General features: G+C 37.6%; 1 protein-coding gene across 2 annotated transcripts; it reads left to right on the top strand.

Annotated features, from left to right (window-relative positions):
• Positions 1-63,035: 63,035 nt before the first annotated feature.
• ANKRD28 (ankyrin repeat domain 28) lies at positions 63,036-142,450 on the top strand. 2 transcript variants are annotated; one of them, XM_074900488.1, is made up of 28 exons: positions 63,036-64,525; positions 65,570-65,653; positions 86,510-86,588; positions 96,659-96,729; positions 99,580-99,780; positions 100,537-100,624; positions 105,700-105,842; positions 106,924-107,136; positions 114,055-114,133; positions 114,576-114,690; positions 115,116-115,198; positions 117,543-117,606; positions 118,907-118,975; positions 120,537-120,677; positions 124,837-124,948; positions 125,576-125,602; positions 126,477-126,551; positions 127,832-128,033; positions 129,549-129,636; positions 130,104-130,221; positions 130,795-131,014; positions 131,398-131,485; positions 131,582-131,665; positions 132,189-132,334; positions 132,508-132,590; positions 132,723-132,805; positions 134,628-134,719; positions 140,251-142,450. In XM_074900488.1, the coding sequence occupies exons 1-28, from the start codon at positions 64,409-64,411 to the stop codon at positions 140,535-140,537; spliced, it is 3,252 nt and encodes a 1,083-aa protein (XP_074756589.1). In that variant the 5' UTR covers positions 63,036-64,408; the 3' UTR covers positions 140,538-142,450. The 2 variants fall into 2 exon arrangements, with proteins under 2 accessions (XP_074756589.1, XP_074756590.1); XM_074900489.1 differs by having other exon boundaries at positions 63,036-64,534.
• Positions 142,451-144,179: the final 1,729 nt, after the last annotated feature.

Here is a 144,179-nt window from a genome sequence, read left to right as displayed (position 1 = left end):
CCTTGTGCTGCTGCCAAGAACAAAGGTCATATGTAATGACAGCTTAAATCATTTGCAATATTTTTTAGACTTGCCCTAGAGGTAGCTGATGTAGGTACTTTTGTACTTGGTAGGAAAGTCTCATATGGATTACCCTCTTAAAGAAACATTGCCTTTATTTATCCTTCTAAACTGATTTGAATCCCTTCACATCCTCCAAAATACACACCTTTTTTTCTTTTCTATTCTCTTTCAAATGTTGTAGTAACATCTCCAGTAAGGCAACACTGACTGTTTCAAGATTATAGAGAACTCAAAACACCCACATCAGCTTTGAAGTAAATTAGTGGAGCCACAAGCACTTTGCCAAACACAGAAGTATATATATTATAGCATCATTGTAAATGACATAAAACCTTAACCAAGAGTCAGAGACAATAGCACAAAATTGAGGACCTAAGTCTCCTCCATCTTGTCCCTCAAGTAGATAATGTCATGACTCCATCAACTGGAAGTAGTGCTTCACCATCACTGTTCTAGAAAGTAAAATCAAATACAGTCTCAGTTTTTAAGGACAGGACACTCCTGGTGTTTGCATTTACTTCTCTTCTTGCTTCACTAAGGGCCAGGAGTTGGGCAGTAAACAACAGGAAGGTATGTTATAATGAAGGACTTCATGATGAGGTGGAAATAGAAAAAAGAATAGAAGAAAATGGAATGTTGATTGCATAATATTAGGGACAGCCTGAGACAGACTGATAGGTGTCTGCCATCAGGCCCAAAACTGGGGAATGTATGAAGAGTATGCCATGTCGAGGAGGGTTGTCAGTGGAATAATGAACTTCATTCCATCTGAGGGACCTAGGTCCTATAACAGAAATTACCTTGTACTTTCTGTATTTTTGAAAACATCTCAGTAGGACACAGGGTGATCACAGAGGTGATGCCTACACTGGCATTACAGTGACACAAAATCAAGTCAGCATTTCCTTCTGTTCTCTCCTCCCATCAATAAAGGTGTTCCTGCCCCACAGAATAAAATGGGAGTCCCATATTTTTCAATGTTTCTTTGAAAACTGACCCTTGAAAACACAGACTAACTGCTTCAATCTGTCCTGTTTATTAAAATACAGGCTTTAATGTTAGTGAGTGATCATTACTTTTCAGCACTGCTGAAGTCTGCTCTTGCTGTCATTTAGGCTCATAGCATCATAGCATCATGGGGTAACCCAAGTGGAAGGGGACCTCTGGAGGACTCCTGTCCAACCTGCTCACAAAGCCGGGACAGCTATGGGGGTAGACCACAGTGCTTAGGGCTTTATCAAGTCAGGTCTTGAAAAACTCCAAGCACACAGATTGCGCAGCCTCTCTGGGCAGTGTCTTCCCGTACTTGACTGCCCTCATGATGTTTCCTTATATCCAGTCAGAGCATCTCCTCCTTCAAGCTGCATCTGTTTTCTCATGTGCCCTTGCCATGCACTGCTGTGAAAAAGCTGGTTCTGTTTTCTCAAAGACTTCCTTATAGGCACTGGAATTAAAAATGTTGTGCAAAAGCAGGAGTAATTCCTAAATAGGCTGTATTTTAACCAAAGCAAGTCCAGACCTTTCTATCTGTGTCCTTGTCATTTCCTCTCCTCCTCATCAAGTCCTGACTGTTATCTCCCTATCATTTCCCAGCATGCTGATCCAGCAAGATATATAAACACAGATTTGGCTGCAAGGATGCGTGTGTAGAGGGCCACTGACTTTAGACAATCTTTCATCAGTGTCATATGCATAAGCAGTCCCTCAGAAACATGAGTGGCTAAAATGTCACATGATTTAATACACATCTTCAGCATCATTCTTGGTTCAGAGCTGGAATTATCCATCCATTATCTCTCAGCCACAAAAGCTGGAAACTATACTTGCTTTTGTGTTTTAAATGCAAGCTGATATTCTGAAATCACTCCTTGGCTGAGGAGCATGTGCTGGTAACACATTAACCAACATGAGAACTGGTAACACTGCATCTATATCTGGGCATGTGCTTTTGGACCTTGCAAGACAGAGGAAATAGAGAAGAGCTAAGCTGTGCACATGCTCCCTGTTTCCCTCAACATGACCATAAACCAGCAAATTGTTATATAAACCTTAACTCACATATCAAGATAATCCATTGAAATTATATTCTTAAACTTGTGATTAGCTATCATCAGATCTTCACTTAAATGTCATCCTTAAAGAGTTATTTAAAATTAAATTTAGCAGAGAATCTGGAGGAAGTTTAGCTTATAGGAATTTGCTACTAGGTCTGAGCCTCATTTGTTTTTAATACAGTGTGTAATGACATTGGTAAAACTTACCCATATTTGGTATCACAGAGACACAGCAAACATTAAAAACCTTTTAATTAGTCATTCGTACTGACAGTAAAAACATCCACAATTACTCTTAATAGGCCCAAACTGGAAGACTGGCTTTCATTCCTTAGGGAACAGGCACACTACCAGATCACAGGAATTAGGAAGAAACTGCTTTCCTGAGCACAGTCCTCATCTGCTCATTATTAATGCGTGTCATCCCAAAAAGCATGACAAAAGATCCAAGTGCAAGAGGAAGGCATGGGAGAGAGAGACTGTCAGTGCCTGTACTTGCACTAGCCTGGCACTTCCTAACACACACCCACAAACTCTACTGGTATTAAATAGCGTGAATCCTCAGTTCAGAATGTTATGGTTTTGCTTATATGGGGTTCTTCTGAAATTTGTTATACTGTTTCCAGCAATGCCCAGTCTTCCAAGGAATGGGCTGCCCATTTCACATCTTTTTGCGTGGGTACTGTCTAACTAATTTTCGGGTCCTTCTCGCCCACAGCAGTATACACGTTTCTGTTTCAAGGGGCATTATTATTTCAGAAAAAAAAATAAATGTGGTAACACGTGGTGGCAGCAGTGAGTAGCAATCAAGGAATGATGAAATCGCTCTTCAGGCTTCCAATAGCATAAGGTACGGGCAAATTCCATACAGTTGTTGAGTTTTCCACATACCTTTATTCCCTACTCCCATCTGCATATTTCTCCATTTTTTGGTATGTATCTTTGCAACTCCAGGTATAAGGTTTTTCTGAGGGCGTTTTATCCAGTGTGTTTATCTTAACATTTCTAATGAGCAGTTCAGATCATACATTAGAAACACTATGATCCTCAGAAACACATGAGCACCGTAACACTTCTTAGCCATTTGCTGTTACCGTACTCCTCAAGCCTAGGTTGCACAAGCAACCTCTCATACAATACCTAGTGACAGTTCAGGACTGAGGATGAGAAGCTGAAGTCTACAGTGAAATACAGAGGGAAGGGTCTGCCTCACTATGGTGGGATGTCATGTCTTTTCTCCTCTTCTTAAATGGAGACATTTCCTTCTAAGCACTCTCTTGGGTACTGACAGCTGTTTGCCCCTTTGCTCTGGAGTCAAAGGCAATGCTACCTGTGATGGAAAATCAAACTTTATAAGCAAATACTTTTTTAGAGTATTGAGCAGATGGCAAACATAATTAAGTTAAAATGGAGCTGTATGTAAGAGAGAAATAATAATAAAGAACCAGGTAAGCAAATAATGTTTAATATTGAAAAAAAATTGTGAAAAAGAAATATTAATTTTCTGAACATTATCAGCACTATGTGGTAATGTCAGTGTCTGGAAACTTAATTTTGGAAATTACTTTGTGTTTGGGGCATCTGAACAGCCTAATGATCAAATATCATAGCACATCTCTGGGCTCTGACTCAAGAAAAGTCATAGTAAATGTCAGGATACCTGACAAAATTAGTGTTTTTACCTCATTTTGAAACTTGTGAAGACACATTTTCAAATGACAGGCTGTAAATTACAGGGATTTAGGAACTGCTTCACGAACAGCTCTGCAGTATGTGGAGCAGAGGCAGAGCAGGTGACTTGGGGACCATGAGCTCAAGCATGGATTTGCAGGCATGACAGAGAATGAAGTCTATTCCCAGAAAAGCTGCCAGCCATTAACTACAATGGTAATTCCAAGCATCTGTCACCTATCATGAAATTTGTGTCGTTAGTGAGATACCCCTTCGAAGGCAGCTGAGAGGATAGGAAAACACAATAGCACATTATCATTTTATAAATGAAACAAAAGGTTAACATTTGAAGGTTTTCACTGAATTTACAAAAAGACTGTGGAGTGCAATTGTCATGGTCCACAAAGCAATGACAGAATTGAAGGCAGATGCATTTGCAGCAATGGTGATTTCAAAGCTGTTTCCATGAGACTGTAGTATTGGTAGTGCATGAAGAAGGGATGGAGAGCTACTGAAACACTGCAGTCCTGGAATTGTAGTGATGTGGGTAGGACTTAACGTGGAAAAAAACCTAGTAAGGAAGGAGTTTCCATTGATGCAAGATATAATGTGAAGCCAAATAATGTGAAGAGTGGTCAATCTTGCATTGCCATTTTCTTTTACCCTGACTAATCATGTGTGAAAGCTTTTATTCCTGATGAATCCATATTCCTGTCTGTGCCTTCTCATCTATATTAATTACTGCTACCACACCCTAGAAGTGTCCTCAGTAGGATTTTATAGTGGCCTTAATAGAATCATAGAATCAAAAAATCACAGAATGGTTTGGGTTGGAAGGGACCTTAAAGATCACCTGGTTCCAACCCCCCTGCCCTGGGCAGGGACACCTTCCACTAGCCCAGGTTGCTCAAAGCCCCGTCCAACCTGGCCTTGAACACTGCCAGGGAGGGGGCAGCCACAGCTTCTCTGGGCAACCTGCTCCAGTGTCTCACCACCCTCACAGGGAAAAATTTCTTCTTTACAACTAATCTAAATCCACCCTCTTTCAGTTTAAAGCCATTACCCCTTGCCCTATCACTACCCTCCCTGATAAAGAGTCTCTCTTCTCCATGCTCAACAACCCCAACTCTCTCAGCCTGTCATCACAGGGGAGGTGCTCCAGCCCCCTGATCATCTTCCTGGCCTCCTCTGGACCCACTTGAGCAGGCCCATGTCCTTCTTATGCTGGGTGGCCCAGATCTGGACACAGCACTACAGGTTGGGTCTCATGAGAGTAGAGGAGGAGAATCCCCTCCCTTGGCCTGCTGGCCACACTTTTCTTGATGCAGCCCAGGATACAGTCGGCTTTCTGGGCTGTGAGTGCACATTGCTGGCTCACAGTCAGTTTTCCATCCACTAGTACTCCCAAGTCCTTCTCCGCAGGGCTGCTCTCAATCCCTTCATCACCTAGCCTGTATTTGTGCTTGGGATTGCCCCCACCCATGTGCAGGACCTTGCACTTGGTTTAATAATGTTGTTCACATAAGCTGATTTGTACCTTGGCCCATGATGTATTACAGAGATGATTATAACATTATCAGGCTGTAAAGACGTTTCTGTAGCATTGATGGAGAAACTCTAAACTCTAAGCATGCACAGGTGTGCATGTCATTTATGCAAAAATATGTACTGTCCACATGGTATGCAAATTTGTATTGAAATTACAGCCTAAGGTGATGTGGTGAGGTCATATGCTACCACCCTCTGTTCAAATTTAAGTCTCTAGATTAACTTCCTTGGCCTCCTGATTGAGGCATTTATTTTGGAGCTACAGAAAGTACGTGCAGCTTCTAGTCAAAGGGCATGTTAAGGGCAGGGAGGAAATGTAAGTACTTTAATATGTAGATTTTGAGACCCCCACTTTTTGCCTGGGAAGAAGAGTTAATCCTTGCCACAGGACCTGCTGTGTGAGGACACAAGAGAGGAAAAGCCACACGACTGGTCCTGTCTGAGCCGAAAGCAATGCCTAGTCAAGGCATGATGCCATATTTCTGAAAGAGATCTTATCAGTCCAAAAGAGGAAATAGAGACAAGATGTTGAAGATGTGTCTTTGTTTTTCTCAGGGGCATCTTGAACTTTTGCCAGCCCACTATACTTTCCCAGTACCTTCTCCTCAGGATGGAGAGAAACAAGGAGCAAGAAAGGAGGATGGTATAAACATTGTTTACATTAGTTTTGCATCTTCTGGAGAAGTGAATATAGAAGAAGTAGAAAAATAAACACAGGGAAAAAAATTCCCAGATTTTCTAGTTACCTGTTGCTGCTTCGTCTTTTTAGACAACTTAGGTTTTGGAAACATTTGGCATCACCTCCATCATGCAGCAATTTTCAGTACTCTATGTGGTTGTATGCTACACAAGTTTAGTTGCTGAGTGTGACAATAGTTTTACAGCACTGTTAGAAGATGACAAGAAGCACAGTCCCATTGCAGTTTCATTAGCATAATTGGCATCTGCACTTATATGGATTCAGCATTACTGAAGTAGTTTCAAAGGGACTGATTATGTGCTGTATCCCTTGGAGCAGTATTTCAGGCAGAGATCCCACTGGGATGGAGCAGACATGAAAAGAAGCCCTGAATTTTATAGTGCTGTGTCAGTATTACTACAAGAAAAGTGTAGTATCTAAAATAAGGTTATCACACATAGACAATTACCAGCTTAATGGATTTACACTGCTCTTTTAGATTTATCTTGATCAGTTCTCTGTTATAGCTTCCCTTGATCATATAATAGGTTTGTTCTTTCCCTAGGAACTGAACTTCAGTTTTCTGTTACTTGCATGCAAAATGTAGGCACTTAGTATGTGATCTTGGAAATAAGGTGTAGTAGCACTCTAACTGCATTAAGCTACATGATTCTGTTAGCAGCAGCTCTCTCAGATTTTTTGTTTTCCCTTGTCAAGCAAATGCCCAAATGCTGTTGAGCAGTCAGCAGGGCCAGACCAGCAAGCAGGGTACAAAGTCATGCACTCCGTTGTCCCCGAGTCGGGGGATATAGACTAGAACAGCCAAATACTTTCTGACAATGCCAACAGCTTCTGGAGCCCCAACCTCTACTTGGAGATTTCTGGAGTTTCAAGTATGTCCCAACTACCCCCTCTTACTCCAGCCAGCCTTGCACTGCAACAGAAACCCCTCAGGACTCCACACTTTTTTTTCCCTGGATGCACCAAGAAGCAGGTGTACTGCTTTTGGATAATTTTGCACTGGAAGGTTAGTGCAAGGATGCTGAAGACAGTTGCAAAACCTTACATACTTTTTTTTTTCTTTTTGTAAGCCATTGCAGTTATTAAATACATGTAACAAATTTTCTTTATATATATAAATATGTATGTATGTTATATATATTTATATGTGCTGTGCAGATTTAACACCATCCAAATGTTTGTCTATTATGCAATAAGGAATAGTGAAATTATGAAAAATGGCATTTTAGCTAACGTTACGGTATGTGTACATGCAGCTGTGTACTGATGGCTGCCAAGTTCCCCTGTCCAGGTGGGACACTGACTACCTGCTGACAGTTTATGAGGATGAAAGCTAATCCAGCACTGTTTTACTTCCACAGGTAGAAACCCAGGTACACATTCTGGAGGGTAGCTGTGACTTCCTTCTGGAGAAAGGTCTCCAACACTAGGTCCCTGCCATTCAGTTACCCAAGAATTGTAGGGATCTATCCTCAAGTCACAGGGCTTAGTAGCTACAGATTTATACCCAGATTTGTCATGTGCTACAAATTAAGAGAGACATGATAGTAATGGAGAGGTGGTAGTTTTTCAGCTAGCCCTTTGTCCCTTGACATCCTGAAGTTAATTTATCCCTTCCAATACCTTGGAAGGGTATTAATGGAATTTGAATATATTGCATGTTTTCAAATTAAGGGTTTGGGGTTTTTTCTTAAACCAAAGGGGACTAGAACAGAGTGTAAATATAAAATATAATCTCAGAAAAGACCACAGGCTCCATTAAAGTGTCTTTGGGACACATATCAGAGGAGAAAACTAGTTTCACTGTTTTCTTTATTAGACTGCTGTGGGAGACAGTAAAGAAAGTGTCCCATGTTTCTTTTCATATATCATAGAGAGTAACCTATGGGATACTATAAAACACTGTTAAATGCAAATATATTTTTGGGAGAATGATTAGACTTAATCAGGGTATTTAAAAACAGTACTAAATAGGTCAGTGTGAATGCAAGTAGAATACTTTTATTATTCTTAAATTAAACTGATATAATAAAAGGGATTTACTTTTTTTTTTTTTTTTTTTTTTTTCCCCTGGAAGAAAGGAAAGAAAATCTAAGTTCACATTACAAAAGGGATAGCAAGGATTTCCTTGTTTGTTCTCCAGAGTTTTCTTAAGCCTGATGTTTTGAATTAATGAGGCAAAGACAAGCAGGATAGCTCTGGATCAAAAATGGGGAACCAGCTACATATGGAATCGGTGAGGTAATTAATATCACTTTCCTGTATGTTTCAAAGGAAATGTGTTGTGTCCTGCACAGAAGTGTTTGTTTTGACACGAACAATCACCAGCTATCTCACAGCTTCTTTACATTGTTTCAGTAGGAAGAACAATCACAAAGTTTCTGTCTACCATACTTATTAAAAAGCACATTTAACAAGGACCGAAGGGCTCCAGTTCAAGCAGAGAGCACCCTGAGACATCCCAGACGCTAACTGGATGTGCTTCCACACACGTGCCTTTTGGCAGCAGCCAGCAGAAGCAGTCCCATGGCTCCCACCCCTCTCTCCCAGCTCTGTGCTGTCCTTGACCATTGCTGGTAGGATTATTTCTGTGGCTGTGCAACGAGCTGGCTCAGTGGAGAGATCTGAGTTAAAGATCACTCAGGAAAAAAAAAAAAAAAAAAAAAGGCAGAGAGAAAAAAGGTATTTTTCAGCCTGGCTGACCAGGTAGCAGAAGCGAGTGCTTGGTGGTGCATCTGAGGATGCTCACATCCCCAGCAGTGAGGGGTGGCAGCAGTGGGGGCCGCTTACACCAGGTCCTGTGAAACTGCAGCCTCGCCGCCAGACTCCTCTGCTGAGGAATGGGAAAGAGTGAGGGGTGAGCTGGTAACTCACAAGTCACCCACCCTGGCGTTTCTCAACATGGAAGAGCACCGTGCTGGCTTGGGGGAGCTGGAAAAAGGGGCTGTGTGAGAATGGAAATGAGGGTAGTCATTTCCCCAAGCATTCAGAAATACTGAGTCAGGCCTGCAGAAATCATGAGGTCTTTAAAAAGAAGAAAGGTGGTATTCTTTTTATTTCCTGGATGCAGTCTTAGACTTTAGGATACGTGAGATACTGAACATACACGTTCTTAGACTTTTCAAACACAGGGACTGGACTCTTTCTTTGATACAACCATAAACCGAGATTTTCATGGTGTTCAGAAAATATACCCAGTCTTATCTTGGTGACTTCATCTACCTAGTGCATCTACGTAGCACATCTGACACTTGTGTATCAGAAAAGTGAAGCTGGAAGATAAGTGAATCGACACTATCCAGGCTGCTGTTGCGGGTGCCTGCTGCCTGGGGCTGGCCATGATTCCTCGCTGCCAGCCCTGGGCGAGCCTTGCTGTCCCCAGGCTGCAGGCACCTGCAGGCACCCGTGCCAGCGGGCAAGATCCTGGGCTGCCGATCCGCTGCTGTGCCACACTCACCGCTTTGGGTCATGTCCTGCTCTGGATCCTGCCAAGTCAGTCATCCTCGGGAAATACTGCTTACCCCCACTCTGCTGATTTAATTTCACAGAGAAGATCAAAACCTTCCATGAACTAGTAAAAGTTTCAGATTATGGCTATCTCCTCGTGGCTTTATGGCTGATCAGAGTATGCCCATATGAATTATTTATTATGCTGTTGAAGCATTTTGACAGAGTTGGAAAATTGGCTTTTGAGAGACGGTTTCAGCTCAGCATAGCTGACTGTCCAAGAGAAATCACAAGAATGATTGCATAGGGGAAAATCTGAAGCTCAGCACACACACACCTGCCAATATATACACACAGATCTATATCCTGGATTGAGATAGGCAGCTTTTTACCAATCTAACTAAAGTGCCAACTTTCTTTTTCCTTCCCTTCCTCTCCTGCGTGTCCTCACACAGCTCAGTCTCATGCAGGCCTGTCCAAAAGCCTACTGAAAGAAAACAAACACTGATTTCAGGTGGATGAACACAAGATTCCCAGCCAAAGTCACTTTGCCTTGCACAGTACTTCTGCCTTGCCTTGTGAGTAACTATATGTACCTGTTAACAATGGGCTAAGCAGCCATGGCCCTTTCTATGCAGGATCTGGCCACGTCAGTGCAGAGGGCATTGCTGGGTTTCCACACTAAGAGGGTGGTGGTAGAGCATCCTCAGACCTGAAAATGTAAATGTCTGTACCAGACGTCAAGTGAAGGGGTTTGCATTGAGTTTTTTCTGTGTGGGAGGAGCAAAGATCTTAGCCATAGGACTAAAAAGGACTTTTGAGTTACATTTTATTTTAATTTGCTCAGCACAAGGAGAGGCACAATTCTAGCTGGTCTCTGCAAGTGAAGTTTTGAACAATCTCTAACACCAGACGTGATCACGCGGTAGAGTTGGTCCATTGCTCTGACTAGCCGCAGTGCGAGGCTAACGGCCGGCTGCGCTGGGCGGCTGGGGAAGGTGCACCACGGGCAGAGGCACCATGCGGTTTTTCTGCCAAAAAGCTGCCAGGGAGTTGTGGGTTCAGGGCTCTTTATGCTCTGTGATGCTCTGATGGACATATTTATTTTCTAGGGTGTTAAAAGCATGGCCAGATTCATTCACTTCGACCTTACTGCCTTGTCCCCACCATAAACATTTCAGACCTTTGAAATCACCATGAGCGGGACAGCAGCTCTGACCTTCGTCTGGGCAGTGCCATAGCCATAACCTCCTCCATGCAAACCCCTTGCAGAAGGGACACCCACAAGCCTTGTCTGCCGCTGTTCAGGCACTCCTGCCCCTTTGCCACAGGCATCAGCAATTAGTGCAGCCCTGCCCATGGTGAGGAGCCCACCGAAAGCTAATCCAACCCTGACCCCGACCAGGCATCATGCCTGTGAGCACCCGACACTGGTCAGATTTCCCATTAGCTGACACCAGCCACCACTGCTGCCTCATCTCCGCATCCTGCACCACTGCCACTTGCCTTAGGCTTGCAGGGCAGGATCTCTGGGAGAGAAACTGCCTTTTTGTTCTGTGCTCATACAGTGGCTCCTACTGAAACTGACTCTCTTCAGCTGGAAATGTGTTGCTTTGATATTTATGGAAAGTTGCAAAAGAAACCAAATGGCAGGAAATCTGAACTATAACACAGATGCAAATAATAACAATAAAATTAAAACTTTGACATATAGCCAAATGCCTGCTCTAAATGACAGCAGTAAGGAAATATATATATGTTTATATGGGTATAACGTATACTTATGTGTGGGTGGGGGTGTCTGGACTATATTTCAAATGTGAGGAGGAAGCTAAGTAGCATTTTATCTATGGCAGGTCTAATGGCAATTCTCTTTCAAGATTCATATTTTAGAGGACGTTCAACTTAAAACCTAGTGTGATAACACAAGGTGTTTGAAATTCTACAGTGTGATTGCATGGCATAATTCTTGAAAACCTAATAAACACATTTTAGAATATTTGGTGTAATTGGAAAGCCTGTGGTTTAGAAACAAAAATCCACTGTGTGTGAAGCATTTTCAATGCACATTCTGCTTCACTTATTAATGGGCATGTGTGCAAATGCAAAGTCTTTCCCTAAATAAACACTATATTGCACAGACCAGTAGCCTGTACAGGAAGGAGCATTGCCAAATATATTACATGGAACTTTTCCAGTATTTCAATTTAATTATGCTATTTCTGTGTATACACATTTAAATTTATCAAATTCACCTCATGGCAATGTAGAACTCTACAGTCAGTACTTTAGGGAATATTTGGTGTTAATGTCTTCAGTAAAAGAGCTTTAATTACATTTGTCCCTGTGCTGGCTGATCTGGACGTTATTCTCTCCTCTTTTCCAAGGAAAATATAATACATTGCTGTTTAAAAAATCAAAGTACAGGTTATGTAGCATGCCCTACAAGTTAAGAAACTCAGGCTCTGATGGTTGAGGAGGGAGAGCATGTTCACCAGTACAGATCCTGAGCAGAAAACACTCTGCCTGCAGTTTGCTTGCATTCAGGGCTCAATCTTTGCACCCACTAAGAGAAAACCAACAATGATTTCAATGCTGTAGTGGCAGACCCAGCTATCAAAGAGCTGAAATGCCTTTCTGATTTCATTTGCCATGCCATATGTTCTAGGGGAGGGTGGGGGGAGCAAGTTATCAAACCATAATTAATAATAAAGTTGTAGGTGTTATAATGTATTCTCTCTGTGCATGTCAACTGTCAGGTCCAAAGCAGCTCTAGAGTCAGTACTAATGAAAAACCTCAGACTAAAATAACCATATATTAGGTTCTCTGTCTGCTGAGACTGACAAGAGTACTAACCCTTACCTGTATGTCTCCATTTCTTTTTAATATTTTATACAAATGGAAATCCTTTAGCATGAGAATGAAGACAACATCATGAAAACAAGAATAAGGTTGTCTATTAAGATGCAAAGATAAATGCAAACTATTTGCTTCATTTTCTCTTCTTTGAGTTACAAATTTCTTGCTGTCATGAAAAACCTTTTCATCTTCCCTGAAAATCCACCGCTGTGGCACTCAGTTGACAAATACATTCATCACAGAAGTGATACCCAGAGATTCCTGTCTTCTGCCTCAAGCACTTTATTCCTTTAGATGATAAAAGTATTTATCTGAGAAGAGTTTACATACATATCTGTGTGGCTGTAGACTCACGTACACGATCAAAGTATTAAAAAAAAATCATACTTCAAGAAAAAAACAGCTTTAAAGACAGATATTCTTTATGAAAGAATCTTTATTCCACAATGGTTATAGTGTGATCATCCTTCCACTGTGTTTGGACAATTAAATGCTCTCTGCTGTATCAATTAAGGAGCCTGTAAGTGTATTTTATGAACTTAAAAGTTTTATCGGAGGTTTTCAGATAATGCAGCTGCATTACTACCCCCATATGTGTTAACAGACATTTACATAAAATGGCAGCAGGCAATAAATTATTACTAGGTGAGAATAGGCATGTCTAGTTGCTGTATTTTGGTTTATATTGCAGTCTTGAGGGGAACGAGAGCTGAGAAAGTTGACCATTATTGCAGTAACTGTGTAATTGATAAAACAAGCTTTTCTTCATCTTCACCCTTCCTTGCAGGATACACTGGCCCCATTTTCATGGCACCTACACCTGCAGTATTCGGTGTGAAAGGGGAACTTTTGAAAGCAGAATCCCAAATAGTCCTCCTTTCTGAGCTCACATTGTATTACATGTAGCTAATTTTCAGAGGTCTCATTTCAATTGGAATCTGACTATTTTAAAAAATATCTTTTCCTTCATTACCCCACCCCCTACCCTGATGACTACTTAAGTGCTTTATAACCAAATATGTAAACTATACACTGGAATCACATTCCCACAATTGAAACCAAACTACTCTGAAAGCAAACACCAGAGGATAGAGTCAATAAGGCATTTCTAGCTTATCAGGAGAGGAAATTTATATATGCAGAAATCTTCTCTAAACGAGCAGCTGGCTGGGATATTAGAATTACATCATCCATCATCAGAAAGGAAGGGGTTTGGGTGCTCAGAAACTTCTCGTTCAGAAGTCAGAACCTTTATTTTGCCTCTCACGTGAAAATCAGCATTTCCACTTTATAACTTTCACTACTTCCACTTATTCCATTTAATACTTTGCTAGAGCACTGGTAAAATGCATCTGTAACAAAATATCCTTGTGTAGTAGGTCACATAAAACCTCCCAACAAGCCTCTTATGGTGTGTTAAGCATTCAGCTAGCTAAGATGACTGACCAAAACTCATTCCCTTTTATGCTTCACTTTGCTTTTTACTCTTTGAAGAACTGGACAAGCCTGAAAAAATAATTTGCAAGAGCACATCCCACTGGAGTTTCCAGTTACTGAATATTGTCCACTCTGAGGTACAATGAGCATGTCAAAAGGACATCTTGAGGAATTTTTTTATTTAGATAAACAAACAGAACATTTTGTTAAATGAATATAATATTAATAAAATATTCTATTTTGTTTATACAAAGAAATACATAACAAAACATTCTATTCTATAAACACTAATTCAAGGTAAATTTATGTGAGAATGTATAAGGATGCTGATATACACAGTATTTTAAAGAGTCATCTTGGGATGTGCTAATACTAGAAAATATGTTAATTATGTCTTCTCTTTCTCTCCTTGTCTCAGTTAAATTTAAAGGTACACTTTATTTATTTATTTTTAGATTCATTTTGGCTTTACAGCTACTCAGAATTTATAGTCTTTTATGATCACATTCCCAAGGTGTAAAACTCCTTTTCACTAATGTTTGGACAATTTTGAGACTTATTAAAAAATGAAATCAAAAGAAGATTGGGGATAAAATTGTCCTCTGTGTAAAAGTCAGCCTAGAGCCCTGGGTCCTTTACACATTTCTTATGCTGCTTTTAGACTCTAATTTATCCAGCTGAAGAAAATAAACTTAATTTTATAGGGAAAAAAAGTTGAATGCTATTTAAAGTAGAAGAAATGTGGTGAACAAGATTTCTAGTATGCAAGTTCAAGACAAAATTGCTACCTTTGTAAAAGCCACCTTTGTATCCCATTGTTTAGTATATCCTTTACTATTAATACTGGCAAATAGGCAGCATAAGGACAAACCAATCATCTTGCAAACACCCCAACAACATTTTTCCCATCAAGATGCAAGTGATACAATTTCTTACCATTGTTGCCTCACTCTATATATTCTTAATTTTCCATTTTCTCTTTCTTCTAGTTGAATTTTCCTTAGAATACATGACTGATAGGAACTTACAGCTGTTGGGCAGGCCCCTGTCACTTACTGATGGTACAAAGGACACTCATATTTGCCCCACCCTCCTCTGGATATTAAATTTGTTCTTTGAATATGGAGGGCACATGAGTTCTCTCTCCTCCTGTCTGCACCAAACAAGGACAAAATTGGTCAAATGAGCATCCATAAGCATAATGGTGCTTTAGAAATGCCAATCGATGATATTTGATTGATGATGCCATTATGATATTCAATATGTTTCCATTACAATCAGTAACTGTGAGCAGCCGATGATTCAAAATGTAATTTCTGGGACAGAATTACAAATCCTTGATTGTTTTATATCTTGATGGATAAAATATGTCACAGCATGTGTAAAAACCTTTATGATGATGCTCACAGCGTACCATTATAAAACGAGTGTTTCCACCAGAAGACTAGCTCCCGAGTAATGCTGATTCAGGGTCATAAAGATAAATGCGTCCCTCTGTAGGAAATGATAACATTATATTGATTTCAGACACCTTGTATTCTGTGCAACAATAGAATTAGGCCTGCTTTGATTAGGAGTATGGGACAGTGTCTGGAGAAGTGCAAGGGCAATCAAGTCTCCTGGATTCTATTCCTAGCCACAGCAGTGACTCACGCCACGACCTCGTGTAAGTCTGTTGACCTCTGTGCCTGTTTACCCATGTAGAAGAACGAAAAATGAATAAATACCTACTTTGCTGGAGTTGAAACCCTCAGTTAGAAAAAGCTAAGTATACAGGCATTCCTGGGAAACTAAATAAATCATGAGCATGTTTCAGATGAGTTCACAAAACATCTCCAGTATGAGGTTTCTATGGTCTCTTCAATTCGATCCCATTATGTATTTCAGTGTAGCACATATGGTCCTATCTTTAAAACACTGGGTAGTGTTACACACTGTGGGATAAGTTACAGCGGGAAGACTTAACATTAACATTAATGGGAGCCAAGCAGCTAAAGTCTATCGTGCTCTGCTGAAATCGTGCCCTTAGGAGAGCTGTGTTGATAATAACTTACGAACCGTCTTATCTAAAAAGTGTTGTGGAAATTTCTAACTTCCGCGGATGTATATTCTGAACATTATCAGAAATGTCGTGGCTTTTGGTATGTTTGTAAGTCAATACTCACAGATGTCTGTGAAACATTCTGTTAACGTTCCTAAGTGATGCCTGAGCAGTTACCTACCTTGTAAGGCAGCATTTAAAAATAAAATAGGTGAACTTCCACTGAAATATATGGTAATAAATGAACAAGATGTGCTCATTTCCTTACAGCACTGCTACATTTAACTTTTGAGGTTTCATTTCTATTATTTCTTTTGCTCTGCAGTCAAATACTGTATTTTGTGGGACACTAGTAGATCAGATAATTTTGTTTGTGATAGTCTCATATTTTTGTTCTAGTTGTAATAACCATTTGGACTGTTCAACACAGAATAAGAACAGGACGATAATTTATATTGTGACTTGAGAAAAAGCATCCACATGCAACTGATTGTATCAGGGAAACACTCAGAAAATTCCCCACTTCTACGTTATCCACCCTCTGTGTAAGCCCTCAACAACCACTCATGCTTAAACTGAAACAGACGGGTATCTCCAGGATCAATATTGTAACTTCCATATTTTACCACTTAAACTCTTTCATACTATATTATCTTATAACTCACAGAAAAAAAATAATGATCTGGGGTTGGAGTTCAGTTGATCGATGACATATTTAAGTATATATGGTAAAACCAACAGGCCTGGTCCCTAGCTACAGCCTGAGTATTGGACTAAGGAGCCAGGGAACAAATAAAATAAAGATGCACCTTTCACTACTGAAACAGTGCCTGGCTCCAAGATGCAAGGGGTACTAGTGATTGCAGGTGTGACATTTTTATGTATGATGACTTGCCTACATACAGAAATTACTCTAAACAGCAAGTGAACTGAAAGTAGATGTTTTTCTGAATAACTCCGTAAACTGATAAACTTCACAGGAGGAAGCAGAACTTTATCATCTCCCACACATTCTTTTCACTTTGAAAATGAGCAATCTAATTTGGTGACAGACAAAGACAATGTTTCCTGATGTCATTTTCTCCTTCACTGACTGCATTGATAAAATTATCTCTAATTCCCACAACCATAAGTCTCTTTACCATGTTGTTATCACAGTCCTCAACCATTTTGCATGGTGTCAGAATCTACCTGTTTCATATTTGCATATGATATGCTTCTATTCACAAACAAACCAAAAAACCTGTAGATACAATGCACAAGTACTAAAATAGGGGGCTATCTGAAATTAACTAAAACACCATAATCAGCATTTCTGGACATATCTAGATGTCAATAAAATTGATTCATAAAGTGTGGCAATGTTGAGGTTTTTTCCTTTGCCTGGTAAAACAGAATTGCAATCTTAACTGGTAAAAATAAAATAACATTAACAAGCACACCCCACTAGTACTAGGCCACTAGTATTGAAAGATAATGAAAGACCTGCCTCAGCTAGTACCTATATAAAATCCTTCTGTTCTCATGTTGCCAGTCATCAAAGGAACATGTTCACGTGACAGGCTTCTACTGGAATCAACAACGAGTGCATGAGTGGGGGCAAAAATACACAAATGAGTGCTCACAGAATACACTTAGTTGTTTTATTAAACCATCTTTCTTGTTAAAGTAACGCTAAAGTAGATTTAACCACATGTGGAGTGTTAAGATGAAGTCACAGTTTAAGCACCGGGAAAGTGAAGAAACTTGAAACATTTGTATTAGTGTTGTCTGTAGCAGTATGTAATTCCAAAAACCCCAACCTCTTCAGTCTGTTGGGGGGGGGGGGGGGGGGGGGGGAGAATCAAATTTCAGGAGAAAATATTCCTTCCAAATCCCCGTTATCATGCTGGGGTGGCTGGTTGCAGCGTTCAGCGTTACTTGATGGAAGAGCAACACTTCGTCTGATTTCACAGTTCTGTACGCTGCTTTTTGTTCCTTTTACAAGAGTTTTTTAAAGTCCTATCTATGAAGGTGTTCTTTCTGTTTGATGGACAGAGGCCTACCACCAAGCCTGTAAATTACATCTCAAAATACAATATGAAAATTATGCAGGTGACATCCCTGCTGGCCCTCTGCCAAAAAAAGGTGAACATTTAATACATAAATAATCTTTCTCATTTTAGAATTAACTACCTTCTGGTAGGGAGCGAGGTGACGCTTTCTCCCCTCGGCAGCGAAGGGGCTCACACGACCTGCACCCCCGGGGGCCCACAGGCGAGTGCCGCGCCCTTCCCCGGGGGGAGGGACCAGGGCCTGAGCGCTGCCTCCGGCCGAGAGGTATCGGAGGATTCCCGCCCCGGGCCAAGCCCCGAGCCCGGCTGTGCCGATAACCCCCGCCTCGGGGCTTTCCTCGTCAGGTCACCAAGACCAGGCCTGGGGAACCCACGGCGATTCCTGACGGAACCGCTGCTCCCCCCACCCCTCGCCTGGGCCCGGCCCGGCCGCCCTCCGCCCCCACGTGCCCGTCTCACGTTATCGCCCCCAGCCAGCCCGCCCCGCCAATCAGCACCGCCCTTACTCCGCCCCGCCTCCTGCGGGCCAATCAGCACCGCCCTTGGTGGTGCGGGCCGGGGCCGCGGCCGGCGGCGCGGGCGGGCGCCTTTGATGCCGTCGGGCGGTTAATTCAGGAAGCTCCTCGGGAGCGCGAGGAGAGAGCGGCGGGGCGGGCCGGGCCGGGCCGGCGGGGCGGGGCGGGGCGGGGCCGGGCCGGCGGGGTGGGGCGGGAGAAGGCCCCGCCCCTCCTGGCGGGCTCGGCGCGCGCCGCCGCCCGCGAGTTCGGCGCGAGGTCCCGGCGCGGGGTGGCGCCGCCGGCGGCCGCGGCGGCGGCGGGCGAGGAGGGGGGCGTGGCCGGCGCGCGGGCGGCGGGGGGGCGGGGCGCGGAGCGGACCGGAGCCGAGTCGAGCCGAGTCGTTGGCGGCCGGTCGGTCGGTGCGGCGGCCTCGCCATGGTGTTCCTCAAACTCCGCGAGCAGGTGGGTTCGCGGGGGCGGCTGCCGCCGCCGCCCGCCTCTCCTCTCCCTCTCCTCCCGCCCTTCCCGTGCCGCCGGGCGCGGCGGCTGCGCGCCCTTCCCCGCCCCCTCCGCGCCGTGGGGGGTGTGCGGTGAGTGTGTGTGTGACAGGCGCGGGTAGGGGGAGGCAGCATGGCCGCGGCTCCTGCTGCCGCGGCCCGGCGGGGACGGGGCTGGGTGGCGCCGGGAGGCGCCATGTGCTCCCGGTGCAGGCGCTGGTGCCCCCTCGGTAGCCCCGCTGGGCGGGCGGGGCCGCCGCCCCGCGCAGGTATCGGGCCTAACAGGTGGCCGCGGGAGCCCGCCCGCTTCTGCTCTGCCCTGCCCTGCTCTGTCCTGCCCTCCTCTCCCCGCCGCGGCGGCGGGCCGGCTCCGGGGCGGAGGGAGGGGAGGGACGGCGCCCTGCCCGCGCAGGACTGCCCCGGCCGCGGGTCCCTGCCGGGCCGCCCGCCTCGGGAGGGGAGGAGAGGTGACGGAGGGGGGGGGCGGTGGCCGCGGGCTAGCCCGGGCCGGCCCTGCCCCGCGCCTGCGTTTCGGGAAGGGAAGGGGGTCTGGGCGCCCCAGGGGAAGCGTCAGGGAGCCTGGGCCTGAGGGACTGCCCGGTGTGAGGGGATCGGTCCGGAGACACCCGGCTGCGGCGGCGGGAGAGCTGCGGCGGGAGGCGGCGTGCCTGGGAGCGGGAGCCTGCGCCTCTCCCGCAGCCGGGCCCGGGCCGGGGCAGCGCTGCCGCGGGCAGTTCCACGTGCCCGAGAGCTGCCTGCTCGCCCCTTCCTTAACGCACCACCTTTCCTTCTCAGGCCTTTAAAATCTTTTGTTTGGCTGCTATATCTTTCTTCTCCGTGGTCTTGACAAACCTTCCCCGAGCCCGTGCTGCCCTCCTGAAAAACAGAAGGGTTTTCGTGCCTTTAGTGGTTTGTTGCTTTCATCACATCATCACACCCTTCTTTGTTTGCTCGACTCTTCGGTTTCCATCCTAGGTTATGAAAAATACTTGTCTTCTCTGCTCTGTCCTTTTCTGGTGTCTCCCCTGTCCTACCTATTGTCTCCTGTGCAGTATCAAGATACAAAGGTGGGAGGGTCTGCGCTGCCAGTTTGCCGCGTGTAAAAAGATGCTTGCTAGAAAATATGTTTTCTCGTGTTTTCATGGGTGTTAGACCAAATTCTCTGTAAAAATTGGTCTCCTTGAATGTTCTTCCTTAAGGTAACTGACTGTAATGCTTGGACACCCCCCCACCCCTAAAAAATGCCCCACAGGGAAAAAAACACCTAGAAACTTGGCAGTGGTTAGGCAACTGGTATCCTGTGTCTGTTTATTATGCTGATCAGTATCAGCTCATCCTTACCTGCTAGTCCTTTCATCAGTCTGCATATACCTCCGTCTTTTCACACTTAGGTTGCGTGGTCCCTTGGAATTTTGTTATTAAAAAAAAAAAAAAATGTTTAGCGATACAGGGCTGGGATCCTTGTGTCCTGCTGTATTGTATGTAAACTTAGTGAAGTCTCATACTTCTTCAGAACTTCATCTGTGAATGAGCAACAATTGCGGACCCAAAATACACTTAGTGTCATTGAGTTAGGTTTGGTTTTAGACATCCAGGGAGGCTCTCCACAGAGATGAACACTTGTTCATTGTTCAATTAAATAAGCCCTTCTGTTAAAGCAAAAATACAACTCTTCTGCAAGTAATAATTGTGAAATAACTCACAAAAACCCCATCATTATTATGTTAACATGCAAGTACTGTATTGGGAAGGATCCTGCTGTTGGCTGCTGCTGGGGTGAAATATTGGTCTATGTGGGACCACTGGTCTGATAGAGTAATGCATGTGAGGCTTTTAGCTTCTAGATTACAACCTGCATTATGATAGAAGTATGAGGTGGATTTTTTTTAGAGGCTTCATGGATCTGTAAAGGTGCTTCGATATAATGGGAATTGAAGTCTTCCATTTAAAAGGTGGTTGGTGAGTACAGAGAGGAAAAGGAGGCAGAGGAGGGAGGGAGAGGAGTGCTGGTTTTGAAGAGGCTGTTGCAGAGGGAGGGATTTTTAGCAGCAGCTGTATTTCTGCAGAATAAGTGTCTGCTACTTGATAAATCAGTTACTACAAACTAAATTCTCTTAGAATTGCTTTCTTTAAGAATGCCAAAAATCCTGATGAATCATGTTAACGTGAAATCGCTCTTTGGCTAATTACAGAGAATTCCTCCAGGTCAGTTTTTTTCTGCAGTATGCTGCAAGACGTCTTGACTTCAGGACTAGATGCTGCTCTAAGATTATAACATCACCTGCTTGTTATAAAAAACCATATAGTGGTACTATATGAAAGTAGAGGTGTTTATCTTCAGAATTTCATGAAACGTGTTCCTAGTTTGCTTGAACCATATGCTTTGCTTCATAGTGATGCGTTCATTTAAATAAATTGTCTTGTGCGTTTGTAGTCCTTACAGTGAGTCTGTCTTCAGTGGTGGCTGTGTTTCATGGGGGAGTGCAAAGGCTGCTCTGTTTATACTGTTCAGCTAGTATGAAGAAGGGAAGTGATTTGCTACTTTCCTTCTACAGCAGTCAGAGAGATTAATAACTTCTGGATCAAAAATTTACTAAAGTACTTTAATGTAATTCTCAAGTTAATTTTTTTCCAGAAACAACATAAACCTGTTGATTTTGTTATTTGATAATGTAGAAGGGCTCTGCGTTACTTATTTAAATGTCAGAATTATGCTGGGGAGAGGCAGGCTTAAAGCATACAAGCAGCTTGATATTTTCTTAAACTTGGTTTAGTTTAGCTTTTCAAGTTAGTGCAAGCCAGTGTAAAAGCAGCACTTGAGAACTTACAATGAGGTGAGAAATTCTACTCTGAGGCTCTTAGTTGAGCTCAGAGGGTGAAATCCCAGTTCCACTTGCAGTTGTTTTAATTTACTTAGTAAGCAAAACTTTGATCCTACAGATGCTTGATTTGTTTGTGAAGCTCAAATATTTGATTGTCTTTGGAGGCTGATTTGATACATTTAACTTTCAGAATAAAGGTTTTCCATGCACTGAGTAGGCCTTTCCTTGGGTGCAGCCAGCAGGTACATTCTCTACAAATTTGTGTTAACACTGCTTAAGCTTTAATGCTTTCCAGTGTTACATGGTAGGAATATCTTTTAAAGTTTTGAAATAATTTAGGGTGTACATTGCACTTTCATGAGTGACTTATGTTTGCTTTCAAAGTATATTTGGTATCAAAAAACCCCATAAGCCATATTTGCAAAAACTATATTTGCAGCTAAACTGAGCTCCACTGAGCACAGTTGATACCCATAATGCTCAATAGTAAACTTTGGGATAGAAAGAGCAATCATTCAAGTGTTAGGTTAGCTGTAGATTGTTCCTGTTGCTCTTGGTTTGTTGTGCAATGTTGGACAGACATGTTTAGAAACAGATGAAGCAGATCGGCAAATTCTGTCACTGTGGTTAAGCCATTCAAAGTAGAGATGAAAAATACAGTAAGTGTACCTTATGATTAAGGTATTTGCTCTTCAGTTTGTTTGCCTTCATACTGTCTTTATAGATTGGTGCTTCTGTACCAGGTTCTTCTAGATGAGAAGCTACTTTAAGTACTAAAATGCCAAGCGAGAGGGAGGCTATAAGTTTATTTCTTCCTGAAACACTGTGGTACTCTCCTGTAAGAAACTGCATTGAAAGCAAAGTTAGGTCAAGGTTCACTGATGTTCTGACAGACCTTTTTTGGGGGGGAGGTGTGGGGTGGGGGGAAGAAAAAAGGAATAACTTGCTTATGAGTATTCATAATGGCATGCCTTAGTCTCCTGTAAAAGCCCTTTTAACTCTGCATAGCTATGAAAGGCTAAGTGTCTTCTGGTTTTTTTGCTATTTAGTTATAGTTCCTAGGTACATTAACTGTTTCTCAGAACAGGTAAATTCTCGCTTTAAAGGCTTTCAAGTTAGTCCCTCTAACACCTAAGAAGCAGTGGACAACCTAGTTTTTCTTAGTTGGTAGGTGAGATTTGGATTGCCGAACAACAAAGGGATTCTTTGCTTTTCTGTTACAAGCCTTAACTGTTTGTGTGCCTATAGGTCATCTTTTAGGCTAGCATAAACCTACATTTCAGTGTAGTTTTATTGAAATGCATGAAGCTCTGATCAAAACTGGCTGAATTTTTTCTTTAATTTTGCAGCTGTATAACTATTTGTGACAAAGCTCATTGGATGCAGTGTCATTAAAGTTGGTAAAGCTTTATTTTTTTCTTTTGGTATATCACGGTTTTAATTATGCATTTCCTGTTTTCTCTGAACCTTAACTATGTAATAGGAAGAAATATTGGGGCTCATAATAATGGGCATTTAAAAAGAATTTGTATGGGATTGTTCTGTATGACTACGAGACTGTGCTTGAGGCAGTGCATTTATTCCCAGAAGTCAGATGTGAGTGGAAAGGATTGGAGTATGAACAACTGCATGAGGATATTAGAGTGACCACTTATCTTGAAAGTCCTTGAACAGTGAGAGCACTGACTTCTTTATTGCCCATTTGTATCTTTCTCTTAGCTAAGATGGATCTTGTTCAATTGGCAGTTAAACAAATGTTTGCAGTGTCATAGTGAACGGTCTGAATGCCTCTATGGTTGCTATTTTCATTACTGCCAGCGTTAGACTTCATTCTTTTAGAATTCATGCCAAGAATAAATGTCCCAACTAGTTCCTTGTTACACTAAGAGGAGGAATGGTCTCCTGTGGTGATGAAAAGGAGCTGCTGCTGCTCGATCAGGGAGGGATATGGTGGGAATGGAATTACATGGTATTGCTCTACACATTCTCTTCAGGCATAGCGTAAAGAGATACATGTTTAATTTTTTTTGGTAGAAGTTACTTTAAAGTTACTGTTCTTTTGAAAAATGTTACTTTAAGGAATCTTGTCAAAGTCAAGAACCAGTCTTTGTGCTCTGTTCTTCATCACACATTCTTCCTAAAATTTGCATCTAATCTGTTTTAACTGTATACAAGATAACTAAATTAGGAAGTTGTAATACTTATCAAGACACCTTAAGTCTTACTGTTAATTCTCATGTTCCAGGGCTAAGAACTCACATGTACTGAAAAGATAAGTTTCTTTAATTGATTGAAAACTTTGAGTAACTTGAACTCCGTTTATCTTGTTATACGAAGTAATTACCAGCCCTTCCATTAGAATGTGTTGAGAGAACCTGGTTCTACCACGTGTTCGTTTGGGGGGATCAGATTACCTGATGGTAACTCGGTAACTTTTGACTTGTGAACAAGCAGTTCTTCTCAGTAAAGAAAATAAACTTTTTATTTTACAAAAAGAAGGAAAAAAAAAAAAAAAAAGGTGGGAGAGAAACAAAGCAGGCCTTGATTCTGCAGTCAGATCCTTATGGCAGATCCTGTTAACTCAGTGGCCTTCTGTGAGGGTATAAAGGTCTATTCATGTAGATAGCATCGAAGGTTTGTGACCACTACTTGGAGGAAAATATTGGGGGGGAGGGGGGGGGGGCGGGAAATGAGGCAAATGTGTGCTTGCCTGTGAAGTGACTTCCACAGCACTGACAAAAGTTGATGATTCCTGTAGGAAACTAGTAGCTGTTGAGACTCTGAACTAGCAGTCTTCTGTTTAATGTGTGGATTGTTTCATTCCCAAATTTCTGTCATTCCTTCCATTCACTGAAATGGGTTGTGGAATAAAATGACTGAAATTAAATTTTGGTATTATATTTTTCATATTCTCCACTTCATCTTTTATCAGCTGGTTTCTTTCTCAGTTGCTGTACCTCTTTTTCTCTACTCTGCTGGGCCTTCCAGAGGTCAAACTAATATCTGATCATTTGTTTTCTTGTTCCTGACAACTTTTTATTTTGTTCTTACCTCTATTCCTATTTCTGGAAATTGAGTGGGAGACTCGTTGCCTTAGTTACAGTGACTGTTTCAAAGTTATTTATAATGTTTGTGTTTAAATAACCTGTATCATAATACAAATCACAAAACATTTCACATCAATAAAAAATAAACAAAGCAATCCATTGCTGAGTGCTGGGAGTGTGCTTACAGTGCTGATCCTTGGGGAGTTTGTTTTCCTTCGTTGTTGGGGTGGAGGACAAGTTCTAATCTGGCATTTGAAGATGAATCTGAAATAAGGTATCTTGGTGTTATGCTTTGTGTAAATGAGGACAGAACCTTAATATTTAAGGTCCGAAATATCAGAGAATATTATTCTTCCTCTCCTTTGTAATGACACTAGCACTCTTGCCAAGGGGTGGGAATATTCCAGTTTAACCATGTTAATTTAGTTGTGATTGCTCAGGTGTTGATGAATTATACAGCACTGACACATTTCAGCACAAAAAATAGAGCTAATGGAAGTGGTGGGACTGAGTAGTTGGGAGAGAAAGGAAGATGAGCCAGCAGGGTGGGTGCAGGGAGTTCAAAAGGAAGCACCAGCAGTGATATGCAAATAAGAGAGAGACCAAGTAGTTGGTCTGTAGCATCCTTGTATATTGAGAAATTATTTGTTAGCTGAAGCACCTAATGATTTCTCTCCTATAATAATGAGATGCTCTTTGCTGTGAATTGAATATAATCTTAGATTTTTCATTGATTATTTCTACAGTAATGTGTGAATTAAGTGAACAATACCATGCAAGTAGATTGTTCTTTACATGACTAAAGCCTACCTATTTCGGGCCCCCTGAACACTTAAATATTTTTCTCACTATATTACTGAAACTATATTTGAATTTGAGAAGTGTAAAGCAAAGGTCTGCCTCTTCTAACACTGGGGTTTTCGGTAAAAACAAGAAAAACCCAAACCACTTTGCTTAAGCTTATATTATTGAACTACGGGGGGAGGGGGGGAGAAGCTTTCCTGCCCCAGAGAAGGAAAGAATGCATCTTAATCATAAATGGACTCATATTAGGATAACTTAGTGAACGTTCAGGTTTTGTACATAACTTTGCCTGTTTACATGGCTTAGTCTATTTCTGACTATGTTCTGAACTGTTGTGAAGCATCTTTGAATGTTTAATGTTTCCATACGTTCCAACAATGAACTGTGACTTTGTAATTCCAACTGATGAGCACTTTTATGTAAGTTATTCTTGGTCATTCTGCAATTGTGCAGTCATACTTGAGGTTTACTCTCACTTTGTACTTCCGTCTGGTGCAGAGAAGAAAGTATGGGTACACCTGGATTTTTTTTTTTTTTTTTTTTTACTTTGGCAAAGTAAAGATAGAACAGTACCTTAATGAAGGATGAGAACAGAGCACAAGCAAGGATTCTAGTCAGTATGAGAAAATGAGACTGGAATTGTGGTAGTTAAAGCATTGAGGCCAAAATGAGCCTCTTTAGAGCTTACAGAATTTCTAACAATCATGAAGAATTTAATGTTTCGTTTTAAGATTTTGCTGTTTGTCCTCTACATTTTGATAACTCGATCTATACTGGTACTTCTAACAGGGAGGAAGCTAAACCCTCTCTTCAGGAACCTGGTCGTCCAGCAGCAGGCAGCACAAGAGACCAAGGATCTACCTAGCTCAGAGCTGAAGGACCTACTTGAGTTGTAGACAGCTGAACTAGGGGGAAAGAAAACACTTTCTGTAGTTATTTGTATACTAACATAATCTGTAACTAATGCATAATGTAGTGATTTAAATCCACTGCTGCAGGCCCAGTTTTGTATAATGTTAGGGGTAACTGGTATTCCCTCCTTCCCTGTCTCATCTTTAGGTCATTTGCTGCTTCTACCCATTACTCATGATAGTGAGTAGGTAGCCTATGCAAAGTCTTTCATCCTGAGCACTCAGTGTCTCTTTCCTGCCTCAGATCTCTATGTGGCGTCTGCTGCTTTTTCTCTACTTCTCCTAACACTTTTCTCACCAGCATCACCCCACAAAGTGTTGTTGGTAGGCTAAAAAGAAGGAAAAGCACACATAAGTAGATGAAGAAAACCAAATGCTGTCATCATTCTTCTGGTTACATTATTACTCATTGTTTTGAATTAGTGAAATATCCCAAGTTGTGGTACAAGGACACTTCAGAAATGGCACATTAATGGAATTCCCTACCCCTCGCCTCCACTCCTTTGTAACTGCAGAGTTCTCTTCAGTTCTTGCTATGTTTGCTAAAACACGAGGATCAATAGAAAGAGGTCTGATGCTTAATACTGTGCTGCTGTGCTGTCTTTTTGTCCGATTAGAAACCCTGTATCAGGTACTGCCTGATGGCTTTCATTTCCTTTGCTCCTGTCTCAGTTCCAGGAGCAGTATTTTACAGCTCTGCTATATCTATTGCTTTTTTTTAAGCATTCTTTCATTTGGGGGGATAATTTTCAGTATTAAGGAGTATTTGTAGAAGAATACTATATTCTCACTTCTGTCACCTGCAAGGTTGCAAATGCCATTACTGTCCTGCATCATTCCTGATCCTATAGTAATCACCCAGTTTGTCGTTTATTTCTTCCACTCCTACACCAGGATACAATGCTTTCCATTTCTTCCCATCCACAAACACACAGCCAGTTAGAGATTATTATCTAACACTACTTAGATTACAGATTGAGAAGTCTATTAAAATAGAACTTCTTGGGTAAAGTATAAGTAACATTTTATGACTTGTCTGTAGACATTTGTCTATTTTTTTTTACCATGTTTAACAAATTATTATTACTGCAATCAGGATGTAAATAACCAAGTTAACCTACTCCACAGGAAACAGAGCTCAAGAGAGGACTTCTTTGAAGGTCTTCATAATGAGACCAAAAGAAAGGTGAAGAAGGGGTTTGTAAAGCACTAGAGTGAGAACAACAACAAAAATGGTTAGGATACCACAGGTTGTCACTATCAGTGAACAGCAAAACTCTTCTGTTGTACTTCAGAGCTTCATAGTTAAGGATCATCCAAAAACCAACAGGTATCCATCTATGCTGTTGGAGCTCTGTTTGCAGTGACTTCAAGACATTGGTTCCTTTTTCTACCTACTGCACCTTCTACAGCACAGGAAGGGGACTCTTTAGCGTCTATAATCTTGAACTAACACTGTGAATAATATAGGGAAGAGAGTGCCTTGCTACCGTTTTTCTACACCTAGAGATGCAAAAAATGGTTCTGGGTCATGTATATCAAATTTGTCATCTTGGAAAGGCAAATATAGCTGCATGCAGCCACATCTTTTATTTTTGAAATGGCTTGGACTTGGCACATTGTGAATTGGCTTTTTTTTTTTAAAGACTTGCAACATTTAACAAGCCCTAATTGCTTAAAAAGAAAGTGATATTTTTCATAGTTTGCATTTGAACAGATTAATTGTGAGGTTTCTTCACCTGAAGGTTGATAAAACTCCTGCAATTAATTCCAGCATATGTGTTAAAACTGCTTTAGTAATTATTAAAGTATTACAGTTATTGCATACATCATTAAAGAATAACTACTAGCATCAAAGTACAAGTACCATGGTTTGTGACTCTGTGCCCACAAGTAGTAGAAGAATTTTGCAGAAAAATTAACATGGCTGTGAAATGCAAAGATGTAATCAACAGCTTTTTAACCAGAGCTTCATCTGGAAGGCTCTCTTTTGCTGTTGCAATGGCTATAGAAAATACCGTAAGCATTTAGGGTATCACACTGGTTTCCTGTCTTGACATCCAACCCTTTACATGGGGGAGCAGTGAGATACGTTTCCTTCTATAAAGTTCTTCACTGGAACTTACATAAGCCAAAGAAATAGTATCTGTTTGATGACAGGAGGAATAGCAATGCCAGTGGTGTCTGTGGAGACTGTCAGAGGAGAAGTTCAGTGCCCCTTCCTTGGAAGCTTGCCATACCAGTATTAGCAGTGCTCTCCTCCATGCTGGTTGGAGGTGTTGCAAAGTCATTTTGGAACTGTCTTTCTGGAGTAAGCTCTTGAGAAAATTGGCTCTTTGCCTCCTGAATGACCACAAGCAGAAATAAATCTTCTAGGCCTGAAGCTCAGTCCTGTGGCACCAGTCGGTCACAGTTAACTGAATCCAAAGACAGAACAAAGTTGCCTGCAGAAAAGATCTCAGAAATGTCTGCTGGAGTTCAGCCTTCTATGCTGTGGGAGCCCTTATTGCTTCTTCTGAAATAATGTGCTTTAGACATGTTCACAAAAAACTTTTTTTTTTTTTTTTTAGTATATTGTGACTACAGTGCCCACTGGTGCTCCCCCCATGTTGCCTGACACTAACTTTTGGGAAAATTAACTTGTAAAAGTAGGCTGGATAATTGAAGAAAATGGGAGGAATTTTTGGAATGATGTCATTTGACCTCAGGATTTCATGACCTAGTCTAGAGTGGAGCACAGTGACATGTAGTGTGGCTGTGAAGCAGTGCACTGTCACAAGATGCCTCTTCAGAATGCCAAGTTCTTTGCATAGTGTATGGTGTGGCTGTGGAAGTAAGGTGGCGACTGCTTTGATGTGTATTTGCACTGTCTTGGTTTTTTTCACTAGATAAGAAACGATGAAAATGACCCATAACAAGCAAGGTTCAGTACAGGCAGAAACATGAGGATACGTTTTTCTTGTTATTCTGCTCTTCTTTTAAGAGGTTAATTAACAGCCAAAACTGTGCTAATTATGTGACTTGGAAATTATCTACCACAATGAAGGCCAACGTTTTCAGCTGACAGATAGGAGAAGGAAATACAGATACATGAACTACTGAATGCTAATCTATTTCTGGTGTAGGGTAGGACTCGTGTGTATGTGTGTGAGAGAAAATGCCTGAATGAACTCCAATTTGTAAAGTCATGTGGAGAAGGTACATTTTCATGAAAGTGTAGGAGTTTACTGACATACTTCTTGGGTTGTTTTTTTCATTTGCAAAGTTTCTAACAATCATGATTGAAACTCACTGGCTTCTAATCTTCTGCCTAAGCCATGGTTTGATACTTGGTTGCAGCTGAGTTTAAGCAGTTGTTCATTCTTTTCTTCTGCAAAGTGGTGAAAAGAGAGGGGAGAGACAAATTATTTAGGTTAGCATATGACTTCGGAAGTTGTTCCTTGAAAGTTTTCTTAAGTAGAACCTAGAAAGGAGTGAGTGTTTTGGCTCAGATTGACTTACTCTAATGTCTTCCTTTGTGACAGAAGTCCTGTAATCACAGAAGAGATGTCTTCTGTGAATGTCCTTTGGGCTGGGGAGTGTGTGCAGGAACTTGAGTGTGGTCTGCTTTGGACTTCTCTCTCTGGGAAAGTGACTTTACTATTGTTGGCCTGAAACTTCTCAGAATGTGTTTCAAAGCTCAGCAGTGTGCTTAATTTTTTTTGTATGGTTCCTGATTGTTTTGGGGTTTGAGTGGTTGTGAATTACTCTTTAATTGTGAGAGAACCTAGGGTCTTAAGGATATCTGCTTCTATTTATAACATCTCATGTTGACTTACACTGACTGTGAAAACAGTGAAACAAGAAAAGCCCTTCTGTAATGTACTTGTTTACTACATGCATTGCCTTTCAGGACCCTCTGCTTTTTCCCATCTCCCATATGATAACCATGTGCCAATTTTATTGCAGCATTCAAAGTTGTTTTTCTCCACTCTTAGGCTGATCACGTGCTCTAGTACTCATAGCTTTACAACTGGGGCTCTGAAAATGCCGTGAAAAAGACTTTGTCTTGGTTTCCATCTCTTCTCAAGAGGTTACAGTGAAAATACAGGATCATGTTCAGGTAGTCAAGTTACCTGAAAACTGTATGCCAAAGTAGTCTGAACTTGCTGCAGCCTTTTCCCTCATAGAAACATGTATGGACAGAAAGCCCTTCAACTTCTTAACTCACTTGTATGTGTTGCAGCTCTAATTCTTTGGACACCATCCAATGACATCTTGGAGTCGTGCCTGTTGTGACTAGTGATACCTCTATCTCCCTGAACAGAGATATATGCTTGGGGTAGGGAAGTATCTAGTAAGAAAATATGCTTATAGAAAAAGGACTAAGTTGAAATAAACTAAAATAGCAGTTGGTCACTTTTTTACAAATAGTAATTAACGAAGTGTGTCAGTCTAAGAACAGATTTGTCTACTGAAATGGAAGAAAACTTTTCATCTCAGCTCTATAGGAAATTGAAATATAAAATTATAGTTAAACTTGTTGGTTTATGTTCCATGTATCATCTAGTATGGTTTTAAGGATACCACAACATAAGCACATTGGTTATGTAGATATTTTTATCAGCAGCTAGAAAAGATAGCATTTTGAATTGCTATTAATGAAAAACTTAGCAAGATGGGCTGTTCCTCATTTCATTCTGTTTCCCAGTTTGTTTCTGCTGCAAAGCTGTTTAATTTAGTGAGTTATGGATGAAGCTATTCATGCATTGGATTCTGGTTTAATTTTCTGGAATACACAGCTATAAAACTACAAAGCTTAGTTTAAAAAAAAAAAATAGGGCATGTCTTTTGGCTGTAAGAATGCACTGGAAATAATTACTTTAGAAAATAAGGGTATAATAAAATTGCACTTAGCAGTGTCTATACAAGTAGTTGTCGTATGTCTGTTATGAGATATCTTTGTTATAAGTATTTTGAGCTAGAAAACAAAGAACATGGAAGATCTAAGTCAGAGCCTTTAGCCCTTGTGGTTTTTTTATATTTATTTTTTTTTTTTAGAAATAAGAAGGGAAGACTCAGTGAAGGTCAGGTTACAGCTTCTGTTTCACACTTGTTCTTGAAACTGCTTGACAGCACAATTCAAAATTCTTTTTTTATGTTTGCCTAAAAATCTGAGGCAGTCATTCAGGGGCTGTTTTGAGTAGGTTAGCTGTCTCTGCTGTGGGCTCTAGAGCAGGTGACTGGATGATAGTATCAGTGCTGCTTCTAGTAAGTGTAAAAACCCATATGGGTGGCATGAAATGAAACATAAATGAGTATCTTGCAAAGTGTTAATAAGAAAAGTAGCTTGATATTTGAGAAGGCTTATTTAAGTATCTGATTCTAGATTTTCTTTGTAATAATGAGAGGATAGCAGGATCTTATTTCCTATGCTGAAATAAATGAAAGTTATTAAAAGTATTCAAAGTTTTGAGAACACCTGTATTATGTGGCTGTTATGTTTAAGAATCAGGTTCAATGTTGTGAATTAAATGGCATTTATGGTATTTTTTTGCTATTCTGTACTTAATGTTCCGTATGCTTTAAAAGATAGGGAGTATTTTATGCTTTTGGTATTACATTGTACAAAGGTTCTCAGTGATAAGACTAGACAAAAGGTTAATCTATTTTCAGTGTGGTTTATTGGCGTTGAGTGTGGGAACTTTGAGGGAATGTTCAGCTTGAAGATGTAGAGAACAGGACAAGGAAATTTTTTAATCAAAAATTACATTAGGGGAAATACATGAATATAACTTGTTAAGATCCAAGTATAGCATCTACTTGAATTCAGAGAATTAAAAAACCCTAATGGTTAAATAGTATATATTTGTTGCCAAAGGATTGAATTCGAACTGCTTCACAGACGGAAGTCATGAGCTAAGCACTTGGAGCGAGTTTGTAAAAGTTCACTGTTTGAAAGCGGCATTAGACAACAGTAGCCTCCTCTGGAACAAATGGTATTTTCTTAACAATTATTCCTCTTACTCAGTTTGTTCAGTGTTGAAAACCAGAAGAAGCTGGGGAGAAGAAAAGCTTCTCTTATGAAGTGAGGTCTGACAGAATTGTACTAATCCTAAAACCTGACAGACTTTGTGACCAACCCCCAATGATTGATTCAGCTCAGTAATTGTCCATAGTATTTCCTATATACAACAGCTGCTTAACTTGAGGCATTTTTGGAAGCTTTTCTTATTAGTGGCATGTGTAATGAAAACAGAGTATTTTTTTATTTTCTGTTTTTATTAAAAGCGCTGATAAAATAATAAATTTAAAAGTATAGCAAAAGTAATAAAAGTGAAGTAATATGTCATAAATATTATTGGATGCTATCTAAATGCATCCAAAAAGCAAAAATAAAACCACAGACAATTCACTTCAGTTGGAAGCATCTGCCCTTCATTTAAACACAGGTAGAAATTAGTTGGAAAAGTGTTTGTAAAGCAGTCAGCAGTCGGTTCTGAAGAGGGGTACACCTGATGAGGTGGTGTATTCTTCACAAGTATTTAGTGGTAGCTTGCTTGTCTCCTCTCTACGGAGCAATTTAAGTAGAGAAATTGCTGCAGTGCTCCTTTGCCACTGTGGAGGAATGTGGTACGTTTGCTGGAATATTCATTTATAGGGTGATTCTTTTGTCTCTGATTTTGGTTATTTCGGATCACACCCTATTTAGTGCACATCTCTTCTTGGTTCCATGTTCAGAAGGTCATCTTCTCTCGGCGTTTTCCCATCCGAGCCCTATCATCCTTACACCTGAAGAAGTGAAAAATGTTTAATTTTCATGTGGCATAATTCTCCTTGGGTTCCTGTCTGTCAAGGAAAAATCTGACTTGTTTTATTTATTTTTAAGAGCACTGCACCTTGATATTTGGAGGTGATTGAATGTACTTGAAAGTGAATTCTGTTCAGTCTGTAATGCCACTTTAACTATAAATGAGCAAGGTCTTGGTTTGGCTTAAGTGATCTGCATTACATTGATGGCATTACTTAATAGGGATTAATTTTGCTGGGAACATCTGTCCACTGTCCAGGTAGGCTTAGCTGTAACAGTTAACCTGTCTTTTTCACACCCCTTTCATTACTCCATTGCCTGTGAAATGTAATATTTTTTACTCCTTAATTTGCCTTGTAAAAATCCTTTTTTTTCCTGTAGTGACCACATCCTGCTGAACTTAAAAACTGTGCTCTTATGCACAGCAGTCCTCTGACCAGCTAGAGAAGATGACCAGCTTCTAGAAGTCAGAGGCACCTGGCTTTTCTCTCTTTGCAGGCTGTATTGATGTAGTGGAATCAGCTATGGCACTTGCGTGTGACAGGTGACACCAATTTTAGTCTTGCATTCATGTGGAAGTGACAGTCAGGACTTAAGCTTTAAGCAGTTGCCAGAGTGCAGACAAAGGAGATGTTTGGCTGTTGGGCTGTGCATTCTGTCTAAGCAACTGGATTCTTCCCTGGAGGAAGAAAAGTCCTGAAGCATGTGGAAGCATCGTCTACATTTCCCATGGAACCACACTGAACTGGAAAATGCAAATCATGCTTTTTGCTTAGATATCTGACCTGTCATTGACCGATTTGGGCCTCTTAAAAGGTGAGGTGCTGCTACATCCATATGCTGAAAATGTGCCTTTGAGCCTGCCAGCCAGTTCTCCTTTAGAGCTTGCATTTTGGGGAAATAAAAGCTATAGATCATTGAGCTGTGTCAAAAGCTTGTGTGGACGCAGTTAACACCTCTGTTCGAAGTGAAATAGTTGATTCTGACTCTTCTGGTGTCCCACCTGAAAGCCATGTTTTTGTCCTGTAAACAATATCTCAAGGCTGTTAAGACAACAAAGGACGTGGGTTAGCAGTGCTGGAAATGTTTATATGAAATTGCCGACTCTTAACTATATTCAAAGGGCTGCTTGTTCTGTGTATTTTGCTATGTTTTTCTGCCTCTTTTTTAAATGGCCTTTTGAAGACATAGTCAATAGAATTAAGAATCATAGAATAGTTTGGGTTGGAAGGGACTTTTAAAGGTCATCCCGTCCAACTCCCCTGCAGTAAGCAGGGACATCTTCAACTAGATCGGGTTGCTCAGGGCCCCATCCAACCTGGCCTTGGATGTTTCCAGGGATGGGGCATCTACCACCTCCCTGGGCAACCTGTTCCAATGTTTTCACTACTCTCATTGCAAAAAATGTATTCCTTGCATCTAGTCTGAAACTCTTTTAGTTTAAAACTTTTACCCCTTGTCCTATTGCAGCAGGCCCTCCCAAAAAGTTTGTCCTCATTTTTTCTTAAAAGTCCTTCTTTCCTGTAGCCCCCTTTAAATACTGGAAGGCCTCTATAAGGTCTCCTTGGAGACTGCTCTTTTCCAGGTTGAACAATGCCGACTCTCTCAGCCTGTCCTTGTAGGGAAGGTGCTCCAGCCCCCTGGTCATCTTCGCTGACCTCCTCTGGACCTGCTCCAACAAGCAGGTCCCTGACTTTCCTATGCTGAGGACCCCAAATCTGGGCACAGCACTCCAGGTGGGGTCTCACAAGGGCAGAGTAGAGGGGGAGAACCACCTCCCTTGACCTGCTGGACACACTTCTCTTGATGCAACCCAAAATACAGTTGGCTTTCTGGGCTGCTAGTGCACATTTCCAGCTCATGTCCAGCTTCTCATCCACCAGTAGCCCCAGGTCCTTCTTGGCAGGGCTGCCCTTAATCCCTTCATCCCCCAGCCTGTATTGATATTGGGAGTTGCCCTGAGCCATGTGCAGGACCTTGCACTTGGCATTTTTGAGCCCCAAAAGGTTCATGTGGGCTTAATTGAGCTTGTCCACATCCCTCTGGATGGCATCCTGTCCCTCAAGCATGGCAACCACACAAGTCAGCTTGGTGTCACCTGCAAACTTGATCCCACTGACTATGTAATTGATGAAGATACTAAACAGTACTGGTCCCAGTAGGGACCCCTGAGGAACACAACTTGTCACTGATCTCCATCCGGACATTGATCACTATCCTTTGGATGCAACCATTCAACCCAGTCCTCATCCACCAGTCCACCCATCAAATCCATATCCAGTTTAGAGAGAAGGATGTTGTGGGGGACTGTGTCAGAGGCCTTACAGAAGTCAAGTTAGACTACATCCATAGCTCTTCCCTTGCCCACTGATCTTGTCACTCCATCATAGAAGGCCGCTAGGTTGCTCAGGCAGCACCTGTCCTTGGTTGAGCCATGCTGACTGTCTCAATTCACCTCCTTGTCCTTCATGTGCCTTAGGATCTATTCCATGATCTTACCAGGCATAGAGGTGAGGCTGACAGGTTGATAGTTGCCAGGGTCCTCCTTTCTCTTTTTTTTAAAAATGGATGTGATGTTTTCCTTTTTCCAGTCACCAGGGACTTCACCTGACTGCCATGATTTTTCAGATGTCCTCAGAAGTCTGGGATGCATCTAGTCCCATAGACTTAGGTGTGTTCAGGTTCCTCAGGTGGTCATGAACCTGACCTTCTTTTGGAGTGGGAGGGACTTTGCTACCCCAGTCCCTGTCTTATGGTCCATTCACTCAAGAGGTGTAAGACAGATTGCCAGTGAAGACTGATGCACAGAAAGTTGTGGAGTACTTCAGCCTTCTCATCATCTGTTGTTACCAGTTTGCTAGTCAGGTTCATTGGAGGGGAGGGGGCGGCAGAGGATACGCTTTCTTTGGTCTTCATTTTCTCTCTGACATACCTGTAGAAAACCCTTACTAGTCTTTGCGTGTCTTGCCAAGTTTAGGTCCAGCCATGCCTTGGCTTCCTGACCCCATCCCTACACAACCCGGCGGTGTCCCTATACTCTTTGCAGGATATTTGTCCCTGCTTCCACTGCCTGTGTGTTTTCTTCTTGCCCTTTAGTTTGACAGCAGGCCTCGACTCAGCCATGCTGGTCTCTTGCCTTCCCCTCCTGATTTCTTACACCTGGGGATTGAGAGCTCTTGCACTCTATGGAAAGCGTCCTTAAGGATCTGCCAGTTCTGTTCTGCTCCCTTGTCCCGGAGGGCAGCTTCCCAGGGAGTCCTATTGACTTAACTCCTTGAACAGCTGGGAGTTCACTTTCCTAAAATTCAGGGTCCTGACTTTACTCTTCGCCTGACCCATATCCCTGAGGACTGCGAGCTCCACCATTGCCTGATCACTGCAGCCCAGGCTGCCTTGGATCTTGATGACACTGATTAGCTCACTTGAGTTGGTGACCATCAGGTCCAGTATCACATCTACTCTGGTAGGGCTGTCTGGTACCTGGCTTAAGAAGAGGACTGCTGCATGGGTTGCTAGCCCTGGTAGTAGAGAAATGACCACATGTACTGTTATTCCACATGTGTTATAGCATTTCCTCATTAGAGATGCGGTGAGGTCATTTGGATGCACTTCTCTTTTTGCTTTCAAACATTACTCCAAAAAAAATCCTTTAAAATGTATGACTTTCCTTTTGGAGAGGGAGAAACAACATTAAAGTTTTTACCTATGATGATTTGTTCTTGTTAGTGAATGAACCGAATGTTTCCTATCACTTAATTTCATTTTGCAAATACATGGCATTTTGTTTGAAATAGGATTTCTGTTTTATTCTTTCTGACAGACATGTAAGTTCTCAGTATTTTCTAAAATTCTTCTAGCCTTTCTTCCTATTTTTCCCACCATCATCTTAGGTTGGATGGAAATGTTAAAATTCAAACATGTGGAAATTAAATTGTGATTATTAAAGCCCATGAATTAAAAACCAGACTCTTAAAGGTCATGTGTTGGTACAAGGTTCCCTCGGCAACGGCTACCTTGCTATCCTATAAATACTATTGATCAAGTCTAATCTTTCCTCCTTGGCAGAGACCTAAAGTACGTGATGCTTTCCTGCCTCTACCCAGTGCCCACTTTTAACTGTTGTTTTCCCCTAGATTTTCTAAAATATGTGACAGCTATGTACCAGAAAGTCACTATTCCATAATAATAATATGAGGGGTTTTAACTCTTCAATCCTTTTGTGTTTCAAGCACAGAGGTTTTTATTAAGCCAAGCTGTAACCTTTGAGAGGCAACCCACTATGGACAAAAGTGGACTTAAATAGCTCTGAACCTTTGTTTTCTTCTTTGATTTAAATTAAAATAATTATTTGAACTGTAATTTCTTCTTTGAATATGACAAGAATCTCTTCAGATTGGAAAGAATTATTCTTTTCTGATCTTATTAAAGTACACTAATTTTGAAAAGTAGCTGTAGGTTCTAAAAAATCTGTCCTGGTTGTGAACTTTCTTGATGGGCTGATTTATATATGAACCTGTGACTCATAACAAGCTACGTTATTTTTATCCAGATAATTACCTTGCTAAAAGATGTACAAAATAGTATTTAAAGATTTGTTCCCTCAGATTAAGGAGCAATGCTGTTGTCTACCTTTTTTCTGTCCTCTTAATGTTATGTCAGATCAGAATTAATCTTCTGCTTGCTTTGCATTCTTCCCAAATTTTTAAACTGAAATTCTTTCTGAAGTACTTAACAAAAAGAATTGTCAAAGTGAAGTTGAGGACTGTAAAAAGGGTATCTGAACTGTAGTAGTTTGGTTTTTTTTAAAAAGCTGTGTCAATTGCAGGTATATCATAGAAATTTTAAAGTTGATTTGGCTTTTTGTATATGCAGTTATTGTTTGAGATACTATGTGCTCACACTGAAATAACATGTAAGTAAAGGTTTCTGGAATCTCTAGAGGATGTTAATCCTCTTCTGCCTTGATTAATTTTCATTTTAATACTGATGTGAACATCAGAGGATCAACACATGTTTTCACTTAGTGGGATGCTTCACATTTGGGATGCTTCATAGCTTCACAGTTCTCCGGGCTTGCAGATTCATTAGTTCACCTCTTGTTTTATGCTAGGGAACTGTTCAAACTCAAAGCTTTTTTTCTGAGTAGCAAATCATTACGTAGGATTCAACAGCAGGAGTGCTCTTAAATCTATTTTTGAATCTACTTTTATTTAAAAATAGTGTAATACTTTTGCCATGATCTCTGACAGTTCTGCTGATTCATAATGAAACAGCTTGAGTTACTGTTTCATTTGCCTGTGAAGCTCCTCTGAGAGGTAGTCCTTGGTAAATAGTTACTGAGTTAATGGTATGGCATGGCATCCTCTGACGCCCTCATATCCTCTCCTCCCCCCAAATCAACTCAGCTTACAGCTGGACATATGTATTAATGATACTAGTTTTATGTTAATATACCTACTTGTGAACTGTGATTACTGGGGGCAGACATCCTTGTGAATATGTGCTGCCACTAAATCTGCTGGGAATTGTAAATGCTATTAATATAACTTACAGAAGGCTCTGAAATGATGTGCCTGATTTTAACCAACAAAAAAGTTAAAAGGATCAAGTAAGCCATCACAAGTACATCTGGTTTTTTTAAGATACAACTAAAAGATGAGACAGTTGTACAGTATAAAGGCTTGAAAACTGCAAGTGAGATACCATTTTAAATTAATTGTACATTTAATACTCCTTCAAGCTTGATATAAACAAACTATCACGAGGGTTTTGGAACAGTGTATGTATGTCTACTCTCCCCCTTCCAGCCCCCGAGATATCCAGGAATATCTTTGGGAGAACTTGGTGTCCTTCCTGTAAGTAGTTTAAATGTAACCATAATAAATAAGCTTTTTTTGTTTGTGCTACACTGAAATGGTCTTTAGCATCATTTTATAGTACGAACTTTGATCTGATGTAAAAGATGGAGTGTTAGGTGCCCAATATGTTGACTTACATATTCAGAGATCCAAGATAAAGCTTAGTTTTGTGTATTTTAAAATATATTGCGTTTATTGCAACAAAAAAAAATGTTAAGTTCAGCCTTCCACGTAGTTTAACTTTCCAGGACTTTTTAAAAAAAGAAGAAACCCAAACTTTGCACATTTTTCCCATATTAGTGATTTGTTTCATGATAAGCCTTTACACGTTGGTTATGACTTCCATGAATTCAGGTCCCCCACCCACACAGCTGCATTGGGAATAGCAACCTTCAGTGGCACATTGCTCCAGACACTGGCAATGGCTTTGTCCGCCTTTGCTCAGATACTGCCACGAGTCATCTTTTTTGACAAGACTTCTCACTTTGCTGAGTTTAGTCTTACTGTGTCTTTGTGAGGTCCTTGTTGTTTCTTCTGTTGTGGTTATTGCTTTACTGTGCTCAGCCCAACTTGGTTTAGAAGGCTGCTTGCCAGTGCTGATTTTGTTGGGGTTTTTTTCCTTTGTCAATGCTTTTTGTCTTGTCTTTGTAACAAATGGTTATTTTAAATAGCTTCTCTCTGAATTATTGATGTTCTAGAATGACTTCTTGCTCCAATCTATTTACTTTCTACTTTGATTTTCTCTTATGTTATTCTTTGAGATAAATACATTCATACACAACACAGCATTAATCAGCCTCTGCAGTGTCTTTATAAGTGAGTCTATAGGTGTATCTGTATTACTATAGATACTCGGTAGAATTCTACAAATAATTGTAAGTTCAGAGAATAAGGTGTTCAATATCTGTTACTGTAGGTAGTTCTTATTTAACAGATAAGTCTTCCTTCCCAATTTAACTGCTTCCATAACATTAAGAGTAGAGCATCATATTGCTTTGTGTTCTCCCTGCTATCTTGCCAGACTATCCTTTGAATGTGAGTACAGATGGTATGACTCATTTACACTTGTCCTAAGCAGGCGAGGTACTTAACACCAAGTATGTGTCTCCAGCTTTTGATTCCTGTGAAAAAGATAGTGTTTCCCTCCCCCCACCCCAGCTAGAATTATTTTGCTATAACTAAGTCAGATTTTAGTTTACCTTCCTTTAAAAATTGGGCATGCAGTTGGTTTGTTGTGGTTTTTTCTTTTTTCTTTATTTTTTTCCCCCTGACTAAAATGCAATTGACTTAGTTTTTAAAAGATGCCAGACTTAGGTAGTTTTGCTGAGGCCACTTTTAAATAGGAAAAATGAGGATTACCTAAGAAAATTGCTCCACCATTTGGATCTAGAAAATACTGAGGTACTGTAACCCTGCTCTGCTGCTTCTTCAGTACCTCTGATAACTGTTTTTGTCTAGTGTATTGGGAAGCTAGTGTATTTTGCAACTTGGGACACACATAAATCCTCAAACGTTTTCTCCTCTCAAATAGACTAAGTTATTAGAGCTTCAGTGTTGATTAGACCTTATCCCAGTAGGTCCTGAATGTGCTAAAAAAATGCCTTCTCTCTTTAGCAGCAGAGATAGAAAAGGAGACTTAGGAACTTGTGTGTTTGGTTTGTCAGGGGGAGGGTGTAATTTTCTTTTTTAATAAGATGATTCTCCCTTTTTCTATCCCTGCCTTAGCTGAGGATCTGCTTTAACAGGTAATGCTGAGGAGCATGCAGGGTGTTGAAGTCACACTTGGCACTGAATAGCAGCAAAGGGGAAGTGAGAGCATGGGATCAGTACAGTCTGGTGTATAGTCAAGTGCCTTACTTGTTCAGCTTGTCCCTTTTCACTGCAGTCAGACCAAAAATCAAGCTCCGTGTTGTTACACAGTATACTTTTTTCCTTTTTAAAGGCAGTGAGTTTACTGAGAAAAAGGGTCAGGAGCACCTTTTTCCTAACTTTAATATTACTGATTTAAATGGGCAGAACTTTGAAGTTGTTGTTCATTGTCCCATGGCCATGTCCATCTATATATAAAAATTACACAGTAGGTCTGTTTTACAACACAGTTTTTCTTTGTTTTCTTGCAGTTGTTTCCCATATATGCTGTTTATCAACAAAAAGTTGGAGGACCAGCCCTCCCTTAAACCTTTGTAGGTGTTTATAGTCGGCCCCAGAGCTGCACGTCTGCTCTCACCTGAAAGCTGAACGCGTTTGTTTGAGGCTCGTACTCCCTCTGATGGCAAACTGCTGTACTACCCTTGCTTTCTATGTTCACTTGCGTCTCTCCCTCTTGGTCTCCATTTTATCTTTTTGCTGTTATGCTGAATTAGGCTAAATTGTTTCATGTGTGTATGTGTGTCCCAATGAAAGTGTAGTTTTAATGAAGCTGGTCAAATTAAAGGGCCATACCAGATTGCATGTATATTAGACATCAATAAGCTGTTTGGTCAGGTAGGGGGAAAGAAGGGAAAGCTTATCTTCTCAAATTTATTTTATATTTTAAAATATCACAGTTGCTCTTCTGTGATTCATATGGAATGTATTTCCTCATGCTTGGCTTAAAGTAATGACTCAATCTCCCTAAAGCTTGAATAAGAATAGTTTTCTCTCTTAAATTTAAATTCTTTGTTCCAGAGGTCAAGTTCTTGAATAATATCAGCTTTGGAACCAGAAAAAAAAAGTACTATAAAGACTTTATTAGTTGCTTTTGCATGGGATCATTATTAAGAAATGACTGTTTAAAATTTTGAAATTCTACTAATCAAAATTTGATATACAGAAAATCTAAAAGAACTGCTACTGCAATTTGTTAATGATGTGACAGCATATGGTAATTTTTTATTAGCTGTAGGCAAGTTTGGCATGTAGAGTACAAATAGTGCAAAATAAAATTGTTTATTATGTGGTTATAGAGATAAAACATTATAGTTTGTATGTCTTTGTACATGCCTGTGTACAAGATCAGTTTGAGAAAAAAGATAGGTGCCTTGTCACCCATGTGGTAAATGAGCCTTTGCTACAACATTAATAAGAAAAGGAAACCATCAGATCTTTGTGTTCTCATTACATCTCTTTCATGCTTCAGTAGTAGTAGTTTCAAACATTTCTTGGATATGTTTGTTAAATTATTATTATTAAATATTACTAATTTAATTAAATCTAACCTTTTCTTAACGTCAATTATTTAAATGGGTAAAGACTATCAGTTCAGGTTCATCGTCACTGACTATTGTAGCATTGTTAGCTATTTACTCCATGTGGTGCTGCCTTTCATTTGTAATGCTGCCAACAGTTTCAGGTGGTGGGAGAAATTTAAATTACTGTAGTGAGTTTTCCCATGTGTTGGTAGGCCTTTTCTGATAGCATGAGGAGAAGGTGAAATCCAAATTGATGGTTCATCTGAACCCTCTTTAGTTCTGTTTGAATGAACAGTTAGCACTGTTGGGATGTCAGGCCTTCAGGTATTGCTTCTGTTTGCTTGCCCATGCTTGCATGTGCTTGGGAATCCTATTTAGCACACATTTAGCAATTTTGGTGGAGGTAGGTGAACCTGTAAACATCAGTCAGAAAGACTGAAGTAGAACTCTGATTTTGAGCCTTTAATGTCTACTTGAATGTGAAGTCAGTAGTCTTAAAAATTTAGGTGCCTGTCAAATCTGTGAAGTAGCTGGAGCCTTCTGGCACTTGTATGAGACATGTAAAGAAGTATGTGCTGTTAGGAAATTCTGTGGTCTGGCTCAAGTGTTTTGGTTTTCTTTGGTGTGCTGCCACCAAGTGACAAAATATGATATTGCTGCATTTTTTTAGAGTGATTTCCACCAATTGGGCTCGCTCTTTCAAACTGAAAAAGTTAGAATATTACTTCGCACTTCTTGTAAATTCCCATATAATATTCCAAACTATTATTGAGAGTAACGTGAGTGCTTGGACAGTCTGACTGAAATTTCTAGGATAGAAAAATAATAAAAACAAAGGTTTTTTTCATCATTCTGCTGTTTAGAGAGAATAGATTTCTGTCAGTTATTGGAAATAATCTTTGATTCGAAACAATATAATGTAAGCATAAATCTGAACATGAAGATCAAGTATAAAAACGCTGAGATGAGAAAATGGTATGTCAAATCTGAAAATGTGAGATGTATTATAGAAGCAAAGTTTGAATCCTGTTAGACATTTCTTTTCAGGGTATCTTTTAATGAACAATCTTACAAAAATAATCATTGTATTAAACCAATGCTGAAAGTGCTCAGAATACTTCATTGTGTTAATCTAAGCAAAAATTGCTTGGTAAGATGAAGGATATCAATGTGGGTAAGGGGAGAGTTGCTAGTGGAGTGGTGGTGGTCATGGCATGCTGAGCGTGACCCCATGTCTGTGCAGCTCACACATCTGAGGGGTGCCGTCTACTTTATCTTCTGCTGAGCGCTGCGTGTGGACTGGAATGATGGGGATATGCATGCAGAAATTACAGAAAAGATGATGTATTGCCCCTGGTGAAGTACCACTGATTGTTACACTATTATCATCTGGTCTTTATAGACCTGAGCTTTATAAAAATTGCTGAGCAGTGAAATTACACTTTCTTTTGAAGAATACAAAGAAAGATTTCAGTTACAGCATTATTTGGGAATGTGATTAAAGGTCTGAATTGTAGGTGAGCCTAGCAGCCAAAATGCATCTGCTCAGATTAGAAAAGCTACTTCAAGTGTCGTTTAAAAGGACTGTAACTTCAAGCCCATGTTAGAAAAGGTAGTGTTCCTTCATATCTCTCCCCTGGGAGCTTCCTAGCTGTCATCTTGCACTGGTGTTCAGCTGATGTTACAGTAGGGCAGTTTGGGGGCTGAATTAACAAAAAACAGTTTTAGCTTCTTGCCAGTTGGGCTTTCTAGGTCATCTTATGGGACAGTAAGATAACTGCAGTGGCAGCACAAAGAAAACACCGGGGACATGTAACTACAGTGATAGTCTCTCTTTGTCCTTGGCTGTGTTGGGGCTGAATACATGAAATCATGTGCTACTCTGCCCAGTTTGGAGAAGTGACTGAGGATTGGTTTTTGACCCGAGTGATTAATTTATCATTAAGACTCATCTACACAATGTTGTAATGATACAGTTATCTTGGAAGATTCTGTACCTGCTTACCACAGCTGTTACCTTTCCATTTGCCTTAATTCTGTATGCCCTCTGAACTATGAAAGCTGAATTTCAGTTTTGCTCCCTTCCCCCCTCCCTACCCCAGATGGAAGCGAGGCATCTGTTTAAGAGGAGGAGGGAAGAATATTCATTCCTTTGTTTTGATCCACAAAAAAGATTCATCAGTAAAAACCAATAGCAATAAAAACTACAACCATTTATATAAATACATTGAAACTTCCAGAGATCATCTCTCTGGCATAGGAAATCTCACGTGTTGCTGACTATACTGCCAGTTCTGTCCTAAGAAGTATTGGCATATCAATATGCCAGTTGTGCTTCTTATTTTGCAAACAAATTAATAATAACCCAATGTATGATTTTGTTTGCCTCAATAAACAATGGCAACAGTTTTAACATACAAAGCATTTATTTCTGAGGTGGCAGTAGTTGTTCCTGTAAAATAGATCCAGCTTGTGATCTACTGGGTTATATTTAATACTAGTGAAAGAGGAATTAAGTTGTGAATTTTTTTTCATGTAAATTAGGAATTAATTTTGCCTGTGGCCATTTCAGCTTTCTTAATCTTTCTCACACTGTTTAAATGCTACTGCACCTAGTCACATGGCATTTTTCAAGATAAGAAATTTCTGTATAACTTCATTAAATGCTGTGTGGCATTTCTGTTTTGTAGTTCCTTGTTCTCCTAATGTTCTTCAGGTGCTTGTGTTATTTACTGAAATAACACAATAAGTAAATTTAATGAAATCCAGCATGAGTCGTATGACAGAGTTTCACTGATCCCCTTTACAGAACTGATCTATAAAGGAAATATCTGAACTGTTTAGAGATCTTGGGGAACTGGAATCATGGATAGACTTCCCTAACTCACAAAGTAGTAGGGACATGTAATTAAGCAGTGTCTATTCTGTTTAAGGTAAATGTGTCAAGGTTGCATGTTACATTAATTCTGCCATTTTCTAGCTTGGTTTAACTCCAGCGGGCAGCTCAGCCTCATACAGCCACTTGCTCACTCTCCTCCACTGGAATGGCAGAGAGAATTGGAAAGATAAAAGTGAGAAAACTTGTGGGTTGAGCTAAAGACAATTTAATAGCAAGAGCTGTATACGCAAGCAAAGCAAAACAAGGAATTCATTCACTACTTCCCATTGGCAGGCAGGTGTTCAGCCTTCTCCGGGAGAGCAGGGCTCCATCACATGTAATGATTACTTGGGAAGGCAAATGCTATCACTCCAAACACTCCCACTTTCCTCCTCCTTCCCCCAGCTTTTATCACTGAACTTGATATCATATGGTCTGGGATATCTATCTGGTCAGTGGGGTCAACTGTCCCAGCTCTTTCCCCTCCAACTTCTTTTATATCACCAGCCTTCTCGCTGGTGGGGCAGCATGAGAAGCAGAAAAGGCCTTGGTGCTGTGCAAGCACTAGTCAGCAATAACTAAAACATCCCTGTGTTATCAATGCTGTTTTCATCACAAATTCAAAACTAGTCAGCAATAACTAAAGCATCCCTGTGTTATCAATGCTGTTTTCATCACAAATTCAAAACTAGTCAGCAATAACTAAAGCATCCCTGTGTTATCAATGCTGTTTTCATCACAAATTCAAAACATAGCCCCATACTAGCTACAGTAAAGACAATGAACTCTATCCCAGCCAATACTAGTACACTCAGTAACTTGAGCTAGTGTTTTGTATGTGGTATTCCTGTTCTTTTGCATGTTTGGAAAAAGGTAACTACAATAACTAGCTATTTTGGCATGTAAATAAAATGGATAACCAAAAAAAATGTAAAACTTGTCAGGAAGTGATGGCTGTAATTTAACTTTTATAGCATGAAAACAAGCAAACTCTATAAGATCATCTGGTTTATGGCGGTACTTTTCTGTTGGCTATATTTATTTTGATAGCTTCTGGATTATATAAGGCCATGAGAAAAGCTGGTTTAGGTCTTGAGTTGATACAGTAGGTGATGGGATGTGGAGGTCTGAGAGAACACAAGTAGGCTTCCATTAGTGCTCTAGTGCCTTGGGTGTGTTTTAGCTTTTATTTAGCTGGAGTTCTGGTTAGGGTGTGTGAGAACACGTGTTCAGCAAGACCCTTTAATGACAGAGCTTAGCAGTGTCTTTGGTTGGTAAGTGTTGCTTGTGGGCATTCTTGACTATGTACTTGCAGCATCTGCAGTAAAATTGTAAAAGCTGGTGCTATTTGATTGAAGACCTCTTTTGCATTTCTGTTGAGACTAGCAGAGACTTTAGATGGTTCCACTGTACTCCATTTGTTTTGTCTGTTTCTGTAGCTGCTATGATTTGCACAGAGGTGTTTGGTTTCTGATAGTTGTCATGGTTAGGTTGATTATGTCTTTTTCAGGGTTTCAAGCTGTATTCAGAATTCCATCTGAATAGATAGCTGCACTCATGCTCAGCATCAGGAGATAAATGGCACACAGAACTATTTCAGATCTTGATTAGAACAACCTCCCCAAACTGTTCAGCTTGTGCACTTGTTTATTACAGGCTGTGGCTGATACTTTCGAGCGCTTCCTCTGTGAGGAGTTCTTTGTTATAACTTCGCTACCAACAAGGAGGTGTACCTTGCTGTTAAATCTCTTTGCATCTGCTTGCCTCAGAAGGCTGCTAATTTTGGATATAAAGTTGGGCTTAGTAACCTGATGATTAAACATCAGGATTTGCATTGGTGCTGTGGTGGGTGTTCCCCCCCCTGCCACCTGTAAGCCTTAATTTTCACTGAGAAGCAGTGCAACGGCTTTTACTGCTAAAGCTCAAGGTAAACTGCTTACCAAGTATGGATAAAATCTATATTTCTATATACTTGAATATAGGTGAAGTTCCTAAGGTGCAGTTGAGTCAATTTCCAGGTGAAAGCTAGTTTGAGTGATTTGGTTTTTTTTGTCTTGAATCTGAACCATTGATACTTAAACAAAGAGGTACTGACCTTAAAACAAACTAACCAAAAAAACCCCACAAAAGCCAGAACCAGCAAAACATCCTAAACACAAAGATGCTTCAGTTCATTGATACAGAAGCGTTATTAGATTAAAAAAAGGCAGCCATAGTAGGGAATGTGGTGACATCTGCAGAACTGCTGCCTGCTTCCATCAGTCTATGCAGACAGCTTCTGCATCCTAATGTGGTACTGTGCAATGAAACACAGTAGGAGCTTGTTTCATTTTTAAGGCACTCTGGACATTTCTGGGGAGTATGCTTTTAAGTTAATCCTCAACAGGGAGAAAGGTGGCTGTATTTTCACTGTTTACCAGTATTAAAACTGTTCATAGTGTTGTTGGAAGTGCCTCAAAGAACCTGACTTTCATTTTCCCCGAGATATTCCACTGGTCTCTTGCCCTGTATAGTCAAGTGGATTTTATACCTCTTTAATCATCATCTCCTTAGGCACATAGAATAATGCAGTGGGTTCTGTTCTGTACTGCTGCTATCAGTTATATTATTGCAGTTTTTGCAGAATCACAGAGTTGTCTAGGTTGGAAAAGACCATGAAGATCACCTAGTCCAACCATTAACCTAACATTGACAATTCCCAACTACACCATATCCCTAAGCAATGTCAGCTTTACTCTTAAACACCTCCAGGGATGGGGACTCCACCACCTCCCTGGGCAGCCCATTCCAACCCTAACAACCCCTTCTGGAAAGAAATGCTTCTTAATATCCAGTCTAAACCTTCCCTGGCGCAGTTTGAGGCCATTACCTCTTGTCCTATCACTTGTTACTTGGTTAGAGAGACTCATCCCCAGCTCTCTGCACCCTCCTTTCAGGGAGCTGTAGAGGGCGATGAGGTCTCCCCTCAGCCTCCTCTTCTCCAGACTAAACCCCCCCAGTCCCCTCAGCCGCTCCTCGTACGACCTGTGCTCCAGACCCTGCACCAGCTCCGTTGCCCTTCTCTGGACACGCTCAAGTCATTCCATGTCCTTTTTGTAGTGAGGGGCCCAAAACTGAACACAGGAATCGAGGGGCGGCCTCACCAGTGCCGAGTACAGGGGTAAGATCCCTTCCCTGTCCCTGCTGGCCACGCTATCGCTGACACAAGCCAGGATGTCATTTGCCTTCTTGCCCACCTGGGCACACTGCTGGCTCCTGTTCAGCTGGCTGTCAGTCAACACCCCCAGGTCCCTCTCTGACTGGCAGCTCTCCAGCCACTCCTCCCCAAGCCTGTAGCGCTGCTGGGGGTGAGAGCTTCAGCTTCTCTTGGTTCCTTAATTAACCTCATCTGCTGGGAAGCTGAAGGCCAAGCTGCTTTGTGATATAGATGTCTCCTAATTTAGCAGGAGTTGGAGCCTGTGTGAAGCTTCGAGTTGCAGACCTGTCCCGTCATCTGATCTTTTCCAATTTTGTTTATGTTGCTTTTTTCTTTGCCTGACCTGTCCTGGACAGGAATCAAACTGGAACAGTTTAAGTGCGAATCAGACTGTTAGGGGAAAATGTCTTGACTTCAGGTGGTAAGGAGAAGTGTTTATTTACTCCTCTTCTCTTTATGTTTGTCTTGGGGATGAAGTGGCTGTAAAGATAATGGTTAATAGTAGTATAGTTAGGAAACTGAAAGCCATGGTTGCTGATAGACCTTGTCTTCCTCTTGTGCAAATACAAAAGCAATGCTTTTGTACAACATCTTTATTTAGAAATAGAGTGCTAATTAAAATACTTCCAAAAACCGCACTTGAGGAAGGATGAGTAATTAATTTTTGAACGAAGCTTACTAGTCCCCTTTTTACAGGTTATGGGAATTGTTTATGGCTAGAAATTTTTCATTTGGGGCAAATTATTCAGAAAACTGGGTTGCCAGACAACTACAAGCTATCTGAAAACATTTGTAGTATACAGATAAGACACTCAAGGAAATTAGGGCTAATTTTGGCCGCCTATTAATAATAAAACCACAAAACCAATCCATTATTTGTCAGTGGGTACCAGAATGGTGCATGTTTCTTTGACCTTCCAAAATTTCATGTACCATCTACAAAATAGTGTGGTGCTATAACTTAAATTGCTGTAAGGGTGCGTTGAACTGATGAAGATAATTTATTTTTTTTTCCCCCTAATCTCAGTAATAGCTGATTTCCCCCTCCCCCCTTCCCATGGTCTTTAACTGATTCTGGCACCTGATGCAGAAAACATGAGTTTGAAGTTTGGCTGAGTTACAAAGTCAGATGCTTATGGCAGTTAGTATGGACTACCATTTCTGTGGATGTTTCTATCAGCTCTTTAATATATGAATGTGTGGAGCAAAATAAGCTTTAGTTTTGAGTGTGTTACATCAGACTCTTTCTGAAGTGTGTACTTCAAGGTAACTTAATTTTAATCTTTTATAAACAAGAATAGGTGTCATACTTCCCTTGTTGTTGACCAGGTGGTGATAGTAATGACTGAAAAATATACTCTCTTCCAGGCTGAATGGAATTTGCTAGCCTGCTCCTTTTGGCTGGGTGGGAGGGAATATGTTGGGAAAATATGCTGACTGACAGTTTGCTTGTTGTATCCCTGTTAAAGCCAGGAGGCCTGTGGGACAAGGAGTTGAGCGGATGGAAAGTGAATCTTTTTGTTCTTGATTTGGTTTTAATGCTACAGGAATTCCACTTCAAAAGAAATGTAAAACAAAGCTTGTATTAAATAAAGAGAAAATACTTGACATCTTTTCTTCTTCCCTTAAGCATGAGAAAGAGATGAGGTAAAGCTTTTTTTTTTCACATTTGTTTTAATAGCTTTTAATAGTTTTATTTAAAAAAACCCACAAAGACTCACAGATTTTGCAAAAATATTTAAATATTTGTGTCCAGTAATGCTATAAATACAAAACAAAATTCAAGTGTCCTTTTTTACAAGATCAAGAAATTTGAAGTAGCCCCTCCTAAAGAAATGATGTAATGGGCCTTATTTTCATTTTTTAGAACTAACAGTCCTTTAAATGGCTTTGTCTTGCATATTTAGGTAAAGAGAAATATTTCAAAAGAATGAGTGTGTGTGTGTGTGTGAGTGTTTACTAATATTTTGTGGATATCATTAGTTAAATAGCTCTACAGTATTTTAGAAGAGTCTGGTAATACCCTTAGTAAGTAAGCATTATAGGCCAGTTACATTTATATTAGTCTCATTTTTCATCGTTGAGAACTTACCATTTTACTTAGCAAGTAGTAGTTTGTTGGTTTATCAGTCTTGAGATGTATGATATGTGACATGACTATTTACATAGATTGCTACAGACTTTTTCCTTGGGGTTTTTGGGTTTCTTTCTTTGTTTTCCTGCCTCAAGAAGGAATAAATGGCAGAAGAGTTTTCTTCATACATGTTAGCCTGTTCAGAAAAGTGAAAAGTAAACACATTTCTATTCCAGAATTAAAATCTGGAAGGAACCTCACCTTTTTCCTTTGTTTTCTCTGGTACAACAGTGCTAAATAAAGCTTATTGCTACTTTGCCATAAATTGAACTGGAAATGGTGAATTTTGTTAATATTCTTAGCTAATCATGTGTGTAACTACGAAGGCTTTCATGGCTTCGGAGAGTGAACTGCTTCTGCGTAGCCCCGAAAAATTGTTCGAAGCTAGTTTCTGTCATATGGGGAAGAATGCTTCCAGTCTCATTCGTCATATGACAATTGTACTGTTTTTCTTCCTGGTCTCTCTGTTCTGCAAGGTGTTATAGGCTCTGTGGTTGCTTCTCTGCAGCATGGATGGGCTGAAGCTAGAGAGAGGTGCTTCGTCTTTCTCTGTTCCATAATTCAGTGTTGGGGAATGGCACTGCTCCTCTGAAATTAAGTGGGTTTTTTATTAAGAGAAAATTATCAACAGACCAAATAATGTTCTGTACATTTCTAAAGAGGACAACATGACATTTTAAAAAAAAAAAAAGTGTTAGGAGTTTTAAAAGCAGAGAACTAAGAGTAGACTTTAAATTTTTTTTTAAATGTCCATGAGGTGTCACTGTACTTCCTTCTGAAAAAATAGTCAGTTGCCTTTATTTCCTAGGTCCTGAAATCATTTGCAGGAGAGAAGGCAACAACAGCTGAGTCAAGACTCCAAAAATTTACACCTGCATGACTTAAAGGTTGCATTTTCATAATAATGTGTAGTATTTTTTAAACAGGATGTCTTAGTTCATTGATGGGTTTCTAGATTTTGGTTTAGTTTACAAAACAATTTGAGTTCAGTAGTGTTCTCTTGTCATATATTTTGAGTAGGCTGGTTGCATTAGTAGAGTTAGCTAATGAAGACTGCCTGCTTGATACATAAGATCGAAATGAACAGGAATATTTTAAACCATATTCTTGACTTTTTGTGACTAAATATTAAAGTGTTCTTCTATATTCATAAAACTCAGTATATTTATATTGTATAGAAAACTTTTTTCATAGTGCTTTTATAAAATAAAAGCTACCTTGCCAAAAAGTGGTAAAAACCAATCAGATACAAGACTTTCTGTGGCCTCATTTCTGCAAAAACTTGAGCAGATACTTTCCCTTTTCATACTCGCATGTTTGCTGAATGGGATTTGGTTATTTGTAGATTCTAAGATACCTAAGCCTATGGATTTTTAGAGGCAAGGTTATATAGAAGTTAATTTTCCTGATAATAAATTCCTTTAAATAAATTATGTACTGGTCACATGTATTATGTATTCTGTTTTGATACCATCTTTCTGATTCATTATTATAAGTACTCCTTTATGAAGCATTTTGTTGGCTTTTAGGAGTGCCAGAATTTACTTTGCAAGTTCTCCTCTAGATGTCATCTTAATTGAATTAATCACTGGTTGAAGCCAGTGTTAGGAATATTTTGGAAGAAATGAACCCCAAAATAATCCTGATTGGAAAAAAAATCCACAAGGTTAACTTTTAAATCATGTATGGGTGATTGTGTAAAGTGGTAACTACCTTGTGCTTGTATGGTAATACATGAATTGTTCACATGTGGATTCTGCATGCATAATTGTTTTTGTGTGCATTTTTTTGAAAACTGGACCCTAAAATTTTCCAGCCTCTTCTTATTGCCATATGCTTTATAAATACTGTTAGTACTGTAAAGACAGTTTGGCTAACATAATCTGTGAAACTTCTATGTTGCAAAATATTTTCTTTTTTTTTTAAAGAAACTTACTAGGAGTGATTTATATACTGAATCTTGGGAGAAAAAGATGAGTTCTTCACGTAAGTAAATTTTTGTGTACTTGGAAAGAATTTAATGAGTGATACACTTAATTGTGATAGTGTCCAAGTCTGGAAAAGTTCAGGTGTCAAGAAGGCTGTTTTGAGGTATTTTAAAGAAAATACAAGGAATGAAGTAGTTCTGATACATTGCTGATGAAGGGAGCTCAGCTTATGAGTGCTGTTTTCCAAAGCAATCGCATCACTTTCTGTCACAGTGAGCAGTCTGAATGCTCCTACTGCTTCTGTGTCAGCTTTCAGCTCATGATGAGCTGGCTCAAATAACTCACCAGCAAAAAAATGAATAGGGGCAATTGCATCACACAAGTGTGTGTCCTGGCTCAGGAAGGGGATGTGAATGTTCAAGGATCGTATGGGGACTCTCTCCAGTGGACAGCAGTTAAAATCAGACTCATCCACTTCTTCAGATGTCACTTTAAAAAAAACCCAGCACATATAACCCCAAATAAACAAATAACAAACAAAAAATTTCTAAGCTGGTAAAAATTTCAGTTAGTGTTCTAAATTAATACTTTGTTATATTTATTGAAATTTAATTCAGTAACAAACTGCTTAGCTTTTTAAGGAAAGTGCTTTTTAATCTTCTAAATAACAGAATTGAAAAATTGATAGCAAAAGTAACTTCTAAAACTAAATGTTCCTTTACATGATCTTATCCTGAAGGGATGTGTAAGAGCCCTCTTAGGAGCTACTTCTTTGTTGGGTATCGAGGGGAGGACTCTTCTGCAAGGTTTGAAGCAGCTAGGTGAGATTTTTTGCTGGTTTTGTATTTTTCCTTGCTCAGTTTTGGGAAAAGTCATCCGTTTTGGGAAAAATCATCCATTTTGGCAGCTACAGAAGATTCAGATGAGCTCTCTCATCTTATAGTAGTGTACGTGTGAATATGTGGGTTTCATCCAGCTGTGTTTTCCAGATTGTTTCCAGCTGCCAGAAGGGAGCTCTGTCTTTGCATATGAGGGAGGTATAAGGGGTTCCTAAAAACTTCTAGGAATTTTAGCTTCCCCTAAACAGAAAATCCTGATATGTGAGGCAGCTATTGACCCACGCTATTTTAAAGAGAATCAGAGTAATTCATACACAGTGATGCTGAGTGTTTACATACTGAAGAGAGATAAAGTACATAAATGTGGTGGTATCCATAGTAACTAGAATTCATTTTGCTCGCTTGCATATAGTATTTCGAGACCCTGGTATGTATGGAAACAAAATCCCACATGTGAGCAAGCCAGCTGAACTGTGGTTGCAGTCTATTCATATCTACCCAAAATTGTATTAAAAGTGTTGCACTGGTAGGAACGTTAAATGCATTTTTAGTATTATAGTAGTTAAATTTCAACTTGTAACTCTTCTGCAAGAGAGAATCTGATTTCAAAATCTTTAAAAGAAAACTTTAAAATCTTTTTAAAGGAAATTAATCGATGTATTCAGCACCTTCCCCTCCCAAACACCATCCTGGAAAAAAACCCCTCATCACCAAAGTCCACGCCCCCCACAAAAGCACTCTTCCCTGGGTGGGACAGGGAGGGGGAGCCTGGGCTGTAGGCAGATTGTACCATAACATGAGTAATGACAGGAAAATCTGAACAGAAACTTTTAAAGGCAACATTTACTTTTTTTTTCTTAGGGTTGAGAATTTTGGAGCTATTTAGTATTTCAGCTTCTTCTTCCCCCTAGTATTTCTGACTTCCAAAACTTCCTACTAGAACAGTTTCAGTAATGACAAAAATGGAGAACAGTTTTTTTTTTTAAGGAGTAGATTTTGTAGTCCTTTTCTCATTGCAAAACCAGAGCTATATTTTGAATGGTAGAAATTGTGTGGTCTTCTGAGAAAGTTTTTGCTGCTATTGCTCTGTCATTCTAAATATAGTATTTCCTCTTGATAATACTTCTCAGTTCTTTTATTTACCAGAATGTTATGCTTATGAGTGAGTAGCAGACATACATTGAAAGCTAATTTAACTTTCCTTCTCTAAGGTGGTCAGACTTGGGAAGTGTTAGGTAGGAATTGCTTCCATGCAGTGTCCTCTTTCTGATGCCCTTCTGATAGAGGAAAAGCAGTCTATATTATATAGTTGCTTCGACTTAGATTTTTTTTTTTTTTTCCCCTTTCTCTGTCCAACCCTTGTTCCTTCCCCTTCTTGGCCATTTAATCACTGGAGGGTAGTGAGTACTGTATAATACTTCTTTGGATGCATTCCTGTTACCTATTCTTAGATTTTCGAAGGCTGTTTGTTATTCTTCATTCTTAATTGGTTATACCTTGTTGCCCCTGTGACTGGGTTAACGTTTTGTTAGTACTGCCTGCTGTGTAAGCCTAAGCAAAACATAGACTAAGATAAAACTGCGCTAATACGGATGAAACAAGACCAGTAATGAATTTGCTGTAGCAAAATTTCCAAGATGATTTTTGCAAATACAACTGAAATCAAACTTAATTAACAGTTGGGAGTTGGTGGACTTTCTGACCTTGGCCTACAGAGATATGATCCCCTGAGCTGCTTGGCTTTTGTTTTGTTTTGGGAGGGGGGCAAAAAAAACCCCAACTGCTCCCCTTTTGTTCTTTCTTTGATAGTTGAAAGCAGATAAGTCTTGTTTATTTTCTTGAGTAGTCAACAGCTTGTTTTCTTCAGTAGTCTACAGTAATTTGTCACTTGAGGAAAAGCAACCATTCTGGAAATGTCCTAAGATAATGTGAGTCATCACTGAAGGTTTTAAATAGTTGAATGTGAATGTTTGTTTCCTCCCTTCCACAGCTCAAAATGGTATGAATCATTTTTGTCAGTGTTTCCCAGATAACAGTCTGAGCGGAAGCAGTGTGCGTTTCTGACTCAAGTTCTTAAATGTTGGTGAAGCACTCCCAACCACTGCTGGTTTTGGCCGTGTGGGAATTCCATAGGAATTTCAGACAAATGTGTAAAAGCAAACATTTTGTAACCATGACAACTTACCCATGAGGATCGATGTGGTTGGTGACATAAAACAGTGAAAGCCCTCTACTGACTGGCATAATTGACTTAACTTTTCTGCCTAAATTCTCTAAGTGGTACAGGATAAAAAAATCAGTCATGAGAATAATTTTAGAAGTTTGTAGTCTTGCAGAACACTAGGATTTGTGTTATATTTTATATGCCTACCTGCTACTGTTCTTATCTGCTACCATTTTAGCATCTTTTATGAACCCAAATCTCTTCCATGGTTTCATATGCTCTTAGTCAAATTCAGGTCTCTTTGTACTTTGTACATAACTTGGAGCACAACTCAAAAGCAATACAGACTCCAGTGTAACTGAAACAGCCCTGAAAAAATTATCTAATGAATTTTAGAGGGAGAAGGGAAGGGGGAAAAGGAGGAGAATAACACATCTGCATTAAAGAATTGTGTTGGGAGGAATGTGACTTAGAAAGGAGTAACTGATTTGTCTGTCATCCCAAGCTCATCAAACATGCTGCAATGACAGCTTTTATATGCCATCATTTAGACTGGAGCTAGTGATAGAATCAGATTGGCCACTCATCATAGGCAGCAGAGCAACTCTCATTTCTAGAAATCTACCTGACTAAAATGTGCATCTTCAGAAGTTCACCAATATGGCAATCCAGAAGTTTTAATGAGGCAATGATAAACTTTATTCCAGGTTTCTTGGCTCCAGCTAGAATTTCCAAATTTTCAATCTCAACACCAGCACTGTCCAGTGCTGAATGTGGGCACATTGCATCGTGCTGCCTTTCCTTTAAGGGACTTTCCAGACTTCGCCAAAAGAACCAAAGTTAAGACAAAAGCAAAGTGAGGATAAACATCATTGTCTTGTAGCCCATACAGGTAAATGAGCCTCAGTGGGGAAGCTGACTCGCCTTACAGACCAAATGAAATGCGTTCCTAATCATCTGCTGAAGGAAACAGCAATTTGTTAAACAACAAACAAAAAAAGCATCCGAATCCAGGGAAGTTGGAACTTGTTCTTTTTACCATCTAACAATGAAAGATCACACTCAGGTTTTTTTTTGTTTAAGCAGCTGGTAGGGGAGGATTGCTTTTTTTTCCCTTGGGATACTAGCATAGGGAATTGGTTTCAGTGCATCAGAGCAAGAAGAAGCTGTTAAGCTTGCTGTACCATACTTTAGAAAACTCCAAGGAGATCTACTGATATTCAGGGATGCAGCCTCTCGAGAGGCCTGTGGTGATCTTGTGCATTATAGCATCTATCCTTGAAGCCCAGACTACGTGCTGTATTTGCAAGCCCCAGAATGCCTACTGAAGAGGGAGAAGCAAGGCTATTGTATGGTGAAAATAAAACAAAGTTACACTGACCTTTTGTGATGTGGGTTAGGCTTTTTGGTTATAAATGATAGTTTGATTTTGTTTTCCTCTGCAGAAGCAGGAAGAAATTTTCAAATCAGCACTTTGTGTGCTCAACTTAAGAGCATGACTGTAGATCAGTAGAAAAGCAGATCAAAGGAGATGTACTAATTCTCAGCATATGTGTGTGCCTGCATGCCCAAAGGGAATTCTCTTAGTTGTTTTACCAGCTGCCCTAATATAAATTAAAATTAAAACATGATCCTACTAAATTTTAAGAGTGTGTATGCGATTGGTGTAAAAACTTTGAAGGCAATGTGATGATATAAAACTAAGATTAGGAATTCTGCAGTCATTCATTTACTCCAACCAAGCTACCTTTTATCTGTTTCTTCTCACTGGGAAGATGTAATAACATTGCTTCGTGGAACATCGGGCTGTCAGTGCCAGCTGTTGGCTGTTGTGGGTTTATGTCTTCCAGTGTCTCTGGGTTGTTATTTTCGCTCTGCTATTGTTGCGTTCCTGTCCAGTCTCAACTCCCAGCAACTGGCTGGGTAGTGCTGGGAGAGGACAGTTCACATGTGAAAGAGCAAACAGGGGCTGCTGAGACTGAGCCTTTGATTTTTGTTTTGTTTCCTTCAACTCTGCTTTTAGAGCTGGTGTTCACAGCTGAAATTGCTGCTTTCAGTAATTGTTCCTGGAAGGATACTGTGGTTATTATTGTAATTGATGCCATTTTCAGTGCCAGAAAACAAAATTGGCTGTGGACATGGTCTGAGCTAGAAGGAACTAAGGAGGCCAGAAGTATTTCTGTTATCAGTGGCTTTTCTGCCTTTGCTTTGCCAACAATGAAAATACCTGTAACTGATCTGTGGGCCTTGCTTTTTGTACTACAAAAACATTTTTTAAAAGCTGTCATACTTGCAAAAAAACCTTATGTGTACAGCTAATAATTGTGGGTTTGTGTGGGTTTAACAAATGCTGAAGTATTTTGCCTGCTTCTCTCTTTGAGCTGGTATTTTGAGATATCTTCTCTCCATTTTCCAATAGAAGTTGCTTTCTGTCACTTACCTTCTCCTAAAAAGAAAAGTTGCTTTAAAACCAACCTGTCTCCTGTCCGAAGGCCACACCATGCTATGTAGTTTGTTCACATATATTTGTCTATCTCCACAGATGCAGACTCAACTGTCCATAACAACATATGTGGATAGATGCATCTTCTTGTGGTCTCTCTTCCCTGAAACAGGAGTTGTTTTGACTTCGAGTTTATTTTATAAGACTGACAATTTCATCATCAGACTTGCACAGTTATTATTTAGGAAAGCTGTTGGGTGTAAAAGCTGTCTTCCATTTTGGTCAAAAGACAGGGAGGTAGCTGCCATTACATGCAGCTGATGAATCAATAGGATCCCCCAGCCAGGGCACATACACTTTTTTTTTAATAAAGTAGCTTGAGGATCTAAAGTCAGGCAGACCAGAGGACTTCTCTCATGTGGTCTTTGTTAATGTAAGAATGGAGTGTCGATTTTGATTACAGGGTTGTACACTAAAAGAGCACAAAAAAGTCCTGCCAGTGAAGTTAAATCCAGCCTTCATAAAAAGGAAGGTGTTGTGGGTGACTTCCTAGCTAGAAGATTGAGGGAAGATGCTGTTCCCTCCGATTTCCACTTTCTCTAAAGAGAAATAGGACTTGTATTTGCTTTTCTGTTTTTTAGGAGTGTCTGTGCTCAGTTGTCTTTTTTCTGATTGCTAGGCTTCATATATTGGGTATCAGAGATAATTTTTTTTAAAGGTTATTGGTTTCTCTTGTACTATAGTGGTTGTAAGGTGCTTCAGCTGAGAGTTTCTCTACCAGTGTACTGTTCAGATGTATAAAGTGTGCAAGAAGTCTTAAACACAAAATTGCTTAGTAGACTTCTAACTTTGAAGATACTTCATTGTTCCTTGATCAGATGGTATTTTTAAAGGGTTACAGTTTGAGAAGTAAACTTCATTTGTATACTTAATCAATCACAAACATATTTTGCATTATTAATTTTTCTTATGCTGCTCCAGCAGAGAGAAATCAGAATGAATACTAGATTATTTTCCTTCTTTGTCATATTTGTGTCTCAAATTTTGTTGAGATGACTGTTCAGTTACTGGATTTTATTAATTGCAGAATTTTAAAGAAAATACATGACTACATAAAATAGTTCTGTAGATTAATAGAGGCTATATACTGGCATGAGAAGTAAGAACTGCCTGTGGTATCTGGGTGGTGCAAGCGAAGCTATTTTGCTTGTCCTTGGAAGCAGAAATGTGGAGTGCAGAGATTAAAACTACTCTCCTTTTTCTGCATCCCAGCTGTGCAAATGCTCTGGAATAAACAGAGCAAAATTGGTAAGAAAGGTAGTAATTTCTTGTTGCTTTAGACTGTTCTGTTTCCTGACTCCACCTCATTCCCTCAGGAGTGGAGAGGAAGCAAAAGATTTCAGATGAGTGACTCACAAGGCTTCTAGAAGTATTGTAGCTTATGTTCATGGTGATGCTGAACATTCATCTCTGTCTATATGTGGGCAATGCTTTAGTAAATATGCTAGCAAAATTATATAAAAATCTGCTTATACTGGGACATGCCTATGTACTTACAGCTGTAGCTATTACAAGCAATCTTCATCTTCTGAAGAAATCCATAGATTAGGTCTTTTTCTTGCAGAGCTGATACAGATTTTTTTTTTAAACATAATTAATAGGACTTACTTGGTTCTAATTTTTTTCATTTTTACTGGAACCTGAGAGAACAATTACCTTCCTTTCCTAGATCCTTACTTGTTCAAAATACTAAATTAAACCAGTTGGATTGATCTTAGCCCAAAAAAGACTTGGTAAATGCTGATCGGCAAGATAAATCTATATTTGGGTAGTTTTGTTGATACTGTATGTACTTCAGTGAGGTTTTTTTGTCATCAGCAGTGCTGCTACAGTCTGCCCATCAGTTCCTAGAGAAAAGGGTAGATCTCTAGAAAAGGTTGCTATTTTTAGTTGATTCAGATTTCATGTTTTTTCTGTCTGGTGTAGACATGGCTGCTGTCATCCATGCTGTCAACCAACATCCTGCAGGTTGCATACTTGCATATTCTCTTTATATGCACCCATGAAAGACTCTTGGAACTTAATTTACTTAAAGGCAAGTAATTTGAAAATTACAGTAGTTTTTATTTGCAAAAAGCTATTCCATCAACATAAAAGCTTTTTTGCTAAAATGCACATCTTCACAATTGTCCACTTTAATTCTATCTGTTCGCTCTTCATTGCACTCCTCAAAATTTCCGAGTTAAGTATGGGGATCTTACTTTGATAGCCTCCATAATATTTAATTGTTACCAGACAGATCACCCCTCGAGTCCCAGTAGACGTGACATTCTTTTTTCTTTTTTTGTTAGGCCATTTTTGACTCTTCCTACTAATTTAATTAGCTTTCTTACTGGATATATGTGACATTTGGAGAAGGTGGATGCTGATGACCTTCTGTCTTCAGTTATTTACGATAAATTGAAAAGGGTTTTTTGAGAGGTGCAGTGGTCTTTCTTCATACCTTTGTAAAGATCTGTTACGATTCCTAAATTAGTTTGGGAAGAGGAGGTTTAAATTAATCCTCTTGAATTTGCTCTGCTTTCATTCTCTGTTACTATTACCTCTTTTCCTGCACTGAAAGTTAGTAGTCTATATAATCTGAAAAACCGTAACCTTAGTTTGTTTCCTTTCAGTAGAATTGTGAACTTCAGCTTTTGACTTTCAGTATAGCTGTTAGGTAGCATTAGAAACTTGTACATTGCACACCAGAGGATACCTTGGATGATTTTTTTTTGAAATTGAAAGAAGAGATGATTAGAGATGGTGTTTGCGTTGAGGTGAAGGCAGTACTTTCAGTTGAAGGGGATAGAGGGGAAGATTGTTCTTTTAAGTTCATTGCACGTGAAAGTTAAATGTTTCTAGAATTGTGTTGTCCTTTGGTTATGGGAAGTAATTGCGCACACATACACACATGCCCAGCATGAGTAGGTTTTTTTGTCTGCTTACTTACATGGTTTAGATTGCTATCAAGATCGATATAATACTGACTTGGTTGTGTTGGTTATCTTTTTAATGCAAACTGTGACATGCTTTATCTCTTTGACTGTAATAAAGTCACTATTCAAAAATATATAAAGTTATGCAAGATATGTTAACTTGCTTTGGAAATAGTCTATATATCAATTTTATTTTAATTATACGTACCAGTGTAAGTACCAGAGTAGATCCAGATATTCTTAACTCTTCTGAATTTTCAGTTAACTGAATGTGAAGTCCTGTAATTTTTTAAGTTACCTATTGCATTTCTAGCTGTTTTGTTGTTTGGGGTTTTTTTTAAGTTTAGTTTGGAGCACTAATTACAAAGGCTAAAAAGGGACCACTTTCAGATAATTTGAACTAAACTGGACATTATCTCTATCTGGCAACATGTCCAGTCGGCAATTCCAAAGAAGGCACATGGAACCCTTAGCATTTGCTTACTGTATAAATGTACTGACTCTTGAAAGTGTTCATTTACACTAAGCATACAGGCTTAGCTAGAAATCCATTATTTAACAAGTGTGTGTGTGTATAGTATGAAACCCAAGTATGCATTTTGTCAGAGTACTTTGCTTGTAGACTTAAAATATTCTTTTTTTTTATGTTTAGTTATGCAACTCAGCTACAGTGCCTATTCCTTAGGGCATTTTTTACAAATAGTGAAGTATTTTCTAGGCTGTGGTTGCTATGTTCCTTAGCAGACAGTAGGGTGTTGCAGTAGATGGGCCTTGAGGATGTCCATGTTTTTATTTAAACTGGTTTTGCTGTGTCCAAGAACAGCATGAGTCTCATATGTATTCCTGTGAATCTGTGTTGTTTCTTTTTAATAAATGGTTGAAATGCTAGAACAAAGCAGTGTAGCGTAAAAGCCATTGCTTTTTCATAATTAAGACCAAAAGTAAGAAATTACAAAACAACTGGACTCTACATAATGAACAATATATTTACAAAGATGTTTGTTAGTCATATGTTGTAAATGAGAACACTTGGGAAATTTGAATGTGAAATTTCACGGTGAATCAGAAACTGGTGCTATATTATGCCAGGCCAGCAGTCCTGAGCTCAGGGAGCCCTAAACTAAGGTACTCTTTCATGCTTAGGAAAAGCTTTCACCTGCATAAAGTGTCAGGTGTGTGTTTAGCAATTTATTATGTTGCAGTGAAGCTGTTGTAGACGTTATTTCAAAAGAGTGGTGATACTTTTCCTGCCTGTGCTCCCCCCCCGCATTGGGGGGAAGGGGCTATTAATACCCAAACCATTTAATATACCACTTAGAGTTGTCTTTCACCTTGCCTGGATTCACACGTGAAACCTGAGGGCACATGCTTTGTTGAAGAGCTAGAGACTTGTTCACTACTGGCAAATTCTGATATTACCAGTTGCTGAAGGGCATTAGAAGCGCCTTCATGCTGCACAGCAAGAACAAAAACCCTCCCTCTGTTCCTGTAACACTGAAGCTTACCCAGCAACTTTGACAGAAGCCAGTGTTACATAATACACCCACAAGCCAGCACCATTTAGGCAGATTCAAGATGAAATATTTATTCAGCAAGTTGTAGGGGTTTATAGTATATTTTTTTTATTATAATAATAATATTACAAATAATATTATATTAAAATTAAACCTTTTTTTTTTTTCCAAGCTGAGGGTATGTTTGTCTGTACTATTTGCAAAAAAACCATGGGCTTGGTCATTAATAGCTGGTTTTTTAATACTTAATGGGTTAAGAGAGATTTTACTTCCATTTAATTTTCATAGTATTGATGTGGGGAGTATCTTGTCCTCAATGAGTTAAGCAAGGACTGTTTTGCTGCTCTGACCAGTGCCATATGAAGGCAGTTAAAATCCTGGAATTGTTTACTGCCTAAATTGTTACTCAGCAGAGCCAGTACACCAGATTTCTTTGTGGCTTTTATTGGAAAATATTAAACAGTCGCTCTTTCTTCAGTTATAGGATTTTTACGTTTTCAGCTGCGTTAGTCACAGAACTGGCACAGACGTAACTGCAAAGACTGCCTTCCCCCCCCTCCCCCCTAAAAAAGAGCCTTTTTTTTGATGCCAGAGGAAGTTGCACTGAGAGCAGTGGCTGGGTTCTCTGGTAAGTGTGACATGTGAGCATTACTAGGCGATTCATCCTGCCAGGCTGCAGTCGCTGCTCGCCAGGCTGCTGCTCAGTGGGAATGCTGCCGTGGCGGTGGTTTGTGCTCTGCTCCTACGGGCTTTTAGTGACCGGCTCGGACATCCAAGCTTTTTTTAAGCCTTGCAAGGCTATCTGCTGATTGTGTAATTTAATTTGTCAAGGAAAGAAACTGATAAGCAGAAGCTCTAACTGAAGAGGATAACCAGGTTGGCACAGTGACAGATGTTCGGATAAAGAAGTTGGCTCAGAGAAGATGTACAGAGTCTGATTTTTTTTTTTTCCTTTTTTTTTCCTCTCCCCCTCAATCTGAATGAAGACTATCATGGGAACTGCATTCACATGGTGATCAAAAGAAACACTTGAGTGATGAACTGCTTTAGCAGAAGTAGTCCAAGGCAGTAATTTGAGCTTTTGTGTGCAGTAGCTAGCTTGTTTTGCTGAAGCATTCTTCCTCAGCAGTATTTCTGCTTCCCTGATGGAGAAGCCACAGCTACTGCCCGGTGAAGGAAAAATGAACACTCTGCATTGCTTGTGTCCTTGATGGAGTAACACTGTGTTGCTGTCGTTTGGGGAGGCTGGATTCAACCGGCAATATTATTCAAGGAGTTCATTGTCCCTGTGGTCTGACTCACCGCATGTAAATGTACTGCAGCCGTGCTGTATGTTGCAGATATTTTTCTTACATGGGAAAGACTTATTTTCCTTTAAGCAGGTCCTGAATAACTGCTGGAAACGAGATGCATTTTTCTGGCTGGACTGTTTGACATTGAGAAAGGAAGCTGTAGAATGACAGGATGATCAGAAGGCGCGTTTATTTTCAGTCACCAGAAAGCCTGCGACGACTGATTTAAAACTGACCTTGCAGGAGTGGGTATAGCTGCGGCCATCTCTCTCAGGGCAATTGTTCCTTGTTCTGTCCTCAATAGGATGGTGTCGTGTCTTCTGCAACAATGATTTCACTGTGGGGATAGAAGGACGCTGTGGAAGTTGTGACATTAACAAAGACAAATTTGCTTGTGAAAGGACAGCTGTGTGCGACAGCGAGTGCTGTCTGAATGGAATTGGATCTTGGGATATTTTTATCAGCTGTTCCACAGTTTCATTATTGTAGTTTCAATGCCTAGGGAAATTTTATTTTAAAAAGAGCAACTTTTTTCAGCATTGTCTTGAACATCTCAGGGTGTTTAAATCTGAAAAATGAAGTGTAAGGGGGGATTGGAATGTCCTTTTTTCAAATGCTAATGCTCCAGTGGTAGCACTCACAAGTTTTTGAGGGCATGTGAAACAGGTGAAAGTATTTCCTCTGTGGTCCCTGTTGTGTTACCTGTGGTCAGGTTCCAAAAATACTGTTGCTGGTGGTTTTTTACTTACTTTTGCTTCCTCAAACGATCGAATGAGTCGAGTCTGTATTGTTGTTTTGGAGGAGGTGGAAGATGATTCTCCCACATTTATGTCCAAATTACCTCAGGAAAATGTATCTTTACGTCCATCGCCCTCTGGAAATGTGCTGGTAAGGCATGTTGTTTGTTGGCATATTTCCTGCTTGTAACAGTCACAAATACCAATAGTAATTTTCCTAAGATTAACATAAATATGTATATGTTGAAACAAGACAGGGTGGTAAAAACAACCTATACTGAAGAGAGGAGAAGCTGAAACCTAGCTGTAGAATTAATATTTGCATGGGCTTATTCTTTTTCATGGAACTTTGTTTATGGTGCAGCAATATCTCAACTTGTGTAATAGCAGAGGATTTTTAGAGGGCTTGGTAAACTGTGTTTGAAGTAAATGCTTTTTCCCCTGCTGCACTCCTCATTCCGCAGTGGTACATTTATGCAGTACCACTTTGGAAACTGATGTAATCATTCTATTACAATAATATGCTGTGTTCATTTTGAGAAGTGATAGAGTTTATAGTGTACTTCAGGAAAGAGCAATTCTAAGCTAGAATAAAAAACAGCGTAAGTCATAATCTTGATGTAACTGTTAGATTGAAGTTACCACTTTCTGGAGATGATTCAACACTGGGGACTGTGCTTTTAGTGCTTTAAATTATTCTATTTTGCCAAGTGACTGACTTAAATCTTGATAGCATACCTTAGCAGCTTTTCTTACTTCCGAAGAAATCCTACTATTTTTAGTAATAGATCTGTGTGAATGTGAATTTGTTACCATACTTATGTGATGCACTTTGCTAGTAACTTTAGTCACTTGCTAATCTAAAAGGAGTTTGTCTGCTTATTGTATAGAATTTGCAGCATGTAACAACAGCCTTGATTTTATTATGAGGAGTTCTCTTTTCAGCTGTTATAAACTAGTCTTCTGGGCTCTTTTAAAAAATATTTCATTGACTTAAAGTGTGTTCATGTACTTGAGGTATTTAAAACTCGGAATTTCTTCAATTCTAAATACTGTTGCTGGTTTCTTTATTTCACTGCCTGGGATGTTTTATTTTGTCATTGTCTTGTGTTTGTGTTATGTGTCAAAAAAAAAAATGTGTATCACTAAAATGGAATTACATTCTAAGATGTGGTTGGTTTTTTTTTCATTGCAGCCACCATTGGTTCAAGCTATATTTAATGGAGATCCTGATGAAGTTCGAGCACTGATATTTAAGAAAGAAGATGTTAATTTTCAGGTAAAAACAAACATAACTAGCTTTGCATACATTTCAGTTTTGATATAGCTTTCTGCTATACTGATCACTTAAACCTTGTTAATTCATGAGCTGTAAATTTTATTGCTTTTATGTAATAGTCAAAGTCAAGTCTATACATACACTTAATACTGGAAAGGAGGAGTATAGCTTTGTAGATTTGTTGATAGTAAAGACGTAATTCTATATTCCTTTCAAACGTTAGTTCTGCAGTGCTTGAGTAACTAAAAAGTTTGTTTATACAGTTGTATTAGGCTTTTTAGAAAGCTAGACTGGTTAAGTGTGATGCTATGTAGACTTTGATTCTTTTTAAATTAAATACAGCATATAGTATACATTAGACAATTATAAGAAAATAGTCTGGGGTTTCAGTAGGTAGGTTTTAAAATCCACTATTAAAAGGGGAGCCTAATTATTACATTAATAAGTAAAAATGAAAAATTGTGTTCATATGTCCTATTTGCGGTGCAGACACTGCATACTTAAAATTGTACTGAAATGAAATTGAGTTTGTTCCATTGGGTGACATTCAAGATTTGAACAGCTTGCAGTTACTGTATTTACTTTCTATTAAAATTCTAATGCTCTCATTTGAGACTTTGCAAGATAATATAGCATAATCTCTTTAATAATCAATTACTTTGATTATTAAAGCAGGTCATCATAAACCATCATAGGGCTTAACACTATGGGTATGTATGTAGCTGTTTCTTCTCGAAATGCATCAGAACAAGGGCAATGCTAAAAAGCAAAGACTAACATCTAGAGGCTACATACTAGGCAGTGTAAGACCGTGATAATTATTTACACTTTTTTCATGAGGTAGCAAACTGACAGCTTAGTTTGCTATGTCTGTTTTAACTTTTAAAAGCATTCTGCAGAATTTATATCTGACCAATGCCAGCTAAAGTATAAGGGAGCCCTCCCATTGTCTTGAAGAGCTTGAGTAGGACCCTGTATAAGTAAATTTGCTGTCAAATCTAAGGTTTTGTTTGATAAGGTTGGATGTTTTCAGTAGTTGTGCATGTTCTTAAGCAAGATTGTATGATGGATTATATAATATCAGAAGACTTAATCTTCTGTTTAGTTATGAGAGCATTGGCTGTGTATCCTTCCAGTCTCGTGCATGTACACTCTGGTCACATTGCCTTTTGGGGGGGGGAAGCTGATTAGTTTGCATTGTTTCACTTTTATTCCTCCATGTGGAAGTCAGATTTAGCATTCATAGCTATAGTGCCTGTAAACAAAGTTTTGTTAGTATCTTCCTGCTTTTTTGATGATCTATTACAAAATCTCTGCTAGATTTCAGTATGTACATGGTAGTGGTTTGGTTTTCGTTTTTGTTCTGTCTTGTCAAAGAGTTGCCCATAAATAGCAGATATGCTTCAATAGGAAAGCATGTAATTGTTTGATGTCTTTGAAGAAGGTTACTTCAGACTGCCAGGTAGTCACAGTAAAGAAAAATATTGTAGGTAGAATATTAAAAAACTGGAGGTTATTACATTTTACTCTTTTTTATTATTATTATTATTATTCCTTTCTGTGGATAAATCTCCCTTTAACAGAATGTGTGTGCATCTTAGACTAGTAATACGTAAGGTGTGCTTAGAATCTCTCCAGAACAAATACATTTTTTCACAGCCACTTCATTCAGCATTGTCAGATGCTTACAACACATGACTACTTCTTCCTACCAAGGCATTCCTAGTTCTACTACAGTATTTAATATTACATTCACATATATCCCTTAAAACACTTTTGAGACTAAACAAGCATATAAATTCTCCCATTGTTTGGTAGAAATGAAGTAAACTGCCTAGTGGATTTTTCTTTGTGTCTGTGTGTGTGTTTTGTACTTTTCCTTGGGTTTTTCGTTTGCTGTGTGTACTTGGCTGGAGATAATATATCCCTATGTAGTCTAGATCCAAAGTTGTCCCCTGAGTTATGTGTTATAAATTGGTGTGGACAGGAGGGAAAAAGTGAAGAAAATGAAGTAGTTATGTATATGTCCTAATAAAGAGAATGATCGTGCTAAACTGTTTTGACCATTGTGGATTGTATTAGACCAGTGTATATGTTGGATTTTTTTCCACTTCACTATCCAAGTGCTTCAGTACAGTTGTTTGAATTCCAGAGTCATTCGTTCCAATGCCTCTGCAGAGCAATTTCCCCCTTTCAAGAGCAACTAATTATTTTGCAGTTTGTGTTCTAATAGTTGGGATTCCTTCCTTCCTCCTTTGCTCTAGCATGGACTGGACTCTGTAACTGGAGACCTAGCAGGCTTCTGCAAATTAATTTTGCCCAGAAGTGAACTGAAGACTGAGGTGCTATAGGTCTTCATTGTGACAGTGACATTCATCTAGCAAAATTGTTAGTGTCTTGATGAAATGTGGGTGTGTTTTTCCCTTCTGTTATGATCCAGCTTCATTTACATTTTTAGTTTTGGGGTATGTTAATCTTTAACATTAATTGTGATTGACTTAATACTCTTTTAAAGCTAAGTTAGTTGAGTGTATGTATTTGGCTTCTCAAAGCTGAGCTGTGGTAACTGATATTATGGTAATATCTAAAGCTTGCACCCAGGTTGGGTTCTATTAGAGCATTATTCATAGAACAGATGATGTCTTCTACCATAGTGTTATATTTAGAAAGATTCTGACATGCATGGCCTTTCATGACATGAGTTGCTGTGTGCAACTGTAAGATGATGTACTGATAGCAAAAGGGCTTTTTCAGGAAGAAGATTGTTCTCTGTTCATGCCACACCAGCCTTGAGTCACAGGCCCGGTCTAGATTTAGAAAGTGTGTATTGTATTCCACTCTGCAGTTGTAATTTTGTGAAGAAAGAGCAAACTGAATATATCACAAGCTGCTTAAAATGTGGTTCAAGAAGGCTTATCTTCTCTGCAAGCTGGAAGTGTGCAGCTTTTTTATTGTAATTTTTTTTATTGTATTGTTTGAAAGGTGAGCTCTCTTGAGGCTCCAATTAATGGAAGAAATGGAGAGGAAAGGGTTGTTTCTTGCTCCCCTTCCCCAAAAAATCTTGAGAAACTGTAGCTGCTTGTTTCATGAATCAGGCTTAAATAGCACACATCACAGATGTCAAGCCTGATATAATTTCTGTTATATGCATGGCTCTCGTTGTGCTCTCTCTGTGTGTCTGTGTGTATATATGTTTTAAAAAACTGTTATTATTTCTCGGTACCATCCTGGTCTTTTGAGACTTGGCAGGAAGGAAAATTTCATGTGATAACTGACATATTTAATATTTCTTTATCAGTTAATAGGGATCCTCAACATTTCCTGATTTTCTGATTAGATTAGTATGGCCAGTTTGAATTTCATGTACTTTTCAGCAGTTAGTTTTAGCTAACTGAATTATTTCTGCCTTTTATAAATCAGGATTTGTTTGTTTTTTAAGATTTGGAGGCTTATTACTGCTGCAGACTGTCATTTCTGTTTGTAATTAGAACTTTAATGATGTATATTCAGTTTAAAAGATCATGAAAATAGAATATTTCATCTCAGTTATTTGTTAAGAATATAATTCTGTAGAGGGAATACCAGCTCACCATCAGAAATGATTTAAAGGTTGCAGATCTGACTATTGAAATGATTGTTGAAAATCAGAACAATTTGTCCTAGATGTTTAGGATAATATTTCTTGCTATGAGAAGTGATACTCCACGTAACCCAATACACAGTTTTTATAACCTGATTGCACTTGATCTTAGCCAAGGGGATAAACATCTGATCCTCTCTGGAGCTGGTGTCAGTGTGCCCCTTGCTCTTCTCATGCTAAAGCCAAACAAGAACTCATTTTGGAGGAATCCTGAAATCACACAGATTTGTCCCAATGTTCAAAAGTGCTCACTGCTCTTGTTTAAAGTAGTGATATTGATATAATGTGGTAAGTGGCTTAAACATGAAACACCTGTGTCTTACTTATTATTGTGCTTTGTGACATTCAGATATATTTAAACTATGAAACATTTTAAAGCTGGTTTATGCATGAATTGATGGGGTTTCTTCCAACATAAAGTGAAAAAATTAAATTCCACTTACTGTACCAAGGACTGTAGCAGTCAGGGTTATCTGTTATGATTTCTATTCTGGACTGTTGGCCATCCAGCACAGCTCTTAATTTAATAGCTCCTTTCTGTAGTAAGTAACCAAAAACTAAAATAAAAGCTCACCTGGTCTACTATTTTAAGAAGAAGGGAAAACAAAACCAAACCAGAGAAACAATCAACCTTGCTTGCCTTCACTACCCCCCCACCTGTATTGGATAGCAATGAAGTGTTGCCCATAAACCCCAAGTTTTGTTCCTGGGATTGACAAGAGGTATGATCTGGTAGCACCAAAGCGCTAGGTACAAATAGGAAGGCTAAGCGTATGTAGCTGACTTTGTTATTTTGAGCAGTAGGGTTGCTGCGTGGATGACTGTTGCAGTAGCAATGTGGGCTCCATTCCCAGTCCTGCCAAATGTGGGTTTGCGTAACAACTTCTTTGTGTTATTTGTGTACTAGGAGAATGTTGCTGGATGTTCTTCTAGGGTAAGATATGACATCTTATTTGATTTCTCATTGATTTTTTAAAATTTATCTTACTGTGCAGGTCATTGCATATACTGAAGGAGGAAGAAAATTGGTTTGTTAGTCTGGTGACAAGTCTAGGACTTTTCATACAGCGTTGAGTCTGAGTACCAGGAGAATTAGATTATCAGGGGTCTCAGATATATTAGTAATTTAGGAATGAATAATGAAAATTTAAAACACAGTTTAAAAACAAAGGAAGATTCTGTGTGATGCTGGTGTTGACTGACAAAGTCCTAAAAAGAGGTTAAATAGAAAAATAGGAAATTAATGTATGATCTTCCTGCTTCATCTTTATTCTTAACATTGTGGGTTGAAATGTGGGATAAGTGGGGTTTTTTTCTGCAGTCTTGAAAGTGCAGTGTAGAACAGAAAGCCTGAATTACTTGACTGATCTACAGAACATTCTACAAAATTTAGTAGAGTTCAATGTTCTGATCCTATAAATAAATTCTGTACCTATTTCATACATTAAAAGACTTTTTTCATCATTATGTGGGAGACTGTAATTGCTATCTAATTCATCAGTTACATTGAAATATCTCTCAATGTAAGGAACCTTACCTAAGTAACTATTGTGGACTTGCTTAAAAGCAAATAAACAGAAAGCCATAGTGTGTAATGAGGTAAAAATAATATTTAGGAGTTTTTTTACCTTTATGTTCGTTATCTTTCTGTAGCCAATTATTTTACCAGTGACTAATGTGGATATTTTTTGTTGTTTTTGATAAAACAGGCACACAAATACACATGTAAATTCACTTCAGTTTGACATATCTATGTCTCTAAAAACCTCTTTCTGCATTAATTGCTGTGTTTGAGTTACGCCTTTTGTAACCAGTGCCTTTTGTAACTTAAGAGTCAGGTTAGAATCTGTTGGTTGGGACCACTGGAAGTCACTCAGAACAGTTTAATATGTGATGCTTTTCAAACAGTGGTGGTTCATCTGCAATACTGTCTTTCTGCGCTTTTGGAGGTGGTTCAGGGAGTGGAAATAGTTTTGATAGCGGTGGGAAAAACTGACAGTTTTGAGCAGAGATTTGCATAGGCCAGATGAAAGCAATGGGAAGGTAGGTGTGTCCAAATTTTATACTCCTTTCCACTTCAGGAATACTGTGGCCATTGATCAGAAAACCAGATTGTGATGCTTTGAAATGGTTTGTGATTTGGTCCATCTGGAGATGCTTGTAGGAAAATAATTTTCCAGGCTAATTCATTTATAACATCTCTAGTTAGTAGATAAAGCTCCTGGCAATCGGAGTAAAGCTACCATGTGGCTTTTGTATCTAAACTGGTGAAAATAATTAGTAGTTAAAAGTTAGCATGATGTAGGAAAGACTAAGCAAGAAATGTGCACAGTTTTTAACTCTTCAGGCTGTGTTTCTGAAGAGATGAGAGATTACAGGTTTATGAACTAGTCTGTTTGTCCCAGGCATGCATCGAACCCAGCATTGGTAACTATTTAGTCAGGTTCCTGCAGGCAACTATTTGCTTGAAGGACTGCTTTTTGTTGGCAGCTGGTGTTGGCAACAAAAACTTGCACTAACATATTTGGTACTGTGGAGCAGCATCTTATTGTATTTCCTGGCAGGACAGACTGTGCAGGCAGCACTATTAACTTCTGATTTGCTGATTTGAATGTGAGGGAGGAATTAAAAAGGCATCCAGAAAATAGTACTATATTCTGAAGAGCACAATTTATTTATTTTTTACTTCTATTTAATAGTTCACACTATGAAATTTTCCTTTCTTAGTTGTGGTCATTGCTAGACAGTTTCAATCTGGCATACATTTTTCTTTTTTAAAAGTATCAGTCACTTTTTAATTGGGTCTTTTGCTAATTTCCAATTGCAGACAAGCATTTAATAAAGAGACACTGTAATTATTGTAACTTGGACTGTTTAGACTGACAGTATGAATGTGCAGCTGTAATAATATCTTGGAGGAGTGCATAATTTAGACCTATTAAAAACAGTCTTAATTTTAAGACCTCTCAAAAAAGTTGTAATATCTTGAGTCTCTAACCATAGCAAAGAAGTCTTTAGTGAAAAATGATTACTCTTGATGTCTTAATAAAGTATATAGAAATATTTGCACGTTTTCTGCTATTGAGAACACTTTTTTCCTCAGACATTTAGAATGACAAATTTTAATTTCCCATATTTTATAATGTGCTAGTTAGAGCTAGCATGATTTTAAGATTTATAGCTTCAGGTTTTATCAATCAAATCTAGAGAAAAAATTATTTTTAAATTGCTTACTAATTTTCCAAATTATTTATCTATTTAAAATTCTATTCAACTTTGGAGTTTTGTTTTTTTTTTCACTAGAAAGTTTCCTACTTGGTTGAACATTATTTGTCATCTGGTTTTATTTCCAATTTAGAGTGTAGCAAGTTTGAGGAATAAGGTTAGAGGTATTTGTGAGTTTGAAAGACTTCTCTATGATGAGAACATAGGATGAGTTACAACTTAGAGATTGGTGCTAGTTATTTTAATTGTTTCATCCTTTGGATTATTAAGCACAGTGACTTGCTCTGAGTTTTTCTGCAGCTAAAAACTGTATATTGAAAAGACACATATGTATGTGTCTTTTCATGCATATATATATGCATTCAAGTTATGTATCAGTGTGTGTATATGTATAAAAAAATGGTAACTTATTTAATGCTAATGACAGTAAGCATAAAATGAATTGACTGTGAGAACAGTCCTTTGAAATAACTGTAGGAGATCAGAGAGGAAATAAAATGTTTCTGTATAAACAAATATGAATAATGAAAATCCCTCCAGTAAAAAACCACAGCTGAGAAACAGGCCTTGACTCAGTGCAGCAGCTCCTGCCTGGCAGCCTCTGCCTGGAACCCAGCTTCAGGTGCTGGAGCAGAGTCTGAGAAATCTTGTGCTGGGCAAGTGGGGACAGTGAGACCTCTCAGAGAGCAGGTGAAATCAGGATCGACATAAATCACAGCACAAGCTGAGTGTGCCTTCAGAAGCTTCTACTGCTAACTATTCATTGAAGGATTTTTGTTGCCCATCTAAATAACAATAATTACACCTATCTCTTAGAACATTTCTCTAATAAGAATTGAGAGCACTTTTTTAAATTAGATAGCAGCATTTTAAGTACTTAATGGCCTTATTTAATTTGGTTTGTGTTCATTTTCCATGAGGAAATATGTAAATACATTTTTCGTATGTGTGAGAGCGAAGAAAATGGTATATAATCTCAGAGACTAATGGTAGCACTCCTCTATCCTGTTTGCCCATGGAATTCTAATAAAATATAGCTGTAGAGCAGGAGCAAGGTGTTCTTTTTCTCCTTAAACTTTTGCTTGGGCTTTTGTCCAGTGTGCATGTCAACGTACTTTGTATTGCTTTCTGTATGTTCTAGATATCTCTGTACTGAGCTTTCTTAATGTTTCCACCACAAACCCCTATTTCCTGTGTGACCAGCCTGATGAAATGTGAGTCATGAGACTCTCCTACTTTATAAAGTGTTCACTTAATTGAAATTTCTTTACATCTCAAGAAGAGCAGAAAAATTCTGTGAAGACTCCTAATTTTTGGTAGAGTGTTTGTGGTCCTGTGCAGACAGGAGCAGGCTCTGCCTCCTCAGAACTTACAGCCATGCATCAGTTTTCAGGCAGTAGTGAAGTATCTCATGTACAAGAAGGTCTAAGAGGTGGTTTTCAGAAGGGCATTATGTGACTAGCACAGGCAAATGTGTGTGGTGTTCTATTAACAAGATAAAAAGTTAGCTTGTAAAACATCTTACCTCTAAACATGCTCAAGTTTTAATGAGGTGTTTTTAAGGGAGTAGATAGAGTTCAGTACTACTATATGGGAATGTCCAGGGGTTATTTTGGTAAAGACTTAAGTCAGATCTTAAAAACGTGAATATTCATGTTATGTATCTGAAGGAATAAGAAGAAACTTTGCTGCAGGGAATGCAGGGAGGTTTTTCTTATAGGAAAACTTCTACTTCTAAAGGATCTTATATGAGTCTGTTTGATTCATGGATATGAAGCCTGACTGAGTCTAGAAATGGAAAACTTTGGAGACCTAATTCTTCTGAGTGTTCTGGAAACTTGCTTCAAGTTGTATATTGTAAAGACTATCCACCAGCTACTCCAAAGAAGATTTAAATTCATAATATAGCAGTTATTTACTGTTACTTAACTTTAAAGTTGTTGATTTTCTGTTCATTTCTGTGGAATGTTTTTCAAGCGTGTCATCTGTAATGAATAATCAGATGTCTTATTTCCTTTTCAGTGGTTTAGAGTGAATCATGTTTTTCAGCCTCAATATAAAGTGCATCCAAATGGTGTTGAGTTCCTCTTCTGGTGTAGAAATAGATTCAGAATGTTTTAAATACAAATCTGTATGATTGGGCATTTGTCTTCAGAATCAAAACTCTTTAATAAGAGAACCTTGTCAGTCCAAAGAGGAATAATTCCCTGCTTCATGTCAATAACTGTATTTAGCCTGTGCAAATGAGGCTCTTACTAGAGTGATACAAACAAGCCTTCAACAGTTATGGGATAGTTTGACTAACATCAGCAAATTGTAACTTGGTACAGTTGGATTCTGTGGACCGTAGCTCTCAAAGTTACCATTGCAAAGTTGTAGGACTCTCAGAAAAGAAGAATGTGCTTAAATGGCATGGTTCTGCCTTGTACAGGTAATGAGAAATGCTCTTTAGAGACTTAGTATAGATTAATAATAGTGATGTGCTACTCAGGCTAATATATCTTCCTTCTCATCAGATTTTTAAACTCACCTAGTACTATGCTAATATAGTTGTACTGTTTGCTAAACTGGGCAAACAAGCTTGGATGTCTGCGTCTCAGTGCTTTTACTGTATTGGCTGTACACTGAATTTGTTTTACAGTAATTGGGTATTTGACAGACAGGTTTTGTTTCGGTCACTTCTTTAACATTGAAAAATTGGCATTGATTTAGAGAACCATGAATAATTAGATCAAATTTAAATGTGTATTAAGAATTTTGTTTGAGTCTCCAGTGTGATTCTTAGTGATAGTGATTTTGTAGATCACGTCTGATTTGCCCTAACACTTTCAGTGATATTACTTAAGATTGTAACCTTCAAAGCATAATTGAAGTTCTGCATTTCCTGCTGCTTTTACAAAACAAGCCAGAGGCAAGGTCTTGAATAGTTAGAGCTTACTGGGGTTACTCCTGGCAGTTGCTGTGCCTGTCACGCAAAGGACTGGTATTTGAGAACAGAACATCCCAACTGAAAAAGCAGAGAAGAAAAAGGCTCAGTAGACTTAATGTGCATTAACTTCCAACATCGACACAGTCCTTAAAGAATGCATTGCTGGTAATAGCAAGATAAGATTTGAATTTACTGATTTTTTTGCAGTAACTTTCTGGGTGAAAACTCTTTATACACATGTAACATAACCTTCGAACAAGACAATTTTCTCCACTTTGCAAGTAGTTAAAGCTATTTTACGTATCTACTATGGAATATCTAATGCACTATCAGTAAACGCCATCATTTCCTTCATCCAGCTTGGCCCTTGTATACAGGCTCTACACAAGGTAGATATACCTTTTAAGTTCCTTAAATATACTTTATTAAAGGATGGATGTATATCAAAAACTGGGAAAATAAAGTGTTTCTCACTTGTTTACTGCATGTAGGGAGGGCTGTCTTATAAATGCCCAAGGAGGAGGACTTCTGTCAACTGTCGGTGGGTGGATGTAGGGCCTGGAAAGGCTCGTACTGGTGTCAGGTCTGAGGACAAATGAACTGAAAATTCATTGCAGTGAGGGATCTCTGAGTCCCTTGCTGAAGAGAGTATGCCCCAAAAGTTCAGATACAATGTCCGTCTCAAATATGAAATTCAAGGAGAATTTTCTCAGGCCTGTGATATCTGCCTGTATCTTTCCATCTTCTAAATCAGTAGAATTCTGTTCTCTTTCTGGTCTTTAATAAAGTCCTACTTTATTATTACCCTTCCTGATCATTAATTTAATTTGAGATTTTATTTGCATGAATTACTAGTTATATACATAGGTATGTATGTAATTATGGTAACTTATAAATTACATAATGCTGACTTACTGTCTCAAAGGAGTGCAAATGTCTTGCTTTAGTCACTGTTACCACTTCCTATAATGACAGTTATCTTCTAAGCATGTTCCCTATCCACATAGTCTGAGGATTGGTGCAAATAAAATCCTAAGGTTACCAGCACATTTGGAGGAGTTTTGATCCTTGCTAGAGAGTCTTTCTGTTGCTGTCTTTTGTGATCAATGTGGGAACTTTGTTTTCTGTTGCAGATACTTATTGTTGGGTGGAGGGGGTTTTTGACTCTCATTTTCATTCTTCAGAATAGATATATTCGGCAGGATTTTTCTTACCTAACAGTTTGTATTAGCGTACATTGTGTTGTATGCTACTTTGTCAGATGTTCAGAATAATGCGAGGGTCTCTTAACAGAATGACTTTGCCTATTGCAGCTGGATGACCTTATTTTATGAAGCCGTTGAACCTAACACCACAAGCAAGATGGTTTACCTTGCTCCAAGAAGAGGTGCTAATGTTAAACACACAACCTGGAAAACCCACCTTTTTCTTTCACCAAGACAATGCAGTTAGTGAGACAAATACCTGATTTATATCAGACACATAGAGGGTTGTCATCCTAGTGCTAGCCTTTGCAATGAAAAAGGCAGAAACCCCAGCTTTTCTGAACAAAAGTGCCATTGGCCCGAGCATAATGTGGTGGATTTAAACTGGGATGGAGATGTGCATACCTTACCTAGTCTGGTGTGATCTTTCACTGGAGCATAAACAGAGCCTGTATTGTACTATTTTCTGTCTTGGCATATTTTTCTTATTTGTATTCTCAAATATTACAGATAGGTGATGGAATAAGGCAAGGTAGTCACTGTCCCTTTCTTTCAAATGCAATTCAGTCTGCTCTACAAGTGCAGGCTGGGTTATGTAATGTGCTCCACATCACTGTACTCTCATTATGGAAAGTCCATTGTTTTCACATACTACTTAATTTTTTTAGTTTGAGTTATTTATCATTTTTCCTATTGGCAACTGCATTCCAATTAAAAGCTGGGGTTTTCTTCTGCCATATGCACCAGGTAAATGTTTACAAATCATATATTTGGGATTTTGGAAGGGTAAAGCCAGAGGAAAGTATTTTTTAATTATTAATTACTCTATTTTTTCTTAATATAGCATAGTTTTGAATGCTACAGGGGTTTGTGGGTGTGTATTTTTTAATTTTCAGTGTGGGATTTTTTGCTTTTGTCATTCCCCCCCCCAAATGATCTAATATATTAACAGTCTTGGCCCTAAAAGTTGCTCTGTTTTAATTCCATAGTTAAAGGAAGAAAAATACAGCCAAAATGTCTCAGCTGTGCTGTGAGATCAAGTTGCTCTTATCAAAGGGTAGAGTATAGCTCTTTATTCGTTCCATGTATTGGGCAAGAATTCAGTAGCCTTTATTAGTGATAAATGACCAAATTCTTGATTTTGGAACTTCCAGTGAAAGGGAACAGCTCACAAAACCTGCTCAGTTACTCAGGTCCTTATTTGACACCCAAATGGATGCTTGAGTTTACTCACAAGGAATCCTAGCGTTTATAATGTGGGCAAAAGAAGTTATGTAGACATTTTTATAGAATAGAGACCTAGGTTCAGCTTTTCTTGCAAGCTGTGTTTGTTCAAAAACAAGATGGGTTTGAAAAATCTGACCAGAAAGAATTTTAACAGTGACAGCAATATTTTAAAACCTGCATGGAACATAAAGGTGAAAGCGTATGAGAAGATTATTTGCAAAAAGCACCCAGACTTAGTACTTTCAAAAAATCAAAAACTGGAGAGATGTTTTTGAGGTGAATTGCTTAGAATTGGAAAAATACACAGGTGTTTAGTTGTTTCAAAGTATGTCTCTTGAAATACTTACCTACAAGTCAAAAAGTCTTCTTGCTACGTACCTCTTTTAGTTGTTGGAAATAAGGATGCACTGTCTACCAGAATACGTCAAGCCCTCTTGTCCTCATATTTGTTGTTATTGATAGTTTTTTACTTCTAACACAGTAGGATATTTAATTTCATTCTCTCTTGTCACTGGCAGACAAAAATAATGGTCTTCCAGAAACCAAATAAAAAAGAATCTATTCTGTGTTTTCTTAGTGAAACAGCCTATTTTTTAAGGTTTAGTACTTCATAATGGCCTTCCTGAATACAGGATATGCTCATGAACTGCATCTCACTGTTTAAACATCTCAGCCACATCAAAATAACTTGTATTTTTTTGAGTGTATGTCTTTAAATGAGAAAATTTCACTTTCATTCTCTGAGAATTTAGCTGCCTGTAGGGTCCAGCCATCATAATCATAGATGGAAATGAAGCTCGATTAGCTGTTCCTTGCACTAAATGTGAGTCACTACTTTTCTTTTTCTTTTTGTGTGTCTGTCTTCTGGTGCCACTCTTTTAAGTGGACAGGGCTTCAAACAGTTATACCTGAATGTTATTTCTTGCCTAATGCTTGTGACATGAGACAGCGAGCATTTGAAGAATTAGTTTTATGAAAAGATGTCCAGAATAGTGTTAACAATATGAATTCTTCTGAACTTGTTCCCTTTTTTTGCTAGTCCTTTTTCTATTTTAGTACCGACTTGCTTTCAAAATTCCTAAGTTGCTACAAGCGTTAAAGTGTGGGATTTGATAAAAGTTAAACCAGCAGATTTTCTCTGATTCCCTTCTTAACAAGTTGTTCTACTGACTGCCAATACTGAAGACCAGATCACCTTTTGGACAAGAGCACTTAAGCATCTGATGTTTACTCATGTAACTTGAACTTTTGATATTATTTGTGCAATTTTTATTAAAGGTATTTTCAGGTGTTACTTAAAAGCAAAAAGACAGATACAGCTGAGCTATTTTATTTGTTCTTTAAAGGGAATTTTTTAATAAGAGGTGGTTGAATATAAATGAATAATCCAAAATAACGTCACTATAATGTATATGAATCCTTGGAGTTTTTTCTGGGCAAACTTAGTTTCAGTGATTCCCACCAGACTGCTTTTATAAAAGAGCCAAACTTTCAATGTGTTTTTATTTATTTTTCTTTGTGTATGAATTGTGTGTAATGGTTCAGTGAGGATAGAGTTTTTTATCAACTTTATTTAGTTTTGTTATTTGAAGAGAATCAAATAATCATTAGCTGAATGGGAAATAAATTATTTAATATATTTTAGTGGCATTCTGAAGTTCAAATCAATAGAAGAAATTCGAATTTTAAAAATGCTTGGAGGCATCAGCTTAAACAAGGATGCTTTTGGGATTGCGAAGTATGTCCAGACAACAAAGCCATGCAACATAAATTCTTCCCTGTCTTCTTGATTCCCCATTTGTATTTGTGTCCCAGTAATGTGGAATGGTACACAACAGGCAGTGTCGTTCTGCTCTCCTCTAGGTAAAGGTAAAACTCATATGTTTGACCTGCTATTTTTCTGTAAGACTTCAAATACACTCCGGGTTTTGTGTTAGGGAAGAAATATGATTGCCTGGAATGTTCCAATAGCCAGAAAAGGAAGGGACAGCTGTTCTGTTTTGAAGTGATTTGCAGTTGGTCGCCACTGTTAGAGACTCTCAAATTCCAGTTTAGAATGTGTCTGTGATGCCTGTTTTTTTTTCTCCTAAAGCTCTCACCATGGCAGATATCTTACTGTCCCAGGGAAGGAGACCAACATTTCCTGTCCAATGTTCATTCTGTTGTTCATTCATTTCTCATGCTAGGAATACAGATATAGCTCAAAAGTTTTTATAGCAAAATTTCTTAGCCTTTTATCACTGCCATTAGTGATGAAATCAGAATAGATCAGATTGTCCATTTCTATAGCTTCTAATGCAACTTACTTAGGGTGGGTTCCTCCCTCTTTTGCCCATTCACCCGGACCCAAGCTAAACTTCTGTCCTATTTCAGAAATATGCCCATGTAAAACTTGAACAGCTCTATGGTTTGTTCATTTGCAGTTGCTGAGCTTTTGATTTGGAAAATAAATTTTGGAGAGGAGAGTTAATGTCTCCTTTGCAATTATGCAACTAATAGTCTTATCTTCTAACGTCCTAAAAGTGCTTGCTCATTGCTTTGTGTGTCAGTATAGATTCACTAAAATCTACCTTGTTAGGGGATTTTTTTTTTTTTTTTTTTTTACTTGTGGCAATTCAGAAAGTGTGGTGAGCTCATGCTTTCAAGGAACATACATGCTTAGAGTGACATTTATAAGTTTATATTAACTTTTGGTCTTTCCCAAAATAGTGTTCTTGTGACTTCTTTCCAGGTTGCTTTGTAGTTCTCTTCTGACTTAAATTTTATTTTCTACTATATGCCTACCACTGCCATCTAATTTTTTTTAAGGTCACCACAAACTACAGTGGTACTCAGAAGTGAATGATTTAGTGGTTTAATCCACAGTATGACAGGTGTTATTATTATTTAGAATCAAGTCAAAGAGCATGCACTATCAAATTGGTACTGAACATCTTGACTAGAAACAACACTGGTGTTTGACAGATTACAGCTGAAATGACCCTTATTGCTAAAGACACTTCTATTTTTCCTACAAGACAAGGTGTCTCTACTCTGCGGTTACTGCTGTCATAATGAGCAAGACGACAAAGATTCCTCCTCAGTTTTTTGTGATTGCTTGGAAGTCTAGGTTTGCTCTGTCCCAATAGATGGTATGAAGAGGATATGTCCTGAAATGCAATGTGTAGTGTTAAAGTCTTATTAATGAAAGTTTAACACTGATGTTTCAAAAAATGTCTCTTTCAAACGAAATGCAAGTGTTTATGCAAATAGTAGCACAAGCATTAGCTCAAGAAATTAATGGATTCAGTGTGACAAATCTAGTCATTTCAACTACGATGTATCTGTAATCTGGTTTCAGAGGATACTTTGTGGTTAGATATGTAATATGTATTATTTTTGTGGTTAATAGCATGCTTTCCTCCTGGTTTTAAGCTTGAAGACCTTTATTGTACCTTGTTAGGCTTGCTCACTCTATTGTGGGTGAGTGGACCTGCATTCACAGGAACTGCATCTTAAATTTGAAACATGATGAGAAAAAGAGGTCTGCTTCTAAAATGATGACAGACAAAACTAGTTAAAAATTTGTTAATTTTTTGACAATGTGATGTTCTGAGAATTGAGTTAAGAAATATTGAGAAAAAAGCCAAAGAAATGGCAGATTAATTACACTCAAGATGGGGATACAGAATTAAGTTGTCAGAGATTTACAAGTTTTGAAAGACTAATACTTAGTCTTTTTATTCTACTTTCAGTGGACAATAATACAACTAATTTTCAAGTTCTACTTAAGTTATGTCTTTTTAAGATACCATTTTGTGGTTGGACATACTTCCAAAGGGTTAGTGGCCTCAATTGTAGAATTATGTACCTAAACTAAACTTTTGTGAAATTTAAGGTTGGAACATAAAAGCCAAATAATTAAATGTGTTCTCTTTTTTTGTGTAGAGGAACAAAACATTTAGTTAGAGTAGACAATTATTCTACTTGATTAATTGATAATTCTAAAAACTGTAGCAAAATCTGCAAATAAAATTCAGTGTTCTAGTGACTCTCAAATTTAGCACTGGGACGTCACACTGGGAGAGACATCTGTAGGGCTGAATACAACTGACAAATTTGAAATATTTTGTAATCATGTTCTTACACGTTATCTGTGAACCCAGGAGTTGCAAATCATGCTGGTTGAATAGTCCTATCTTTCTAACCTAACTGAAAAGTACAGAGTGTTATATTTAAACATAGTTTTACTTACAAGGAATGTTTATTAAAGCTATTACAGGGTATGTTGGAATTGAAACTCTTTCAAGATTTATGATTGTGTATTTAGGATTTGTTTCTGCAAGGAACAGATGGTATTGAAGCAGACAGCTGGCAAGTGATACAGCAGAAAACACCTATTAAATGATACTTGTAAGTGTGATCAAGAAATAATGAGAGTATTTTAAAGTGTTGTTGCAAAATTTGGTTTTGTAGAGCAGATAGGTTAAAGAGTTTTCATGAAGGGTGAAGTTGCATTCATGCTTTTCCCGAAAATACTTCAAAGATTTTGGATCAGTAGATGTTGAACTGTTTGAAGGGCAGATTGTAGTTATATCCTAATATATACCCTTGGGAAGCCGTGGTCAAGTTATGGCGGTCTTACTGGATATGTACGGGATAACACAGATCTGCCTTTAAGGCATCTATCTCCTTAAAACTCTCTGTAGTTGTATGTAGTTATTCTAAATCAATTGCAGAGATGGAACCCAAACCAGGAATAAATTGTTACATCTCAGAGGATACTTGCTGCTTCAAAAAGAGGTACACTTGAGTGCTGCATCTTTAAATTAGTCATTGATTTGTCCATTGTAGAAGTTTTGATCCAGGAAGCAATCAGTGGAACAATTAAAACCCACGTTTTAGGTAAAATGAAACAAAGATGGCATTATCCTTGTTCTAGGTTAGGGGAGTTATGAAGAAGCTTGTAGCACCAGTGTCCCTGTCACTTTATTCCAAATTGGGTATTAATGGGGTCATATGGCTTTCTCCTAGGTATTTCGCATGTGGTAATCCTTATAAGAACTCCTGTGTAGATGAAATGTTTGAGAAACTTGAGAAATCGAAGTACTGTGAATAGAGGGAATATGTTTTTCATGTAACGCAACCCAAAGGCACATATAAATATGAAGTTGGGGTTTTTGTGACATAGAACTGCCATTTTGAAAACTTGATTCCTTAAGGACCAAGCCCTTTCATTGCTTTTTAGTTTGTTGACAGTGTTGACCAATATCTGAAATCAAACTTTGGAGTTTCTTATTAGGAATATAAATTTCTTTGCTGTTTCTACTAGAATACCAACATTCTTTTTCAACTGTGTAACAACCTGTCTAATGAAATTACTGTGATGTATTTCCTTAGTAACACTACAGCTGATTTGGAGTTGTAATAGTCCCATTTGCCTTGCAGATTTTTGAACTGGAAAATGAAGATGGCACAATGCTTGCTGTTCTGTGTTGTCAAATACTGCAGTAATACTGTGATACTTGGAATTAAACAGTACCAACAGTGTTAAATTTTACATTCTTTGTAAAAGTGGCTTTTATGTACAAACCCCTTTCTCACTTGAAATGTTTCTTTTAGTGTCATTTAAGTTTATGAAACTAAAGGAACAACCCTAGGGCCAGTGTTTATATTATTATATTTATATCAGTGCTGCAAGATGTCTGCTTCCAAAGTTGCTTGTTAAAAACTGAAAGTTTGATTGGTGTTATTTACTGTATTTTATAAGAAGTAGTTCGTATTTCCGGATGAAATTTGTTCATCAAATGATTACTGGTTCTTAATAAAAAGTAGTTGATCTGTATAGCAATACTTTAACAGCATTTAAAATACAGAACTCAGATTTCATTTATTAAAATTCAGTAAAATGTAAGACTTCAGATGGAACAAAATCAGAATTTTCTTTTAATGGCAGTAAAGACTTCATACTGATGAGAGTTTGCTGAATGCAGCATTTCTGGTTTTGTAAGAAGTTCTGAAAAGCAGGTTTTTAAATACTAAACCAAAAACTTGTTAAATTGAAAAAAAAAAAAGTTCAGAAGCATCAAGAATTTCCAGCTGTGAAGTTAGGGGGGGGGGAAATGTCAGGGCTTCTGACAAAGCACCCTCAACCTGCAGAATACTTGTGGTTGATAGAGACCCTGAGGCTTGAGATTGTTGAAATACCAGGCTCTGGAGTTGACCCAGATGACAAGCCATAAGCATCCCAGCAGGGCTGCCCTGGTGCTGTAGAGCAGGGAGGTCTCCGCCAGCCTCCTGCAGTTTTACTCCCGTCTGCAGAACTGGGAGCTGGGCTTTGAGTATTTTCAAGCTGACATTTTAAAAGCAGCAAAACTGAAATATTTGCATGACTGTAAGCACACAACTTGGAAACATAGGAATGCTGGAATGGAAGTGTTGCCTGTGTTCAAGCTGTTTGCATGTTTGTATATTGGTGGTTTTAGGATGCTGAACAGGTTCCCTTAGTAGAGGTTGGATTTTTGGAGAAGCGTGGCTCAAATTTATCAGAAGTTTCAGGAAAATATATTTGGGAGTTGGCATTTTTCTGGACAAACAGCAGCTCCCTTCTCACCACTATTTTATTGGAAGATTTCTGGTTATATCAGTTTGGGTACTTGCATGACTTATGTCACTGAGTTTGGGGAGGGGGGAACCAATCCAAACAAACCAACATCTTAACAAATGTAATGAAAATTTTGATAATAATGTGTTTTGCCCTTCAAGTGGGGAATGCAGTTTTTGCTTGTGTTCTACTGTCTCGACAGAAGGACATACTCGTGGCCCATCTTATTTTCTCTAATTCTACAATGAAACTGCAGCAGTGTATTATCATACTCATTCTTCTGTGTTCCTTAATCTGTAGGTTATAGGCTCTTTGGCATTATCAGATAGGCTTAAATGGGGTAGCAAAATGTTAGCTAGCTATGGTAGCTCCGATCTTCCAGACTGGAGGAATGAAAACTGCGTTTCATTGCTGGCTGGTCTTTACTGCCTTTGGGCTGAGGAAGCAAGTTTAATATGTGTATTACTTTTTCTCTTGTGCTTCCTGTTTGTGTCTCTCTTTTTTTTTTTTTCCCCCTAGATGGCAAGTCCTTGGTGCCAGGGGCTGTCTCTTTTGTCATAAATGTTTAATATGCAAGTAAGATATACTGGCAAGTAATTGCTACTGTGAGGCATTATGTGGTGTTACTGATAAGCAAGTAGTATTGATTCCTTATTCTGGGTGCATCAGTGTCAGATTTGTGTTGCTCAATTGGGAAATACTTGTGTGTAATAAAAAAAATGATAGGAAACACTAATAAGGTGGTGACTGTGTAATTGACATTTTCTGAGCAGGGACTAAACACGGAATAAGTTGTTCAGGGCAGGGGGTTGTGTGTGTGGTGGTGTTATCTTGGGTGGGTTGAATGTTCTAAGTTCTGAAATTGTCTTTCATGTTTTAGAAGTGGCTTCTTGGGTCTCGGCTCTAGTTTTACTATCAGATCTTTCCTGCTGTAAACTTTTTGTTTTCTTGTATGCTGCTAGCTCTCAAGTAGGGATTCACTGTATAAGGTTATTTTGGCAAGGGATAGGAATGCTTTTCGTAAAAAAAGTAAATTAAAATGTGCATTAATTTTACTATAGTTGTGACACAACAGTTGAATTAATAGAAATGTCTTGTGACTTAAAATTTGCTGCTTATAATCGTGATCCCTCAACCCTGGTGTATTTGAAACCCTACTGAAAAAGAGCTAGATATCAAAGCAAAGCTTAGGCCAGAGCTGGGATGCTGACTGATAATCCATCTCTTTTCTGATACCTCAGTGGCCTTCCCTTGGAGAGTAAACTGGTTGGTTCTTGTTCATTTTTATCACTCACTGTGATGTGACACTGATCTTACTTTCTGATTAAGGTATAAGCTGGTGCAGGGAAATTGGCACTGATCATGAAAGAGCTGAGAAATATTTTGTGCTAGTCTTTCAAAAGTGACTATTCATCAGTATGTATTGTGTATGGCTAAGTATGTTCTCTTACTTGTACCTTCAAAAGAACCTTAGATCAGCCTGAACTAATCAAAAGTGCTGTGTCTCACTTTAATCTTCCAGTGTTTTCTGCAGAATAAATTGCATCTCTACCTTCTCTTTGCTTATTTACAGTAAATGAAACAGTTGAAACTGGATTTCAGTATTCTTGCCCATACTCACTCCAGGTTCTTCTCTATTTTCTATTTAAAAAATAACTGCTGAAACTAACTTTAAACTTTCCACAGAAAATGTTTCTCACTAATTGTTGCATATGAAGGTGACACAACGTTTTTAACTGTGTAGGACAGCCTCAAGTTCCTGTCTCTGGAGACAAGCGATATCTAACTGATGGGTTAATCTGTGATGAACATCTGTATGTCATGAAAACACTGGTTGACTATGTAGGTATTAAGAGTTCCTTAGGGAGAAGCATGCTTGTCTTAGTAAATGTGACTAAGGTCTTTAGAGTAATTATGTTTTCTAAAATATAAAATGTACGATATTTGGAAGATGCACTTTTATGCAGTGTTTTTTCATAACTCATACAGAATGCTAAAACATACTCTTTATTTTAAATAAAACCTTTTTTCCCCCCTCTTACCACAGGATAATGAGAAAAGGACCCCTTTACATGCTGCTGCCTATCTGGGAGATGCAGAAATTATTGAACTACTTATTTTATCTGGTATGTCCTGTTCATGTTAATGGAAAAAAACCAAATAACACTATGCACACCCGAAGAAGTATTTATGTACGTCTTATTCTGTGTAGCCTTTATTGAGATACTTAATGTACTAAAAATTGAAGATGTTTATACTGAAATTTTGGTTTCCAGAATTATCAGTGTTAGAATACTGTGTAGCTCTACTCTAAAATATTCTTTTGTAGAAAGCCTTCTCAATTATAGCTATTTTTATTTGTCATTTCATCAGATTTAGGCATTGCTTTGGTTCTGAAATGGCCTTCAGAAAAACAAGTAAAGTTGAACATGAAAGATGGCGTCCAGAGTTGGTTATATTATTTTTAAGTATCCTTTGCTGTTAGCTTAAATGCACAGAATGTAATTAGAATCAGCTGGAAAATTAAAAAAATCTCTTGTCTCTTTTTCTATTCATTAGTATTAAGACAAAGAGTAAGTTCTGTAAAACAGTATACTTCTGTCTTATTAAAAAAAAAAACCACAACCAAACCTGAAAGAGCTTCATGACTGAGATACTGAATTGATTGTCTTTGGTCTTGGACAAATCTACGAATCAGGTAGCTTGAGGCTGAATTCATGGTATGGAGGATATGGAGCTTTAAGGTGAAATAGATTAAAACTTGTAACAGTCTCATAGAACTATGTTAATCTTCAGTCTGCTTAATGGCACACCTTACTTGTGCAGAGCTGGCTATTTCCACACCCCTGTCCCCCCACCCACATCAACCTTTAATAACAAATTTTGCTTTAAGAAAATGTCACTTTTAAGATTGCAGATGTCACTTCCAGAGTTTCAATTGAAATTGTCAGGCACAATTTAATTTGTTATAATTTAGCAAGATATAATCTTCTCATTAATATATGTACTCTGTATATAAAATGATATATACTTATAATTAATTAATACCATATTATGTATATTTTTAATATATATCTCTCGTGGAAATATTCTATAGTGATAAATTGTCCAGAAGAGTTCACCTGTGTTTCTGAGAAGGTGCTGGTTTTCGCTATCACAAAAAAACCCCAAGTTCTGGTAACTCTTGAAAATATATAATGACCCCTGTCTTCTGAAAAGGCATCTTGGACTTTTAAGGAAACTCTTGGGGAGGGGGGTTTCACAGTAGTTAAACCAAAACCAAACGAAAACCCGGAACAACTAACCATGTTATAAATTTTGCAACGTTGTAGTCAGTTACTTCTGGGAGTGAAGATTCAGACTGTTTTGGGTGAACAGAGTCCAGTTACTGGAACTGTGAAGAAAATCTTTTTTTCAGACAAAGGGCTTATGGAAGAAGCAAGATTCTAGTTCAGATATTAGTCAGACAAGATCTTGATTTGGGGGATGGCAGTAGGGGAAAAAAGTTTAGTCATGCTATTTAGGCACATAGCTTGGGCATGAGTATAAGAAAAATAGGACAACAAAGGTGGGAGGTGGTGAAGAACTAAGAATTAGGTCTGCACAAATACTCCAAAGTTGAGCTGTTGCATGCAGGAGAGGTTGTAGGGTGCTCCTGTGTCTGCAGATTGTTCAGGAAGACGGAGGCATTGATATGTCTCAGATAACATTTATCTAATGAAAATCAAGATTTACTTACACAAACCAATGCATTAAATAGTTGCAAAATCAAAAGCTTTGAAATTTGTGGAATGTATAGGCAATATCAATTTAACCCTGCTGTGTTCATGTGCTATGCTGTGGACTTCAATTGCATCCTTGCTGTAGGAGCACAGCCTCAGCCTCATGAATTTCACAGGGGAAGGCTGTGCTGGGAATGAATAGGGGTGGTACAGGGAAGGAGGCACAGATGATAGTTGTTGATGCATTTGTAAGTGAATGAAGAAGGGCATTAATTGCAGGATGAGAAAGTGATGTCTGTGTGTTAAGGCTGTTCAGTTTGAAAGGCTGTGCTGTACTTGGGCTCTAATCTGTGTATTACCCTCTTGCAAGCTGTGGTTTTAGGCAAGCAGCTCAAACCAGACCAATTAGTCTTCCTCATTTCTGAAGGCTGAATTTGAAATCTTTGTGCTTTGTGAAGTATGAGCACTCACAGCTGTATCTGAAGTGCTGCACCAGCTACTTCTCTGAGAAATTGGGTCTAGGTGTCTCAAAATGCAAAAGCCAAGATATTTCTTTTAACTCTCTTAATTGGAAGATGGGGAACAGAGGTTAAGTGTATTTATCCTCTCCATTTCATAATGATATGGAAAATTCATCTCTTGTGTTTCAGCTGGAAATCAAATCTCTCCTTTGAGACAGATGTATAGTGTTACATTTTGTCATAATAGATGAGCATTAGGGAGCAAATAGAGAACATCTGTTAGCACAGCAAGGTTTGAAGAGTACTTGCCATGCTGCAAGGCCTCTTTTTGAACAATGAGAAAATAGTTTATTTAATAAATAACATTTTCTGAACAACAGTCTCCTCTGTGCAGTAAATTTGCATGTAAAAATTTTGTATGTGGCCTTAATTGACATATTGTAATGTACTTGCACGAGAAATTAAATTACGGTAGTGTGGACTACTTTCAGCCTAGCATTTCTCACCTTGTGAGGGCTTGGCTTTGCAACTTGTAATGTCATCTAATGCAGTTTTGCTGGAACGTTACTAGGAACCACTTTACTGTTTTCCTGTTGTGCATGCCATCCTACAAAGACTCTTTGCTTTAACTTTTTTTAGTCTTTCTTCAAACTGGATCTTAAAATTACTAAAATCAGTATTAATCTTTCCACTACTCAGTGGTTCTTACCTGATTCTTTCTCATTATTCTCTATTCTTAGTTAAAGTGTGTATCATATGTTACCTAGACATAGGGCTTTTTACATTTGATTGGAACATCTTTTGCATCTCCCTCCAGGGGATTCATGTTGCTTTCAAGTATATATTTTCAATCATACATTGCTGCTACAATATCTTTATTTTAATTTGCTGAAGATATAAGCAACCCATGTCGCACATTCTGAAGATATAACTGATTGAACCTATTTGCACACTTTTGTGGAGTAAGTTTTCAGTCTTACAAGCACACTTAGTTTTTGAATTCTTGATATAATTTCCCGCTAAACCTCAAGGTTGTTCTGTGACCTCTCCTATTACAGTCTTTCACCTCTGAAGGTGATGGTTTGGATACAGAATCTGAACAGCAAAGAAAATTGCTTCAGTGACTCCAGTTTGGGGCTGGACATTTAGATTGACTTTTATTTTTCATCTTGAGACAGTGCTTCACTGAATGCTAAAAAACATGTCACCTGAGGATATGAACGTCCTGCCATTATGGTCTGTGGAAGTCTAAATACTCAGATCATCTCTCCCTGTTAGATTGTAGCTAGGTAAACAGATTATCTTCCTAAATTTGTTAGGTAAGGAAGTGAATAGTAAGTAAAAAAAAAAAAAAGGCATAAAGATGGTTGTTTATAATATACAGAATGATGGAACAAAAGTTCGTATTTTAGTCATTTGAGAACCATAATTTTAGAAGCATTTTCTTTTTTGTATTACCCTGTGAAGAGTCTTAACACCCATCATGGTTGTGTTACTATGATAACTCTGCATCCTAGTGCACAAATACATGTCTACTTTGCATAATTGCACTGACTTTAATTGTGTAAATACTTGATGACAAACTACTGAGAAGTAGAAAAGTAAATAATTAAGTCTTAACTGAATGGCTAACTTTTTGTTCTTTGCAAGAAATCCTGATTAAAAAAATCAAACCCTTCTTTTAGTTAAGTCCTGCAGATGAATTGTTCTGCGGAAGCTTCTTGCTTTGTAAAAAACCAATTCTTTCTGTTTGTCCTATGCTTTTTTTAATGCCATCAGAATCTATTCTGCAGGCAGTTAACATGTGAGGAGCAGGACAGCTTAGTGTGATCCCAGTATGTGTTCGTTTGATTAGTAACTTTTTTCTTGCGTTTTCTCTAAAATACCATGTAGGCTATTATTGCTTTCACTGAAATAAATGTAATTCATGAAAATAAATATCTGAATTACCTGTTGTTTTCTTTGGAATAGATTTCGTTCCTATATTACATTGATACTTAAATACTAACACAACACGTTTCTGTTTGTTTAACCCAAAATTTTCACTGCATGGAGCTCAGCATACAAGAGTGTGTGATTAAACTCCGTCTCATTAAGGCTTGGCAGGCCATGAGTTTTTGTTGTGCTTTCCTCTGGGTCAGCTGGAAAATGTAAGAATCATGCTGACGCTGGAAAACTATCGTTACAGTAATAACAGATTTTGAAGGATATTAAAGACCCTGCAACGTTACTCCACTCTACCAGCTTTTCTTTCATCTAATTCTGAAGCTATGCAAGTATTAAAAAGTCCATGCAATGACAGTTGCACAGCTCAGCTGCTGAAAGGCCATTGTTGCAAAAATATCAGCTGCATGAAGCTCCCTTTGTTTGGATTGCAGGTGTACCCGTGTGCCAAAGGCATTTCAGAGTGGCTTCTTTTACACTAGCTGTACCTTTTGGCCACTTCCTCTTCTTTTGACAATGATGTTGTCTGCTGTTTTCTTTTTCGAGCTCTCTTAACTTCCCTCTGGCAGCAGTAACAGTCAGTTACTGTGAAGAAAATAGCTCTCATGCTCTTTGAGGGAGAAAATGAAGCTGTCTTATGAAAAGATAGAAGCGTTCAGTAGTGCAAGGAGTCCGAAAACCTCATGTTGCTCTCTGAAGCTCAAGGAGGTCGTGGCTGAGATGCAGCAGAAACTCTGAAGTTCTGAAAGGAAAGGGACTTGTTATATTGACAAGGCAGTGAGGTTCTGGAGGATGGCTTTGACTTGATTGTGGTTTTCCTCCCTTTTGTGGCCAGTGTATCTCCATGTGTTTTGGGGGGTTGGGTGGGGTGTGTTGGTTTGTTTTTTAAACAATAAAAATAAAAACCATTGTTGAAGCATCATTGTGTCTAATCAAAATATTTTCCAGTCCTGTCCATCTCAGGGTTTTTTTCACTATTCTCTAGATCCTCTACTATGCATTTAGCTTATAAATAAAAAGAAGCTTTCTCTCAATAAGGTCTTATTTATTATTTTTGTAGCAACAATTTTCCAAGTATCCAAGTTTTCAATAGGAAATTACCCTAGATTTCTATTACTGATTGCTCCAATTCAGATCTCAAATCTTCTTTACTTTTCAAACTTTTACTGTATCTCCTCCTGAATGTTCACTTTTTTATCATCTAAGGAAAAGTTTTCTTCTCCATCTGTTCATTCCCTGGTGTAGTCTACAGATAGTGTAGTCTACACTTTAAGTACTTCCACAGTCTCTTCTCTAGATAAAAAGTAGATAATTTGAAAAGGAAGAATTTCTGAAGCTAATACTAGCCCTTAAGAAAACAATTACAGTAGGACAGCTTGTTTTTCTTAGTGATTTATACCAGAGATCTTCCTAATTTCTGCAAAGATCACTCATAAAATTACTTTGGTATCCTAGTTGTTAAGACAAAGTCTGTTAGCTTTCTAAAATGCAATCTAAAAAATCTTATTTACATCTTTTACTCTTAAATATAACATTTTTAGAGCTTCAAATATTGAACATCAGCTGTCTGTGTTGCATATGTGATTGAAAACACTTTTGCTTTATTTGCTTGTATTACGATATTGTTCAATTGCTAGCACATCTTGTACAATAACAAAGGAAAATACCATCCTTTGCAGTCTAAAAATACACACTACAAGCAAAACAGTGGAAGGCAAGTCAGTACTTAAGTCAGTATTGTGAGCAACGATGAAAATGACATGTCAGTTCTGTTGTATTTCTTCTCTGGATCTATTTCCAAGTAGTGATGCATAAGTAATGGAGCTTTCTGAGAAGATTTACAAATAGGAAGAGTTCTGGTGCAGAGTAGCTTGGGAAGAGAGTCACAGCAGAAGTTCTTATGAGAGGTGATGTGCTGAGACATGGCTGTATATAGTTATATGGCACTTAATGCATGAAGGAGGAGTTGTGTGGCTGTTCCTTGAAGCATTTCCTGCGCAGTCATTCATTGCCTGTCTCTTCAAGAGATGGTTGAGATGCTAGCTCTTATTCAGATGTAAAGAATATTGACACCAATGAAGTAGCAAGTGGATTGCAGAAACAAGTCCAGGTGTTGGTGGTTAATAGCACATTTAAATGTGCAGTTGCCAGATATGGATTGTTATAATCAAAGCTTCCAGGATAATTCTGTAAATCAGTGTATGTATTGAGTTGGAAAACGTGTCATTTGGTATATAAATCTGCTAAAAGTGAGTATCACTGAGGGTTTTTTAGTAGCTTCTGTACTAAATTTATTAAATGTCTTTCTAATTGACAGTCTTGTGAATACAACATGAAATATAAGAATCAAGGAGGAAAAAAGATATATAATAATTCTCTCCTGCGCGCCCCCCCCCCCCCCCCCCCCCCTGTTTTGCAGAGCAAAAATCCTTAGATGTGTGAACTTTTAGTAGGCAGTACTAGCAAAGTTGGTGATGAAAGGGAAGATCTTGTTTAATATTTCAGCTTAGTGCACCACCATGGAAGAATAAATTGGTTTGGTTGGAAGGTGTACTTTTAGGGGAGTATCATTTACATAATCAGTTCTTAAGTTCAAGCAAAGATGATGAGTGTTTGTGTTGCCGTATTGTATTTGATATCTTTGACAAGCCCCCAAGTCCTTTTCCTTCAAGCTCTATGGCATTAAAAGTATTTAAATATATGAAATTTTACATTAAACAAATGAAATATTTGAGCAGTTTTAATAAATGTTAAGACCAGCCCTCTGAAGTCTGGAACATCCAGTGTGGTGGGGGTTTTTTGGGGGTTTGTTTTTTTATTTGCACATTGGGGATTGAGGTACACTGCACTGTGCTTTGGAAGAGCAAACTGCTGCATGACTGGCATTTGAAATGTGAGAAATGCCCTGGTTAACACGTCAGCAGATTGAGCTTCACAGAGATAATACTGCATCGGCAGTGTTATACAGGGAATTATATATGTGCATGTGTTCAAACTGTCTTAAGCAAACAGTGAAGCAAATAATCTTTAAGCAATAAAGGTGTAATATATTTTCTAATGTTTATTTGCAATTGTCTGGAGTAGAGCTTTAACCCAGAGGATGAAGGCTATAAACTTCCTCATTGTTGCATGGTAGGAGTATGATAGGTATGAGGGAGCTTTATGTCACATGGAAAGCATCTGAAGGTGGGGAGAGAAATGGTAGTATTTTCTCCAAATCATGTGCTAGGTAATAAAGAACAGCCTACAGGAGGATTATGTTTTCAGATACAAGGCTGTTTTGAGAAGCTGTTTTATGAAATTTAAATAATTCTTGGCAGGATGCTGTCTTGGAGAAATTTGGGGGGAAGTATCTCTATGTTAATCTAAAATATTATTTTGTTTAACGTTATCTAGTGCTATAGATCTCCTTATTCTCATGTTAATAGTGGATACATGGTTTTTGGTAGTACGCTTATTCTGCTTATTGCTTTAAAACTTTTTCTTTCAGTCTAACAATTCTGGAACTCCATTAAGAGTTCCTTGTTGTGGGGGCAAAAAACAAAGTTGGTGGTTCGTTTAAGTCCATCAGAGATTTAGAAGATCTTTTGTCAAATTTGTTTTTTTTTGTCAGAGAATCTACAATTTTTTTGTGTATTTGAAAAGTTAATTTTGGGATGTACTAGACCTAGGCTTTTTTGCTTCTTTGGATAGAAGATCAGTTACAAAGTGGTGGCCAGATATTACTGTGTTGATTTTGTTCTTTTGAGAGGACTATGTTACTTCTAGATACCACTTCAGACTTCCTTAGGTGTTTCTTTGGCTAATGCTGTTTTTATTTCTTACCAAAAACAACACTTTAAGATTTTCTTTTCCTTTAGACCTAGCAAGTTTGATGAACTTACCACTGGGAAAACCTTTTGTCCAAGATCTTTTTGTATTTATTCCTTCTCTCTTCTGATGTGATTTTTAGGCTGTGTTTTAAAGTACCAGTATTGTCAGTGAACAGCTTGGCTGAACCCATAATAACGGCTTGGACTCTACGCACATTTTTGCTAGAGCTTAGGTAACTGCTGCTTCCTTGGAGTGGAAGCATGCATTTCTCCCCTTCTGCTGGGCATGGTGCTGCTTCTTTCTCAGGTTTCATCACCTGGGTGGATCTGACCTGAATTCAAATCTTGCAAATGCATTTTCCTGAGGACAGTGACTTAGTGACCCTTAATTCCTTTAAAACACTTCAAAGAGATTTGTATCCTAAAATTAGAAATAGAAATCACTTAGACTTTGAAAGTCTTCATTCCTTGGTTGTTGGCTGTAGATGTGAAGTTGGATGGATCTTGGAGTACCATTTTAGCTCTTCTTTTTCTCATCTGTTTTTACAATTTGTGGCTAATAATAACTAGGAAGACAAGAATTACAGATATATTTGAAATACATTGATTACATTCTCACTTACTGATAATTCAGGTAGTCTTTTGGGGAGGGTTACCAAAAATCCTAAGACATTTCTGGTGACTTTTAGAATCCTCACATTCTTTTTTTGTTTAAGTTCTGTGCAGAACTTGATACCGTACATTATGTTAATGGTACATGATATGGTGCCGTACATTAGGTCTTTGTGATGGTTGGCAAAAGCAGATATTTATGGTAAGCTTACATCTCAAACTTTTGTTAGGTTTTAGAAGTTTTCTTCAAATGGACTTCTCATTCTTTAAAACTTATTTTTCAAAAACTTTTGAACTTGGAAAATAGGTTGACACCCAAAACTTCTAAAATTTGGATAAGGAAAGAGGGAAGCCCTGAAATTGTAGCCAGCAATTAGACCTCAGGCTCTGTGTGGCACTTGGAAGACCTAGGGTCAAAGTGAGAGTTTGGATCCAGCATCAGCTTCCATGTTGTGTTCTTAAGCCTGAAAGGGATGGATTGACTAGAACCCGTTTAACTCTGAGAACTGACTTAAAATCTTTGCTTTGCTTAGAATATAGAACTACGTTTTTGTGCAGACTGCTAAGTTTCTTGGTCAGGATGTTCAGCTGGACTAGGAGAGACTTCTTTGCTGGTGCAGACCTAGGAGACTTAGATCAAAATACCATGTCTCTCAGCTGAGTACCCTGACCAGCAGCCTGCTTGACATTTTGACTTAACACCTTCCATCCTTTTCTATTCTTCGCATAGAAAAAATTAAAGTTGATTTTGACATAACAATATTACGTTTAGCCTGAGAAGGTAATAAGCTCTGACCATGTAGCATTAATGTTACAGTGTGGTATCATATATTGCTCTATGAACTCTTTCCAGCAGTATTTCCAAACTATTTTTTCAAAACAGTAACATTTTTTCTAAGCTATCACATCTCTGTAAAATCTCAGCAGTCTTCAAATAAAGATGGCTAATTTTCCACTCGTTATAAAAAATGCCTCCAAGATTATATATATGTGTATACCTACACACACATATATACATGTATACACACGTTATTTTTACTATTTTATTATTATATTTTTTATTATTATATTTTATTTATTATTTAAACAAAATTTTAAATCCAAACCCGGCTTGTGTTCCTTACAGATGTTTGTGCGAACTTTTTTCTTGCGGGCAGGAACAGCTGTTTCTATACACTTGCGGACAGGAACAGCATCATTCTATACACTTATGCATCAGACTCGCCAACCACAAGGCAACTGGAGGCACTGGGAGTAAATGTAGCTGCTCTCTCTTTTTTAATGGAGAATTTCAACTGTAGTGGGAAAGGATGAGATTTTTGATGCTGAATGAAAGCAAGGAGTCTGGTTTTTTTTATCCAACAGTCTTTTATGTGCCTTTGGAAGTGAAAAAGATTATAGAGGATTACCTAATTTAAAAGATGAGTACACTTTGATGAAAGAGTATTATGGGTGCAGTGTTAAAAGAATTTCCTCAAAGGGTGGACTTCAGCTGGAGAAGAGACTCCTTTCCATTTTTGGCATTGTGCTGTATTAATGAGCCTAGAATAAGTAACTTCCAGTAGTTCTATCTCTGTAGTTGCAAATATTTAAGTCTTTTTAAATATATTACAAATTTCTCTGTTGTTCTTATTTTTTGTTACAGGAGCTAGAGTTAATGCCAAAGACAGCAAATGGTTGACTCCTTTACACAGAGCTGTAGCATCTTGTAGTGAGGTATGCTGCTTTTTTTTTCCTGACTGCTTTGTGTAAAATAAGACATTTCAAATTGCCTTCTGTTCTTTGTTTGGTTTTTACAAAGTGAATCTACTCCAAGGGTTTGGAATTGCAAAACATTTTTGCAACAGTTTGTTTGACCTGTTGAGGATATGTGTATATGTATCACATGTCTCAATAGGAAGAAAGGGCGAAAACTATAAACTTCCAGTTCTTAGCGCTTCTCTCCTCCATTTCCCTAGCAGAGGATTCTGCATGCAGCGTTCTCAAGTCCAGTTTACTTCTCTTAAGGTAACCAGAATGGTTCAGCATGAGGGAAGTAGGGATGAACTAAGACCTAGTACAGCTTTTACAGCGTAATAATTGCATTTTGTCCTTTTTTTACATGCTTGTCTGTTCAGGCATTGAGGAAATAAATGGTTCTATAAGGCCTGCAAATATCCTTTTTTCAAAAAAGCAGTTAATGAGTAATGATAGTATTAAAAATCACTTAAATTTTATAAATTAAATATGTAGAAACTTTATTGAAGTCTACCAGTTACACAGCTGTGAGAATATAGTAATCTAGGAAGTTCATTTGTTAACATTCCTCTATTGTTGATATCCTAATAAAAATTTTTAAAAGCCTGCAGAAGATCAAAACAGAGAAATGCTGAGCTTGTTATGTGGAACAGTTTATGCAAAACTTACCTCCTTTTGAGATCCTGAATCAAATTAATGCTTATTTCAGTATGTCTCAAAAAATAAAGGTTATTTAAAGATTCTGTGTAAATTTTTGTTTGAGAAAATGGAATTGAATATTTTGGTGATGACAAGCACTGAACTTCACATATTTGATCCATGAACTGCCTAAACAAGCCTTGTTTCGGTTTTTACTTTTGAATTCCCTGGATAAATTTGCAGTATTTTGTCATTGGCATTAATAGCTAAGTTATGTGGAGATTCTGGTACTCAAAACTGTTTGAAAATGAATCTTCGAGGATGCCTTATTCCCAAATGTTATTTGTTCTTCTTGAGGTATTTTTAGGCTGCTCCTTTGGGAGCTGACTAAAGCACCAAATGCTGCATTCTTCAGAGCTGAGGGACAATAAAAGCTCCTTGTATCAGTAACGTTTGCAGAGAGTAGTGCTGCAGACAAACTGGACCTAAATTATAACTTCAAGAAATGCAACCATTGTCATATTTTTTAAAATGTGGAATACTTAAACAAAATACTAAGCAAAGGCAAACTACACATGTAACCCAATCAGACTGTGTGCCCAAAAGGCAATGATAGGTGCTTGTCAGAATTTTCTATAAACACAGTAACTCATAGGAGCCCATATATGTGGTTGATGTGTGTAGGCACTGTTCTCCAGCTGACAGACATATATGGCATTTGGGCATTAGATGAAAAAAGCTGTAATGAAAAAACTCCTGATTCAGTAAAGCATCTGAAGTTACTCTTGAAGCAAGAACAGCTGCAATTGAACAAGGACACTGAAACATGTAAACCAGTTGGAATTATGGATTTAGCTGTCAGCCGTGCAAGTTCAAGCAACTTCGTGTCAAGACAGTCATGCTCCAGGCCTTTATGTTTGTGTTCCTGGTGTACTTCACAAAATAACCCAACCCTAAGCATATTCAGTAATTCTTGAAATTCATTAATGCTTATGCACAGAAGATACATTATTTTTATACTAGTACTATGGTGCTTCCTTCTGCAAAAGGGGTACTAGCTGTTCTAAAATGTCCTTGTTCTGATTATGGTTTTTCTTAATATTTGGTTCAAAAAAGACAAAAATTCAAAATATTTATTAGATTTTTAGCATACTAAATCTGCTTAAGTTTCTTTGAGAATAGAAGTTATTCCATTTTTCATTTAAATTAAGTCTGTGATGCTTTTATGTTTGTTCCTATTTCTTTTTTATTGACAATAGAAGAAATTTAAGAATTTAAATACAATTTATTGTAATAAATAAAGTGTGCCTTAGCATTCTGCTCATAGCTGAGAATAATACCTAGCTGTTGTACCATAACATAATGCAAAATTTCTGTTACTTGCGGTAATGTCTTAAGTTCAAAGTGCCAACCATTTTTTGGTGTGCTCAGTGTTTGAGTTGGAAGTCACTGATAGCAATTAGTGAGTTGTGGGAAGGTCACGGAGTTGATGTAAAATGCAGTATTCATAGTTGATAACAGATTTTTTTTTTTTTAAAATGCATTCCAATTGTGTGCATATATTTTAACAGGATTTATTTATCTTGCTGTAAGAATTATTCTTGTTTGTCAATTTTTCACAGCTTGTACTTATAACAAAAGGAAATGAATAATCCTTTTGAGAGATGGAATTCAGTGCAACATTTTTAAACGGTTTTCAGGAGTTTTGCAACAGTGTATGTTGAAACCATGTTCTATTCTATCTGTGGTTCTCTAAACATACGTTTAATAAGCTGTTCTTTTCTTAGCCATTTCTAAACTTTGACAGTTTTAAGTAGTTTGGCGAATTGATGAAAATGCATTGTAAGTTCATAGTACTTCAGTAAAGCCTAGCAATGGAAGAAGTCCGAAGGAGGTTTATTGAGCTTTGGAAATTAGTTGTGATAACAAAACAATTTGCAAGCCAGCTTAAGGAACTGGATAAAAGACCTGGAAAAACTTGATTCATTTGAACCCTGTAGGGAGTTTATTGCTTATGTTCTTGAGAGCTTCCCCAAATCTGGATTTATGGTAAAGTATGAATCCCAAAGCATAAGATGTTTACAAAAGAACAAATTATAAATAGTTCTACTGCATTATACTGTCCTCAGATTTAAGGCTGGCATTTCAAATCTTTACTAAGTCACTTGTTTTTTTAATAAATGTTTTCAGGATGCTGTTCAGGTGTTGTTAAAGCATTCAGCGGATGTCAATGCTCGTGATAAAAACTGGCAGACACCCCTACATATAGCAGCTGCAAACAAAGCTGTGAAATGTGCTGAAGCTTTGGTGCCTCTCCTAAGCAACGTAAATGTGTCTGATCGAGCAGGCAGAACTGCATTGCATCATGCAGCCTTCAGTGGACATGTTGAGGTAAGAGTTGGGGTTTTTTTAGCTTGTTTCCCACTCACCATTCTGTCCCTCACATATCTGATGTTTAGTTTCTCAGTTTAAAATCATGTTTCCCCCATTCCCTCAAAAAATCCCAACCCCTATTTTGTATTTGAATTTGTCTTTTGTATGCATCTGTGTACAGAATGGTTGTAGAAAATACACATTACATCATTTAGTTGGAAGGTTATTACAGCATTCACCTTAAGACAGAAGCAAATGTGCCTAAGTAAACCAGTAATAGATACATTTAGAATGGAAAAAAGCAGATTTTTTTCTGTTCAGTAGATAATGAGCATACAGAATGTGTTGTCACTGAAATGTGAAGGAAATACATGTAATAAGATTTAACTCACTAGTTTTCAAGCCCTGAAAAATGACTGCTGAGAAATACCCATTGTAATTGTGTATAGGTAATTAGAGGCAACTTTGCGGTAGGCTTGCTTTTAGTGAATCCCTTAGTAATAGCCTGAAGACTTCAAATATTCCACAACTTTATCATATTTAACTGGGAAATGTTTGTTTCGACGTGGATTTTTCCTGTTCCTTACTGTCACTTCACTATTGCTGCCAAGGTGGGCAGCCAGTTTTTTCAAGCTTATGGAATATTCAAAAAACAGCACATTTAAATCCTTTGAAAACATATTTTTATTTTCTCCTATGATTTTCTTTGTCTAACTTTAAGAAGAATTTTCTATTGGGACTAGAGTATTTTATTTTTCTTTCTGTTTATCTTAGATGGTCAGCTTACTGTTGTCTAGAGGGGCCAACATTAATGCATTTGACAAGAAAGACAGACGAGCTATACATTGGGCAGCATATATGGGTATGTACATACATTTCAGTTGATTACTACTGTAAAAAAAAATCGCCTTATGTTGAGTGGTTTTATATATTTCTAGGAAAAATACTTACATTTTAAGTGTTGAGGTTATTTGTGTGTCTGCCAGAAAACCTGTAATAGTGTACTTCAAATTGCCTTGTAAATGTGTTTTTGTGGTGAAAAAGAGCAATTTGTTGGAAAAAGAAAAGTGATTTTGTCTTTTAAAAAGAAGGAACTATGTCTAATCACAGGTGAAAACTTCTGCAGTAAAGTTAAATAGAAAGTAAGCAATTAATACAAGGGGCACCTGGAACAGAGGATCTTTACACTAGCTTTGGGGTTTGTATTCTAAAAGAAGAATATATCATCTCTAAAACTCCAAATTCTTGCATTGCCATTCTTATTCCAGGAGTGGATAATTATTGTTCTCATGATATCGATCAATGCACTGACAGTACTATCAGAGTAATGTACTTCATTGCCTTTTATCAGACTTTCATTTTATTAAGTGGTAGTAATAGTTTTCTTCAGCATAGTTACAATAAATAGTACAGCTTTGTATCTCAGGGCTCATTTAAAATATGAGCAATATAAACCTTTGAAAGGTGAATCCTGGAGAATGCAGGTTAAGAGTTCTAGACTGACACTGAAAAAGACTTCTTAGCTTTAGCCAATCACTTTGTTTCTCAGTAATTCACATGCAGATTGTATTTGTCACTGAAGAATGTGTTGTACCAGTTCAGAAGCCAAAAAACATAATGTCTTTTAACTTCCAGAAAATGTTTAAAAATCCCCTTGAACACATGGAATGTGTCATATATGAGCAGTGGACAATTAAGTTTCAGTATCAATTTCAGGAGGAAACCAGTTGAGATGATTCCATGTTCTTAATCATTCTTCAGTATTTTAGCTTATTGCTTCATAATTTTGTCCAACCAAGGGAGAAGAATAAAAGCAGTAGGATAGGTATTGTATGAATCTGCATGCTTGGGAATTTCTTTGGAAATAAGAAGAAATTGGGAAATAAGACTTCATTATATGTAATTTTTTGCTCCTGTTATGTTTGATGATCTGCATTTTACGAAATGTTAAATTCTTCAGAAAATATATATCTATATGCCTAAGATACAATCTTATGAAACTTGGCGAACAGTCAGGAAGATAAAATGGTCCTATTATTTATGGCAGCTTTTTTTTCCAGAGGTGATCTAAAGATGTGAACATTTTCGTTCACAATTATAAAAGGAAGAAACTACTTGGAATGACTGTCTTGGTGAAAACCTTTATTCTTATATATATATATATATATATATATATTTATATATATATGATTTATAAAGGGGCAACATGTATTTTTGACAAACATTTAAGTTAATGTACAAGGAGAGTAATTTCTGTACTACCCCTTCCCTGAGTAAAACAAACTAATTTTACAGTATCTGATATCAAAGCAAAAAATAAACACATATGAACTAGGAAATTACGTGGACTCATTACGTACATATCTCTGATTCTAGGATACTCGGCCTTGGAGGTCTGATCTTGGGCAAAATGGCCATCAGTATGCATTTTTGTATTCATGCTCATTTTATGAGTTGGAGAATTACTTATAAATAAGCATAATGCTGTGCAATGTGTACGGGGGGGGGAGGGGCTCTTAGAAACAGACTTAAGGTTGCTAATTAAACATATTTCTCATCTGTGGCATTGAGTATCTTATATAACTGCTTTGGAGTTGTTACATTTATTCAAGCAATGTTTTCCAGTCTTCCCAGCGAAGAGCAAATGGAAGCAGTAACTTGAAAGTAAAAATATCATTTTAAACTTACATACTGAGCAAAATAAAAGAGAAATAGCATGTGAGGCAGTGCCTGTTTAAATACAAGGGGTAATGGCTTTAAACTGAGAGAGGGTAAATTTAGTTTAGTTGTAAGGAAGAAATTCTTTCCTGGTGGTGAGACACTGGCACAGGTTTCCCAGAGAGGCTGTGGCTGCCCCCTCCCTGGCAGTGTTCAAGGCCAGGTTGGACGGGGCTTTGAGCAACCTGGGCTAGTGGAAGGTGTCCCTGCCCATGGCAGGGGGCTGGAACTGGATGAGCTTTAAGGTCCCTTCCATCCTAAACCATTCTGTGATTCTATGAAATACAGTTGCCAAAAATCTTACCCTGAGTTTTGGGGTTTCATAATTAATTGTTCCTTGTGAAATGTGCTTTGGTCCATGGACTGAGAATTCTGGTCTTTACAAATTCAAAGCCACACATTTATAAGGCTTGTTCATAAGTTCTCGATGGTTGTAAAAGTGATCTTCTCACAAACATCTGGATTCACATAAAAGTGGAATTATTAACTTGTCTTTGTACAGCTCTGTGTTTCAGGTCAGTTTGACATTAGTCTTACATCCCTGACAATACTAGTCTGAAGTAATCCAATAGCAATCTAAAATAAGACTCTGAAATCCATATGTGAAATGTGAAAAGGAACAACAGGGCCCTGTTGAGCTGTCTTCAGAAGAAAAGACTTGAGTGTGTCAGTGAATTATGAAGTGATCGTCACAGCATTAATACTTTTGTAATTTGAAGCTGTATGATACTGTACTTCGAGTACTAATACCTGTACTTGAAACTGAGAAGTAAAAAATAATCTTCATTATTGATTCAATGTTCTTTATGATATTTTGTATTAGTATTTGGTAATCTACTTACATATGCAAAGTAGTGTCTGTGATAGGCTGTCCAACCACCTTATTCAAGGTGATTATTTGCAAAATTTTGTGGAATGAAACTTGTGCATGAGATGGCAGAGATTTGATGAGCATCAGTGAGAAAACAGACATGTTTTCTGGCTTTTGCTCACCTAAGTCAGTCTTCTATTGTTCAGATAAACTCATTTATTCCAGTTTTAGTCAGCAGTATTTCATAGGCTATTAACAGGAAACTCTGTTAATGAACAGTGTTTGGGTGGGAATAATATAATTTATCTGACACTGATCAACCTAAATATCCTTGCAGACAATAGACTAGAAAAAGCTTTTGAAAGTCTTCAAACAAGGAAAAAAACCTGTGACATTCTCCCAATTTAGGGCCATTTTACACTGCTCCAGTTGTTTGAAGACAGTCTTAAAGCTTTGCCACCATATAAAACTGACCATAGAATAATAAAGAAGTTATGGTTTTCGTCACTCTACTATAAATAACTTTCTAGGGTTATATCCATTGTTTCCCTTCCTTCCTGCTTTTCACCCGGCTCCATTGCTGTCTAGCTGCAATGCTGCGACTAAAATGGACTTTCATTCTTGCACGCTAGCGTCGCCCTCATTAGTGTATCGGGATGTCTACTCAGCGCTTCCCACTTCAAGTACCTTGCTCTTCTGTTTGAGTGTCTTCCACTGATTGCTGCTTGCGTTTTCAATGCAGGTCAGGGGTTTTTTCTTCTCTTTAAAGCTTTTCTGCCACTGTTCTGTTCAGTGTCTCCCTTTCACTGCTTTCCATATCTTCTGTACTTCTGTCTCTCATATAGGGCTTGTTTTCATTCTTGTCCCTGTTATATTTGGGTCAGAAGATGAGTATCATGTTTACGTTTCTCTTCTTTCCTACAATATTGAAGTAATTCAGAAGTGAAATGTTGCAGCACTTCACATTGCACTGGTAAACTCGGTGTTTCTGATTGGTATAACTAGATGAAATGTCATTTTGTATGTTGTTGGGCATGCAGCGTAAAGTAGGTATCATGGTGACTGAATGTTTATCGAAGTAGCCTTTTCTGTACTCCTTTGGGTAGACATTTCTTAGTCAAACTTTTGCAAATTCTCTTCGTCATTGAAAAAAGCAAAGACCCTCACTTCTTACGCTGGGATATGATACTTTTTACTTAGATGTCTGACTGGATAAGCGTAAGTATTCAGTGTGTCCCTCACCACTTTTCTAACTAAGGTAGGGGTGTCACTGGAAAGGTAAAACAAAGAATCTTACATCTGTTTGTATGGGTCACTTAGAAAGGTAAGGCACTAAATGTCTGTTTAACTCAAGTGTGCTCCTTCACTCTGTAGTCTTTGTCATGATTATCTGTGTGTTTTCAGTGATTGGCTTGTTTGGCAGTTGAATTAACAACTGAGCAAGAATGACCATTTTTTTACTGCCCCATTTTCGTAGCTTTTCTCTTAGCATGCAGTGTCACAACTATGCAAGCTAGTGGGGGGAGCATGCGAGCACGGTGAAGGGGAAAGCTGGTTGCTCTTTGCAGCAGCAATGTGGTGTTGGGGCCCCTAGCCCAGCCACAAAGATGGCAGAGAATGACTGCCTGCTGCTTCAGGGTGGGCTCCCTTCCCTTTTCCACCCTTCTACCTGGAACTTCTCCCAGATCATCCCTTCCCTACAAAACCACTTGACTCTTGCCCTCCTCCCAGTGACTTAGAAGAATGGTTGGTGCTTTCAGAAGGCTATGGTTCCTCAGAGGCCTGAGTCAGTTTTGAAAATAGAAGTTTGCTAAATCCCATATGATTTGGGTCAACATTTCAAAGGCTTTGCAAGTAAAGGTGGTTGGTTTGGGGGGGAATATATATTTACTTAAAAATAGAATATTTTCTTATTTTCATGTTTGTGTAATTCTTTCAGAGTTTATGTTGAAGGCCTTGAAAACCTTACTAGGCATGTTTGCAGTTGAGGTGAAGGTGTCAGACTTGACAGTCACATTCTCTCTCAAGTTGTTAACAGAAATTTGCAGTAAATGTTTAATAATTACAAAGTTATTTCACCTCTATAGTTCTCACATCTTCCCAAAAAATCCTTCTGTGTAAGCAGAAGACAAAATTATTTTTTTTAACATACAAGATTATTTTTGTGGTATAAAAATGATGATTATTGGAGGGGGTATGTGGAAATACTCACTTTCAGAGATTAATATTTTATGTTGCTTTTATAGTTCATGATACAATTAGAATACAAGAACAATTATTTATTTGCCAGATTAGGTCCAGATGAATGTCTTGTTTGTGTTACAAACAATGGTACAGTGATTAATTTTGTAAACTTGTGCTCATTAATATAAAATGCAGCTTTATTCTTTTTATCTTTATTCTTTCAGGTCATATTGAAGTTGTGAAATTACTTGTGGCCCATGGAGCTGAAGTGACATGCAAAGACAAGAAATCATATACACCCTTACATGCTGCAGCATCTAGTGGGATGATCAGTGTAGTCAAATATCTTCTAGATCTGGGAGTTGATGTAAGTAGGAATAAAACAAAGTGATACTTTTGTTTGTTTGTTTGAAATGCTCTTGTTAATATTGTAGCTTTTTATTTATGGGTAAGTTGGGATATAGTGAAAATAGTATTTCCAAAACTTCGCATTCACGTGCTTTTTTTTTTTTTTTTTTTGTTAAAATACCTCATTCCCTCAAGTAACTTAACAGTTTTGCAGATTTTGCATAATTGTTTGGAAATAAATTTGTATTTAGTAGATGTTTTGTTCATTGGACTGGAACTCAGGAAATAGGAATTCCGTTCCTAGCTTTGCTACACAATCCTTTTTGAACTGCAGGAAATTTGCTTCAGTTATTTGTAAAATATAGACTGACTTTCTCAAACCCTGTATGTTTTGGGATATACTAAAAATCTTGAGAAACTTTGATACTAAGTAAGGAAGGCCATATTAATATTGAAATGCAAAATAAATTAAAAGGCTGTACAGTATGTGTATGTAGAAAGTGTGTTAACAGCAAGCCGTGAAACTGTAAAAAATCTGCATTGTGCATCACATTTTAGTCTTACAAGACTGGAGGATGTTGCCAAAGTTCTGTCTTGAGAAGTAGATCAGAATTCATGTTATGCATAGCAACAAATTCTACTTCTGTATACACACACGCACACACACACGTGCATGCACACCCCCACCCTCCTGGAAAAAAAAGTCATTTTGGCCTCCGTTTTTAACGGAAACCCACAAATGCTGTTGAAAAATGATAGAGGTCCATCCTGTGCTTAGTCTGTAGTGTCTGTGCAAATTGCTACCGTTGACTTTTTTTCCATATGCATGTTCTGTCAAGTTGCATACTGCTTACAGGAAACTGGTATGGAGACAGTTGGAGGAGGTTGGCTCACTTCTAAAGCCATCATACTCTTCCCTGGTACACAATTCTCAGTCAGATTACTGCATCCAGAACTTCCTTTTAATTTCTGGTTTTGGAGAGTTCCAAAACATAATGGAGGATTTGTCTCATGACGTGAGTTTTTTCATTGTCATAATTACAGTGCTGCAGCAGTACAGGTTTTTTCCTACTAACCTTGGGATTTTTTTTCTCTGATAGATGAACGAACCAAATGCCTATGGAAATACTCCTCTCCATGTAGCTTGCTACAACGGACAAGATGTTGTAGTGAATGAACTCATAGACTGCGGTGCTAATGTAAATCAAATGAATGAGAAGGGTTTTACACCTTTGCACTTTGCTGCTGCATCAACACATGGAGCACTGTGTTTAGAGCTTTTGGTCTGTAACGGAGCAGATGTAAATATGAAGGTAGGTGAATCCAAAGCCATCCATTCACTCTTAAAAATGCAGTATGTCTTTTTATCAGGTAATTTTTCAAAATCATTGTTACAGTAACATTTAGAAGTTCCCCCTGGTTGATGGAATACTTCTATGAAAAGTACTATAGAAAAAATGAACCAGTATGTTGCTTCAAGGAACTTGATCTGAAAACCTCAATGGGATGTAGTAAATAGTCCAAAAGGATAAAAAAGAAAGATGACAATACTGCCTGGTCAATCTTGATTATACTTAAATAACAGAAATCCACGTAATCTGTCTTTCCTAGTCTGTCCATGTGAGTGAGAGCAAATCATATGGAAAAATGCAAAATAACACGTTTTTCTTATAAATAAGCAGTATTAATGAAATCAAGGATATTTCAGAGAAATGTTTATGAACAGGCTAATTGCTGGAGCAGTTAAAGAGCTGATAGTGCAAGATCCTAAAGTCTAATTAATAAGGTAGAGTTGTGAAGGGTGTATTAAAAATACAAAGGTAAGTATATTAGGCCAATGGAAGGTTTTAAACGGCTGTTTTTTTTAATTCAGCAAAACTCTGTGAGCAGAGTTAGCATATGTCTTACCTCTCTACTTGGTCACAAGTCTTTGACTGCAGAATATTCCTTAGAATCCAGTCTTAGTGTAGGCAGAATTTCTAATCCACACAAGCATAAAGACAATACCTGTATCTTTTATTATCTTCTCTAGTATGTAGGGTAAAGAGTTGAGATGTGAGAGAGATGAGACCTTGTGTTTTGCATTAAGCTGATTTTTACTCTAGTAATGAAAACTTAACTGTATTCAGAAACATTCAGTGGCAGTATCTGGTGTCTTGACAGATTTCAGACTGGGAAGTGGGAAATGGTATGTGGAATGAAGAGTCCAAGTGTTCCTCTTACAAAATATCTAATTGCCTGTACTGTTGCCCACATGTGGTAGGAAGAGTATTATCTATCCTTTTGTTCCTTTAAATAAATCAATCTGTTTAATAGTTATGCCTGGATTTCAGCACAATCTGGATAAGAAGTGAATATTAGAATAGCTAATATTTCTGTTAAAAGCTGTGGGGTTTGTGGTTCACTTCATGTAAGAGATTCACTCTGATTTTCAGCTAACTAATTCTAAAATACAATTTTATATCTACTCTTACTACAAAATCCGTAGCCCACTACAATTAAGCTATTTGATGTGGAAAAATCTTAGTTGTTACTGTTCACTTTTAAATATACTTAAACTCAGCTGTGGAAAAATTAATCACCAGAGTACCCTGGAGAAGTAAGAAGCTGTGCTACCAGGGTTTATTGCAAACTTGTCCTAAAATACACAGGTCTCAGTCCATTTACTTTTGTTGCTATCTTTCTGCTTGCATAATGTCCCATATGACTGAGGGTTTAGCCTTACAGGGCTGGCTTATTTACTACATTCTTGAAACATCATTTCTCAATAATGTATGTTCTGTCATAAAAATAATCCCACAATGTTAAATACACTGATGATTATGTACTTATGTTACTTACACAAATAAGAACAAGAGAAACATAAATATTACCAAGCAAAGAATTACTGTATTCCTATATGCTGAGTTTCAAGGTTCATGACTTTGTGCATTTTTCTGATGTAGAAGAAAAGGGAGGAAGGGAATTTCAGAAGATGTTCAGCAAGTAATGGTGGTTGAGGGTTTTTGGCTATTTGTTTTCAAATACACCTTAATTGTAGATTAGGAATGAAAATTTAAAACTTCCTACATTTTATTAGGATAATTAAACACTGATAAATATTATGATAATATTTATGTTTGAACTTAAAATCTGACTCTTTGTTTTACATATGGTATAAACTTAGATACTGACTACATTTATTCAGTTATAACACTAAGTAACTGTCATGGTTTGAGCCCAGAGGGCAACTGAGCACCATGCAGCTGCACACTCACTCTTTACCCCTCAGGAATGGGAAGGAGAAAAAGCAAAATGCTCAGGAATTGAGATAAGGACAGGGAGGGATGACTCACCCATTATGGTCATGGGCAAAAGACAGAGACTTGTTAGGGGAAGGAAAAGAACATCATTTTAACTCAGACACTAACAACAACACATAACAGAGTGGGACAGTGAGAAGCATTACCACATCTTAAAAACACCTTTCCGCTCACCCTCTTATCACAGAGGTGCAGTTGCTGTTGCTAATTGGCTTGGCCTTGGCCAGAGGCAGGTCTGACTTGGAGCCAGGGGAGTTTTTGAGAAGCTTCTCACAGGGGCCACTGCTGTAGCCCCACGCCCTGCTACCAAAAACCCCACCACACAAACACAGTACAGTAACCTTAGAATTTTTGCAAAGAATGTCTAGTATCTTCAGTGACTGGCAAAGTTCCTGAATTCTCTCAAGTTTATAACGTGGGTGAACTTTTGTTTGGAGGTGACAAAAGATGTTTTAACGTCAGAGAGATGTATTGTTACCTTCCTTCCCATTCAGTTTTAAATTATGGTATCCAACGTATAAATTTGTTCATTTCTGTAACTTTAAAAGTAAAAAATTCTTAGAATATCTAGTATGGGTAAACTCAGGTTTTCTCTTAAATTTGCTCTGAAATAACAGAATTATTTTTTCTGAAATATGATAGTGATGAGTCTGGGAAATGCAGCCTGAAATGTATCAGAGTTGAGAATTTCAGCTGAAGTCTAAGAGCTCAGTAAAGATTTGGCTACTGAAGTTGGCCTGTTTCAGAAGAAAATGTCTTTACAGTGGAAAGGGTTAGTAGCTTTTGCTATAGGTTGGCTGTAATTAAAATGTGTTGATTTGGTAACTATCAAAACTGTTCAGTGCAAAGTGAAGTAGGGTTGTGTAGGGATTTTAAGCAATTACAGCTTGAAAACAGCATTTATCCTGTTGCCATACCAACATGTGTCTCTATTGTAATTCTGTTAATAGCATTTCTGTGGATTTATACCAGTATGCCTGAATTTGGACTGTGAACTTGCACTTGAAGGTGTAAACAGCCTTATTTTTTATATGAAAACCTACCAGTTGCACTTTGAAAAGTAAGACCTGAGACAAAAGAAAATCGTTTCCGAGTCAACTTCTGCTTCTCTGGAAAGACCTATAAGGATAAAAATTGGATTTAATCAGAAGAAGAATCCCTAAAAAATAGCAAAGGGAAATTGCATTAGAGTATGATGTGTAGCTAAGAATAATTTGTAGAGCTAAAATGGGATGCTTTTAGAGCATTCCTACTAAGTATTTATTAGACCAAGCTTGTTCAGTTTCCAAATCCTGAGGCTGAAGTTCAAAGCAGTTCTTAGAATTTTTCATCAGAATTATATTGCTTGTGTAATCTGATTCAGTAGTTCCCTCCCATATGCAACTGTTTCTGTGGTTTTGGAGGTAACAGAGTGGGTATGGATGGTGGTCTAGGTACAGACTAAATGGTAGTATTAGAGCACTTTCTGCCGAGGGTGACCGAGTGGGAAGAGCAAAAGAGAAATACTGTTAAGGCTTATGCATATCTGTGAATGCTGGCCTCATCTCAAGAAGGGAATATGTAGCAGGAAAAATGGAATGGTAGAAATACATTATATGCTTTTTATGACCTCTGTAGGCAAAGGACATCATTTTATACTTGTTTTTGTAGCCTTGTCACTGTCCCTATAGTACTGTAGAACAGTGAGTGAATACTGTTAAGTATTGCTCCTTACTGCAGCACACTCTCCTCACTATTCAGGATTTCCGTTCATGGAAGAACATGTTGAAATGAGTACGTAATGGGACAGTATTGATTGTTTCATGGGCTCCTTTGCTGCTTGAAAATTCAGTGACCTAAATAGAAAAAGTATTTTACTGCCATTGGTGATACTAGAACATAAGGATTATTGCTAGGGGCAGATTTCACTTCGAGGAATGCTGGGATGTGATAGACCCACATTCCCCCTGACCCTCAGTAAAGCTCAGTAGTCTGAGTACAGTTAATATCCAAGTAATCACATGATAGAACACCTTGTACTGTGTGTTAATTCTTTCTGTCTAATAGCAATTACTGTTTGTAAAAACTTCATATGATCTTAAGTATTTCACAGAAATGTTTTCTCTAGTAATAGAGGAGATCTGGGTGATTTCTCTCCTATTACCACACTTGATTGAGTTTCAGTGAAGACCAGAAGTTATTGTTAGCCCATAGCTATTCTGTCATGTGCTCTGATCCTATCTGATCTTGTAAAATCAGACAGCTGTAGTTAACTTAATATTTAGATAGAAGACCTTAAAGGCATAAAAAAAGGAAAGTGAATCAAAAGTTTTGAAGATACTCCTTTCTTCCTGGCATCTTGGGGAACAGTACTTTGTTAAATAGAGTTTTTCTGTTCATTGCTTGAAGAACTCTTTGGATACTGGTTCTGATTCTGTATATCCTTCCCTAGTGACAATGTCTGAGAAGGGAATTCTGAATGCAATCCTATAGCTAGCAGTTCAGTTTCAACATGGAAATTATCACCTTCATTTAATTTTGTACGTGTTCTATGTTTATATGTTGATACACAATTGCATGTTATGTTATTCCTGGGTTGCAAAGGAACCTGAGACTCTTAGACTAGAGAGAGACACTGCGGATAATCAAATCCATTGTCTTGGAAATCTACATCAAGTGCATTTTTAAGTAAATTTGAGCAGAGTAAATCTGAAAATCTGTTGTTGATTGTACTGTGGCTTTCTATTTACAACTGGAAAATGATTTTGTAGCTCATTTTGCTATCCTTTGCAAGATCTTACTCAAGTTGTCTTGTGAGGGTTCTCACTTGACCACCATGTTCCTTAGTTTCTGATACTGTCACCTTAAGTTACTCCTGTGTCCTTGTAAGGTATTTTTTTAACGTGCTTAGTGAGACTTAGATCTACTTTTTTCTGCTTCATCTTGTTACTCTTCATTAGACTTCCTTTGAGATACAGATTTAGCATATCTGAGCCAGTGAGGTTGCAGGCTTCTTTATCTGAACCTTTAAATTCTTTTGTCTGTTACTTCACTAACTTATTTCCTTACATTCTCAAAGTTTCCCCTTTTAAAATTTAGAATGTTGATTATCAAGGCAGCTTTTGGTCACTCATCCAACTGAATGATTTTACATGATCATTTTTCTTTAATTGTTTAAAGGAGGAGATAAGTGAGGGAGGCATCAGGCATGTAACAGTTGTTTTAAAAGAAGAAAATAATTGGACACAGAGTATTAGACTAGATATTAGGAAGCATTTCTTTACAGAATGTGGTGTTGGGTGTTGGAATGGAGGAGGTGGTGGAGTCCCATCCCTGGAGGTGTTTAAGAGTAGGGTTGACTTAGTGCTGAGGGATATGGTGTAGTTGGGAACTGTTAATGTTGGATTGATGATTGGACTGGATGATCCTCAAGGTCTTTTCCACCTATACAATTCTATGATACTGTGATTAATAGCTGGATAAAGTAGAACTAAACTGTGGGGAGAAAGATGAAAGGGAGACATTGAGATTGTTTAGGGAAGTTGTTGCTTATGATGTGTTTATTTGGCCTTTTCTTAAGGCCTCCAATGACAGAAGTAAAGTCAATCGTTCAATTCCTCAAGTGGATTTCAACTCAATTTTCTGTATTTCTTTGCATTGCTATGGATATGTGGATGTGTCTTTTGGATTGGTTATGGTCAACAAAATTACCAGCTGAAACATTTGGAGATAACTTGGCTGTCATTATCAAGTGTTTTATTTCTTTCAGTCTAGGTATGAGAAGACAGTGTTTCCCATAATTGCATTGTTCTAAGTGGTGTATGCTGCTTTGTGCAGTGACACAACTAAAAATTCCACATCCAACTCTGTCTAAAAGGGTCTCTAGCAGACTTTCAGTAACACATCCATAGAAGCTTTGCTGTTTAGTTCCAAAGGAAGAATAAAGCTCGGAAGACACTTGCACATAACAGCAGTTTGTGATATTTCAATGCATATGTTCATATCATATGTTCCCCCTACCATCTTCGTCTTTTTTAACTTAGCATTTTGTGAACAATTCCTGTTCTTCAAAGACGGTGTTTAATATTTAAAGATGTAGTATGCATGTGCATCCAAGAGTGCTTTTATTTTCTGCGAGTGTTGTTTGCAATTTTTTGTGTGCATTTGTAGGAACTTTTTTCTGCGGTAAAGCTTTCCCATTACCTATGATAAAGTACAGGGGGAATAAAAATCATCATAAAGTAATAATGACAGAAAAAAATATTTTATAAGTGCATTGACATAGTGCTGTTAAAAATTGAAATTCTCTTATGCATTACTGTTGGCCTACTTGAAGGACATCTTTACTGGTGAATGACTAAGTTTGCATACTTGGTATGTGTGTCAAATGTATAATACCAAGTATAGTTGAATAGTTTTACCCTAGGATTACTTGTGCTTTATGATAAATTGCTTACAAATATCACTTTATGGAAATTTCCATGAAACGCATGAGCTTTTTAATGTAATGTCTTCTAATATAATGTGTAAACAGCTATAGTAAATACAGATATTTTCTTTCAAGAAGCAAACTTAATTTAAAGAAGCGTTGTTTAGGTTTAGACTCGGGCAGGGGAAGAGTTGGCTGAAGGCTTGTTGTTAAAGTTGTGTGCTGTCATCATCCTCTTGAGAGTGATTATCCTAAAGGCATAACTGTGAGTGAGTGAGTGATGGGCATCACTGAGTTGTCACAGCTGGAAGAGTGATTAAGAGCAGCTCTTTTGAAAAGCTTGCCATGTCATGCTGACTTGTCACTGACAGCATCCCTCTTGCAAAAGTGCATAGAAACAATTTAAAGGAGGAAGTAGAGCGGAGAGAATAAAGTAAAAGAATGTCCTTTATTTTCTGTCAGTTCTGGTGGATTAGTGTTACTGGCTATAAGTAAACACTGGGATTTTTTTTCTTTTCCAGAGTAAAGATGGGAAAACACCTTTGCACATGACAGCAATCCATGGTAGATTTTCAAGATCTCAAACCATCATTCAGAATGGTAAAAAGGGGGAGGGAGTAGTTTTGTCAGCAGCTTTCCAGTGTTATGAATATTTTCCTACTCCTGTATTGATGTGTGCTGAATTTTTTTTTATACCTAAAGAAGTAGTAGCTCAGTTAATGGTGGAGCATATCTGGTTCTAAAGTTTGGTAAGCTACACTGAAGAACTGATTATTTTTCAGAATGCAGGAAAATCTATTGATTTCTCTTCCATTGCCCAAGTTGCAGAAGGGGTGTCCCATATGGTTACATAATAAAAGATTTCTCTCTGTTCTTATTATTAATGCTAAATACCTCTGAAAGCTGTACAGAGTTTAAATCCAAAGTAGTCATTTGTGGACAGTTAATTATTGATGTTTAAATTATCATCAGTGCTGTTCTTCTAACAAAAGTGTCTGTATGCCTACATATAATCTTACTTAGTAATTGCTTTTTGTTACAGGAGCTGAAATAGACTGTGAAGATAAGAATGGAAATACTCCTTTGCACATAGCAGCTAGATATGGTCATGAGCTATTAATCAACACTTTGATTACGAGTGGTGCTGACACTGCAAAGTAGGTAACTTTACCGACATGAATGCAAGCTGAGAGAATTTAGAAATGTATTTATTATGATAACAAGACTAGTATTTTTTAATATTGTCTTCAACTTGAAATAGGAACTACTTTGTGTATTATTCTGTACTGTACTTTTAAGTTGCTACTTGGTACATTGTAATCTGTACAGAAAGAAAGAGAAATAGGTTTTCTTCTAACGGATTTGAAGTAAAAGCTCTGAAAGTTATAATAGGATGTTGCACTGACTTAATGCTTCCTGCTGTCTTGTAAGAAAGCATTTAATATGTGAAGTTTTCCTAAGGCTCAGTATTCTAATTAGGTGTTTTGCTGAACCCACCATGCACGTGCACTATGGCACACAATCATGTTTGTTTTATGTTAATTGTAATGAAACTGTGATACCTGATTATGGTGTATCTTAGGCGGGGTATACATGGGATGTTTCCTCTCCATTTGGCAGCATTAAGTGGATTTTCAGACTGCTGCAGAAAGCTCCTCTCATCAGGTAGGATACTCTTTAAAAATCTTACGACTGCTTTGTACTTCACTTTTTATTCCATAGAATAGCTTTTAATTAAGGCTTAATTTAGTAATGCATAAAAATCTTTATAGTTTACTAGTAGCTTGGGGCCAGTGCTTGTTATTTTTAATGGACAGTCCATAGATAAGGTGAATGCAAACTTTTACAGAAGTAATTTTTAAAAAAAAAAAAAAAATCCAAATTGAAATAATGCATCTATAACTTTTTAAATGTTGGGTTTGTGTATGTTCAGTTGTCCATAGGGGTGGGATGATTGGTTCAGACCATAATGCAACTTCAGGGGGAAAGACTGACATTCTATTTAATGAATTCATGGATAATCCTTCATGTCCCTTCCATGATGTCTTTAGCTTAATTCAGATCCTATCTGTTCCTGAAGTGGTCCCCTAATAGCTCTGGAGACTCTGTGGACTGCTACATTAAGAAACTGTTGCTTTGGTGATTTACTGTTATTTAAATGCAACCCAAACTGAGCTTTGCTTTCATTGTTTGATTCCTCCATGAAGTTGTGGAGGGTTGTAAGGTTATTACTTCCCTTGTCCAGAGTCTGGTCTGGTGTGAATTCTGATCTCTGAACCATTGCAATTCTGAGAAAGTAGATTTGTCTGAAGGATTGTGGAAGCTTCAGGAACAGAAGAAGAATAAACTAAATGGTCCTACATTAATCTGAAGGCACTTTCATGTTTTTTGAAAAAACAAAAGTGGGTGGCAGAGAGTGGGGGAAGAATAAGAAGTTGTTTCCTCAGCTCTGTATTGTCTGCTAGGGAAGCCTGGGAGAAGAACTAAAGGAGTATAACTAAAGCTACCAGCGGTAAGGCTTTTTATTCACTGTCCTGTCATGGACAAGCTTGCAAGGATTTGCTCCAGAAAAGAACTGTCCTATAGTTGACTGTATTTCAGTTGGATGCATTCAAAATGAGGAATACTCTGGCTCTTTCTCCTTTCTGCACATGGTGCTGTGCTGGCTATGCCCTTATTGGAGATTGTCTGGCAAAGGAATGCCTGTGGAAGACTTGCAAGTGGTTTCTGTGACTTTTACATGAGTTGAGCAAACTCGAATGTAAATCTAGCCTGGAGCAGATAAGGACTGAAAAGACTAGATACTGCTAACAGCTTATTAGCTATGTTAGTACATGCTCTTGGTGTGGGAGTCAGTATCTGCAGACGATGTGCCTTTTGGTTTTGGGAAGAGTCATTTATGTAAATTAAGAATTTCTGATTTTTTAATTCATGAATATTCATGTGCAGACCTTAAAAAAAAGAAAAAAAATCATCTCTGCCTTGCCCCAGTACTGAATGGCATTTAAGTAGTTAGTGGTGTTAAACAAGCAACCTGGGGTTGTGGAAAGGCATTTTCACATCAGATTGATAACATGTCTTGTTTGCTGTGTATTACTGCCTATTTAAATGGGAGAAGAACGTAGTGGTACATACAAAAACCTGTGTTTTGCGGGATATGGAGTAGGAAAACAGTAGTACTCTTAAATAGCGCATCCTGTGTTGTTCACTATTTATCGTTGTTGAACAGTTCTTAAAAAGGAAGGAAAAAAAATTGCATTCCCAGGCAAAAGTACTGAAGATTTAATGAGCAAGATTTGTTACACATGAGTAAGACTCTTACGAGGATATAGTAGTTTTCTCACACCAAAAATTTAACTTTGAAACTTGATTTAAATAGTGATCTTCATGTCAAAGTATATGGTTAGATGTGGAATTGCACAGTTAAAGTTTGTGATCTCAAATTTGAAGTTCCATAGTTTACACATTTTGAGAAAAAAAACTACAGTGTTCTTTAAAGGGCTCCTGTGTAAGTAACTTCTATTTCCAGCCTTCACTCCAGCTTAACAGAGTTCTTTCTGTGGGACTAAACTCAAGGATGAAATTTAAGAAGCTTTTGGATTTAGTGATGCTGACATCCCCCTCTTTATTAAAAAAATAATAATCTCTGCATAACCCTGATAAATTCTAGCATATTCTTAAATTTTCCTGTTACCTTCGTACATATGATATTCAATACTAAATTACAAAGAAACATTGGCAGGCAAATATATAGGAAAGAATATAGGCTCTTGCCTGAGGGCAGCTAATTGTCTTTTACTTTATCCCTTTCAGTTTTAATGGAACACTTGTTTGTCAAAATATTACAAATAGCAAGGATGTGTTTCAAATGAAGTGAATATTCAGTGCTTAAGTGCTTTTTTGCAAATAGCTGTTCAGTTTGCTCAGGAAACATTTCTCTTAAGAGTAGATGAGCGCAGTTTTGTGTAAGGTCTTGTTACGTAATGATTTTACAAAATCCTTGTTGTAGGTTTTGACATTGACACACCAGATGACTTTGGCAGGACTTGTCTTCATGCAGCTGCAGCTGGAGGGTATGTAAAAAAGCATTCATGCTTTCATATTTAGTGTTCTTTTTTCAATTGCTGATCATTCCTGTTCTTTTTTTATTATTTCCTCTCTGTGATTTTCCTGCCCTCTCCCCTTGGAATTTATGTAAACATGAAAATAATTTCAAGATGGATTCTATCTACAAATAAAAAGAAATTAAATATTCAGCTCAATAAGTAGTAATTGGAGTACAGTGTCCAAGTATCATTAGCCTTACCTTAGGTTTCTGCTTGGGGATGAACTGAATTTTATTTTGAATTCCCATTGATGGTGATACAATTCTTAGCATTTACAACATTCAAGGATGGCATGACCAGCCAAGATCACTGTAGGACATGAGGTAGAGAACAAGCAACTTTGGGAAATACGTTTTTTCCAAATCCATAACAAAAGATCAATCTAACTAAATAAAAAGCCATAATTAAATTCCAGAATTTAGGTGGATGAAGCAATCAGAACTACTTGCTCATCACTTGAGTTGTGATCCATATTGATTATTGTTATTGTATTGTAGGTTTTCTATAGCAGCTACTCAAAGTTGCCTGGAAGAATTGGGTAATAAATTTCATGATACACTTTGTGGGACACAAGAACTCCATTATACTGATACTTTCATTTTTCTGTTTCAATGTTAAGTAATACCGTTAAATAATCATTCTAAGTCAAAAGATACTTGATAGATACATTCTTGTTGCAAATTATTAAGGTTAAAATGCTATCTTTTCATATAAAAACACATAATTTGTGATACATTCCCTCATTCATCTCCAGTTTAGGAAAGTTTCTAAGATAGTGTTTAAACAATAAGCAGTATTCTACATCTATTATGATGGTCATATTGTATTGAAAATGAATTACACTAGAAAGTAAAATATTTATTTTGCAACTTATATTTCGCCTTAAAAAATGAACAGAAAAAATTTGCCTCTGTCTTGGAATCCTGGTAGCAAAAAGCATGTGACATGCAAGTGTTACTGTTTGCTTGCTTTAAAGAATTGAAATTTCTATTGAATTAGGTTAATGTTTATGTGCTTTATGCATGGCGTTTGATACCAATAAAATTTATAAATATGGAGTTGAAATTTATATTCTTTCTTGATTTGATCCTGCAATTATGAAATCTATTTTGCATACAAAAATATATTTATCTGATTTTTCATATGACAGTTCAGTTCCATTAAAAATAATATGAGATGTGTATGTGTAGCGGCTCTGAAATTTGCAGAGGCCAGTATTAAGGAAATAAAATTTGCAATCACAAGTATTATTGAATTAATTTAATAGGAATTTGGAGTGTCTAAATCTTCTGCTAAATACTGGTGCAGACTTCAACAAAAAGGACAGATTTGGGAGGTAAGGCATTCCAGATTTCTATATTGTAAAGGACTCTTAAAAGTTTTATCGTCACTATGTGGGCAAGTCTTTGTGTTCCAGATTAAATGTTTTTAAGATGCAATGTAAATACATAGTAAACTATGCTTCTTTATATGTTATTGACAGTTGCAAACATTTTGTTTGTTGTGTTTGTTAAGTAGGTCTTTAGTCTTGTTTTTAAAGACTTCCGTATTCAACTGTGATTTTTAATTAATGAATCTTTTTAGCTTAAAACAAGGATCTAATGAGCTTAACTTGCTCTCATACAAGGACATTAGTGATGTTTCCCAAATAATGTATTAGTCAAACCGATAAATCTGTTGCTATATCTAAGCTTTTTTATTTAAAAAAACATTATTTTATTATAACTGCTTCACCTTTTTCCTTTCATTGTATCCATCCCTTTCTGTTTCCTTGTTTGTGCTCTGAACTCTTTTGGAATGACATTAATTTCTATTTTTAGTAGAGGATTATTTAAGTTTAGATGGCATGATCAGTACTTGTGTAAAATCTCACATCACATCATGGAAAATAATGATTTTTCAGGATGTGAACAGCAGGAGAAGGACTTGAGGAGAATGTTATGGATGCAAAGTTGTATTTTGCTTCCATTTTTGCCTGAGAAAGGAATAACTATCTGTCACAACTTTTGTCATTGAAAGTTGGGGGGTTTTGTTGGTTTGTGTTTTGGTTTAACATGCATGTTATATAGAGCAATTATTTCAGGGGAGGGAAAAGATTAAAATAGTTTAACATGGAGAGAAATGGGGAAAAAAGTCATTTTTAAAGAGAGGGAAGAGGTAGGACACTTTAAAGTGCCTGACTGTCTTCTCAAAATTGAGATATTTATAGTAGCATTCTCTTTTTAAAAATAGAAAATGGAATTCTGAGTCATCTTGGTGCTTTTGAAATTTTATCTGAACTGGTTTATTTAGAGAAGTGTTTATGTATTTGAAGTTGGAATAAATATCCTCTGAAATTGTATATCAATACTAATATTTCACAGTTTTGTTATAAGAAGACATGGTATATTTTTAAAAGTTTTCTTTAACAATACCTTTGTTTTGTTAGTATAGTTAAATAAATAATGCTTGCCTCTCCTAGACAAAATTCTGATCTGTTTGTTGAAAACATCTAGTTCTTAGTTGTATTTTATTTTGACCTTTAGTTGCTGTGCAGTTTTCAGATTTGTCCATATTTTTCCATGTGGCTTGAAATTACTTAACTAAAAATAGTATTTCTAACGTAAGCTTAATTTTCCTCTATATGTTTGCACAAGAAGATTAATATAAAGCTTCCCTTAATACAAAGTTTGTGCATATTGTGACTGACAAATAGATTCCCTAGATACTGTTCTGTGTTATTAAATGACCCCTAGAAAATGGCCCCATTTTTTAGTATTGTAGTGATGCATTCTTCACCACAAATACTTGTTAAAAAAATGTAAGGAGGATTTAAGTTTAATTTTATTTTGCTTTTTCTGTCTCTATTATTTTGCTGTTATTTACCATTGTACTTTTTATTTAAATGTGTACTAAAGAACTCCACTCCATTATGCTGCTGCCAATTGTAATTATCAGTGCCTGTTTGCCCTTGTGGGCTCTGGAGCTAGTGTGAATGACCTTGATGAGAGGGGTTGTACACCTCTGCACTATGCAGCTGCATCAGACACAGATGGAAAGTAAGTTGCATGCTTTATACTAAAGCCTTTCTCCTTAGAAACATCTGAGCTGTGAATTTCATGTATGTTCTGCCTTCACATTTGCCAAATGCATTTTTCATATTCTTAAAGATTAAACTTGACAGCGGATTGTTCATTGTATATAAAATATTTTATGCAACAAATTTCCTGAGAAAAACGAGCAATAGTGAAGTGCATTGTAATTTTTTTGGTAATGTCTTATAACGCAGATGTTCTAATTCAGAATTCATTTGGAATAGTTTTTAATTGCACCTGCTGTGTAGTTGTTGAGTAAATATAATTTGGGGGGATTATTATGACAGTTGTGAGCAGTGGGGTCATTTTGCTTTAAAATCAATTTCTGATAAAGAATGGTGTGTTTTGTGGAAGGTTCTTAATGTTGCCCAAAAATCTGTAGTTAGTCAGAAATACACTAGAAAATAACTAGACTGTGAGTTACAGAAGGCTGGCAGGGTAGAAGTAGGCCTGTAGGATAAAAGTTAACTTGACATTTCAATATAAGATGCTTTATCCTTTTGGTGTTTGATTAAACTGTTCATGTTTGGCATTATAACTCTATCTCTTTTTAGTGTAAATTTTTGTGAAGTAGTTATGCTTTTATTAATGAAATGCATCCAGTTAACTTTCATAAATCCACAAATGTCTCTTGTATGTGTTTATTTTGTCACTAATGGTTATATTTAACATAGTTATTTATGACTTAAATGCTTACATATAAAGCTTATATAGATGGCACAAAATTGATGAGGTTACTTAAGCTCCAGACATTGTGTATATTGAGGAGGCTTGAGAAGATGCCACTTGTATGAGCACACACTCGGATCCACGGGTCAAAACAAGCTGGTGTGCAGCATCACATTTCAAATGCATACAGAGACATCTTCACTGGATGAATGCTGCTTAGTGCCATATCATCTTATTTTAATACAGCACTTTTTAAAATATGAGGTAGTAATAGGAACAAGGTGACACATAACTTACAGATTGGGTTTTGAAGGATAAATAAAGAATACCTTCATGGGCATTTAATACTTAAAAGTACATGCCTTTTTTTAATGTAAGGCCAAATTTCAAAATGAAAATTTGCTGCTGCTTTTTAAATATACTTTCAATCCCTGCTGGAGTTTGCTGAGATAATTTTACTTTAATTGCCCTCTTATAAGTTGATCTAGGATTAATTTTAGCTTCACAGTTGCTCTGAAAAGCTCCAAACTATAATGGTTCTTCAGATGACATCGTTTTGCCATCTGTCTTATAAAAGGCACGAGCAAGAATGATGATGGCAGTATGGCAGAGCTTTGGGAGATAACTCAAAGAATCGTCTCCAGAATCCACATGATATTGCCCTTCTGATTAACAGTTGGCTCTCTGGAAGACAGGCTGCAAAGCAGAATGTCCTGAGGAGAAGCTTTTTATATTGATGCAGGAAGATGATTAGTAACAGCTGGAAAACCAGTACTGCTCAGCTCATATTCAAAATAGGAATGAAGCTAAAAATGATTACTGAGTTGGAATATAAAGCCTGGGGAAAAAAAAGTAGTCAGGAAATTATCTATATAGAAATTCCAAAGATATTTCTGTTCATTTTCAGAGTCTTTGTTCAGACATCTTTAAAGACAGATTTTAGGGACAAGGATGTCTTTGTTGAAAATTATTTTCCGGTTTGTTCCTGTTTGGAAGTCTTTCTTTAACAAGTGCTGATCGGAAACAAACATCAGTAAGCCTCATTTTGACAAGACTAGAGACAGAACCATGATTGCAGAATGAGATAAAATAATCAGCATCTCAGAGGAGGAAAAAACCACGCTCTTTCTATGTTCAATTATTTCATAGACGGTACACCAATAAACGAATGGGAAATAAATTAAACTTATCTGGGCTTTCAGGAAGTTTGATTAATCTCCTTTTAAAGAGGCCTGTTAAGAACAGTTAAGTAGGCAAAAGATGTAAAATTAATCTTTCCTGAATGAGAAGAAACAGCAAAAATAATTACCTATTTTGCATTGGAAAGAATGGATATCAAGGATTTCTAGTTGACTTTGCTTCCTGTGGTATATTTAGTATATTGTGGGTTTTGTGAGCACGCAAATATAGAAAGTACACAAGTATAAAAACTTAGATAGCTCAGACCAGTGATATTTAACATTTATTAATGAGTCATGAATGGCAGTACAAAATAATTGATTAAAATTAATAAAGTAAGTTAGATGATTGGGCAAATAAAATCTAGGGACAGTAATTCTCACTTGATGGGACAGATTGTCTTGTCTTTGAGTTCTCAGAAATCTCATCCCATTTCAATTCAAAAAAACCCATGCAAGCGCAGTTGCCATTAATGAAATCCAGGCATTTGTTTACTGGCCAAATAAAACCCTAATCAGTTGGTTAAAATCATAGATGTGCTTTACTGGTAGCTTTTTATTAGATACATTGAACTTGCAAAGTTACTTACATCTTGTGTTACATATGTTGTTATTTAAACCTGGAGAATTTTGACCTTTTTCACTACCTACCTATGTCCTTCTCTCCTTTATGCTGGGCACAAAATGATGAAAGTGAGAGTGCACATTGGTATGGCTCCTGTTCTTCTTAACTTTGTAATAAGACAGAGTACTTTGTAATTAGATGATTCCTTGTTCATAGTTTTTCCTGTGGCTTTTTGCCCATTTCATCTTCACTCACCTGGTTTGATAATTTCTGCCTTTGTCTGGAAAAGCAAATATCAGGTCTTCAGCAAATTGCTGTTGTTGCACATGAGGTTACTGGGCCCTTGACCCAGTACAGCTGCCTTACTCATGTTGAAATGTGTTTCCATTTCATCACAGCTGGTACTGGATTTCCTTCAGATGATGAACTCTCACTGTTCCATCTGCTGACTTCAGGCCCTTCCTTGAAAGAACTTACAAAGAATTCTGATGTTGCAAGGTCATGCTGTCTTCCCTCAGGAGATGGCTGCTTTTGTAGGATTTCTGCCTGTATTTCTTGAAGGTTTGAATATTCTCCAGGGTTTTGAATGATCAAGTTTCTACTCTTCACGGTGTTGATCGGAGGTCATGTTAGGATTCCTGCCTCTCAAATCTAAACCTGCCATATCCTACTGCAAGTTTTTCACATGACATCACAGCATAGCCATATTATACAACTAGAGATGTTGAAATTTCCTTTAACTTTCTACCAAACCGTTTTCCATGAGATAAATGTGAAGTCAGTGTATCCAACTGGCCTGTTTGTCACTACTTATCTTTGAGAGCTTTAGATAAACTGTGCTAAGGAATCCAAGCTGGATTTGACATAATACTTTTTTTAAGCTTCACATGCATTTTATTTAACTGATAAAGGAGAAGTATTTCATAATTCCCAGAGAGAAGGGATCGTGACCTGCTGTACACTTCAGAAAACCAAATGGCTTCACCAGCAAGTTCAGGATCATGATGGTGACTTTGCAGAATGATGCTGAAATGATAGACAACATAAAATTAGGAATAAGTAGAGTTATTGGTTGAAATTGTTTAGTGCACATGCATGGAGTCTCTTAAACACAGAAAATTAGGGAGAGGGAGCTGACTTTAATACCCTATTTTTCATCCTTCTGGCTGCGTATCAGGAGTTGAAATGTGCTGATCATGTTCTGCCTTGTAACTTTGTGTAATGAAAGGAGTGGTAGGATATAAGCATGCCAAATCAATAGAAGTCTGGTAATGGAAGTGTATGTATGTGTGACTCCTGAATACATACCATGAAGAACTCAGCTATTAGTTTTCTTCCTTCTGTATTAAGTACGGGAGGTGGTACCTGTACAGAAAAATGTACAACAATAGTCATCATTTATATTAACAGAGGTAACTGCAGTTGTATTAACTAGGAGAAAAATAGCCATGAAATACTAGTTTTAACCAAGTCAGATAATTGAGAGGATGCAGGACGTCTGCAGAGAAGGATTCTTTCAAATTTTGGAAGCTTTGTGATTGACCTAAACACTTGGAGTTAGGTGTTCTCTAGTCCGAGCTAATATTGTACATTAAATCAGTGTTCCTGTGTGCTGTATTCTATTTTTCAATTAAATTGGAACGATTTATTGCTTAGCATAAAGTTGAAATTCAACATTTAGATACATGGTTGCATATGTCAATTTAAATAGGTGCCTGGAATACTTGCTAAGAAACGATGCCAATCCGGGGATCCGAGACAAACAAGGATACAACGCAGTTCATTATTCAGCTGCTTACGGTCATCGCTTATGTCTTGAATTGGTAAGAAAACGTACTGTAGATGAATGCTGTAACAGCTGCTCTTACAGGGCAGGGTGCAGAGACCAGGGGATTCCTCAGCCTTGGTTCTTCATCTGTAAGGTCAATAGTGATTTTCAGTCCCTCTGAGGATAAAAATTTAAGCACTTGCTACTCTTAAAAGGGGGCAAGGTGAAGAGCTAAATTGCTAGATACTGGTTTAAATTAATAATAATACATTCTGAGATTGAGGTAACTGGTTGAGGATGTGGTATACTCGTTTTGTTTCTTAACTTAGAATACACTGCTAATTTTTTTCCTGAGGGCTGAAATAAAATAACCACAGATTATCCCACTGAGAAGTCTTAAGAAATTTCACAAATGTCGTCTGAAGGAGCAAGTTAAAAAGTAGGGAAAACCTGTAAAGTAGGGGTGCCTTTTAAAATAGTTCATATAGTTACTGTAACGTCCACATAATGGAATTTTAGATAAAGCCTCAGGTAGATTTTTATTAATCCCTTTGCAAAAATGTGTGTTATTTGATATGCTAATTTTAACTTCTCTGTTTTATACAACTTAGTGTGTTTATACAAATGATACTTTTATATTCAAATGTATTCAAACATGAATTCTGACTGTTTTTAATTGCAGATTGCCAGCGAAACGCCTCTAGATGTTGTAAGTGTGTATTATTTCTCACCATTACAGTATTACTGTACAGCAAAGGGGAACGTGTAATTTTAAAAATACGGCTTATTCAACCATTTGTTTAATGCATAGATGTATTATTTAATTCAATCACAATTTGGATTAATTTGCAATTTAGAATTTAAAAATATAAAATTACTTATTAACCGTTTTTTTCTTAAACATTTGTGTGACCATATAGAAGTGCAATAATTAAAACTCAGTGATCTGAATGTATTTGGTGTTCTTCAAATGCTTTGAATGTTTTTATTTCACTAGTGTAATAAATTAAATTTGGTCTTGAAAAAGAGCCAGAATTAAAACTTTAGAACACATCTGAAAGTAACAAACAGAAATGTATATACAAAGGTATTTTAATCCTGTTTTACAATGCTTGTGCCTTTTTGCATCCATTTCTTCTCTTTGGGGAATGTTTGTTCTGAGAAATTAATCATGCCTTCTGGCTTTTCATATTGTTTTCTTGCTGACTTTTCACCAAATCTAAATGTTTACTTGTTTGGTGGAGGGGTGTTTTTTCCTACTACAACTATTCTCACGTGTCCTTGTCTTCCTTTTGTGTGCATTTCATCTATATTATTTCATGTGGCTGCTTCAGGAAGAATAATAATTGCAACAGCTGTGCTTGGGAAATGAATATGGGGTAGGGGTTGCAGTCATTGCAGTTCAAAACTCTTTAAAAGGTTGAAGGAGATCTGGAATTCTTAAGGAAACTGTAATCCTGTATTGTTTTTCCTATTTTTCTTTCCTTTTTCAATCTGTATACTGGAAACTGTAGCAATTATTGCTGAATGTTTTCAAAGGTGAGAGGTTGTTGCACTCATTCTGATTTTCTCTCTTTGATAAGCTAATGGAAACATCAGGTACTGACATGCTGAATGATTCAGACAACAGAGCACCTATAAGTCCTCTGCATTTAGCTGTAAGTATTGCATTCTTTAGCGATGATACCTCATCCGATTGCAAACAGTTGTTGACATAGGTTTATTCGTTCTGGATTTTTTTAAAATAGGTCAATAACAATAAATGAAACACAAAAAATACGTACTAATATTCCTGAATGAGCTATACAGGGCAGTTTTTGCATTTCACTTGAGACTTGGTTCATGAAACTACTTTCATTTGGAAACTTCTCGTTACAATTATGTTACAATTTATACTAATTAAGAATTGTCCTATACATAATGTGACTTTTTTTACCATCATCATTGCTTACCCTCATCATTGTTTAGTGCGAGGAATTTTGTCCTTTAATACTTTAAGAAAGATATGCACAAAGAGTAGTTTAGTACAGAACCTGATGAAACTGTCTATACAAATATACTCAAAATACAGAGTAACTAGCTCAGTATGTAGCTTTCATCTTTTCACTGGACTTCCAGCAATTGAAAAACCACAATGTACTTTCTGAAAGTAGCCTAAGTCTCACACAGTGTGTATGTGTGTGCATGTGTGTGTATATATATGTATATATGGCCAAAGTAAAAAGTAATCTGTAATACTGGTAAATGAAAGCAGTTAGAAGAGATTGTTCCTGGAAATTAGTTTTGTCTGGGGGCAGAGGTTATGTGTCCATGAGTATACATGGAAAATTTATTATGGAAGTTATAAAACCGTAGTTGTAGATGTTTTTCATCTTGACATACCTACAGAGTATTCTCTATGCTATTATTCTCTTATCCTTGTGTATCTGTTCTGATCTCTTAACTGTTTCATTGCCTAAGTCCCTTCTATTTTACCAGCTATGTTAACTGTATCTATTTGTAATGTATTCTTTTAACTTACAAATTTTACTGGCTGCTTCTTTTTAAAATATTTTATTAAAAACCTAATAGGAATTAGTTATTTGCATATGTTCCTCACTTGAAATAATCTGAGGGTGATGTAACAATAACATAAAGCAATGAAATGTGCAGTATTCAAAATGCTGGTCATTAAACAAATTGGAGACAGACTGTTTACTGCAAAGCGGTTTCAGTTGCTGACTGAAAGGATAAAATGAAAAAACCCCACCAACCTTCTTGCTGAAATTGTGGTGTTTTTTTTAATTAGTTTGTATTGTAAATACTTACTTGCTGCATCAATAGGTCCTTCACTTGATAAACAAAAATACTGTCTTTACAGTTTAATTTATGTAATCCCAGTAAGAAAGGAAAAAAACAAGAAGAGTGGGAAAACTGAAGAATTTTCTTATTCTTGTAGGCCTATCATGGCCACCATCAAGCTCTGGAAGTGCTCGTACAGTCGCTGCTGGACCTTGATGTGAGGAATAACAACGGAAGGACACCACTGGACCTTGCTGCCTTTAAGGGACACGTGGAATGTGTAGATGTGCTCATTAATCAGGGAGCATCGATCTTGGTGAAAGATTATGTTGTAAAGAGGACCCCAATACATGCTGCAGGTACATGGTAACTGCTAACCTCTAAAATTTTGGGTTTTGAAGTCAATCATCTTCATGTTTAGAAGTCTCTATCATCAGTGTTCAGAGAAATAGTGTTTAGGAATAGACAATGATTTTTAGGGTAGATGCTACACTGAGAAAGGTCTAACAGAGCACTTGTGGGTAGAAACTGATATTAACCCAATAAATTATTTCAGGCCAAGGAGTGCAGTTCCACACTGCTCTCTGGAAGGGTGCATTGTCCGTTCAACTAGCTAGGCTAGCTGTGCTGGCAGGTGTCAGTGACATGTTCCTGTTTCTCTCCTTGTCTTTCACCCAGCCCAAACTGCAGGCGCAAATTTAGATATGTGAATTATGTTGCCTGTCTTAGCAGTAAAATACTTCTAAAAATGACTGGAGTCTTGGAGAATTTTGTCAGCTTGAGAAGAGACATGAAAACTATACTTTGTTTTTTCTAAGGATTTAAATGACTCCTTAGTGTTTTCAAAGTAATAGCAATCCTTTGCAATATTTTCTCACTGTGTCTTCTAGGAAACTTCTATAAACCTACTTTTCTCAAAGTCTAGCATTCATACTATATTCTTTTTTTCCTCTCTTTGAAAATAAGCTTATTTAAATTGACATTTATAGTTATGGTGTTACAGAAATGTTGCAGTAAAAAGAGCATTATGTACAAAACATCGTCATTGTAACCTCTTAATTTATTGTCCATGAACACAAGCTGTATTCTTCTACTTGATTTAGCTTCACCCAACTTCCGTTAGGATTTATCAGCTAAAGAATTGTCACTGTTCTTATGTGGACTAAATACAGCAGCTGTATGTCAGAGATAATTTCCCCTCCAACAAGCAATCATTTATCTTTCATGAGTTGCTTTTAAATATGATTTCTCAATTTTTTGTTTCGTTTCTTTTTCCTTTTTTTTCTTAACTGCTTGGTTAATTACTTCTATGCATTATATTACTTCTATTTTAATTATATTACTTCTATTTCATTCCCCTCTTTCTAAATGTGATTTCGGTTATTACTTCATAACTACGCACATGCTACATTTGCTGACAAAATCTGTGTATCATTGGTTAGGTATGTGTTTAGCCATGCCTTATGACAAGCAAACATTATGCTAATTACTGTATTTAATTATTCCTTCTTCTGGGTGTTGTATAAGCATATATTCTAATTCTGATTAATATGTGAAACCTCATTTATATGTAAAAAACAAATATCTGTCGACAATTGACAGTTGGAATCAATTACTGTTGATACTATACAGCTGAGAATGCCTGATTTCTAAAATAATTTTCTACTGTTCGTATTTTTTGGTTTTAATTCAAATTACAATGGTAAAGCTCTCTCAGGGTTCTCATGCTCTCCAGCTCTCTCAGGCTGAATTTAAGTCACAACAACGGTAAAGCTCATGCTAACGGGCTGTAGTCTGAGCAGATTACTGTTCTGTTTGAGCTGTATACTCAAAGGCAATTAGTGCAAAACCTGTATTTGTATGATGTTTTACAGCTACGAATGGTCACTCGGAATGTTTGCGGCTATTGATAGGAAATGCAGAACCACAGAATGCAGTGGACATTCAAGATGGAAATGGACAGTGAGTTTAAACAATACACTCTGTTCCTCACAAGTTATTGCATCTTATAAAAAGGAAGAGCTAAATACTTTACATTGGTGGTTTTTAATTTATTAGTTTAAAGGGAGGTGAGATTTGAACTAGGAGAAATGTGACTGTGTATTTTGCAATAAACATAATGTTGGCAGTAAAAAACTGTTCTTGTTCAGTTGGGAGGAAACTAAAATGTGTCTTATTGACCAGATGCTGAAAAAATGGATTCTAGTAACTTAATCAGGACTTATGAATTATAGGAGGTATTAATCTTTTTTTCTTGAATCTAAAAAGCAAATATGAGTGGCATTCTTGGGAGCGAAGGTAGTACTAGAGAAGGTCATTGATGTAAATTTTAAGTGTTGTCCAGAAGGATAGTAGTTGTTACATTTCAGTTGAGTGCTAGTCTGTTAAATTTCCATGTAGATTACACTTTTATTTCTCTCTCTCCTAAGGACTCCTCTGATGATGTCAGTTCTCAATGGGCACACTGACTGTGTTTATTCACTCCTTAACAAAGGAGCAAATGTAGATGCCAAAGATAAGTGGGGAAGGACAGCGTTACATAGAGGGGTAAGAGAATATACCTTTTCTGTCCTTTCCAGTTTTATACATACTAATTTCAAATACAGACTTAATATGTAGTGTTAATTAATTTCTTGTTATTCTCATCTTGCCATTCTTAGTTTTTAATTGTCTTTTTAGTTGCTTTCAAAAGGCTATTTTCTGCCCTCAGAATTCTTTTGGACTTCTAGAGTCTCTCCATCTTGCTCTGAAGTGTTGACTGGAGAGGTCCCCGAGCCCAGCTTTTTGTTATGGGGTGGAGGTAGTGTTAATGGGAGGAAGAAGAGTGTGATGCGTGCCAATTTTTTTTTTTTATAGTCACTGCCAGGTAAGACAGATAAGAACCCTCGAGATTAGCAGCTCATTCAGTGTTATTCCAACAAATTATTTTATCAGTATTATAATACATTGCTGTTTTTCCAACAGAATGGCTGTTTCCAGGAATGAAAATAACAACTGTGCTTATTTTTTTGTTATTTAATAATGTAAGAAATTGTCTGCAGTTTGCATCCTTTGGTTATACACCTTGTCTTATATACATGAATATTAGCAGACTTTCTATTTCCTGTCTTTCTCTCACAGGCAGTTACCGGGCATGAGGAATGTGTGGAAGCCTTGCTTCAACATGGTGCTAAGTCCTTATTACGAGACTGTAGGGGGCGAACCCCTATACACTTGTCAGCTGCATGTGGACATATAGGTGTTCTAGGAGCTCTCCTGCAGTCAGCTACATCTGTGGATGCAGTACCTGCAATAGCAGACAATCACGGCTATACATCACTGCATTGGGCCTGCTATAATGGTAAAATACATAAAAGTTAAAATAGAGGCCTAAATGTATTTGTTGGTACTGAGGTAGAATTTATTACTACTTACAAAAGCAACAATCGAAGTCTGTCTTCCTTCAGTTCATATTAGTCAGTGTGCCAGTATGATGAACGTGGTATCTTGAGGGAGAATGCATTAACATCTAATACTTAATATAAGGTGTTTGTGTACTACATTTTTGCTATAAGTTGTTCCTAAGTTGTAGTTCCTAAATGTAGCCCTATTGAATACAACCAGTGTGTCTTCAAAACTTTCCAATAAAATATTGGTTAATCTAAATCAGATATGTATTTTTTATGTAATCCATAAATAGACCTTTTCCCTTTTTTTAATACTTAACTCTTACATTTGCTTTAGGTCATGACAGTTGTGTAGAGCTCCTCCTGGAACAGGAAGTTTTCCAGAAAATGGAAGGAAATTCTTTCAGTCCGTTGCATTGTGCTGTGTAAGGAAGTGCAAAATTATTCTTCATAGATTTCATTGCTGTATTTAACAAAAGATTTATCATTCTGTAAATAACAGTCTGTTTAATTCGTTATAGGATAAATGACAATGAAGGTGCTGCAGAAATGTTAATTGATACACTAGGTGCTGGTATTGTAAATTCAACAGATTCAAAAGGAAGGTAAGAGTGTAAATGCCCAGTGAAAGAATACTTGTAATGTCATAGAGTGGCTCTGCTAAATTCTACAATCATTTGGGTTTTTTTGTAATTGCTACTTACGTTAATTCCCCCTTCCTCCTGTTTTTATTCTTTGAAGATTTTTATTATTATTCTGTGCTAGAAAGAAATTCTAGGCTTTTAAGAATCCTGTTCTGATTCAATAAACTTCAGTTGGCTTTTTATTATATAGACAAGTTTGAGCATGTTTTAAATTGTATCACTTTGTGAGTAGTATTTGATGCATATTTTACTTTTTCTGAATCAAATTGTATCTCTGTTATGAACTACATAGAGGGAATTATTTGAATCTTGAAGGTGACTTTCTAAAGGCAGCAGTCACAACTCCAGGAATACTGATTTCAAAGGATCAGCAAGGACGGGTTGTCCACTCTTTAATATCTGCAGGATCACAGTCAGGATGCCCCTGTGACTAAAGTAGAAAGCATGACCGAACATGGCCATATTGTCTTTTGATCTGTTGTAGAACTCCTCTTCATGCAGCAGCTTTTACAGATCACGTTGAGTGTCTACAGCTTCTGCTCAGTCACAATGCTCAAGTAAATGCTGTAGATTCTTCTGGGAAAACGCCTTTAATGATGGCTGCAGAAAATGGACAGACGAATACAGTCGGTAAAGAGAAAGCTTTATATATTTCTGGTCTCAGGTTTGTTAACCTTACTGTGGGTAAAGTTGCCTTATAGTTAAACTGTCCTTGTGGGTATATGTTTTCATTTTGCACAAATGTAAGTCATTAAGACTTTAAGGAATATGCTTTTAGTTAATACAAATCTTTATTTCCTCAGAGGTGCTGGTTAGCAGTGCTAAAGCTGATCTGACTTTGCAAGACAGTTCTAAGAACACAGCACTCCATTTGGCTTGCAGCAAGGTGTGTGCTTAGTGTGACTTATCAGTGCTGAGCTTTGTGTTACCATGCACTGTTTGCAGTTGTCAACTTGTTACTTTGAAAAGGCATTCAAAGCAATTTCTGAAGAGCATTTGTTATATGTTTTGTATTAAGGGTCATGAAACTAGTGCCTTGTTAATACTGGAGAAGATTACGGATAGAAACCTCATCAATGCCACCAATGCAGCCTTGCAAACGTATGTATCGGCAGTGTGTTTTACAGTGAGTTTTTGGTGTGTGTCTTGCTCAAAAAGTGGAATATTTTTGGTTGAGAAAGAATAAATTGGTTGAATTTTAATTGCTTAATGGGTATCAAAAGTTGAACTGCCCTGAAGTGAAAAAGTGTTTTGGTCATACATAAGATTCTAGTTTTACCTGGGCAAAAGGGCTGATAAGTCTTACAGTATTGTGATTCAGGGAATTCTGTGTGGAATTGCTGCAATCCACTGAGATTACCTGTAAACCAGTATTTTTCTGTTTTGCAGATTATCTAATTTTTCAGTTAAAATTCTTGTAAGCAACTTGTGTATTTCTCCGGCCTTAGAGATCCCTTCTGGAATCTGTCATGTTCAAACACCTACAGTTCTTCCAACTATTCCCAGACATCTGCTTGAACTAAGGAATTAAGATAGTAAGACTTCTTCCTCTGCTTTTGCTGCTCACCATGGTGCACCCCAGGCAGCATGACATAACCAGAAAGCAGGGAAAGAATTGATTGCCTCATCTCTGGCTTGAAGTGGGGATGTCTTGAGAGAAGGAAAAGCAAAAATGAGATGGGAACAGAAGGGGGAAAGTATGCCACCACAGGCTCATGTAATTCCACCCACTTGCCTTGGCTCATATAGTCTAATTGAGAGATGTCATGGGGAAAAATAGGTACATATTCACACCTCTGTGAAATGTTTATATAAATTTCAAGATTTTAACAGTTGTTTAAAATATTACTGGTTTAGCACATGTTTTGTAATAGATAAACTGATTTCTAAACAGCTTAAACAATGTCTTAGTTTGTAACAAGATAAACATTAAAATTGTTGGCCTCTATATTAAAATAATTTTAATTACAGTACATTTTTCAGTATCTGTGGTGTGCAGTAGTTCTTGAATTTCAATACTTTAAGCACCATAGATATAGCTACCCCTATTTGTGTCTTTTGCATTTCTGGTCTCTAAGTTAAGGCACTTGTTTCCAAATCAAAATATAGTTCACAGTTAATTCCAACAATTTTAAGAATTTTGAAATGAATAAAGAGTAATATAAAGCAGAAGGGAAGTAAGCTGATTATTCTGTTTCCTGCTGAGTGGTGGTAGGATTTCATTTAAGCTAGTGGGAACCAATTTTGAAAACCTGTTGTATTTGAAAAAAGATATAATTAAAATATTTGAGGTAAAGCTATACTTTCCTTGATTGATTAAGTCAGTGCAAAACACAGTTATGGTTAATAGTTCAAGGTTTTGAAAAATAATCTGCTTTTCTTGCTTCATGTATTATACTGTAAAATAATTTTTCTATGTCTAGTCACAAGGGAGTATAGTGGTTTCTAACAGGCAGATTGATGAAATGCCTCTGCATATCATGTAAGCATTTACATGCAGTAGAATGACTACCGTTCTGCTGTTAGTGTTCTAATGATGATTGCCAGTGATGTGCAGTAATTCTCAGATGTGACAGTATCTGTTACAACGGTTCAGTGAAGGATTTATCAACGGTAAGGTACCAGATGTTTCTAACTTTTTAACATAATAAAGTTTCTAAGCAGGTAGGTCTTTTCGAGTAGCTACTCTCTCACTGTGTGGTGCCATAATAAGAAAGTGCACAGTTGTTATTGGTACCATTTCTTTGTAATAAGAAAAGAGATCTGCTGTTTTTCCCATCATAGTTATTATATCTATAATATTTATATAATGTGTAAATAACATACAAGTATAAATACTTTAATCATTTAACTAGATAAAAGCTATCTATCTTACTTAATATCTCGTTCTAAGGTTTATATATGAGTTTGCTTGTCTTCACAGACCTCTGCATGTTGCTGCTCGGAATGGACTAACGGTTGTAGTTCAAGAGCTTTTAGGGAAGGGAGCAAGTGTACTTGCTGTAGATGAAAATGGTAAGAAAAAATTAATTGTTTCCCCATAAGGAACTCTGGTTTTAAACTCAGCTCACTGAAAACAATAACCCTTTGGCAATTTCACATAACCCTTGTAGTAGGTTCCTCCATAGAAAAAATGGTGTTGGTGATGGGTCATTTTAGCAAAGCAGCAGAAGTGTAACGAGAATTAAAATTTTCAAAATAATGCAGGTCACAGCATAGAAATGTTTGATTTGCGTTTGTAGTTTTATAGCGTATACCCTATAAATACACTAGCTTTGGCTGAAATACGATCAGAATAATCAACTGAAAATTGTCAGAAAAAGTGTTTTACATAAGTAAAATATATACTATATATATAAATATATCTGTACTTAAGTAAAGTATAACTTTCAGCTGTTAAGAAGCTGAATTGAATTGTCATTCATTTTGCCACGGTAGGTATATTGGTGCTAGCTTTTAAAAGCAAGTGTGAATTACAGGTCTCAAGCTTCTGGCTCCTTAGAGTTTTTTGGCACATAGAAGTAAGACAAGGTAACTGCTTTATGACCGAGAATAAATCCTATACCTTGTAAGACCAAAGGAAAATTAGATCTACTGACTTCTTATTTGCATATTTTCATGTAAGACATCTGTGGTCCTCCAAAGCTGTGCTTTTAAAAGCATGAGAGCTCCTGCTTTTATGTCATACCCCAATGTGTCTTAAATGAAAGCAATAGCTGGGAGGGGGGCGAGCACAGGTTGTTTTTTTTTCTTCCAGAAGGGCAGTGCCTAATTAATGCTACTAATTATATTTCCAGTTTGGAAGGTTTTTTCCTCACTTAATGTTTACTGTGACTTCTTCTGTGTGTTTCTTAAATTACACTGCTTAAAGTGACATGGGTGATTTAAGGTTCACTCGCTTAAAATAGGGGACAGGGGTAGCTGCTAAATTAAAGTCCCTAAAATGAAAAGATTGGAAAATGTATCCTTTTGATTTCTGTTTCTCATCGTGATAACTTGGAGATGTTTTTATTTTTGTGGGCTTTTCATGTGCAACCAGCCACTTAGGGTGGATCTTTGGCATAACAGACTAAAACATTGTTTGTGTAGAGGTTGCACTTCTCTGGCAGCCTGAGGATCTAACTGCAACATGTTAAAACTTCTTCTTAATTCTGCTGGTATTTTAAATTTTAAAGTAACTCTGTTACCTAATCTTGTTCCTCACTCTGTTTTTTTTCTTTCTAATAACAATTGCTTTGTTTATAAAATTTTAAGCAGCCTTGAGAATATTCATACTGAATTCTTCTTCTGTTGGATGAATTCGCCAGCTTGAAGTATAGTATGTGCAAAGTGATGAATAGTTTGAGAGAGCAAAGGAAACCTTTCATGGGATTTATCAATCTATTTCACTTGTCACTGTAATTTTTCTTAATTCTTAGAAGTATTAGTATATCATCAGGCTTGCAAAAGTGTACTTAATTTCCATAGTGTAACTTCTGTATTACATGGAAAAGCTGGCAGTCGTGATAGCCAGGTTCTGCTTTAGGTCTCCTTGTCTTTGATTTTTAGCATCTGCTGCTAAAGTGTAAGTGTTTCTAAATAAAAAAAAAAATAAACACACACATTAATTCTAATAAAGTAAAAATCTAGGAGAACCTTTGATTTATTTTTTTATTGGAGAGGATTAAAGTATGATTCATGCATTTTGGAGGGTGAAAGCTATCTCTTTAGCAAAGCAGGCTGAAGAAATAGGAACGGGAATATTTTGCACAATACTGACATTCTCTTCCTTTAGCATAGCTCAGATAAGAACAGTGATCTGCCACGCAAGCCTAGCATTTCAGTTAGAATTAGGTGAAACTGGGGATAAAGTTTGAGTTAGTATTTTACGTGAAAGCTGTCTTGATATGTGGAACATGTAACCAGCAGAACGTCAGCTGGTATGGAGTGATGATTCCTTTCTTGTCTTTGAAGCTGTCCTTTTCTGTAGAGGCTACATTACAAGCAGTCTCTATTTGTATCCGTATCTTATAAAACTACTTAATAGTTCTCTGTTGCTATATCTGGACTACAGAAAATGATTGAAAAGTATTTCAAAAATGCTTTGAAGAAAACTAATGTCACTCCAATTCTCTGCCTTTCAGTTTATAAATAATTTATCAGATATTTAAAGCTGTAGATTTGAAGTCATACTGCTCTTGTTATAGAGTATCTCTTAATGTAGTGAGATCACATTTTGAGATATTTAAGAACTAATATCTTTAGAGAAAAAAATATAATCCTCTTGGTCCTCAAAAGATTAAATGGAACTGAAACAGCAAATTAACTGTCTGGGGATACTTTCCAAAAGTAGTCATGTTGACAGTTCATTCTCAGTTCTGTATCAGTTCTCACTCAGATCTTTAAGGTTTTTTTCCCATGTTTCCACACCTGTCTTGATGAAACTTTGCCATCACCTGCATCTATGAAAATTTTGTTGAATTTTACATTGTTTATGCAATTTTACCTGTCTTAAAAGAAACTGCTAGCTTTTTCTTTTATTTGACACCAGATGAAGTTTTATTTACAGTCACTCAACCAACTTTTCAAGTTGTTTTTTTTGTTTTGGGTTTTTTCTTACTAATTAACTTACTAAGCTAGCTAAATTTCCTGGGACAGTCTGCCTTCCTTTACTCATATTCTAGTTTATATTGGAGATCTCCAGTTTTCTGGAAGGAATTTTTCTTGTAAATGCTTACAAAATGACTCATGCCTCAGATTAATTTCTTCTCTTTCTCAAGTGTAAGACCTCATTCAGTTTATCTTGAGAACTGTCTTTGCACTGACCACATTAATAACCCTCCAGTTTTCCTGTAGGCGCCTTCATGGAAACTTTCAAGCCCCAGGGGAGGGAGCAGCTCTGTATTTGGGCAGGGGCAGTCCTGGTCTTAAGGCAGTTTCCACCACTTAGTCTCTGTTTTCTGTTGTGCAAGGAAGCAGCTTCACCTCACTCTGCTTCTGGTGCCCTGTCTATAAATGAAGATAGTGAGATTTTTATTTTTTTTTTTTTGTCCTGTGAAAGCTTACGCAAATACAAGTACAGATTATGGAGAACATTATATGAAAACTGAATAAGAGTATTTATACCTATGTTGCCCTGATGTGAATGAGCAGTTTGCAGTCGTTTAAGGGACATAAAGATACAATTTGTTCTTACAATTTTAAAATAATATAAATGAAAATAAAGTGGTGGAGGACACAGATGTCAGTCTTTCATAGTGCAAGCAGTTACTTCATTTTGCTATGTCTAAGGCAATAAAATTGTGGTATTTCATCCCTAGTTATGAAAGCCAGAAGCTTAAGATCTAAAACCAAATATTAGTATAAATACTGTTCTTGGAGAACTTTTAAAAGAAACAAGTAATCTGTTTCATTTTTACATTGGCTGTTAACCGGGATGCTCAAAGGTAGCTGGTGACTGCTTGTTTTAATTCTTTGAGCTTTTATCAAATCGTGTTAGTGAAAGAAACGGTGTTGAGTACAGACAGCTTGAATAAACTTACTTTCTATGTCATCTTACCTTCATACAATCTGCAGCAACTGTAGAAATTAAATTATGTGCATTTGAGTATCAATGCTGAGCCTTCTGTTCTGCCTGATGTGCCTGAAATGCAGTCTTCACCCAAGTGTAGCAAGCTCTGGCCCTTGCTTCTGAAACCTCTCAAAATGTATCTCTTCTGCAGACTGTCACTGTTAACTCTGAGCTGTTTAAGTGCTGTGATACCTTACTAACAATGAAAACATCTGCTGCGCTGCACTTCTGTACGGCCCTATCGCATGGTCAGCTGGTGCGTTTTGTGCTTGAATTATCTGTGTGTTTCCTTGGATTGTATGCTCCTTTGGGCAGGGACTGTTGTCTTACTCTGTTCCAAGCATCAATCACAAGGTCTGTCCTGAGCAAATAATAGTTCAACTGCGAGACTGTCTGTCCCCAGCTTGCTGTTTTCTTAATTTCTAGCCACAGATATTTTCCATAATGTGCCATACTTGTTTAAAACTTCTGTGCAATTGTACAACACGATAACTACTCCTGAGCTCTATTCTAACACTTGACCTGGATCTACTTCTACAATAACGATGATTCCTTAGTAGTTGAAACACTTGCTGGTAGAACGGGCACTGCCTCATTTTCCACACCTTCCAAAGGTCTGGATAGAAATCCATTGTGGGGTTTGCTTTCAAGCCATCTATTATTTAAAATTACTTGTGTACTTTTTACCTGGATTTTGTACGCCTTTAAGCTGTGGACTGGGGGTACTGCAGGACTTCAGACTTTCAAATGTACCTGAACATGAGTCTTCCTATTGAGCTCATACCCGTCGCACATCTACCGCATGCAGCGTGAGGTACTGCAAGGGGACTACAGGGTGATCTTGCCACCCACTTCTGTGTGGAGCCAGGCAGAGGGAACTTTGGTCTTGGCAGCAGAATTAGCGGTTACCTGTGGTTGCACTTACCTGACTGCCCTGCTTCTAGAGCTGCTGTTGTCACCGCCAACAGCAGTGCCTCGGTGTTGTTGATATACCCCGAGACCTGTGCCAAAACTTATGCTCAGGTGCTTTGCTGAATGATTAAGCCTAAAGTCTAAGGCAGGAGCAATGTACAGATCTCCACTGAAGAGAATTTGAAGCATTTTTCTTGATGTTTAATGAGTAGAGGCAAGTAGATATGGAAGGGGGAAGCTGCAAAAGGAGAAATGTTGAAGGATTAGTAGAGCCACAGTTAAGCAGAAGAGATTTCACAGCTACGTGACCTGACTGCAAGTCCTTGCACAGCCCGAGTCCTCCTGCATTTGGGGTTACCACAGTAGCATTGCCTGGCAGAAGGAGTTTGGCCAGACCAGTTCAGTAACCAGGAGGTGTAGTCCTAGCCTGCTAATCCAGCTGGTGTTTCCTCAAACTTCTGCAGATTTCTTAATTGATATCCCTCAAATGAAAGTTAGACATTGGCTTTATAGTTTATATTACTGTATGTTGTAATACAGTATAGGTTGATTGAAATTGTACACTTCCTTTTCAGTTACCTGGCCCTGATGCTTTAGGCAGCTTGTTACTGAGATAGGACAGTCTTACTAAAATAACTGTCCGTGTTGAACAGCTGTATGGAAGCTTCTGGATGAAGAAATATTTAACATGTTGAGCTGTAGTTTCATGTATTTGAGCTGTAGAGCTCTCTAGTGAATGCCTTCACCCATCATTGCTGGATGCCATTAGTTGTCCCTCCTCAGTCAAGTGATTTTCAAATCCAGGCTTTTTTTGCTGGCCTAGAGTGTCTGACTTAATAAACCAATAATGTCTATGTTCCAAAGCCCACTAACTTCTGGGTTGGTTTTGTAACCAAAAATTTTAAAAAGTCTAACTGATAACTGCATTTAATTCTATGGGTTTTGTTTTGGTTTGGTTTTTTTTTTTTTTTAATGGTACAGAACTAAGTAATATACTTTTACAGCTGAAAGGTGGCATGATCTTGGAGAAATTTTTACAGTGTCTTTATTTTAAATTAAGGTGTTTTTTTCCTTGACTTCCCAGGTTATACACCAGCTTTGGCCTGTGCTCCCAATAAGGACGTGGCTGATTGCCTAGCTCTCATTCTGGCCACGATGATGCCTGTTTCATCGAGCAGCACGTTACCTTCCCTTACATTCAATGCCATTAATCATTACACCAACACCTCAAAAACTGTCACCTTCGATTCCTTGCCAATCATGAGGAGTGACCATAGCTCTTACTGTACTTTCAACAACATTGGCAGGGAAGGTGGCTACCCATATACAGAAGAAGACGAACTCAATGACTCAGATTCTGAGACCTATTAGAAGCTACATTTTGCAGGTCTGAAGAGTGAACAAACCCTCACGCTGGAAGGTCAGATTTGTGCTTTTGAAAAAAGCTATCAGTGTTGGAATGCAAAAGGAGGAGGACAGACCTTTGAGAAGATGTTTTTTATTGTGGTTGCATTAAAAAAAAAAAAAAATCTGTGAGACTCCAGGAAGATTTTTAAGAGCATATTTTGCAGAAGAAGCATAAATTCTTGAATAAATACTTGGAATCCATGGCAAAAAAAAAAAAAAAAAATGTCAAAACTGTTTTATTTAACTGTGTTCTGCCATTCTGCTTCTGGTGCCAGGAGTAATTTCTGCAATCTGGGCACCCCACTTGCTGTAAATGAACAACACTATTGTACAACAAAGGAAGCTAGATTTAAATATTATCAATAAAACTAAAACCATTTTGAAGGCAATAAATGAGTTTGGTACAGTAGGCATTGTTTGTGCTGCAAATTGCCAAAGGACCAAATAACTTACAAGATTTTTTTTTTAATTAAATACGTTTTTGTGAAAACTGGAATAGGTTATTTGAGAAGTTGTTTCAACCAAACCTTAATTACTTCTGGAAAAGAAGCTTAGATTTGGTTTTAAATGTTGATTTATTTTTTTTTTTTAATCATCTGAAAGCCTTCCGACACTATTAAATGTTCCATGAAAGAAAGCAGATGTACTTTTAAGTTTTGTTTTCTTTTAGGTGAAATAAAAATGAACTTGTCATACTTTTATAATACTAAACCAGCTAACAAGGTGAAGTCAGGGTGAAAAATGTACAGTGTAATAAACAAGGGAAGGGGTGGGAGATGTGGGAGGGAAGCAGTAATTGTTGCACAGTTTTAGATTTTTTTAACTCTTGGGTTTTGGATTAAGGTTTTTTTTAATTTAAAAGTACACTAGTAACTTCAAAACTATGAAACTGCATAAAAAATTGAAATGTCTTGATAACCCTTTTGTGATTGAGAGTTCTTTTCTATAATTTGTCACTTCCTTACATCATAAATTTGTATGTAAGATTAAACTTGTATATCCCTATCACTTATTTTCAAATCCTGGAGTTACAAGGGGGGGAGGTGAATTTAAAAGTATATTTCCCTATTAGAGAAAAAAGTACAGTGTCTGGTCTGTGGGAAGAGCTGTGTATCTTTGTTGTGCTCCATTTAGAAAATAAACAGCAGAAACAGGTCCCTGTAATGTAGTTCAGACTTGCCCAATTTTTTTTTTTTTTTAATTTATGACAGACTACTGTGGGTTTTTTTTAATTGCCTGAAGAATGAAAAACTGACATAAGTAAGCTGAAGTTTTGTCTGTTAAATATGAATATTTACTTTATTTGGCTCTGCTTTAACTATAACTGTTACTTTTCAAGTGAATTTGTTTATGTACATGCAAGGAATCCTTGCATGTCCTGGTAAAGTACAAATAAATTACTACAAACTGATTCCAATTTCCTTTTTATCCTTTTTGTATTGTGAAACTGGAAATCTTTATGATATTGTAAATTATCAGCTGGTTTTCTGAACATAGTGTGGAAACACAGGACAATATTTTGATCTATTTGATAATTTTGTGGGGTTTTTGAAGAATTAATGAGCATGTACATAGAAATAGTGACTGCTTGAATACTGTATTTACCTGCACTCTTTCAGTACTTCAAGATTCCTGTATATTTTACGGAGTATAATAAAACCCAAATGTGAGTTCTACTAATGAATAATGTATTTGTATCTACTAAGCATTAATGACAAAGTCTCCTTTGTTGAACTGTTAGAATTTATAAAATCTATTTCACAAAGTCTTTGCCAGCATTTTAATTCTAAAGTGACGGTGAGTTATTTAAAGTAATTTTAAATGTTATATTACTTCATTATTCCTTTAGGTTTTCTTTTAAGTATTACTTAAGCATTTGTGCCCATGTTCATTATTTATATATGCAATATGTTTGTGAGCAGGATTAGATGACTTCAGGGAGTTCGTGATTTCTGTATTTTCTTCCCTCTGAATCTTGCAAGTATGGGGCCATGTGGGAGTGATGCATGTGCCTCAGCTGAGCCTGCAGGCAGTGCTTGAAAGATCCATAATGGCCTGTCCTGAGATTCACTGCATCTATTTAAATACAAAGGTTGAAGCAGCACAGACCCGTTTTTCCTCATACACTTGTGGAAGATCTGAATCAGAATGCCAAGTAGCATGCCTGTTACTTAAAAGGTAACAATTGCGTATTTCTGTTAATGAAACCATCCAATTTTTGTTGCTTCAGAGGAGCTGTGAGATGATATTAACAGATTTTTCTTCTCTGTGCTAACTTCTATTTGACTTCAAGATGACTCATTACTTCAGTGTGTGGTGTCTGTAGCCATGGGACAGTTTATATGAGGGGACGCTCCTATCTTATTTGAAAAATTAGCAGGGCGATAGAGGCAGCTCTTCATGTTCACTGTGTGCCTGGATGATGGAGGAGAAAAAGCTCAGAAGATGCTGGTTTAAGTTAAAGATTTGGATATGGAATACAGGCAAATGCAGAAAACAGTGCTGTTGAACACCATTGTTTCCTTATGTCATTTGTAAATCGTGCCTCTTCGATTTCATTACTAACCACTTGAGGAAGAAAACTTTTTCACTGTGTTAAATTGCATTATTTTTAAGTTTTGTGAACTTTTTAGAGGTAAAGATCTATCCTTTATTACAAATTGTAATTCCATTTAGGAATTCAGAGTTACATGATTTGTCTATCTCATAATTAGAATTTATTCATTACAATCTGTATGTATTTGTATTAAGAATATGGTCTTACTCCAAAAATGGAATGTGATTTGTTTAAAGAACATGCTACTATGGTCAGAGACCACTTTCTTAATTGAGAGGTCAAGGAACAGCAGGTTCCTTGTTTCTGTAAAACAAATAATGCAGTCTAGCTGGGGGCACTGCTTTTTAAAGAAAAAAGTTCATACCTTAGTGGAGGCCTGTTTATTTCCAGAAAATGATACTGGAACCTCTTGGATTTTCACCAAGAGAGAGCAGTGAGCCTTGGCTGGACCACTGAAGCAGTAGATTAGAATAAAAAAACGCTTTTCATCCTGAAAAAAAAAAAAAAAAAAAATTGAATGGACTTCAGGAATGAGGACAACCAGCTCTGTTCAGCTTTCTGTGTACTCTGACTTCTGGGATGTTTTCAAAGAGTTTTTCAGTTCTCAGGATAAATGTTCTGCGGGAGAAAATGCCAAGTGAGTTAGTATTAACCTCCACCTAGGCCGGGCTGTTACTTTTAGTGTAGTGTAATAGCATAAATGCTGTATGCTGTTAGAATGACAAATCAGTCTGACATCTTCCCAGCCCCTCCCAGACCCAGAGTGTCCCTACTGTAATCAAAAAGATTTTTTTTGTAATTTCTTACAAAGTCTTGATCTCTGTGTCTCCTGCTTTGTATTACTTCCTATTAGTCCTTACTGTTTCCCCACGCTTAAGATTATCTCCAAAATAATCATATAAATATATTTGGAACAATCAGAGCTAGAAATACGCATTTTAAACTTGGATCTTGGTTGTGGTTCTGTTTTTTTTTTTTTTTTTCTGGTTGTATATCTTATTGTTTAAAATTCTGTCTACCAGGCTAAAGAATTAGTAAGTGTTTGGTTT

Source organism: Athene noctua, chromosome 2 (assembly GCF_965140245.1).
Source record: "Athene noctua chromosome 2, bAthNoc1.hap1.1, whole genome shotgun sequence".
In the NCBI taxonomy this organism is placed as follows: Eukaryota; Metazoa; Chordata; class Aves; order Strigiformes; family Strigidae; genus Athene; species Athene noctua.
Note: the sequence above shows the minus strand (reverse complement) of the source record. Positions and strands in the feature narration are given on the sequence as shown.

What these genes read in the sequence shown, in the direction of transcription:
- ANKRD28 (XM_074900489.1), top strand. Translation starts at nt 64,409, where the DNA reads ATGAGTCGAGTCTGTATTGTTGTTTTGGAGGAGGTGGAAGATGATTCT. An exon ending in TTCTAGATCTGGGAGTTGAT is followed by an intron (nt 105,843 to 106,923) that starts GTAAGTAGGAAT and finishes TTTCTCTGATAG; the next exon opens with ATGAACGAACCAAATGCCTA. An exon ending in ACTTGCTGTAGATGAAAATG is followed by an intron (nt 134,720 to 140,250) that starts GTAAGAAAAAAT and finishes TTGACTTCCCAG; the next exon opens with GTTATACACCAGCTTTGGCC.